This window comes from Symsagittifera roscoffensis, chromosome 5 (assembly GCF_963678635.1).
Source record: "Symsagittifera roscoffensis chromosome 5, txSymRosc1.1, whole genome shotgun sequence".
Lineage (NCBI taxonomy): Eukaryota > Metazoa > Xenacoelomorpha > Acoela > Convolutidae > Symsagittifera > Symsagittifera roscoffensis.
In genome coordinates, this window is record NC_087066.1 from 46,531,991 (window position 1) to 46,676,169 (window position 144,179).

General features: G+C 34.1%; 3 protein-coding genes across 6 annotated transcripts; all 3 read left to right on the top strand.

The window, feature by feature from the left end:
- The first annotated feature begins 7,150 nt into the window (after positions 1-7,150).
- On the top strand, positions 7,151-25,784 carry LOC134845791 (putative phosphatidate phosphatase). The gene is made up of 6 exons (XM_063862873.1): positions 7,151-7,372; positions 7,751-7,891; positions 11,231-11,510; positions 20,209-20,327; positions 21,625-21,757; positions 24,603-25,784. The coding sequence occupies exons 1-6, from the start codon at positions 7,193-7,195 to the stop codon at positions 24,794-24,796; spliced, it is 1,047 nt and encodes a 348-aa protein (XP_063718943.1). The 5' UTR covers positions 7,151-7,192; the 3' UTR covers positions 24,797-25,784.
- Positions 25,785-49,469: 23,685 nt separating this feature from the next.
- LOC134845871 (uncharacterized) lies at positions 49,470-75,449 on the top strand. Of its 2 annotated transcripts, none has more exons than XM_063862973.1 (4): positions 49,470-52,784; positions 70,460-70,911; positions 72,749-73,090; positions 73,616-75,449. In XM_063862973.1, the coding sequence occupies exons 1-4, from the start codon at positions 50,976-50,978 to the stop codon at positions 75,102-75,104; spliced, it is 4,092 nt and encodes a 1,363-aa protein (XP_063719043.1). In that variant the 5' UTR covers positions 49,470-50,975; the 3' UTR covers positions 75,105-75,449. The 2 variants fall into 2 exon arrangements, with proteins under 2 accessions (XP_063719043.1, XP_063719044.1); XM_063862974.1 differs by having other exon boundaries at positions 72,767-73,090.
- A 5,141-nt stretch (positions 75,450-80,590) lies between these two features.
- On the top strand, positions 80,591-111,085 carry LOC134845944 (aminopeptidase N-like). 3 transcript variants are annotated; one of them, XM_063863080.1, is made up of 15 exons: positions 80,591-82,498; positions 82,767-82,912; positions 87,265-87,635; positions 88,138-88,346; positions 89,083-89,264; positions 89,674-89,745; positions 93,164-93,330; positions 94,071-94,234; positions 95,442-95,629; positions 95,941-96,085; positions 96,484-96,864; positions 98,506-98,608; positions 100,464-100,705; positions 107,877-108,083; positions 110,710-111,085. In XM_063863080.1, exons 1-15 carry the CDS (start codon positions 82,136-82,138, stop codon positions 110,881-110,883), a joined length of 3,114 nt encoding a protein of 1,037 aa, XP_063719150.1. In that variant the 5' UTR covers positions 80,591-82,135; the 3' UTR covers positions 110,884-111,085. The 3 variants fall into 3 exon arrangements, 2 of the variants coding, with proteins under 2 accessions (XP_063719150.1, XP_063719151.1); XM_063863081.1 differs by having other exon boundaries at positions 82,773-82,912; XR_010162768.1 differs by lacking the exons at positions 107,877-108,083; positions 110,710-111,085 and having other exon boundaries at positions 98,506-98,693; positions 100,464-100,569.
- The last annotated feature ends 33,094 nt before the right edge of the window (positions 111,086-144,179 follow it).

Consider the following 144,179-nt stretch of genomic DNA (forward strand, 5'->3'; position numbering starts at 1 on the left):
TCAAAGCTTTCATTAGGTTGATTTTAAATAACATTGTTTTTAGCCCTGTAAATAACAGGGGTGTTAATATCAATGCAACCCTTCTATAGCGCATCTGTAGAAAAATAAAAAGGTAACCAGAAGATCCAAGAACTGTTTGGGTTCTGTGCTTTTAAGTTAAGATGCTTCAAAGCGTTCATTAGATTGATTTTAATGTAAACAAACTATTATTGTTCAGCATTTCTAAATCACTTGGCAACTGTTCTTGGGTTTTATGCTGTTCTACTCTGATTTGGCGGCTCTATTGATAGAGGCAGTAACATTAAAGTGAACTAATTCAAGAAGGTTGCATAAACCAGTCTTGATGGCTAAAGTTAGTTATGTGGGATAATTCAGGGCAGAAAAATGATTCCTTTAGTTTTTTTGTTGTCTTTGGTTGGCACAATGGTCATCAGTTGCGCTTTTTTAACGCATTAAAGAGATTGTCAAATTAATTTTAAAAAAACGATTTGATGTTTTCACAATTAAATTCATTTTGTATGCTTCAGTGCACGAAAGGTAATTTGGTCTGCTAAATCTCTCGATCGAAATCAAGCTTTGCATGCAAATGCTGTAAATGGTGATAAGCTCCCATCAATTTTGAATGGTTTGATAAGCTACATGATGAGTTTTATTTTAAAGATCCTTGTTCTTTGGAATTCATATTTTATCTGACTTGATATTTTTCTTAACGAATTCCATTACAAACAAACAATTTGAAAATTTGATAGTCGAAATGCAAAGCATAGAACAACGGTTGTCAAATAACTTCAAACAATATAAAGGTTAGTTATATCTGATCGACAAAAAGGTTCAAGTACCTGCACTACTTTATTTTCGACTGACCGGGACAGTTGATTTGATCAGCTGCAAAATGAATATGAAGATTTGAAGTCAATCAAAGATTGACGGCGCAATTGTATGGAGATTATATACTGAAGTTTAATTATGCAATAACCTCGAGGCTAGAAAAATATTGCAATCTGCATCATCTAGTTTGTTTCAACCACCCTTAGCCAATCTCCAAGTCACGGTGTCATGACTGGCACCAACCGATAACGCTAATAACATGAATTTCAATTATTGAAATGCAACAGTCGAAAAAAGTGTACAATTTTAATTAAATGTCATTTCGTTATCGCATTCTAGGCTTATAATTGGACAGATATATTTCGAAGAATTTTTTCAACAATTTCATTGGATGTTTTTCATAAATGTGACGCGGGCCAAGCTGCCTCAACAATTTGGCTGCATTTAAATTATTCGCATTTAAGTTGCGATTTTTCCGAAGCTAGTTAGCGCCAAATTTTTGACAATTTTAAGTAACCAGAAACCGTGCATAAGGTCGTCTGAAACAATTGTCTATCATTTCAGCACGTAAAACAATGTCGAAAAATCTATTTATCTGTTTAAATCTGTCTGCCACTCTCCTCGTAATTAAACTTTGCCATCTCTCACGCTCAAGCTTTCTGAACGAAATAAAACTTGCAAGTTTAAACTGTTTCCCAAATTGCAATCAATGAAAAAATTTTCGATTTTGCTGTTTATGAATGCAAAGTCCGAATGTAAGGCTGTTCAGCATGGGAGGGACAGGGAAAGGCAAGACAGGGGAGGAGAAGGCAGGTGATGGCAAGGAAAGGTCACCCATCCATCCAACCCTCTACCCAACCAGCCGTCAATCCAGCCATCATATCCAGCCAGCTAGCCATCGATCCAGTCAGACATTCTTACTTGAATCTATCTAGCCAGACATTCATACCTCTATTCAGCCATCCATTCGCCCAGCCATCTAATCGGCCATTTATCTAACAAACTTGCTATGCATCAATCTATCATTCATCAGTTCATCCAATCATTCATCGATCTATTATCTATCAATCCATCCATTCATTCACTCAGCCATCATTCAGCCTTATACCCGGCTTTCTATCCATCGTACGATCTAGAAATAATTCCAACCATGCATCCATTGTTCGCTCCATTCCTCCACTCATTCCTCAATCCAGAATCCATTGATGCATCCAGCTACCCATCGGACCAGTCATTTGTCCAGCCAATCATCTATCCGGTCATCCATCGATTCATGTAACCAGTCATTGATTTATCCAGTCATCGGTTCATCGATCGCTCCATCCTTCAGCCATCCACCCGTCTATTCGTCGATCCATCCATCCGGTCAATCATTCGTTAATCCGGCTATTCATCCGAGCATTCAGCCAACCATCCAGGTAGCCAGCCTTCCAATCATTCCTCCAGCGAGCCATCCAGTGGATCCATTCAACCAGCCATTCATCGATCCGTCCAGTCTAGTCGTCCACCAATCCATCCAACCAGTTATCCATGGATTAAGCTTTCATTCGATCCATCCCGCCATCGATTCATCCATCCACCTATTGATTCATCCATCCACCTATCGATTCATCCAACCAGCCAGCCATTCATCCAGGCATCTGAGTTTTCGATGCTACGAACTTGAGTTTGTTGCAGATTTTTTTCATTAAAGATATTCGTTGTCGTTTTTCAGAAGCAACTCTAGCTGCACTGGGATTGCTATTTAATCTCAAGTCCAACGGCTTTGGACCAGGTAAGTTGCTCAAAATCACTAATGTAATAAACAATTAGGCCCTAACTGTGCTAACTCTTTCGCTGTGACTCCTCTGCTCGAAGGTTACCTTAAACAGATTCCTCTATCTGTTGAGGACTCAACCTGGCGCAAAAGACGCTCGCAAAATGTATGTTATTGATTTGGTCACCGTTTGATTATTGCGTATCCAGTGGATTGACTCCTGACCTTTACTGTCGCTAAATGTGACAAAACAACTTTCTTTGGAGAGAATGGTCTTAAAATCAAATAGTACGATCATTTGTAACTAGGCCACCATGTGATGTTAGTGAGATTTTTGCTTGGGTCATAGGAACAAACAAATAATATAGTTCTCTAACAGTGCTAACAAAATATGCAATAAAGTTTCAAAATATGCAATATAATTCATTGAAAAGGTTGAAAGTTATTGGAAAGGACAGACAAAGGGCACACTATGTGCCCACTAGACGCCTAACCTACTGTTAGTAGTGCAGATAGTCTACTTCATAAATAAAGAATAAACGGAATTCCATTTAAATCACATACTTCCATACACACATCAAACACATCAAAAAATTCAAATGATTGTTTTTAGAAATGTTTTAAAAAACGGTCCCCCATGACCTCCTTTAGCAGTGGGTAGCCGTTAGTGACTATGCTTATGGCATAATTGCATAATATACCGCAGTAGGTTCTATTTTCAATATATGCGTAGTTAAAAGTCAGTTTGGTCCTGAAGTTCGCTAGTTTTAGCCCTGAAACTCACGGAAGTTCAAGATGGGTTTCAATTACAAAGTCATCTGAAAGCCAAAATCAAGAATGGATGAAAAGATATCCAGGACATGGTCATTATTTGATTTACAATTCTAGTTATTAAGTGTTTTTACGTTTGCGATTAGCAAGCGTTTTCAAACTGGAATATAGACTTTTTTCTAGTTAAAAACTAGTTTAACAAAATCAGTTGAATCACTTGCTGTCTATACAGCTGACTTCTTTGAACTTCTCTCCTCTTACCATCTTACAGGTTGCTTCCCGATTGGCCTGGAGATAAATTAGTTGCCTTTGTGCTCTAAGGTCGGGGGTTCGAGTCGTGCCCGGATCTTGTTTTTTTTCTCTATCAAGTAAATTGAAAATAAAAAATCCGAGACTAATGAATGGTTGGTTTTTCGTTTGTTAGATAAGTTTCATTGCAGTTGCAAGTGGAAGTGTTGTTCATTCTAATTTTAGGGGGGACTTGAAAGATTTTTAAAAATGCATAAGATTTTTTATTTCGGTTCAGTTGGTGTCAGCTCAAAGATTCAGCTGTTGCAGCATTACTGATTTTTTTTGCTGTAAGCAACTTTCGTTGTAGATGCAAGTGCAAGTGCTGTTCATTCTAGTTTGAAGGGGGAATTGAACGATTTTTAAAAAAATTCGTAAAATCTTTTTTTTTCGGTTCAAGTGGTTTCAGCTCAAAGATAGTTGGCTTAGTTGCCACATCACTGTTTTTTCTTCTACTTTAAACAACTTTCATTGTAGTTGCAAGTGCAAGTGTTGTCAATTGTTGTTTGAGGTGGGACTTAAAATTTGTTTTTATGAAATCATATTTTTTTGGCTCAACTTGTGTATGCTCAAAGATTTTTGGCTTCATGTTTTTGCGCAAATTTTCTTTACGCTGTTGCTGCTTTAAATTCAAATCTCTGGCATGTTTGCCTGGAATGAACTTCTCTCGAGACTTATGAAAGTTCATATGACCTAGTTTTGTTTCAATAATTTTCATTTTTCCGGATTTTTATATAAGTTTTAATGTTTGTGTTGTATCGCAAGTGGTGCGAAGCTCCGGTTCGCCCCTTTGTACAAGACACTTTTTTAACCTTCAATTTTTTTAATTAAGCACAAAACAAGCAATTTCATGTTTTTTAAAAAAGTTTTTTTTAGTAAATCTCCATTGTCAGTCAGAAAATTCGGAAGCTTAGGCCCCTACTTTTAAACGAGTGTGTCCTCATTTTTTTCTGCGAAAAGGTTCCTAAAAAGAAAGAACTTAAGTTTTTCTGTTTTGTACATTGATTTATGTTTTTGTTAAACAAAGAATTAAAGCGAAAAGTTGATTGCATTTTGTTAACAGAGCAAATACATAGTTCAGGGTCATAGGCACACACAGCCCGTGTACTTTTAGTAATCCGCAAATTAAAAAAAGTTAGAATTACTGTCGTATTCAAATTTGTACAAAGTAAGTTTGGACGAATTTTTTTTGCAATAAACGAATGGGTTTCAAGGCCGAATTTATGTTACAACCAAATATTAGCGAGCCATATTGATTGATTGGTTTGAATTTATAAATATGGTACTTCAATAAAACATTTCGAGGAGCAAAAAGTCGAATTGTTGATAAAATACATTAATGTCGACCTAATTTAATTCTGACTTTGAAAAAATGATCTTGAGTTGAAAATCTGTTGTCAATTATGACACCAACTAATCAGATGAATGCGTAGGTATCTGAGAATATGTTTTAATTAATAACTCAATAATAGAAGTTTTGATTTTTTTTGAAGGCAAGTATGCTTTTTCCATTGCCGTTTAGCGTTAACCTATCTTACTCAACCCGAGTAATGATATTAGATATATCGTTTTCGTAAATGCACAAACCACCAAAAGGAAATGCGAAAATAAATCATCTGATGATTCAGAAACTGATGGCCCGGAACTGAACCTTGTGGCACTCCACACACCACTGGCAACCATTTGGAGGAATTTCATTAATAATCACTGGAAACTATTCGAAATATTGTTTTCAAACAATTTAAAAGCAAGGCCTCTGATTCCAGAAAATTCTAGTTTTCAAGCTAGAACTTGTAATCAAGATTATAAAAAGTTTTGTTGAAATCAATGAAAAAACTACACTTGATGAGACTCTTATTTTCGAACTCTTTGTCATTTCTGCTAAAGCATCAACAGCAGGAAACCTGGGACGAAAACCAAGTTGACGGTTGTAGAGTCAATTAAGTGTTGCAAAATAACGATAATCGCGAAAGAAACAGGAAGATTTTTGTTCATATCTAATTAGCTTTCACTTTTATGTAACGGTAATATTTAGGCAAATTTCAAGCAGTTTAAAAAAGTCCTCTATGAAAAGAAAGATTATTCAAACAAGAGTGCTCGTATCCGGGCGAAGCCCTGGATGTTCCGACTGCCTTTTAAGGTTTATTGAGCAGCAGTAATACATAAAAAAAATAAAAAAATTAAATGAAATAAAATAAAATGAAAATTTTTTTCTAAAATTTGAAATTTTTTATGAAAATAATCCCCCCACACGCCAAATAAAGTACAAAAAGGTAAATTTCGTTCCTTGTAACAAATCAATTATGGCAAATAAGCTTCGTTCAACCAATTTGGAACAATTTCTAAGACGGATTATATCTACGCTTACGCGTTAATAGCGCGAATTATATCGCGCGTTAATTGTCCCAAATTGGTCAAAATGGCCAAAATGGCAATCTTTAAACCCTCATAACTTTACGAAAAATGATCACAGGTAAAATATCTTTTCAAATGTAGGCTCAGGACAACAATAGCTTTCGAATGATAAAAAAAATTCGTCAAAAACGGCTAGTTAAAAAGTCGAAATTTGTCTGAAGAAAAAAAAAACCCACCCCGAGCACAATTATTCCATTACTTTCGTATCGAAAGTCGGAACAATAAGTTAGTTAAGGTACTATCTCATAAACAGAGTTTTTCAGAATTATTTTACTCATTTCACTAATGCCTGAAGTATGCTTTGTCGTATACTCTTAATAACCTGCTAAACATCGCAGAGAGTAGATCATGTAAATAAATACATTGATCGACTTACTGCTTTTATCCGTGTAATATATATACTAGAAAACTTGAAGTTTCCACATTTTATATTTACCAACCCTGTAATTGGGTGCTGTCAGAGTACATTCAAAGAATGCAGATCTTATTTCCAATTTGTGCTGTTTTTTACAAATCGTCAAAAGTTCGAAGCACAGGAGGTGCGTTACACGCTAGTTGATTTCATATCTACAATCAGAGAAGAACGTTCGGCTCCTATAGAAGAATTTTTGTGAAATGACCAGCATCTTCGAAATGTCTAGTTATTTCGTTTTTGCCTTCTATAGTAATCATAGTGATATCGTTCGATTTTGATTATGGGAATTCTTCCAATCGAAAGTTTTACGCAAGTGCAGAAAAGCCCCATTGTCTAAATTAACCGGAGTAGCTCTTGAGACATAAGAGATTCTAAATTAGTGGGATACGGCCTCATTAAACAGATCTTATAGCCACTAAAACTAAGAGATCTACAATGTATTTCTTCATGAATTTAGTTTGTTCAAGATCGGTGAGCATCCCCAGCGAATATTCGATAAAGTTAGTTAAAAATCTGACTATCCGTAGACTGGCTACATGAAGAGCCTCTGTGATTATTGTAGATCAGATGATTCGCAGAAACTTGAAAAAACTGCAAATCAAAAATGAATCTTCTAAAATTTTTGATCAATTCTCTTCTCATTTAAGGTTATATTGAGATGTTTTTATTGCAGATAGTATTTGTAGTTGGCCTTAGAAACCAAGTTAATTGTCTCAGTGATGTCGGCGCAAGCTGCCAAAATGTGCAACAGAAGTTCAGTTTTTGTGGAAGTCGCGAACTGTTTGATGCTAGTTGGACTCCTCTTGTCTGAATATTTCACAGCCCAAAGTGCAGATCTGTTGCCAGTGTACAAAAGAGGATTTTTCTGTGATGATACTAGCATACAGTATCCTTATAAGGCAGGGTTGTCTACTTACAATTAGGGAATGAGATAATTAGGTTCGAAGTAGAGTTGCTATAGACTAACGTTACCTAATTGTGACAAAATCGTTTGCTAATGAATAGCCGAAAATGAAAAATCAAAAAAAGTCTGGGAAAATTTACATGCAACTTTTCAAAAAAATGTTCACTATCCGAAATCTGTGAATCTTTTTAAAATAAATACTAATGGAACCCCCCAATCGGATGATATTTTCAAGTAGGTCATTAAAATAGATTGTTTTGATCGAAATGTTGTGCAATGAACAGTAAGTTTTGTGACCGAAGGATAGTTGGTTTTTTTAAATTAAAAAACATTTGAAAAAAAGACAATATGACAACGCTGCAATTGATGAAAGGAGTCGACGGTGCCCTACTGGACAATAGGAATGCTCTATCCTGCCCTATTTGTTGTGTGTATGCTGCCTCTTGTGGTCATTCAGATACGCACACAGATGCCTCGTGATGTGTCCACTAGGAACGGCTGCAAACCGATTTGTGTAAGCAAGTAATTTTGGTGTCTTTAACGCCTTCGATTTTTTAAGCTTCGTCTGTACTGTAATTGTGAATCTTTTAACCAGCAGCACACTTGTGCCATATTGGTTCTCAAAAGTTCAGCTTTTTAAGGAGTCAATGAACGTAGTTTTTCGTAGTTTTTTTTTTCAGTAGTTTTTTCGCGTAGTTTTTTTCAGTAGTTTTTTTGGTGATATATTACAATAGGCGGTAGATGCAACAGATTCAACTGCATAGAGAAAAACATCTGGCTCCAATTGGGATTCGAATTCTAGTCCATGGGCCTTCAGTCAAATGCGTTAACCACTAAACCAACCGGTCTGGGTGTTTAGCGGTGATAACTTAAGACTTGATCTCACAACAGAGAATAAATAATTCAATAAAATTTGTTAGCCATGCTATTTTTCGACTTCAAAAATCAACCTAAAATTGATATTGGGCAATAGTGTTTGCTTTTCGCAAAACAATTACTGAAAAGGCCCCGACATTGTCCCCGTCCAATGTGTCGCTCACGAATTAGTTGTGAGAGCAAGAAAATTATAGATAAGTATGCTTGGCGATGCACTAACAACCGTTGTCGGAAACTTTTATCCTTGAAGAAAAAATCATTTTTTTAGTTCGAAATTATCTGTTCGACTTATTGCAACTTTGCTTTTTCTTTGCCGTAAAAATGGCAGTCTGCCAAGTTGCCACACTACTTGGAGTTAGTTCAAAAACGTCAGTAGATTTTTTTTGCTTTATTTCAAAAAAACTTGTTCTTGGGTCCTTCAAAATTCAGAAATTTGTGATTACAGATTTGGAGGACCTGGAAAAATTATTCATCTAGACGAGTCTGTGGTAGCCAAGAGAAAATACAACCGTGGTCGAATGATCAAAGAGAAAGGGATTTTCGGCGGAGATCAAAGAGAAAGGGATTTTCGGCGAATAAAAGAGAAAGGGATTTTCGGCGGAAAAAAGCCCGGTTTTTTGGAATTTGTTGAGGACAGCGGGGTTGAAACTCTGTGAGAGGTAATCTACCGAAGAATTTTGCCTGTAATAAAAGTTTGTCAGATGGTTGCTCATCTTACTTTCCTTTATGTAGACCAAGATCAGTAGTTTTTTGTCACGAATCTGTTGATCACAGCAAAAATTTTAAGGTTCCGATCACCGGCGTGCATACAAATATTATCGAAGCAATGTGAGGACAAGTCAAGAAAAACTTGAAAGCTATGAACGGTGTTATTGATCTCTGGTTACCTGCTCATGTTGACAATTTTTTTTGGAGACAACGTTTTGGGAGCGCTAATGTTATTTTTGACAATGATCAATGATATTGCACTTTATTTGAGCTCTTAAACAATTGAATTTATTTTTCGGATGCGTGTTGTTAGTCCGTCCGACGTCCCCTGATGTTATTGAAAACGGAGATTGCAAACTTTAATTCAAAGTTGATTCGCCTGGTTTTGGTGGCTGAATATAATTTTGTGTTCTCAATCAGTATTGACAAGATTAGCATCTAACATACCATGAACTTTACTTTACATCACACTATTTATAAATATCAACATCACGCCTCTTATCAAAGATCAATGTCTTTACCTACGAAGGTGAATGGTAAAGTTCATGTATGTTACATAATATATTACCGTTTTTTTTTCGTAGTTTTTTTTCAGCTGTTTTTTTGTAGTTTTTTTCTTTCAGTTGTTTTTTCTTCTGGAAAAGTCTTAATTTTTCCAGGCTGAAATTTACTTTTTTTGCGGTTCGAATTTTGATTTCTTTTTAAGTTCAGTTCACTTTCTTGGTTAAAAGGAAGGCAAACTCCACTATCGAACAGCAAAATTGTAAAGGTCACAAAAACGTGTGACCAACTCCTAGTTTCAAAATATAATTTAATTTTCAGATTTCCTAGCGAAATAAAAAGCTTACTGGTTGATCCAGTTTTCTCAATATGGGTAAATTTAATCTGAAAAATGTTACCCATAAATTAAGCGAGACATTAAAAAAGTCAATATATATATATTTTTCTGTTTGCTTGCGTTCATTGACTATTTCAACTTCTGAATGCTAATTTTGTTTTTAAGATTGTAAAAGAGTTCGCTGTCTTAAGAAAATTGGCCGACACCGTATTTTCTAACTCCGTGACATTTAAGTCACCATTTATAACCAAAATGTGGGCAGCCAAAGTTGATTTTCTGAAAATCGAAATAAGGGGGGATAAATAGTTAACAAGATCCGAAAAAAAACACCCTTGAGCATTCATGTCATTGCTTTTTTCGGCAAGATGTAACAATAATTCCCAACAGCTCATTAAAAAGAAGGAAACGTCATAATGTAGGTAACGCATCAAAGTAAAGTTGGTAATTTTTTGCAGCATAAATTGAGACAATGATGCTTGCTGCTAAATAAGCAGACGATTGAAACATATATGATGTACCGATTGCTTTCAGATCAAAAAACTTTTTTGTGAATTGAATTTGTAATCAGACCGTAATTGGTCTGATTTTCGAAGAAAGTGCGGAATATATATGCTTGGGTGGTTTTTTTAAATTCAAATCTTTAGTCGTCGCCAGGAATATATCAGCTGTGGGTTTTTTTATTCAAACCAATCCCACAAAACTCTTTGCTCCATCGGGGGATCAATTCCTTGATATGCATGGACCCAGCCGGGCGTGACCACCACTAAAGTATCCTGCCACGAGTTTGTCTAAATGGTCGTTTTATATTTTACACCTGTCAAATTATCCCGCGCCACAAAATCGTTCCAAATTGAATTGAGGCAATGAGCTAATTGGTCTTATTCATTCCATACACGACTCAAGTTTTCTTATTTTTCTTCTTCTTCGGCCTAAAAAGTTTCGGCTTAAACGCCTTTTGTAGGGACCTTTTTTGAAAATTAAGTTAGAAATTTTCTAATTTTCTTACTTGACTGAACTAAATGTGACAGAAAAATGCTTGTGGCGTCTAAGCACTTCAGGTGATATATCTGCTTAAAATATATCAATGTTAGCCTTAATTTAGCTTGTGATAACATGTTACTAAAAGTGGCAATTGAGTGAAACTTTTTTAGATGGCGTAAAATAAGATACTTATGTTGTAGCCTACAAGGGTGTAATAATGGAATCAAATCGTAATTAATTATTTAAAATACCGGAATTAAAATGGGGTAAAATTGGAGTAGTGGTCTTGCAATGGGAAAAAAGATTAAGGGATCGAAACCGTTGTGTGAACGTAAAGGACGGTAATTGGCCATCTGTAGACTTTTGCATTGCATCATAAAGCTTTGAATTTAGTTTAACGTAAATTTATGCGGCAATTAAAATCATTTTATAATTTCGTTTTTGTTTCAGCGCAACAAGGAAACAGACCCCGATGTGCAGAGGATCGAAGTGGGCAAATTTCTTCTGGTCTATTACTACAGTGTGACTAACTTTATGTTGGGCTTCTACGTAAATGGTGTGGCCACTAATATAGTTAAACATGCGGCAGGCAGACTCAGACCCAATTTCATTTCAGTATGTAGACCACGTGCATGTTCCAATTCGCTTGACACAGTAGAGGGTAGGGGCAGCAGTTACACTAATGGCAGCAGCAGCAATACCTACACATGGCAGTCGCATTTCATCACAGGTTGGTCATTGAAAAGCTAGTACACCATTCGCAAAAATTCCTTGCCCCATTTGCAGGCTGATTATTCATATAATCAAGATGACAGAATATGATGTCTGTAATATCTGCAACCAATTAGTGTTCGCTAGAAATAAACGAAAGAGTCAACATATGATAATTAATGATACCCTATGTTACTGTATGCAATAATTGCATTAATAAAAGCAAAAACATCTGTTTTTCCAAAATTGCTTTTGATGAGTTTTGGGCATAAATTCCTTTAATACAATGGCAAACGAATGCCCTATTTGCCTGGATTTGAAAACATCCATTCAATTTAGAAAACTTCACGGAAAAGGATATCCACAACCCTTTCATTTTATTTGTAATGAATGCTATATGACTCTGAAGTCCAAAACTAAATTGTTTTCTGACAAATTCTCATGCCCAATATGCCGACAGGATGTTCACGTCCTAAATTTCGAAAAAAAATTGATGATTGTAACACTTGTACAGGCAATAAAAAATGACTAAACAATTGTGCTGTTTGTTTAGGAAGTTAACAAAATGTTCTGCTTGGTAATGGACATTGATTTTGTCCTTGAGTACAATCTCCTCGTTCAGGTGGACGGTTACCAAGCATGCACGAACCGTATTTACGTTTATCCAGATCAACAACAATTGAATGTTTTTTGCAAACGATACAGTCCGGGCTTCCACGATGGAGAAAAAATTGCTGTCAAAAGCAGGAGTAGATTTTATAATGTAATCATAAATGCGTTCCTCAGCAACGAACATGTTATCAACATCAATTTTTAACCTCTAACCGCCTTATGAATTAGTTTATTCACAAACAATTATGCTTGAGATAACCTTACCAGTTTTTTTGAGTAAAATTTTCCATGTTTGTTATTTTTATTTCCAAAACTTTCTTTATTTTCCCCAACCAATTTTACACTACTTTCAAAAAACCATTATACCCTCTCTTGAATGCCCGATTTGTTACTTACAAAAATTCCAATTCAAGAAACAACATAAAAATCAGCCAGACCATCCACCACGTTTTATTTGCATAGACAGCCATGAGCAAATTCTAGCTCATTTTTCAAAATATGGACAACTTTTATGCCCCATTTGCCAGGTCCCAAATTACACCAGATCATTTTCCCATTATGCCCCCTGTACTTTATGCAACAGTATGGTTTGAAAAGCAAAGTGGGGAAATACCCAGACCCACGGTATGGCAAGTTACCTTACCGATTGCCATCAAGGCATCACAGTTTGCACAAGATGCCTCCCTAGTACAGCAAAATTTTGTCCACCAGGTCAAATCACTTATGGTTTTTTCGACCCCTGGAATTTTTTTTTCGCCACAAAAAGATGTCCCTTTATAATTTCTCCACACTCCTCCATTTGGTAAGGCATCAATTTTTCAAAAACCTACCCACAACATATATATCTTTTCAAATAACAATACACAAAACTCTCCCTTCATTAATGCTATATTATATAGCTTTTACCCCCCTCCCTGTTGTTTCTAGTCCCTTTTACCTATGAAATGGGACCCGTGATAAGCCTGTGGATGACCAAAGGTGGACATACCTTTAAGATTAGGGGGTTAATTAATGCCCAATTTCTATTTTTGCTTTTACTACAAGTTTATTATCTGAGCTTAACTCGGTATTTTAAAATGCTTGATTATGATTTTTTTCCCTGTGGTTAACAAACACCATGATCGTCTTTCTTCTTTTGTTTTTTTTATGGTGGGTTTGTGTGAAACCACAAGATTATACTTTCCACCTTTTCTATATAAACTTTACACTTTTATAAATGTCTTTCATCATTCAATTTTGATAATAAGCCTTAGTATCCGAATGTAATTGGAGATTTTGAATATATATTAATCATTTTATTCTGATGTTTAGCACAATGGAATTTGGCCCAGTAATGAACTGGAACTGTAGAATTGCCGACCCCGCCCCCGAGCAATTTAAAAGGAAACTGCCTCTCCGAAAGAAGAGGCAATTGAAATCAGTCGTAAATCCCTCAAATATGTCAATTGACGACAGGCTAAATAAGGACCCAATAAGTTTTTCAAACCTACAACAAAGATTGGAGCTCCAAAGAGAAAAAGAGAGCTCAAATTGGATTTGGTAAATCCTCAATTTACCACCAGCCTAAAATACTCCATAAAAAAACTATTACAACCGGTTGAAACTGCCATCAGTTGTCGAAGTTGTCAACTCGACGTCAATGGAAAAGGCAATGGTGCCAATCGAATTGATTACTGAAATTATGATAAAAGAAGAAAGTAACTTCTGGAAGATAAAGCAAAGTCTAGAAAACGGCTGCGTATTAAAAGCAGGGGGAGCTCAAATTACGATTACATTTGAGGGAATAACTGCTTTCCCAATGAAGACAACTCAAAATGAGAGAAATGAAATATACTCAAACCAGATAAAAATCGAAGAACTAACAGATGGACTGAGCAGGATGACACTTAAGAACAAAATAACTGAAGATCGCGAAACTGCTGCAAAAACTAGAGGCATCGCAGAGGAAGACAGCAATCCTCAGGGCATACAACACGGAGTTAGAAAATGGAAAGAAGGTCTATAATTTTTTTTCTAAAAAACCATATTTAAACTGCATCTTTTAACTTAAACTTATCTTCATACTTATTTTGTTTGATGTTCTTTTTAATGTTCTGAACTAAAATATTCAATCATTAAAGTTCAATTTTCACCATGGAATCGAGCAGCTTATTTTTCTTTAAAAAAGGGGTGAGTTGTAGTACTGTAATTACTACACGGACAAAGCGTATTGTCGAAATTGTTCATTAAAGACCCAATTCTAAATTGGAGCGTGCCATTTAAATTAAAGCCTCTTTTAACTAAATCAGATATTGACTGATTTAATCTTATTAGGACTATAAAATCTTGTTTTGAAAATCCACTACTTTTTAAATACTTGTCCAATTTTTCTATTTTTTCATGCACAGTATTTTAAAAGGGCAGCGATTACTAACACGTCCCTTGTAACTATAAATTGAAACAAGTTGGATTATTATTTAGCAGTCTTGCCGGCTGCCCAGGAATTCTCCTTGCTTTGATTGAGCAGAGATGCACCTGCAATATGATGCATCAGAGAAAGTACTATGAATTTTTAATAAGATCGAACTGAAGGCTGCGGTTTTAATCAAAGGGGACTAATAATTCAAGGATATTTGATTTGGAAAATTCTAATAAAATCTAGTTGAAAATTTCCTCATGATGAAGGGAGAGTAAAGAAGCAGGTTAAACCTGAGTACTTGAAAGATGAATCAGCCGCCGGTTTTTGCTTACGAGCAAAAGGACTGGCCTGAAATCTTCCGTGTTTCATTTTGCTCAGTCAGGAGCAAGTCTTCTACTCTAATAACTTCAGTTTTCAAATAAATAATTTTTCTTTTTCAGTTTTACAAAATTTTAAAAATCAAGTTTTTTTTTCCAATGAACCAGAAATTTAGTTTTTCTCTAACTTCGATAAAACAATAAATCGAGATAAGCACGAACGAGAAAACCCAGAGCACGAAAAGAACCGGACAAGACTCCTTTAGGCGAACAAAAAGAAGTGGACCCAACCAAGATTGACTCGAGACTCCTACCCAATCGTCAACCTTAGTAAGCAGATAAAATATAAATGTAAAAATAAGAGTTAACACCCCATCCTCAAAGGTTTTTTTTTCTTTAAGCTGTTCGATTCATTTTTATTATCTAATAACCCTGTGCTTTATATTCACCCAGCTCATTAATTCATACCTTTTTCTAACTTTTGTTTCTACTATAACTTTTGTCAAGAAACTTGACGATCTTAGGTGAGACTTTTAACTAAGGATAGATTACTAAGCAATCAACCAATAATGAACGCTTAGTAAAGTATCAAAAAAAATAATGGAGCAGAAATTGAGAGCAGTATATAAATCAGATGGAAGTTTACATTTGCTTATTTGTTCAGAGCTTTGAATTTTGTAGCTTTTTTCATGTCATAATTCGTAAGTCCTAAAATTTAATTTCTAGGAAGATTCCTTAACCACCTGAATAACCACCTTGTTTTTTACTTATCTTAACTGAACTATTCAGCACTGACAAAAAATTGTTATCTTTTGTTATATTCAGCCAATAAAAGTTTATGTATTTTTATTCCGGTTTTGGACCACTCTCCATTTGAATAAAACAATATTAGAAATGAAGGCCATAGAAACGAGGAATTCGGTTTAAACTCAAAAATATAATATAAGATAAAGAATTTTATCGTCTTTTTGTAGGTCGACCAAATCATTTTTCTGAGCTCTCATGGCACTATGTAGACCCTGTTTTGACCGCATTTTCTCACCGCAAAAAAAACAGCCTATGACGATACTTTTAGGGCACTTTTCGACAGATTTTAAACAAAAAATTGCGTTTTTTTGCCGCGCGCTACCCTCGAAATATGCATAAGGCCTCATAGAATTTTATAGGGTTGGTCAGAAAAAAATATTTGTTCTAAACTATAGCTAAAATGGGAACCTTTGGGTAGTCAGGGTCCGAGAGGTGTGAATCCCTAAAGCCGCTGCTGGCTCAAGCTTGCAAAATCCTTCAAAATACGATTTTTTTTCCATTACAATAATTTTTTGTAATTCTGTTTATTCGCAAGATTAATTGAAAATTCCTTGCATGCTGTTCTTTAAGACCGCACATAAAACTGTTTGTTGCGACAAACACTTCCTACAGATGCTCTCCAACAAATTCAAATGATGATTGATTGTCATTGCAAAAAATTGATAGCGTTTTGTTTGAAAACATTTTCACATGCTGAAATGGGCGTAAGAATTTCAGCTTCGAAATATCAGATTTTAATTCTCTTACAACTAGTGTAGTGCAATTGCATATTCAAATTGGATCAAAAAAAATTTCGTATTGCCTGATTTGTAGGGTAATAACAGATTTTTAAGCGGGTTTGTGCTTCGTGGTGGGGCGATGCAAAAATTTCAAAGCTTTTAGTTCTGAAGCATTTTCAAAGCATTTTCTTTTTCTGCCCAACGGGCATCAACCGCTAGATGCATTTTTCTTGAATGCTAATTTATTTCATTTTTTTAACTCGAGACATCAAATAATTTGATAGAGATAGTTTTCGATTGTTTCTTTTTAATTTTTTTTGTTTGGTGGATTTTGTCTGCTAGATTGCCGTGCTATGTTTGTGATGTAGCGCAAGTAGTGGGACACTCTGATTCGCCTCTATGTTTTAAATTTATGACTTATTTTTTGAGGTTTGACGTATATATATGTTTTGACAAACACTTCCTACAGATGCTCTCCAACAAATTCAAATGATGATTGATTGTCATTGCAAAAAATTGATAGCGTTTTGTTTGAAAACATTTTCACATGCTGAAATGGGCGTAAGAATTTCAGCTTCGAAATATCAGATTTTAATTCTCTTACAACTAGTGTAGTGCAATTGCATATTCAAATTGGATCAAAAAAAATTTCGTATTGCCTGATTTGTAGGGTAATAACAGATTTTTAAGCGGGTTTGTGCTTCGTGGTGGGGCGATGCAAAAATTTCAAAGCTTTTAGTTCTGAAGCATTTTCAAAGCATTTTCTTTTTCTGCCCAACGGGCATCAACCGCTAGATGCATTTTTCTTGAATGCTAATTTATTTCATTTTTTTAACTCGAGACATCAAATAATTTGATAGAGATAGTTTTCGATTGTTTCTTTTTAATTTTTTTTGTTTGGTGGATTTTGTCTGCTAGATTGCCGTGCTATGTTTGTGATGTAGCGCAAGTAGTGGGACACTCTGATTCGCCTCTATGTTTTAAATTTATGACTTATTTTTTGAGGTTTGACGTATATATATGTTTTGACAAACACTTCCTACAGATGCTCTCCAACAAATTCAAATGATGATTGATTGCCGTTGGGCATTTTCTTTTTCTGCCCAACGGGCATCAACCGCTAGATGCATTTTTCTTGAATGCTAATTTATTTCATTTTTTTAACTCGAGACATCAAATAATTTGATAGAGATAGTTTTCGATTGTTTCTTTTTAATTTTTTTTGTTTGGTGGATTTTGTCTGCTAGATTGCCGTGCTATGTTTGTGATGTAGCGCAAGTAGTGGGACACTCTGATTCGCCTCTATGTTTTAAATTTATGACTTATTTTTTGAGGTTTGACGTATATTTTTTGTGTTCATTTTCAATTCAAAAACATGGGTCGCAATTTCCATGGTTACGCTTGCGATTAGCAAGCATTATCAAATCGGAATGTAGACTTTTTGTTCGGGTTAACAAGTAGTTTATTAAAATCAGTTGAATCAAATTTGAATTTTTATGACATGAGGATGTCAGCTGCATGACATGCTCATTTTCTCGAAACTTCAAATTTAGCTACTAGGTGAGTACTGGCAGGGTAGTTTCAGGGGGAACTTGGAGCTTTTAAATTAAAATTAGTTTTTTTTCCCGCTCAACTAGTGTCTGCTCAAAAATTGTCGGCCTTTTCTCCGCTTCGTAAGTTTTTTTTGCTGTTTGGTAAAAGCAGTACTAAAAAAATGAATGGGAATGGGGAATGGGTTTTTTATTTGATTTTTTTGAGACGCTTTGGAACATTTTATCACTTTGTTCAAAAACTTTTTCTCAAAAAACCATCTACCGATTTTCAAAGAAGGGGTTTCCATAGAAAGACCGCCTACATTTTTCTGTGACTGCATACTCTCCTGGTCTCTCTTTGCCTTACCCTTATGCTTACAGCATTCGATGAAGTCTATGGGGTGAATAATTGACCTATGTTTTTGATTTGTTTTTCGTTTTCTCAAAAAGTAACCTACCAGATCTGACATTTTGGTTTTAATGAAAAAATGGATTTGAAAAGCTCCCCTCCGTTTTTCCACTGATAATGTTGACCCTCGGAATAGTCAATTTTTGATTATTTTGACCGTTTTTGATTATTTTTTCCATTTTCTGAAAACTAACCTACCATGTTTTTGAAATCTCTTTGACCGTACCTCAGGTTGTGGGTTCAATGAAAATAAAGGGTTTTGTTAAGCTCCCCTGCATTATTGGTCACTCACAGTTTTTCTTCACACAAAGTGATCGTCTCGGAAAAGTCAATTTTTTGATTTTTTGAGCGTTTTTTTTTTGCTAAATTATATGGTTTTAACCGCAAAAGAAATCCTATGTCTGAAATTTTCGATTCAAATCAAAAAACAGATTTTAGAAGGCTGCTCTGCCTAAGCCACTACACCAAAGTTTTTTGACACAAAAAATTATGGCACTCGGAAAAGTCAAAGTTTTGATTTTTTTGACAGTTTTTTCGAAGCTTTTTGACCTTTTTTGTGAATAACACTACCAAAGCTTGGTTTTTGGGTGCAATCAAAATTTCAGGTTAGGTGAACTTCTTTTGCATAAGCAGCTGCGCCCAAATTTGTTTAAACAAAAGCTTTGATTCTCGGAAAAGTCAACTTTCAAGTTTATTGACGTTGTTGGAAGCGTACCTTTATAACTTGATACGCAGATTTTTTTGTAGAAATTAATTTATGGCCCTCAAACAAGGGGAAATTGAGAATCTTCTTTACTTAACCGGCCCCGAACTGCTTTTAATAGAAAAAAGTTCCGGATTTTGGAAAGTCAAGGTATTGAACTTAGACCATTTTTTAGAAATGTTTTGAGTATCCTATCAAATCTGAGATAAAAATTTCAATCGAAAGAAGCGGTTGCTCGAATTTTTCTGCAGAAGCGGTTACTCCTTATTTTTTTTTGTCAAGAATGGTTTCTCTGATGAATCTCAAATTTTTCACTCCCTTCTTTAATAGAGAATCAACTAAGGTTTTTGGCTTATCTACGACATTTTTTAAGGCCGACAAAATTGATTTTCCGAGCTCTCTCCTAAAGCCTTAAAAAGACGCTGTTTTGGCCACATTTTCTGCGCCGCGGACAATATTTTGAAAAAACAGGTAAAAAAAGCCGTTTTTGTGCACTTGGAAACTTATGACGAAAAAATCATCGCGTTTTTTGGCGCGCGCTCCCCCTGAAAGTTAGTATATTTTGGCACCCAAAAATGGAGGTCGCCCAAAAATAGGGTCGGTCGGCCAAAAATGGATTTCTTAACAAGCACCAAGGGGGGATCGACCCTTTGATCGGGAGGGGGTCGAATCCATGAAGAAGGTGGCGTCCGCCTCCCCTTAAGTCCTCCCGAGTTTAACAAATTCACCAAAATATCAAAATTGTAAATCTAGTTTTAGCTGGACCCTAGTTGTCCTTTATCGAGACATACAAAGTTTTTGGTGCACCTAGTTTTTTTCAACATTTATCTTTTTTTCGACTTACGCTTTTTTTATGATTGTGTTGTATTGCAAGTGGTGCGAAGCTCCGCTTCGACTCTGTGTTAAAAAATCAGTTAAGTTCATTTCCGTCGTTAGTAGACTTCTGGTTTCGAAAGTGGAATTTAATTATCAGATTTCACAGTGAACTAAAAGTTTCCCTATTGATCCAGTTTTCTCAAATTGGGTTAAGTTCTTATGAAAAAATTATCAATCATAAATTGTTTTAGAAATTCAAAGAGCTTTAAGGCCATCTATTTTTTTAATGGTAAATCAAAAGTATTTTTTTCTGTTTTGGATTCATTGACTTAATTCCAACTGTCAGCTGGCTATGTTTTATCATACAGATTGGAAATAGAATTTTAAAGAGGTTGTCGTTTTAGATCCTCTTTGCGAGGAGGAAGATGCATCTTTCGTGGCTGACTCCAGGCGTTCTTTTCCCTCTGGCCACTCCAGCTGTGCTTTCTACGTGTTTGTCTACACTGCTATCTTCATCCAGCAGGTATGTTGCTTCCCTTTTTTGCTACTCTGTTATATTTACACTTGCAAGTGTCTAGTAATCGGCAGCTTGACGTTTTTCCATTAAACAAATGTTTAAGAATCAGTCTTAAATTTGGCTTCACAGACATGTTTTGAGCCTGTATGCATTTTGGAAATTTCTCTTCGAAGTTTTTGATTATTATTCTTTTTTTGTTTTTTTTTTTCGCTTAAAATGTTTTGTTTTTGTTTTCAAACGTTTGGTATGATTTTATATCGGCGTAGCTTTCGCTTATCAAGCTAGTTGAAGGACTAATTTAATATTTTATGCGTGTGTGCTTACTTTGGGGCATAAGTGAACTGTCATTTTCTAATTGCGAAAACATACGTCTACCCAAGTTTTGTCGGCGTTGTTGCCGTTCCGTACATTTTGTTTCAATGATTATTTACAGTAGCAGATGTCTTCCGCGACTTTTTTCAAAACGAACTTCATTCAAGTCAAAAGTAGGAGACTTTTGAAAAACCGAGTTTTCGAATTTTTTTCCAAAAATTTTGAACTACCTGCAGCTTTTTTGGCAATTTTTCTGGGTTGAGAATTGTTGCATCACGCTCAGGCATCGACTACGGATTTTGATTGAAAACTTTTGTGAACGTTTCTAGGGCGATCATTTGCATTTTTTAGCTCTCCTGTAAATGTCAAGAAGATCCAATTTATTCAAAAACTGCTTCGTTGCTAACAAATTTTTGCACGATCGAGCCGAAATGTGAGCTCAGCCAAAATAACGTTTTAGGCAATTTTTGCATGTTTTGATCAGAATATCGTTTTTTTTTAGCTCGCTTATTCATTGAAATTAGTATATATTGGCGCAAAATGCATCACTGTTATTGACATCTTAAGTTCAATGTTAGGGTTGAGCGGCCAAAGTACATGTCCTTAAATTGAAGGAGTTAATGAAGAGGAAAATCATTGCTTGACATTTAGAGCAAGCAGCCAGAAAAAAATCAAATTTGGTGTAAAAGCGAGCCAAGCGAGCACTCTCTCCTTGCAAGCCAAGCGAGCACTCTCTTCTCATTTTCCACAATTTGCAGCATTTTATAAAACCGAAAACCATTTCATCGACGCTAAAGGTCTGTTGGAACAATCAGGGCTTCGCATTGAAACGAGAAGTATTGTTATAATTTAGCAAACAATTTCCTCTATAAGTTAGAAAAACCGTAGGTGCGAGTCACGCGCTAGTCTTGTTTTATCGCGAGTCACGTGCTAGTCCTCCTTTGTCTGTAAGTTGTCGAAAAAAAACAATAATTTGATGTTCTGACTACAGACTCTGTCCCACTCGTGGCTGGCCAGGTGTTTCCTTCTACCTCTGGCTCAGACGTCCTCTCTCCTGTTTGCCCTGTTAGTAGCTGTGTCCAGAGTCTGTGACCATAAACACCATCCAACAGATGTCATAACAGGTGAGTCATTCAGGTTCTTAGTTGGGATACAAGACATCAAACACGTTTATTACTCATTTAAACTTTTAAAAGGCATAATTCAATAAATACGCTGAATAATACGACTGAATACTAGCGCAACCAAAAACTAAGAAGGAAGGGGGCGCAAACGGGGAAAGTTTTTGAAACGGTCGAGAAAAAGTTGAATGTCTGAGATAAATACTAACATGAAAGCGGAGCGTTCTCCAATTTTGCCGACAATCTGAGAGCCTTTTATTTGTTGTTTTTATTGCAGGAATGAATTTAAACAAGACCGGACTTAATTTTCGTTTCCTCGTAAACGGTGTTTAAAACTGTTTTCCCGAAGGTCAAATACCAATCTTTCAATATTCTAATATTTCAATGAGTTCAAAGTATCAAAATATCAATGCTGCTGCCAGGGCAACCAAAAGGTGGATGTTTACTGACTGTTTGATTTTGGGTATTTGAATTCAAAGACAATAAAGAATTCAAAGTCAAATTTTTTAGAATTTTGCGATGTTTTCTTCGGTTTATGATTTTGATTGTTTTTTTATCATTTGATTAAACTGGCGTGAGTGCGTGATTTTTTTGGTTAATGCAACTTCAGTGCGACCATATGCAAATGCAATGGGCTAAGAGAACGAAAAAACTGCCAGTCGCTCACTGACAGACACTGTCAAATAATGTAATGTTTGGCGATAAAATGTCGCTGATTCATTATATTAATTAAGGTCGGTCGAAATTAAGTCGATATGCGCTACGCAATGTAGGTCGGTATTTGGTTGACGCAAGATATGGTTACCCTATTTGCAGCCGTTATAATGAGAACGAACGCATTTGGGTCACAAAAAGCAGCCTGAGTGTGAATCAATCGAGTAGAAGAGCAGTTATCAGGAGCAAAAAAAGTTGCTAGTCAAGGTGAATTTTTGTGTTTCTGGTGGAACGTTACTTTAAATCACTTTTCTTTAAAATGATGCGCATTTCAAGTGACTCGTGACTCGTTTTTGAACCTTGATTTATTTTATTTTAAATTCGAACCATGTTCTCTGTTTCTATAGAAAAAATTGTTTCCTATCACATTGAAAGATTTCTCCTTCGGTCATTACACTAGCCAGCTTAGTGTAATAGTATGACTATTATTTTTTTATCCAACCTAAGTCGCAAATATTGGTACCATTTTTGGTTGCACCTTGCTTTTTGACAGCATGTTCTTTCACGTTCGATCAGTAATAAGTTAACACAGTTGATGCTTTTTTAATTCATCAATTGAATCGAAAAACGCTATATCTTTTTTTGAAATGCCTAATTTATACATAATTTGGTTTTAAGCTTTCCAATTTATTACTTGCAAAGTTAGTGTAAATGCTTTCAGTTTGTCATATTTCAAATTACTATATGCAATATTGTGTCTATTATATGCAATGTGGTTGTACCATTGGCATTTTCTTAGCATATGTAGCCGCTTTGTTTGTGGCTATTGTTAGTAAATTGTCAAAGGCCCGTGGCACAGATGCGAGCACACGGGAATCCACATCTCTTGGTCGTAGAAGCGAATCCGCCACAGCAAAAGTTTTAAGTTTTAAGGTTTTAACCTTTTTTTCTTATATCACTTGATGCAGCTGTTTTTTTTTGTTTTCTCGCTATTGGCTGTGAAGAGCAGCTTCGCTTCTGTGTTTGGTGGTCATAAAACTTGATTTTGAAAATTGTTTGTTTTTGCTTTCGTGAACATTTTTATCCGGCTTTTTCACTTCGGCGCTCTTCCAAATCATAAAACCTGTCAAAATATTATTTTTAGTAGTAATGAACATAGTGAGTACTCTTATATTGATATTGGTGGTTTTTTTTCAGGAAAAGTCTCATAATTTTTTTGGGCTCAAATTTATTTTTTTCGGGGTTTGACATAGATTTTTCTTTAAATTTCATAAGTTGAAGTTTTTTCAAAAAGTAAGTCAATGTGTTTTTCTGTTTCCTTGCGCTTATTACTTTTTTCCAATTGTCAAACAATAGCGAGAAAACTGAAAAAAACAGCTGTATGAAGTATGGAGACTCCGTCATTGGTTTTGTAACATTTTAGGAGCTCTACAATTTGTCCAATTTGGTATTAGCACAAATCCTTGCCAAGAGCTCTTGTAAAAAACGATCCACCACTACGACTACTTATTTATAGGTTTGATTTTGAAAAAATCTAATTGTTCCCAAAAAAAATTGACCGCACACACGCGCCTGTTTTTCTTATAGTGAGGGTAAAATTTTGAGGGTTTTAAAAAAATTGATTGTGTTGCCTTGAAGCCCCGTTCATTAAAAAGTGGAGTCAGCAATATTTCTTAAGAGTCGATGAACATAATGAATACCCATTACTCATATATAGGTCGTGATGATTTTTTTTCAGGAAAAAGTCTTGAAAGCGGTTTGACTTTTCAATTCTTTAGATGCAGTTCATTTCGTTTGTTAAAAGGAAGGCAGGCTGTACTTGCACTATCGTACAGCAAAAACGTACAGGTCACAAAAAACGTGATCTCTTCCTATTTCGAAAGTGGGTTTCAATTTTCAGATTTCCCTGCGGAATAAAAACTAATCTGCCTTTTGATCCAGGTTTAATTGAGTTAATTTTATCAAAAAAGTGTCAATCATAAATTTTTCTTGAAACTTAAAAGAGTCTTAAGCCCATCTAGTTTTCACTTGGAAATACGATATTTGAAGTTCTTTAAGAAAAAAGCAACTTCGTTTTTTATTTCCCTGTGATCATTGAATCTTCTCCGTTAACTGTGATCATTTAATCTTTTCCAACTGTCTGTTGGCTATGTTTCTCAAAATTAAATTGGATAATTGATCCGTTGGGTTACAGGTGCAGTTCTTGGAACAGCCTTTGCCTTCTATTGCACGCTGGTGTTACCCAGACTCAGATTAAACAGACTGACAGGCATTCAGCAAAGTGAGATGAATGGCAAGTTGTTCCTCAGAGCAAGCGACTCCAACAATGGAATCCATACTGCAGACAAAGTCTCCTTACACACAATCGCCGAAGATGAGCTCTCATGACCCCTGCTCTCGTCATGACGTTGAAAATTGCTAAAATTTACTCAACGCCTTGTTTGTTTTTCATCCAAGAAATTAGGAAATGTTGCAGATTCTCATCATTTTTTGCAACGAGAACTCGTTTTGTTGCCAACCCGTGTGGAAAAAATTACTACAAATATAACAAAAATTAGCTTTTATAAGAGGTCTGAAAAAAATTGATGAAAATGGTGTTTTCTCTCATAATAATGATTGATATTTTCTCTATTGACGGAGTATCGTATTTGATTGACAAAATTTCATCGAAAATAGTGCTTATGGAAATTTTTGGCGTTTTGTCGTTTGACAATAGTCAAACTCAAAGGCTGTTTGATGAAACAATGCAGCGTAAAAACTTGAGCAAAGTGGAAAACTAGATTCTGCCATGGAATGTCTCGAAATAATTCACCGTTGTAAAGAATTAACTTATAAAAGTGTATTTGTAGTGCAAATCTGTTGTAGTGTTGTTTTATGATGTATATTTTGTTGAACTAAACATGCTGGAGGTAGTTCCAGCTAATATGATGCTATTTGCTGTAAAAAAAGGGTTAATTTCAAAACGCCACTATAGTTAGAGTCCCGGAAAGTTTCGGCGTCGTTGGATCCCTTGGATTATGACGAAAGTAAGCAACTTTTTATGCGAAAATTTCGGTCATTCAGAATTTTGAGCGATATTCAAAATCTAATGAGTTGATGGTAAACAAGTTTGGCAAATTTTTTTGAAGAAAAACGAATTAGTGAAAGTTAACTAAGAATTCGTCAAGTAAACTGTTTCACATCTTGGTTGAATTGCATCATAATGCTTGCTGTTTTGATAATTTCAACTTCTTGGTACCCATTGTATGCTTTAGTTAATTGGCCAGTTAGATTTCATCACTCCATTGTGCAGTGTGCTCGTATCAGTTTTAAAGTCTCCTAGTATTTAGGAAAATTGCTATAAATTTGAATGCTGAATTGAATTCGTATTTGTGAATTTCAGTCTCGAAAATTGCCGATGCCCAGCATCTTTTTCTGGACTATTCATTTCAAATTTTTTGCACTGAATAATTGAAATGTAGTATTCAATCCATTTGTGCAATACCAACCGACAACTAAGTAAATTTGTTGTAAATATTTATAATCGGAGATTTTGGGCGTTTTGTTTGTTAGCTGAAAGCAAATTTTACAGTTTGACAGATTTTTTTTCAATGAGACGAAAAGACATATTTTGTAACGAATTGGTTGGTTGATTATCATCGTTGCATTTTATCCACAACCTGATTAGCGGAGCTTGTGTTATTATTCGGGCAACGGCAAAGTTTCAGTAGCATATTTCACTGCAAAACTTAGGCGCAAAGTCGTTTCTGCTTCATTTAAACAGCAAGCGATATATCCGCTTGTTCAACGCGCATTTAGTGCAATTTTGAGATAATATACATCACTAGTAGAGTTATCAAGTCAATCCGAGTCAGGCAATGTGTCGACTATCATAAAGCTCAACAGATATAAAATTTTAAAAATTGAAAAACAAATCGACTAGCATGAAATTTTTATGTTGACATTTGCATCGACTAACATGAAAATCGTGCCACAAAACTCAATAGTTGCCGCAATCAAAATTATTAAAGAGCAGAATCAATACAAATAATGTTTTTCCCCGCAAATCAAATGTGTTCATTTCAATAATAGAGTTGTCGAGCAAATTGTTCAGGCGGTTGGTTTTGGGGTTTAATTTTCATCATTTCAATAGCTGTAATTGCGGAACAGCTGTATTTCTAGTTTTGGCTCACGATTCTTTTTGAGCTATGCTTTGAAGTTTTTTCGTGTTTTAGGGAAAAAGTTAGTCCCAATTGAAGATCGCACTCGTCCAAGTACTCTATTCCAAGTAGAAAGCCAATTTCTTTATTCCAATTAGATTGCCAGTTCTCATAGACGCTAGTTGTTAGCAAATTTGTGGATCTTTTATAGAGGTTCCACTTTTCAATACCAGTTTTTCCGACCTGTCGAAGTTTGAGTTAAATCTCGCATCAAATCGCGATAATCAATGAATGTCTCGGCTATAAAGCATTTCAAGGTGTCATCGCAAAGTGTTTATAATTTTGGACTATTTTGGATCATTCAGAGTATTTCTGGTAAAAAAATTTCACAATTCGGTTAAACGCTAAAGCCAGGTAAAAAATATGATTATTGAACGTAGTGAAGACTCTTACATAAGTCTTGCTGATTTTTTTTGTTTTTTTTTTAAAGGAAAAGTCTTGAAAGTCTCTAATAACAACAGATGTGCATTCATACATATTTATGCATTTGTGAATGCACTTAGGTATGTATGCACTTTTTGAGTTCAAATGAATTTCATCTGCCGAAAGTAACGTAAGTAGCACTCTCCAAATACGAACGTGGAAATGGCGCGAAAAAACGGGAACGATTTCTAGTTTAGAAAGTGGAATTTATTTTTTAGATTTCCAGCGTAATAAAAACTTTACCTATTGATCCATTTTTCTCTAGTTGGGTTCATGTTATCAAAAAAGTGCCAATTATAAATTGTTCGAGAAATTCAAAGAGCGTAAAGGGCATCTATTTTTTTTCTGTGAAATTCGAAAGTTGAGATTTTTTCAAGAAAGTCAGTGTTTTTAAGTTACATTGCGTTCATTACTCTTTTCCAATCATCACTTGGCTATGTTCCATTTTTCTTAGTATAAAATTAATCATTTTCACCTCGGTTATCGAATTTGGATTTGGAGGTTGAAAATCGTTCCGTTTCTCTATTAGTGCACAACTTATTCGATGATATTCTGATGAAACGAAACCCTGTAAATCAGACAAAATTTTTTAACAAAAAATGTTTTTTGACTTGGTTAGTCCGATTAGTTTCAGTTTGGTGGAAATGTTCATGTCGAAATCTTTCTTCATATAAATCTTCAAAATGTTCATTTTGTGTAATTATTATCATTATTTTTAAATTATACTTAACTTGCAAGTTTGGGGTTAGTCGACATGTTCAGCATGCTTTTACACAAACATTCGATTGTGCTTTGTTCGCTTTTTTTTTTCAATCTGGAGCCATCAACAATCAATCAAGTTAGTCCCGCCTCTTGTTTTTGATAAGAAAATGCTGGATTCGCGCTTATTATTTATGGCGTATATTATAACAAATTGTATGTTAGCTCATATTTCAAATTGATGCAGTTGATAATGGACAAGTTCTATGCTTACTTTCATTTTGTTACCCTTGCGATGAGCAAGGGTTTTGCAATGGGGTTTAAGTCTCTTTTACCCGTAAATAATTTAGCTCACAGAATTTGTAGGAAAGCTCAATTTTGTAGGAATATTGAAATCCAAGACATGCAAATTTCAAATAAAATTACCTTCAATTTAGTTGTTGAAAGGTGGAGGCGTTATCGGGCAGTAATTATTTTTTCATAAGAATTTCTTGAAAACTGGTTGAATTTTTTCCCGGTATAATTTGAGTTTCAATTTTGTTACGATTATTTAAAGTTCTGTAATTTGTCTACAAATTTTGATTGTGAATCTTATTTGATTGAACATATTCTTTTTTGTTTTATTTTCAGCTCAGTAATTTTTATTGAATAGTTTCGCGTGCAAGAAATCCCCTGTTCGACAAAATCAGTTGTTATGAAAATGTATGGGACTTCATTTTTTGTTTTCATTTTTTTTTTTTTGCTAAATTTTCGTTTTTCTCGACAAATACTTCGCCGATTTTTGAAATAAGTAACAATGGAAAAACCTGCTACAGCATTGTGTGCCTGAATTTTTCGTAGTTTGTTTTTACCCTACTCCACGTTCAACTGATTTCGAAAATTCCAACGGACGGAATTTTTTACTCATTTTCTTGGATATTTTCCTCAGTAAGAACCCGCCAAATCTAAGATTAAGTTTTCAATGGAAAGCACAGAAAAAGTAAAATAATTTCATTATAAATTGCTTCGCCCTATTTTCCTAGAAAAAAGTTTTGGCCTCAAAAAAGACGAATTTTTGACAGTTCTGAAACTCCGACTTTTATCAAATTTACAATCTTATCAAGTAAATGGCTGTGGGGATCTTCCTTGTTTTTGCCTCTTTTCATTGTAAAAAATTATAGCCTCAAATGCGGCAATTTTTTTGACTTTTTGACTTTTTTAATGAAAATTATGGTTGATGCAAAAAGTTATTGTCGCAGCAAAAATAATTTTAGTAACAAAAAATATGGCTTTTCGGAAAAAAAGAAATTTTGACCATTTTTAGAAACTTGTAACTATTCTTAAAAACCACCCTGACAGTTTTCAGAATAATTAAGAGTCGATGAACATAATTAAAACTCTTATAAAGGTCGGGATGTTTTTTTCTTTTCAGGAAAAGTTTTGAAATTTGTCTAGGCTCAAATTTATTTTTTCGTGGTTTGACCTTTGATGTCTTTTTAAGGTCTGCTCGTTTTCTTTTTTTTTATAAATAAGGAAGTTTTCTTTATGGAACAGCCGAAGTGTAAAGGTCACGAAAAATGACCTTTCAGTTTCGAAAGTGGAATTTACTTACCAGGTTTCCCAGTGAATAAATTTTTTACTTAGTGATCCAGTTTTCTCAAATTGGGTTAAATTTATCCAAAAAAATCCAGTCATAAATTTTTCTAGAAGTTCAAAGAGCTTTAGAGATCTATTTGTTCTTTACCTTTGCGATAAGCAATGGTATTACAATCGGGTACTAGACTTTTTTATCATAGATTTTTTTTTGTCATTGCTTTATTGTCATAGATTTTCAGAGTTTTTTTTGTAGATTTCCGCAACTTTTTTTGTATCAATTGTTTGTATTTTTTGCATTGATGTGTTTGAAATTTTGTTTTCGTTTTTTGTTCAATTTGACCTTGTACTATAGCGGTGAGGGCCTTTATCCCCTATTGTTCTTAATGGATATGCAAATTGTTTGGTTGCAAGATTTAATGAACACTTTTTGAGTACATTTAGGAGTTATCGTATCTCAATTTTGTTACCGAAATGTTTTCTTATCGTTTTCATCTATTAATTATCAGAAAGAAATGGATAGAGTTAAGCCCAAATCCGTCTTTTATTTTGAAGTTAATTGACTTCTCTAACAATTGCAATAATTTCTTTCTGATTTTTGAGCCTACGATTTTTTCAACAAAATTCATTTATGTTTTTTTTCAATTTTCGTTTAAGACACTTCTTTCTATTTTCGGAGCTTTATTGTGTATGGCAAGTGGTGCGAAGCTCAGTTTCGCCTGTGTGATGAAATTTGAAGTAAATTTTTCAAAAAAATAAGTCCTTATTTTTTTTGTTTACTTGTGTTCACTCTCTTTTTTCCAACTGTCTGTTGAATTTTTTTAAAATTGAATTAACAGATTCCAGTATCCTTTGCTGCATAAGCTGATAAACCTTTTTTGACGTAGAAAATAGCTATTGTCGTCGGAAATTTTGTATGTGTTTTTTTGGTCGTTTTCAAAATTTGAGTTTTCTAGAAAACCATCCAGCCTAATCTCCAGAGTGAGGGCTCAGTCGAAAAAAAGGCTGCGAATAATTTTGAAAAAAGCTGCGAGGAAATTCACTAGGAAATTTTTATGTCTATTCTGAAATTTGTACGTCACTAGGAAATTGTAATTGCTTCTGAAGTTATTACCGTTTGGCTGGTCACGGGAATTTTTCCTATATAATATGCTCAGCGACTATCTGTTCAATCGAAACAACAACATGTTAGAATCTTCCCTGTAGAAATATCTACGCCTTATTTTTCGTAGATCAACTGATAACTTAGGAAAAGTCGGTTTTTTGAGAGTTTGGTCATTTTCTTCAAGCGTTTTTTCTCAAAACTGCCCAGCCAATTCTGAGATTGATTATTCAATTAAAAGAACATGGTGTAGAGATCTTCTATGAATAAACGATTCCATTCTTTTTTGGAGGAAAGCAGATATGTTTTAGGAAAAGTCTTTTTTTCCTTTTTTTTTTTTTTTATCACTGTTGATTGAATTTTTCCCCCTTCTTAAAAATTATCATGCCAAATCTGATATTGAGTTCAATAAAAAGAACCGAAAGTAAACACTCGCCTACAGAAGCTACTTATAGCTTGTTTCATTAAAAACCACTGTTTCGGAAAAAAAAGTTTCATTAAAAACTACCTTGTTTCAGTAGGTGACAACCAATTTTTGAAATTCTGAAACGCAATTCGTCTCGCATCAGTATAACATTTATAAACTCTCAAAACTTTATAGCTCAAAGTTTTTTATGAAAGCAGTTTTTTGGCTCAACCAGTGGTCAAACAAATTTGTTTGCATTAATTGCTGCTCGATAATTAATTTTTTTCATTCAAGTTAATTTTTTCAACTTTTTCTTTTGACCTATTTTTTAAAAATCCGATTTCCGTCTCTTTTTCTGTTCATTTTTTTAATACAATGTTTTTGTTGTATTGCTAGTGTTTCGAATAAATAAGTTGATATGGTAAATAAAAAAGGAAGCATAGAGCTTGGCCATCAAAACTGGCTAATCAAGCAGTCATGGCCGAGTGATTAAGGCGTTTGTCTCGATTTTGGATAGACTATTTCGAATTCAGTTAAACAGGTTTCGTGTAGGTTCGAATCCAGCTTTAACGTTTTTTGTACTTTCGAGAATCATGCTTTCAAGATCATACAAGCCGATGTTTCTTTTAAAAAAAATTTTTGTTAGTGACCTTGATACTAACTTGCACAAATTGGAACCAAACTCGCAAGTCAGTATCTTTGTACTGCTAAAATTTATTTAGTTGCTAAATAGCATGTGTTTTATCTGCTTTAAAAAAAGCATTCCTTTCTAACTATTTACCACTATCGAAAGTGTCATTTAAAGTAATGAAGATCATTTTATAGGTCGTGTTGCGTTTTTGAAGGAAAATGTTTGAATGGTTCTCAAGCTCAAATTTTATTTTTGTAGTTTGATTTTTTTTTCTTTTGTCTTTATGTTAGTTTGCTTAAAGTTAGTTATGATACGCTCTCAAATTGTAAAACTGAACGATAGATAAAATTTCATTTCGAAAACGGTTTTTAATTCCAGCAGAATAAGAAATTTTTTGGTCCAAAGTTCTTAAATTGGGTTAATTTTACGAATGAAAGGCCAATCATAAAAGATTCTTGCAATTGTGTTCTAAATGTGATTTGTTTTCTCCGAATTTTGAAAGTCAATAAAACAATCAAACTGAAGTATGATTGGACTAAATACAAAACTATACGAGGTCTATAGTCTAGCGTATATGGCGAGGCCTACCAGCTGTAGACCAGGGTTCAAGGCGACTATACATTGAGTTTCGTATATGTTAATATACAGTGCTAAGCCCTAGTTGACCGTTTTTAACCGTTTTCTCCTTCTAATTTGGTTCAGACTTGATTAAGTCTGACCTCTACAAAGACAAATTTGTATCAGCGTCAAATACCAGTGGTTTGAGAGCTTGCTTTGGGTTTTGATGCGTTAATTGGTTGATGTTATGGTCAACTTAAATGTCGAGGTTTTTTGATTTTTAAAGTTTTTTTTACCAAAAAATTACTGTTTTCAAGTGTTTGGATTTAAATCTGTTTTATTTGGAGATTGGTGCTACCAAAGTTACAGTGTTATTTACTTTAGACATTAAGGCGATTATAGCGCTGTTGTGAAGAGTATTGACTCCAATTCTAATGATCCTTTCTAGAGATGTTTCTAATTTTGAAAGGTTATTTTTTGTTCCTAAAAACTTAGGCGAACGATTGATTCTTTGTATCTACAGTGCTGGTTTAAATTATCCGGACAAAACGAACAAAACATGAAACTTCAAACGCGTTTTTCTCAATTTGGGTTAAGATTAGACTAAAAGTGAAGAGAACAAAAGTTGCTTAGAATTTCGTCAGAATTAATAAGGTGCATTTTTTTCTCAATTAAAATTTTACCCCAAAATGGGTCATTTTTTTCAATTAATCAAGAATTACGCGGAAACTACTTTGTTAATGTTAACGGAGCACAAGTTGTTTAAAATTTGTTTTAAAGCACAAGTTTTGTGTTTTATATAGTAAAAATCTTATTTCTTGACTATCAAGCAAAAATATTTTCTCTTCTACAGGTTTTTGGAATTTCGACCCTTCTAGAATTTTGTTGGGCTGTGTAAGAGGCTTCTTGTGATATATAATTCTTATCAATTAACAAAGTAGTTTCCGCGTAATTCTTGATTAATTGAAAAAAATGACCCATTTTTGGGGTAAAATTTTTGATTGAGATTTTCGGAGAAAAAATTGCACCTTTTTAATTATGATGAAATTCTAAGCAACTTTTGTTTTCTTCACTTTTTGTCTAATCTTAACCCAAATTGAGAAAAATGCATTTGAAGTTTCAAGTTTTGTTCGTTTTGTCCGGATTATTTAAATCAGCACTGTAATGTGCCAATGTTTACTTTTACCCTTAACTTTTTTTTCAATATGGTGAGAAGGAAATTTGCGCCTAGTTTTCTTACTACATATAAATTTAAGACAAGGTCGATGAATATATAATGCTGAAACCCCTCTTAGTCGTGCTTGGAGCTGAAGTTGGAAAATTTGGGAAGGTTTTTCTCCGTGTCGAAGTGTATTGTTTGAAGTATTTTGCTTTTCGGACCAATCAAGAGCGAGGATTTGAAGACTTTGCCAGTAACGAAAAGAGCACCACCAGTTATGCCAATAAAGATCTAAATTTCAATTTCATCAGGAAATTGAATTATCTATAAACAAGGCTTGGACCTTCAGTTAGCCCCTGTCCCTGGAACACCAAAACATCTCGAAATATTTTTTGCAAAGAAAACTGTTGTCAGAGTTTTGTGTGCTACTCAGACAGATTTTTTTGTTTACTTGAGTTTTTGTATAGTTCTTTGTTTTTAGTGTTTATATGGCTCTGCTTTTGAGTTTCCGGATGTTTACAAATGCAATATCGGACATTTACACTGCAACTAAACGCGTTGCAGAGATCAATTAAAATTTTTCTGTTTTCATAACACGTCCAAAGGTGTTTTTTTAATGTATGAAAACAGCTACACCGATCTGCTCTGCTGGTGGCAAGGCTCGTTTCGGTCGACAAGTGTCTATCGAATTCACTTTATGAGTTTTGGACTAATAGAAGCGAAAAGAATTCTGATTAAGTAGCTTAAAATTGGTAAAATAGATTCTGGCTGTCTTTATTAAATAATGTGACTAAGCAAAATAAAATAGTACTAGATCTTGTTATGAGACGTTTAGCTGCAATTGTAGTCTAGCTTTTGAAACTTCAGATCTCGTTGAAAAGCAGTACCGAATTCTAAATACCTAAAAAGTAATAATAAGCTCGTAAAAACTAACTGTTTGATCTTGCTCTTATTTATACCATTTTATACCGTTTTTATCCTGCAAATTATGCCACCTTGTAATGAGACAATGTAAACGACGTGAAGTTAGGCTGCTTCATGTCGGCTGAATAACCCTTACCTGATGAGATGAGGGTTGAGATCAATAAAGAGAATTCTTCGTTACAATTTAAGGTGAGTGTTGTTGAATATTTGTTTGAGATACAATTGTGAGTTGCAGAGTGAAAATCTAAAATTTTCCAACCTGAGTTAATTAATGCGCGCTTAATTTTTATTTCGCTAGTATGCTCATCGTAGCAGTACAACAATGCCGAAGTACAACAGGCCCGGAAGTTGAAAAAAATGGCCATTTTAATTGAAGCCGCCTGTTAAATAAATAAAGTTTCCCAAGCGCGGAGTCAGAATTTTTCTGAACAAGCAATTTTTTATTCAGTTTCGCTCAAAAACAAAGCAAGGTGGGTATTCATTAGTAACTAAATGAAAAATGTGTCCCATTTGTATCAAAATGAAAAATCAATCGAGTTTGTGCCGAAACATATTCTATTGGCGGCGGAAAGATATTCATATCTGCTCAGTAGCGTGCTCAGAAATTTTTCTAGGGGAGGGGGGGCGCTTTTCAAAAAATTTTGAAAATTTTGCCGACCTTTTTTAGGTTCAACAATTTGCCAATTTGATTTTCTGAGCTCTCCGAAAATAGTATAAGGACCCTATTTTTGTGAAAACATTTCTGCGCCGCAGGACAATTTTTCAAAAAACAGGCCAAAAAGGCGTTTTAGGCACTTCTGGAAAATGTTGACAAAAAATTGTGCTTTTTTCCGCGCGCGCTTCCTCCTCAAAATTAGTCATATTGGCGCCCGGGACGCCATTAGAAAAATTTTGAGGTTGTTCAGCGAAAAATGGATGTCATAAAGTTACACTTAAGGAGGAACCCTTTGGAACAACTCGGCAACCAGAATTGAGGAGGGGACGGGGCGGTCGTCCCCACCCCCCTCGGCACGCTACTGTATCTGCTGTTTATTTATGTGCTGTTTGAACAGTAGACAATTAGGTAATTTAATTTTTTGCTCAAGTTTCTACCAATCAAGTATAATTTCGGTACAAATGGGACCGGTTTTTCATTTTGATAACAAATGAACGTTGGTACAAATGGCTCTTCACCACAAAACAGTATTCAGGCAATGTTTTTTACTCGGAAACAACCAAAAGTTTTCAAATACTTTAAATTTTCTGTAATGTTGAATAGGGATCATGAAATGTCAATTAGGAGATAAAATTTCAATTACTTGAAATTTATGTCAAACAATGGACTTGGTTTCTCCATGTTTGTCAATTATCAATTAATGGACCGATTATTCTTCAGGGCTTTAGCAATGTCAGTTTTTAGCCAAAATTTATGGTTCACGTTCAGAAATAGCTGCTTCTCGAGATTCATCGGCAGAAGGCTCTGTCGGAAGTCACCAAACGGAAACCCGGCCACGCTGAATTTTTTTCTGTCATGCTGGATGTTGATCTCAAATATTGTACAGCATCATAAAGGCTGTCAGCAGATTTTTCGTTTTTTTTCTTCCAGAAATTTTGACGCAAGCTTGTCCTCAAAATCAATCTCACTTCTATGCTGAGCAGTACTTGTTTTCTTTAGTGGTTCTACTGTTTCACTTTTTGCTAAGATCAACTCATTTTCTTTGCCCTTGGCTTTTTTGAACATTTTGAACAAGAGAGCTATCAAGTTGAGAAGAGTATTTTAATTCTGCATCTTTTGCAAGATATTCATCCATAATGAGATACTGCTCAATAATTGCATCGAAGAGGAACTGGGCATCGCTTATGTCAAAGTCTTCTTTCTGGAGCTAAATTGTGACTGTATTTCATTTTTTCATTTCCTTTCGCTGTTTTCTTTTGAAGAAGGAATCAGTTCTGGAACGTCTTTAATTCTGTCGAACTTAGATATATGATCCTTCAAGGACAGATACGTCTCAATCATCTCAAAAGCACTGCTCCATCTTGTGACGTTTCGTAATTTCACGCAACCCAGCAGCCCATTTCAAACTTTTGAACCTGATAATACAGGTTCATGTTCTTTGGTGGCAAGTTTGACAACAAGATTGAACCAATGATAGTGGCAGCCAATAAACTGAGTGTTGAAAAAAAACGGCCAACGTTTTGTCAGTATCACAGTTATCACCTATAAGGGATCTGACATCGTGTCGTCGACTTTGTGTTGACTGTCTCAATAACCCAAAGTAATTATGATGTGATTTTGCAGTCAACTGAGCTTCTGCCATAAAGGGAGAAAATTCAAAAAATATTTTTGTGTACCCACATCGTCAGCGTCAGGAAATGTCGCGAAAATGCAATAAAGTGGGTACTTACTCTTTCTCACCCATCCATGATCAGAGAAAACTTATCTGCAATTTTCTGCGCAACCACTAGTAAGTCTATCTATACTGATGATGACTGTTTTCGCGCTGATATCCTTCAAATTTGAGTATTTTTGATTAAGAGGATCCTCAACAAATCTGAAAGGTTCCAAAGCCGAGAACTAACCATTAAATGACTCGAATCGTTGTCAGCTGGCCCAGATATTTTAGCAGAAATGTCGCCCGTTCGGAAACCAGCGAATGTAGTAATATTTTGAATTCCACGCTTTTACCATTCAGGATGATGCGACTTGGAATGCGAAAAGAGGTTACTCCTTCCTGACTCTGTGTTCTGGTTCAATTGCTTCTGACAGACGCATTTTCACTGTCCTAATTTGGGTGGTGATTCGGTAAAAAACGAGCGCAAATTTCTTTTTGATTAACCATGTTCGTTAGGATACGCAAGCAAAGCAACAAAGTGACACACTTTATCGGAAAAAAAACATTCAATTAATTGACAAATGAAACGCTATTAAAAGCGAGGGTGTTGGGGTGCAACTTCATGTTAAGTTCGTAATACAAGTTTTCATGAAAATCGGACAAATTTTCTACCTTTTTAGCCTCTTGTAAGTACAGCACTTGAGTCCGAACGGTCAAACGACTTGCTCATGCTGAGATTCCTTGTATTGCGTAATGTAGGTGTTAACCAAGGTCACTATTAAAGGGCTGAGCATTAGGGTACATTTTCATGTTAGTTTCTTAATAAAATTTTTCATGAAAATCGGACAAATTTGATGAAATTAATAGCAGCTTGCAAAGTTTATAGTCAATTTAATCAATTTGACTTTTAAATCCTAACCAGTAAAAAAAGCTGTTTTCAAGTTTTTGATATCAAAATTTCATATTCGTGTGCAGCTAAATTGAATCGAATTTTTTTAAACCCTGCGATAAGCAATGGTGTTGCAACCGGGTAGAAGTTTACGGATGCAAACTTTTCAAAAGTTTGCATCCGTAAATAACTTTGTTCGGAGTATGGAAAATTAGAAATGGTAGTTTTACTCATCACATGTACAACCTACATGTATTGCATGAAAAAAATTAGGCTCAAGCGTAATGCTGTACATTCCAAATATTTGCAACTTGGGTGCTTCTTAGCGCTGCCAAAATAATTGGTAAGCTTTGTAATTTTGAGGTGTCGACTTGAATTATGTCGGCTTATTCAACTCAAATACTTTTCCAACTAATTTTTTTCAGTCAGTCATATCAGGTGATATCAATTCAACTATGGCAATATATTATTTAATTATTTATTTTTGAAAAAATAACTAGAAGAAAACTTGTTGCGATAAGGGTATTGCAATCGGCTACTGGACTTTTTTCCCGTGGTGAACTTTAGGTACAGAATGGTCAAATGTGTAGGATAGGTAAATGTTAGACCTACTCAATTTCAGTCATGCTCAATATCTTGAAAATTCAAATAAAACTACTTTCATTTCGGTAGACAAATCGGTATAGTTCGTTTCCGGTGTTAGTTTGTTTTCAAATATTCTTGTTTTCGGCTTAGCTTCTTTTGGCTCATTTTTCAAAAAGAAATTTGTTTTAATTGGTACTGTTTTTTGGTCTTTTTGTTAAGCATGGTTTTTATTTGTATTTGATTTTTTTAAACTCTTTTCAAAAGTTTGCAACTTGTCATTTTACCAAGTCTGGTTTTTAATAATTTTATTTATATCATTTTTTTTCGATTAAACGATTTCAGCTCATATTTCATAGCATAATGAACTTAAATTGCTTTGTTTTGAGGGCAAAAATTCCTGTTTGACAAAGTCAGGTATTATTACACTTGCGAGAGCAAATGTCTTGAAATTGGGAACAAGACTTTTTCCAGTACAAAACTTTTCTTATCCGTTTTTAACTTTTCTTCAACTTGCCTTTTTTTATTGAGCTATCGCAACCTCTAGGTGCCTTCCCACTTGGCGTAGAGGTAAGGCCGTCGCCTGTGTACTCAAAAGTTTTGGTTTCGACTCTCGGTCTAACCTTGTTTTTTCACTCTATATGCAATTGAAAAAACATTTTTGGTAAAAATAATGTTCTTTAATGGTTCAAAGAGATGAACTTGAAGATTGTTAAGTTTTTTTGTAGAACCGTTCTGTTTTTTTTCGGCTCAACAGGTTTCTGCTCAAAGATTGTCGGCTTAGTTGTCACATCACCGATTTTTCTTTTTTTGTACTGTAGGCAACTTCCTTTGTAGTTGAAAGTGCAAGTGTTTTTCATTGAAAGTTTTTTTTAGTTTTTTTTATTTACATTATAGTTGCTTTTATTGTTCTGCTTTACATCAGCTGTTAGTAATTTTCGAACCTTGACTTCGTTTGTATATATTTTTTTTTTGCTAACAATTTTTTTTCGGCTTTTTTTTCTAGCTTGATAGTTTTCAGTTTTTGATATATCCGCTTATTGGCCTCATATATCATCTTTCGACGAGTGAAAAAAGTTTTTTTTGTGCGTGTCTGTGTTTTGAGGGCGAGGGGGACTTGATAGTTTTAAATTACTTTTAAATTTTGTTGATTTGTTTCCTGCTTTCCCCTTTTTGGGCTTAGTACTTTTCGGCCTATTTAATATCGGCTTAATAGCCTCTTTTGTTTCATTTGACGCGCAAAATAGTTTTTTTGAGGGCGAGGGGACTTGCTTATTTTTTATAAGTCTTAAGTCTTGTTGATTTTTTTCGGCTCAAAGGGTTTCGGCCAAGGTATTTGCAGCTTCCTTACCGCTGGGTAAATTATCTTGCGATTCACTTTCTTCACTTTCTGTAGTCTAAGCATGTTTTTTTTTCGCAATTTGTAGTCTTAGCATGGTTTTTTTCAAAACTAGCCTATTTCATTTTAAAAGATCTAGTTTTTTCGACATTTTCGATTTTTTGAACTTTTTCGTTGTGTTGTATCACTAGTGGTGCGAAGATCAGCTTCGCCTCTGTGTATTAGATTTAGTTTTCGAAGCTTCTCCGGCACCTTTTTTGTAAAGGTAAGTACTACTGGGATGACCAAAAGCCTGGTTTTGATTTCGGTCAAGGTTTTTTTAAACTGAAATTCGAACGAAATTTTTTTTAACGAAAATTTTGTCGACCTTTTTTTAGGTCGACCAAATTGATTTTCTGAGCTCTCCTAAATGACTATTAAGACCCCATTGTGACCAAATTTTCTGCGCTGCAGGCAAATTTTTGAAAAAAGGGTTTTTTTCAGGCACTTTCAAATTTTTGATCAAAAAATCACAATTTTTTGGCGTGCGCTCCCCTCTCAAAATTAGTATATATTGGCGCCTTAGACAAGTTTAAAGGTCCGTCAAAAAATCGATATCTCAAAAAAGGGGGACCCTTTGGGTAGGGAGGGGGTCAATTTTCTGAGGTTTTTTCAGTATATATGCAATCGAAAAAAAAATTTCGGTAAAAATAGTATTTTTTGGACTTCCGCTACTCTACTAAAATTTTGTCGGCTTAGTTGCCACATAACAATTTTGTTTGTCCTGTAAGGAATTTTCAATGCAAATGGAAATGTTCTTCTTTAATGGTTGAAGGAGGTGGACTTGAAGCTTGTTAATTTTTTTTAAAAACCAATTTGTTTTTTCGGCTCAACAGGTGGCTGCTCAAAAATTGTCGGCTTAGTTGCCACATCCCTGATTTTTTTTTGTACTGTAGGCAACTTCCTTTGTAGTTGAAAGTGCAAGTGTTGTTCTTTGAAAGTTTTTTTCTAAATATTTTTATTTACATTATAGTTGCTTTTAGTGTTCTGCTTTACATCAGCTGTTAGTAATTTTCTAACCTTGACTTCGTTTATTTTTTTTTGTTTTTTTTTGCTAACTATTTTTTCGGCTTTTTTTGTTTTTTTTTCTGGCTTGATAGTTTTCAGCTTTTGATATATCGGCTTATTGGCCTCATATAGCATCTTTCGACGAGTGAAAAAAGTTTTTTTTGTGCGTGTCTGTGTTTTGAGGGCGAGGGGGACTTGATAGTTTTTCATTAGTTTTAAATTTTGTCGATTTCTTTCCTGCTTTTCCCCCTTTTTGGGCTTAGTACTTTTCGGCCTTTTTTATATCGGCTTAATAGCCTGATTTTGTTTCATTTGACGCGCAAAATAGATTTTTTGAGGGCGAGAGGACTTATTTAATTTTTTATGAGTCTTAAGTCTTGTTGATTTTTTTCGGCTCAAAGGGTTTCGGCCAAGGTTTTTGCAGCTTTCTTACCGCTGGGTAAATTATCTTGCGATTCACTTTCTGTAGTCTTAGCATGTTTTTTTTTCAAAACTAGCCTATTTCATTTTAATAGATCTAGTTTCTTCGACATTTTCGATTTTTTGAACTTTTTCTTTGTGTTGTATTGCTAGTGGTGCGAAGATCAGCTTCGCCTCTGTGTATTAGATTTAGTTTTCGAAGATTTTCCGGCACCCTTGTTCTAAAGGTTAGTACTACTGGGATGAACAAAGGCCTGGTTTTGAATTCAGTCAGTGTTTTTTTGAAACTGAAATTATTAAGTCTCAAAAGTTGATCGGCCTATTCTATGTTTGCTTATGCTGTGTCGGCTTAGGCGCAAAGTCACCAATTTTTCTTAAGCTGTTGTTGACTTTCCTTGCTTTTGTTTATTGCTTATTCTTTAGTTTCATATCTCTAATTTTACTAATTCTGACTTCGTATAATTTTAGCTGAAAATCTATAATTGGCCTAAATGGTTGGGGTTTTTGTTTTATTCGCTTAGTGACATAATTTTGAGCGTTTTGAGTGGAAAATATATATTTTTTTCTTTGTGCGTTTGCGAAGTGTGAACTGGTGTGAAAATTTGGAATTTCACAGCTTCATAGCTCTAAGTTTTTTGTGACAAAATTTTTGTTTTTGGCTCAACGGGCGTTTACCCGAGTGTTGTCGACTAAGATGGCACTCGTTACTTGTTTCCGAATACTCTTTTTAAGCCGGAAGATTTGGTTTCGGATGTTTTTTTTTCTTATTTTGAACGTCCTTCGAGTCAACATTTTTTCTGTTTGACTTGGTGGCTTTCTGTCAGCTAGCTTACAATGCTATGTTTGTGTAGTATCGCAAGTGGCGCGAAGCTTTGCTTCGCCGCTGTGTTATAAAGGGATTCTGAAATTGGGTAAAATAAGCTGAGATTTCTTAAAAACAATCATGAGATTGGTAATGATCTTCACTTATCTAGCAGGAAAATTAGCCGATAAAATATTTAAATGAAATATTACATCTGCCGATAAAATATTCTTTCAGAAAAACCATTTTCTTATTGGTTTATATTAGTATATAACATAGTGACCATTGAAATGAATACCGCTTCAATTTCAGTATCAAAGGAAAAGTAAAAGTTCTTGCTTACTTTTACGTGTCCTAACATAATTTCAATGAAACAATTTATCAGAATCCGAGTTATGATTGATGGGTCTTTAATTGCTTATCGGGATAGCAAAAGTTTGGAAAAAAACCACCCTTTCGCATCAGTTCTCTCTCTTGAAGCATGAATAACCTTGTTGAAAGACTTGACATTGGTTTGTCATGTTTCTATTTAATCTGGTTGCCTCAAGTCATCTTCTATCAACGATATTTGTCGAGTTCCGATTTCGTTTTTGCTTAACCACAACAATTGAAATATTTACAGCTTTCGATGCTCGTAAAGAGTTTTTTGGCATATTTTTTCAAATTGGGTTCAAAGCGCGATAAAAGGTCACGTAATTGATTTTCATGACTTTTTGTCAAGGTAACTATAATGTTACCTGTCTCCCATAGCTTATCTTTTTGTGTTTTACTCTATATTTTGCATTATTCAATAATTTACAAATGAAGCATAATTTTACCTTAAAAAAATAAAATCATGAAACTATGTTCGCTATTTAAGTTTCACTGAATTTCTTTTGCCTCAATTTTTTGTGATCGCCTCCCACACATCAAATAAAAAACAAATCAAACTGAATGTGAGTTTTGAAGTGACTTTTCGATTTTTTTGCAGGCAACGTGTTTGTTAGCTTTTTGTTAGTCGACTAGTTTTTTTTGTTGCGCGTGAGCTTCTGTAATAATAAAAAATTTATTGTTAGCGAGGCTTGTTTTTATCTTTAGTTTATGTGACCTTTTTTATTTTTTGTTGTTGTCTGTATTCAAGACAGTATTTCTAGTACTTGTCACAGTTTCAGGTTTTATTCAATGTCCTAAAATAATAATAGGCTGCATGAATGATAGAGCGAAACTGAACGCATTATTTTTTCACATTTATATTATATATCTGCTTGTTAAACATAGGTAAGCTGCTTTCATCCCTCGCCTTTTAATCATGTCACGTCAATTTTTTTGCTAACTATGCCGCCGGTCCTTGTCTAAAAACCAATTACATTACGCCCAAATTATATCTTCAAATCTACAAAAAACTAAGAAGAAAAATGTCAAAAATTTCTGTTGAAAAAAACTGAAACAACGTCGTATTCGTCGAGAATATTTAGTACTAAATTTTAAATTGAACCGATAAATTACAAAATGTCCTTGAATCTGCAAAAAACAGTAGTTAAAAAATTATTAAAATATTTACGTTGAAAAATAACTGAAACGTCGTTTTCGCCCAAAATATTGGGAACTAAAGTCAAATTTCAGTCTTTTTAATTTGATTGATTTTTTCATGAGACTGATAACTGTTTCGTTTATCTGAAGCATCTCTCCAATAATCGAGGCTCATATGAACTGTTTTAGAGCAATGTGCGGTTCATTATGACTAAATTTTCAAAGGTTTCGATTTATTCGTAATCTTACTGCGTACGTTTCTCATTTTTAATTGAGCCCCTGATTCCCATCCCAATCAGAGATAGCTCATATTGCTTGTTGAAAGGAAAACTTGGCTTCATTACTGGTAAAAATAGTAATTTTTATTCAGCTTCAAATGCAGAAAACCTTATTCTGGAGAAAAAAGTAATGCAACAAGATAACTTATCAGGGATAGCCAGTGACTGTTTTAAGCAGCCCAGAATTTTCGACCACACTGATTTAAGATCAGAACAGTTTTTTTCTAAAAAGATGAAAAGTTGTAAGAATTAGAATTAAACTAAAACAATGCTTAGTTATTTTTTCTCGACAAGATTTTCTTCAGTTTTTAGAATAATCAGAATTACGGCCAATAGGGCTTCAATACGACGAGACAATTTTAGACCCTCCAAGAGGTTTTTCACGAGTAATCAAAATAGAAGAAACCATAGCTAGATCATCTTTCCTTCTTACTTCGTGAAGTGGTCGGAACTAAAACAAGCAAAACGAAACAAAATTAGGTGAATAAACTTGATCGAGTGTGCTATTCATCATTTTGCCTTTTCTCTTTGATATGAGTTTAACCGATTCAATTTTGTAGTAGTCGTTAAGAAAGCTGACTTGAAACTACCACTACGAAAACTTATTTTGCAACACTCAGCTTCGACAATCTATTCACGTTTTTTGTTACCGCGCATAAAAATATGATCAAAATATGAAAAATACTTGCATTAAGTAAGGTTTTACGTTGTTTAAATTAAGTTCAAAATTTAAAATAAGCTACTTCAATTTAAACTTGCTACTTACATTCGGACAGATAGTTGAATGTGCTCAAAACGGGTTGTTTCCACATACGGAACCAAAAAATTACATGGTCAAAACTGAAAGAAATCAGAACAATTATTTAGTTGCATTTCTTACTTTCTCCAGTGTAGAATAACTTCTTTTTCATAATTTGTTTTTTTTTCAGCTACGTTTTTGTTTTACGTTTTTTAATCTTTAATTTCGATTTCAAATAAATTTACGGCATTGAGTTGATGTTTAATCGAAGTCGTTATACATTTTTACAGTTCTGCTCCCAGAAAAATTATACTTATGAGCAATGAAAATGTTCATCACATTTCTTTCTCGGTTATCATGAATAGAACAGCAGTTATTAAAGTTTTGCTTCCAATTTTTACTCATTTCTGAAAATCTGACAACCAATTGTGAACAATACTACCCTACCCGTAAATGGCAATAATTTGAAGTATCAGCGCAATGCCTTCAATATTCCGACTCTCTCATCGGATGTCTGGGTTAACTTTGGGATAAAAATTTTGGTAACAGAAAAAAGATTTTAAAAAAACGATTCTTTAAAAATCATATCTCACATTTGATTTAAATTTTAAAGTGATTAATTTTATATCTACAGGGTCTTTCAGTTAGAATGGTTTTTTTGAAACGTCTACAACTTTTAAATGGAACATTGGATTTAACTGATTATTTTTACATTTATTATATAACAGATTAGGATTCTTGAAAACGTACATAAGAGTTATAATAACTGCTGGAAATGTCCGCCATTTTCTTGAATACAAAGATGTGACCGCTTCTCAAAATTTATTGCTGCTTTCACTCACTGCGCCGGAGTTATTGTTCCACAAGCGTTTTCCACAGTTTCCATAAGATTTGGAACTGTCTGGGGGTTGGCATCAAATATCATTTTACCCAAATAAACCCATAGCCAAAAATCCGAAGGATTCAAGTCCGGGCTTTGGGGTGGCCAAGGAATCGCACTCCTCCTGCTTATAATCCTCGCGCTAAATTGTGAGTGGAGCCATGTGAGGACTCTCTCTGTGCAGTGGCACGTTGCACCATCCTGCATAAACCACAGGCGCCGAAGATCGCGGCGTGTCAGAAGAATTGGCCAGAGTTTAGACTGCAACATGTCAAGATACGTCTGGTTCAAAGTGACGTATCTTGACATGTTGCAGTCTAAACTCTGGCCAATTCTTCTGACACGCCGCGATCTTTGGCGCCTGTGGTTTATGCAGGATGGTGCAACGTGCCACTGCACAGAGAGAGTCCTCACATGGCTCCACTCAATATTTGGTGCGAGGATTATAAGCAGGAGGAGTGCGATTCCTTGGCCAACCCAAAGCCCGGACTTGAATCCATTGAATTTTTGGCTATGGGGTCATTTGGGTAAAATGATATTTGATGCCAACCCCCAGACAGTCGCAAATCTTATGCAAACTGTGGAGAACGCTTGTGGAACAATAACTCCGGCGCAGGGAGTGAAAGCAGCAACAAATTTTGAGAAGCGGTTACATTTTTGTATTCAAGAAAATGGCGGACATTTCCAGCAGTTATTATAACTCTTATGTACGTGTTCAAAAATCTTAATCTATTATATAATAAATGTAAAAAGAATCAGTTAAATCCAATGTTCCATTTTAAAGTTATAGACGTTTCAAAAAAACCGTTCTAACTGAAAGACCCTGTACTAGCATCGTATTTGGATATGTCAGCGGGCCACGATTCTATTTAAATTGGTTTCTGAGCCGGATTTATTCAACTTTTACTTCTCAGTGCATTTTTATTTAAAAAACTCTACAAAAATTGCTATTTGAAAAAAAAAGTTCGCCTGGAGAGAAAGGCCGCCCGAGCTCAAATTTTTCTTCATTTTCTTTGGAAATTGGAACAATAATGGTTGTGGATTTTTCAAGCTTCTTTCCGAGCTGTTTTCCTGAAAATTATGCTTTAAGTGATAATAAAAATTGTAATATTGAAGTAACGATTAGTTTACACGTTTTCTCGGTCAAAATAGGGTCTTTACAGTCATATGAGAGGAGTCAGAAAGTAAATTTGATCGGTATCAACAAATCAGCATTTTTTTTTGAAAATATGCCTCCCTCGAGAGAATCCTAGATTTAACCTTGTCTCTTCATACACATACCTAGTAAGAAAATATATTCGTAATGTTGTTGTTTGCTTACTAAAGAGTTTAGTGCTGATTGCGTCTGTAGCTTTCTTGATCAAGGCTTTTCTTTGCCTTGGCACGCCATGGTGTTATCTGTTCAAAATTTTTTGCTCAAACGGCAAGTGAAGTGAAGGAACTATGGCTGGGGTTTGGTTTTTCTTCCTGATTTTTACCTCGGAGAAAAGAGCGATGGAATCAAAAGTTATATCAAATTATAATCCTTCAGTTTTTTTTGGTTTCTAGACTTTTTAAATGAAAATTGATACGCTGACCTCTACTACATTTCTAACGTTTTTTTTATTTCGACAATTTTAACATTGTTATAGGAAAGATTATCTCTAATTCTTGCTGTTTTTTATTTAGTTTTATTGCCCTTCACTAAAAAAAATAACCAAACGTTTAGAGAAGTTTAATGCAAAAAAAATGAAATTGAAGTTTTCATATATATCCAATTTTTGTCAATTTTTTGTAAAATTTAAATCAGTGTGGTCGGAACAGTAACCAGTTATTAGTGACTTTTTAAGGGTTTGTGAATTTTTCTAGATCTCTTTTATACGGTTTTAGTTGTTTGAGTTTGTAAAGTTCTGCTTTGCCAGTGTGTTTTTTTTTCAAAATTGGACAGTGAACTTTTTCAGTTGTTAAGTGCCCATTCGCTGATAGTTTCAGTTGAAAATCAATTAGTTTCTGAAGGTTTATGCGGCTGTTCAAGACCTTGCGGAGCTTCCAGTGGTTTTCGGATGCTTTCAGCGTAACTATACTTCTGTTGAGATCGAATTTCAAATAACAGTAGAAAACAAATTCATCGAAGAGATAAGAATATACTAAACCATAAAGTGAAGTAGAAGCAGTGGTTTTGGAGAAATTTAATTGGCCATTTAACTGCTTGTTCCTTTCACAGTGTTCATTTCGCAAGCCGAGCGTAGTGTTATACTGCGAACCCAACTCCAAAATAGTACTCGAGAATATTAGAGAATGTTAGTTTTACTGTTAGTGGCCCTTTCGCAGCAGGCAGCAAAGGCATTTTTATATCATGTGCTTTTAAGTTTGATTACTAGTAAATTAACAAATTTGATGATTTTTTAAATGTCTCGCTTGAGCTGAAAAAGCCATCAGCTTCGTGGAGCAGTATTTTATTACTGTAATTGGAAGCCATGATTCTTATTCCAAAAATAAAGTTCAAAAAAATTGTCTCAGCTTAAAGAAAAATTTTCTGATTTTTTTTGGCTTTCAGACTAAATTAGACAAAATTTGAGAGGCTGACTTCCATACTACAATTAAAACGTTATTTACGCTTTTATTACTTCTTTCTTGCATAGTTTGATCTAATAAGGTTGCGTCGCTTTAAAAATAACCCAGACATGCGAAAAATATTTGAAAAAAATGGAATTGATTTTTTTTCGATAAATAAAAAAGTTCTGATTTTTCCCAAATCAATATGGTCTAAATAATCTGTGCGGTTTGCAAAAGAACCGGTTATCTATGATTTTTTACCTCTTTAAAAGTTTGCAAAATTTTGTGCAGTGTTTCAAAAACTGGTCGAGTTTCAAGCGTCCTTCGCATACTTACAGCTAACATATTAATCTGTAGATGTTGAATATCTAATATCGGGGCCTACGAAATTAGGCGACAGTCAAACTTGGCGACCGTAAAATATCTCAATTTGAACGATAACTATTTGTGAATTTGGTCGTTCAGAACTGGTCCATCAAAAAAATTTTGTTAAGAAAGAGGTTACTGAAAAACAAAGTGTTTTTATCACAACTGATCAAAACTATTATTGTAAATTAATTATAAAACATTTCATCGAAAAAGTATAGTATATTTTGAAATTTATAAAGTGTACAAATGTGAATAGCTTCAAGGTATCATGGATCTGTAGCGTAGAAGTAGGGAAGGAGACCCGTAACAAAAAAAGGGTTCGAACCTGGGCAGGGTCGGATGTTTTAGATGAAATTTTTCGTATACTAGTTAAAATGCGTCCGCTCTACAAATTGAGGCCTGTTAGTCGGTATTTTTTTTCATATTGATTGGTGCTGCTAATGCGTCATAATTCGCTTGCATCATTTAGCAATTATGTAGACTCATTATTGGCGTGGGTCACGTAAGAAATTTTGTAGACTCAACGTTTTACTCATTCAGTTTTTCCCAGTAGCGTTATCGGTCATTTTTTGCTTGTGTATGCCTCTGTGTAAAACTCCCTTTGCCGCTTTCTCGTTTTTGTTTGCGAAATTGCAGCTTCGCCTTTGCGTTAAAGTGTAAGTCATTGGACCAGAGTAGAGTAGTCGCATTCCAAAAACTCAGGGTTGCTGCTTGATACGTGATTGGGTACCAGTACGGTAGTTAAATAAAATACGATTGGTTCCTAGTTGCAACGAAAGTTTTCAGGCGTTGCAATATTCTAAAGCATGCTTTGCATTTGTTTATTTGTGTTTTTAGGGTCCATATCCGAATAGGGGAATCCATTTTTCATACTTATTTTTTCTTGGAACCCAAAAATCTTTTTGTACCCCTGATTAAAGGATGTAGACATGAATCATCCAGCATACCCTCCTTTCTGCATCGAAAATGAGAAGGTATTGTCTTGGTTTTAGAGAAGGTATTGTCTTTGATTTTTGTCTTAAAACGGCAGACAACATTTCTTATTGCAACCGACTTCGTGGCCGTATGTGAACCGATGTAGATCAAGGACACTTCTTATTCAGGCATTTAACGCTCTTTGCTCAATCCGTTATAAGTTTTCAATGAAATGTTCGAAATCGGAGTTTAGGCCATCAATTGTAGATTCTTCGATCGAAACCAAACAAGCCACGTAATAACTTGAACCCTGTTAATTTGAGCATAATTTTGAACATGCCATATCTCGAGCAATTGCAAAATAGCAGAAAAATCTGCAAGGAAATTTTCCCACCGATTTTTGGGTTGGCTTGATAATACGGCAATTAAGCTGAAATTTGAACAAATGCATCTTATTTTGATCCAAAATTTGAAATTCAATTTCACGTTTTATATCGTGCAAAAAAGTTGTCGGTTTATTATTCTTTCGGTTTTCCAAGTTGTCGATGATTTGTAGGTATGTTTTATCTTCATGTTAGCCAAGCTAGTGAAAATGTACAAAAGAGGCAGGCGGGTTTTATCGAAGCAATGGTCTCGACCTATGAGATTGGATTCGGGCTCAAACATCCGAGTTTGTTGAGCAAACAGTTCAAAATCCTGTCATAGAGTTTCAGCCACGGCTATCTTTATAAACTCAAACATAGATTAAACGACTTAGGTAAAGACACTGTTTATTAATGCGAAATAGTCTAAGCTATTTGAAACATTCAGGCGTCACTTATCACTCCATGCAAAGATTATTAATCAGGGACTAGTTTGGGTCTCAGTGAAAGTTCATCTGAACAGAAACGAGTTCGGTTGATAAGACAATATACATGGCCCAATATTACCCAAATTTGTTTCTTATTAGCGCAACAAATCCGATTAATCAACTATTCTAATTTTCGCTAACATTAGTGTTACTTTTGTGATGTTGTATCATTCTTTTAATCTTTAAATCTTCTTCACATTTTGTCTTTTGTTTCAATCCTAAAGTAGTTATTTTTTTATGAAAACAAATGAAGTTTTGTCGCCTAAACCACGTTATTATTCCGCGGGCGAAAGTTAGACCGCCAAATTGTAAATCAAATCGACATTGAAATACATTTTGAAGATATTTGACTACCTCAAACGTTAAAAAATGCATCAAAGAGAAATTATTAACAAAAGTCAATATTTTTCTAAGGCGGTTTATTTCGAATTCATTTAGTATTTTTCTTCTGTTTTTGTTATTTGTCGCTCTGAATACTTGAATTGTTTGCCTGTTTTATACAAGGTTCAATCGTTAAGTTTGAACTGTTGTTTTGTCGTGAAATACCTGTATGCGAGTTCGACTGTTTCTAAACATCGTGCCGAGTAGACAAAACATCGTGCGGAATGGAATTATTTACTGGGGAGGCAAAGTTTGTCTGAGTTAGTTTTGGGCGGTGTTTACTGAGGCAATCAACCATTTACTTTAGCAGTTGGTTACAACTTAATTGCAAATACAAATCGAAAAAGTTGGATTCATGGCGTTTTTGATAAACAATATTTAACGAGAGTATTCTTCAATCATTTCGAAACTATTTAAATGATTTTTTTGAACTGTTACTGTTTCTTTGAGAAAATGTTTATTTATGTTCTTGTTAAAATCTTCAGTTAACCAGAGAACTGAATTGTCTAGACGCAGATGTTGAAATAACGCTTCAATAAACTAACCTTTATTTTTTGTTACTAGCCGCCCTTATCGTTCAATTTATTATAGCCACCGCCTGAAAACTGTCGTTTTACTGTAACGCATCGTTAAAAACCAAAGTATCTAAAAAGACACTTTAAAGTTAAAGTTCAATTTTATTCACTCAAGATACTTATTCTGAGCCAGCATAAGTTAACACTTGTTTTCAGGCGACATAAACTAAGATTCCGCGTAATTTCCCAGCAAATGAAAGCGTTTAGTTTTATTCAATCTTTTATTTTTATCCCAGATTTTTTATATATTTTCCTTATCGAATAATCGCAATTGTCGCTTTATCTACACAGCACAGATTTGTTGAAACAATATTTCTGACTCTGTTGTTTGTTAATAGGTCGTTTTTACGCTAATTTATTTCCTCTTTTATTGAATCGTCGCATCTTTTGCTTAAAGTTCACCTCTCTTTCTTGCTTAGTTTTTTTCAATCAGTTGGAACTTATTGTGAGTAATAATATTGGTCCATTTGACATGGCATTCAACATGCCGTATATGCCATTTTGCCCACCTAGGTTCCCTAGAGCGCCTCCTTGGGGTTCGAACTTCAGCCAACAACAGCCCTCTCCATTCGCACTCCCCTCACTGTCACCGCCCGATATCCCAACACAGCCGCCATCGACTTCTCTGCCCGTACTGGGAACTGAGAATCATCGCCGTTACTTGGACTGGAAGAAGCTAGCCCACACCTACCCTTCGCTTTTCGACACTCCTTCACAACATTACAATCGGGCAAACCATGCGGCGGTTTTGAACACTATCAGAAGGAGGAACCATCACGACATTGGGATCCCAGCAGCACCTCAAATGCACCCGGCTCGGTTGGACCCAAGATTAAAAGATTTAGCGGAGCTGAATACCTTTTTTGCCAACATTTCACAGGGTATTATCACACCATCAGGCGACAAATGTAGTCAAAGAACAGCGGGAAGTCGTCCGTTTCTGAACGCCTCTCGACCTCCATTGCCGCCACTGATTCTACCCCCGACTCCGATTGCCTCGATATCGCCGCAAGAAACTCAAAAAATCTTTTCTGATATCGATGATGTCACTCCTGATGAGAATGAAAATTTAATCACGAGACATCATCTGACCAAATTGAGCAGCAAAACCAACGACCGAAATATTCAAGTTTTTGATAATAAAAAATTGAGCCCCGAAGATGTTGTTCTGATTGAAGACGACGAAGATGAGAGTTCTGATCTATTTGTTCTTGATTACGCGGAAATCGCGGGTCAAAAATTGGCCGTTCTGTTTTTCGATTCTGGCGAACCGTACTTCTGTGTGAATGAAATCCTGGAAAAACTGCTTCCGGATGTTGACAACTCAGTGGCGAAACTGGACAAAGTTTCAAAACAGTTCAACTGGATTTTGCCACGACTTGCTACTTCAGGGCAGCTGAAACTGCTGAAAAGTCACTCAATAATTAATGAAGCGGATCCGTTTTGCGGTTTAATCCAGCGCTCGCTTGCAGAATATCTTGTCCAATGGTGCTGTATGCACAAGCATTCATCTGATAATCGTAAAATTGATTATTCTTCAGAAAGTGTTTCAGCAAGAATTGACGACGGAATAATCGTCCATCATCAATGTTTTGGTTCAAACGAAGGAGTTTTCCTGACGGATATTTCAAAAGATTCACTTGATATCTCTTTGGATCCATGCGTACAATGTTTGACATGTAACAGAGTCCTAACTTGTCAGCAGTTTGTTTGTCACAGTCACAATGTACCTTCAAACGAGCATCATTGGGGGTTCAATTCGAATATGTGGTATTTATACTTGCAAGTAAAGGAAAAACAGTCCAATTTCAGCACAAAGCTGCTGTTATGGACGAAATTTTTAGAAAAATTTTGTAGCATTTCAGACAAAGTCGCACACGAAAACGTAATGGATTTTTCCAAAAAATCATTTTATAATTTCGTTGAAACTTCGAGCTCTGATGGCGAATTGACTGATGATCAACTTAACCGAGCAGACTCAAATTTGTTTTCAAGTTCTAATTATAACTCAGAAAGCGAAGAGATAAAACACGAGCTGAGTATTGACGAGGAAGATGAAATTCCGACTGTTGAAATTGGCGACTCATCGCTGGGGGACGAAGATGAAGTCGGGTCTGGAGCCGAAGATGACGAAGTTGAAGTGTGTGACTCCGTGACACCAGCAGCCGAAGTTGAGTCCGACTCAGATCCAACTGCTGGTCGAGAGATCGACGATGAGAAGAAGACCATTTCAGAAACACATTCAGCACATCAGGTTGAAGTGAAACTCGAGATCTTTGAGGTAATATATTGTACCAGTTAAGATCAAGATCCTCGTTTTTATGCTTTTGGTGTCTCCGACCCCCTTGAAAAAATGTCACGTTTAGGCCGGTGTCTTTTACGTTAGTCATCTCTTTCTCCAAGCGTCCATTTGAAAAAAAAACAAATTCACTGCACTGGCACATTTGTTTTTGTATTTACGTAAATGGTACCGAATAAATATCTGTAAAATCTTCAGGTTCGTTTTCCAAAAATAATTTTTTGAAATTCCGGTAAAAATGGAGTATTTTAAAACATTTTACAGCCAAATTTAATTAAGTGAAAATAGTTTTCGGTAGTCGCCTTTTCAATTTTTAGTTTTTGTCTTATTATAGTTTTTTTTCCAGTCACCGAATGTAAAGATGAACTTTGAATGCTCGTTATCTTTTTTTTCCACTATGGCAAATCAAAATTAGAGATCTATTCATTTGATTTATTACCTAAAATCCTTTTTGTTAGTCGTGATTCGTGCTGCATTGGGTTATTTATTTTTTCTAGTAAATTAATTCGTGAACATCTTATTTGGAAGGAAGCATGCGTGGTCATTTTCTTTCCAATTTTTCACAGCTCTTCGATAATTTATAAGTTATGATGTGAATACTAGGCGTTAAGTTGCTATAGCCTCCAGGCAGTTAAATGATCCAGATAATTACTATAATAATCAGTGCTCGGGGGTATGCTGTGGTTTCTTTAGTAAACCGGGGAGTATAATTGGGCGAAGCGTTTTAGCAGCAGAGCAATATAAGAAGCAATTGTTGAAAAAATTTTCACCCACCAAATGTGCCGGAAGGATTTTATTTTTGGTTTTTTGTTAGTTAGGAAATTTCTTTCTTGATTTTTGCTACATTTTGTTAAGTTGAAACATAATTTTGCTCTCATTCTTCTGTCTCCGGTAACAGTTTTCCTTTCTTCGAAGTTTAATCTGAGGAAAACTCTTCAGAATACATATGCAAATTGTTTTTTAAATGTGAGAACTGTCACGTTTATTGTTCCGACTTTCGATTCGGAAGTAACGGAATATTTGTGCTCGGGGTGGGTTTTTTTTTCTTCAGACAAATTTCGACTTTTTAACTAGCCATTTTTGACGGAATTTTTTTATATCATTCGAAAGGTATTGTTGTCCTGAGCTCAAATTTGAAAAGATATTTTACCTGTAATCATTTTTCGTAAAGTTATGGGGGTTTAAAGATTGCCAATTTGGCCAATTTGGGACAATTAACGCGCGATATATTTCGCGCTATTAACGCGTAAGCGGAGATTTAATCCGACTTAGAAATCGTTCCAAATTGGTTAGAAGTAGCTTATTTGCCATAATTGATTTGTTACAAGGAGCGAAATCTATCTTTTTGTACTTTACATGGCGTGTGGGGGGATGATTTTCGTTAAAAAAGTTTCAAATTTTAGAGAAAAAAAAATTTCATTTTATTTTATTACATTTTATTTTCATAGGTTATTACTGCTCCTTAAACGTTAAAAGGCATTCTGAACATTCAGGGCTTCGCCCTGATACGAGCAGTCTTGTTGTTCTGACTTTCGATACGAAAGTAACGGAATATTTGTGCTCGGGGTGGGTTTTTTTTCTTCAGACAAATTTCGACTTTTTAACTAGCCATTTTTGACAAAATTTTATAATATCATTCGAAAGCTACTGTTGTCCTGAGCTTAAATTTGAGCAGATATTTCACCTGTGACAATTTTTCGTAAAGTTATGGGGTTTTAAAGATTGCCATTTTGGCCAATTTGGGACAATTAACGCGCGATATATTTCGCGCTATTAACGCGTAAGCGGAGATTTAATCCGTCTTAGAAATTGTTATAAATTGGTTGAAAGGAGCTTATTTGCCATAACTGATTTGTTACAAGGAGTGAATTCTATCCTTTTGTACTTTATATGGCGTGTGGGAGGATGATTTTCAAAAAAAAAATTCAATTTTAGAATTTTTTTTTTCATTTTGTTCTATATCATTTAATTTTTTTAATGTTATTACTGCTCCATGTACCTTAAAAGGCAGTCGGAACATTCGGGATTTTACCCTGATACGAGCAGTCTTGTTAATCTTTAGTGCCTATTGATAGAGCAGTCAAATTTAAGCGCTTCTGAGCGAGTGTCTTGTAATCGATAACTAGACTTTTTTCACTTCGTACAAACCTGTAACAGGTTTGTCTTGCTTCATTATGATTTATTAGTAATTATCCGTTAGCTGCCTACTTGGCGTAGTGTTAAGGCGCCTGCTGGAGGGTCCAAAGGTCTGGGATCAGACTCCCCGGGGTTACTTGTTGTTTTTTTTTGGATTTTATGCCTTTACGCCTAATTTTTATTATAATTTTGGTCAGTCTGCATCTGAACTCTTGTCGGATTAGTTTCAGTTTTTAACGGTCATTTCAATACTCATAAATGTTATATTTAGGGTTTTAACCCTTGTAAGTACATCAACAGTATACGTGCTAAAATAAGTACGTGCAAATAAAAAAAAACGTTTTTGTGCACCTTTTGGAAAGTTTTGACCAAGATGTTGCGCTTTTTTCGGCGCCCGCTCCCCTTCAAAACTAGTCTATATTGGCGCCGAAGGTACTTTTAACAAAATTTTTGGGGTTGGTCGGCCTTAAATCGATGTTACAAAATAATACCAAAGAGGGGACCCTTTAGTTGGTGAGGGGGTCGAATCCCTGAGGTTTTTTGGCAATAATATTGTTTTGGCTCAACGCGTCTAACCTAATTTGGTCGGCTTAGTAACTGCTTCGCAATTTTTGTATTATTTTTATTTCGAGTATATGGCGTTGGTTTCATCTTCTTTCGCCTCTCTGATAATTGCTGCTTTTTGCTCCGACCATTGAAAATGGGGAGGAACTTTGTATTCGGGTGTGTTTTAGTTTTTTCTTTTTGTTTTCCACGCAAAATCAGGTACCACAACTAATCATCGGACTGAGTTGAGTGATATATCATATTAAAGCCCTTACAATTGTGTTTGAACCGCGTTAAAAGATTTCGAAAAAATGTTCTCAATGTCGAGAAAAACCGGTTTGAAATTTTTGATTTTTGTCTTAATTCAAGCGAATAAAGCGAGCGAGCGTCTTGTTTTAATTGCTTAAAAGCTTACAATAGCGTAAATTAAAACTCCCGAACTTAGTTTTATTTGAGTAACGTTAGTTTACTTTGAGTATTTTAGCGCCTTTTGGAATCTTAATTTTCATGAAACTGCAAAACTTGAAAAATTTTTAGATTTTTCAAGTATGTTTTCTACAAAAATTGATTTTCAATTCGCTTATTCTACTATGACTGTCGAATAAACCTAATCTCCAGATTTTTGTCCGGTTCCTTTTATCGTATCTTCCTGAAAATAAACGACAATAAATTGAAAAAAACTTTGTTGTATTTTTGTAAGACTATGGTCGGAACATTCTTTACTTGCACAGTAACCGGCTGTATTTCTTAGATATATTTCTTAGAAGCCTAGATATAAAAATACATTTGTGGCGTCATCCTTGAAAAATAATTTGGTGATGAAAACAAGTTGCAAATTACCTTTAGAAGTTACTGACCCCTTATATTTTTTAAAATTTTTTCTCTGTTTGTATTTAATTTGTTTAACCATTTTCGACGTTCCTGGGCACACTATAGGGTTTTGTATTACACAAATGCTTTTTACACAGGAAATTTAAAAATTAAAAGTAAAAACCCTTTTTGTATATGGCTCAAAAGCTTATTTTAAAATTTCAGTAGTTGAAGTTCGTTGCGCTTTTCTTTGACAGATTGAAGTTTATCTTCGATATCAAAACAAAACAAGACTGCTCGTATCAGGGCGAAGCCTTGAATGTTCCGACTGCCTTTTAATGTTTATGGAGCAGTAATAACCTATAAAAAAATTAAATGTAATAAAATAAAATTAAATTTTTTTCTTAAATTTGAATTTTTTTATAAGAAAATCATCACCCCACACGCCATATAAAGTACAAAAGAATAGATTTCGCTTCTTGTAACAAATCAATTATGGCAAATAAGCTTCTTTCAACCAATTTGGAACGATTTCTAGGACGGAATAAATTTCCGCTTACGCGTTAATAGTGCGAAATATATCGCGCGTTAATTGTCCCAAATTGGCCAAAATGGCAATCTTTAAACCCCCATAACTTCACAAAAAATGATCACAGGTGAAATATCTTTTCAAATTTAAGCTCAGGATAACAAAAACTTTTGAATGATAATAAAAAAATTCCGTCAAAAATGGCTAGTTAAAAAGTCGAAATTTGTCTGAAGAACAAAAAACCCACCCCGAGCACAAATATTCCATTACTTTCGTATCGAAAGTCGGAACAATAATAAATCAGACTTCAACTAAAAACATTTATAATAACTTTTGGTTCTATTGCGAGAAAAGTTGAGTCTGGACAACGTTATAGTATGGACAAAAATTACATTTTTTTTGGTAATTGTTTGGAAGGGCTAGAAGAGGTTTTTGACTAAAAATTAGAAAATTAAAAATTAGGTTTTTCCCTCATTTTAGGAATTTTTATTTAGAAAATGTGATAAGCTATTTTTCCTAGACTATTTATGGAATTGACTGGAAAGTGTTTTTTTTGGGGTATGAAATTGTCTAATATGCCCTTTCGTGCGTGGAGTTTAACCCGGGTTGCTAACCAGGAGCTTTGACCTTGCAAATGATAATACTATACTAGGTATCACTAGAGATTATACTTTAAGGCAAGGATAATTTTCTTCTTGCCGAGAAATTTTCTTCAAATGTTTTCGATTTTTTTTGTTCTTGTATTAACTATAGTCTTATTCAATTGTTACGGACTCTAATTTTCAAAATTATTCTGGTCGAAATAAAAAACATTTTATTTTCTCATACTTTCATCTCCGTGTTTTCCAATTTTGTTCTTCAGACTATGAGCGTGGACGAAGTTAGACAAACTTGTATTAGGGTTTTTCAAAACTGTCATTATTTTCAGCCTGATATTTGTTTTGTTATAGATAAATATGTTTCTAGTCTCTCAGTAGCATTTTCCAAGAAAGAGTTTGATTTTTTGACAGGTTATTTTGAATGGTATTATGAATTCGGATGAACTTATTCTAATGAAACACTAGATTTTTACCTAATTATAGCGAACAGCTGCTACCTTTGGGTAACTCGTTATTTTAATCGTCAAGGGAATTTTTCTGAGCTAATTTACTTTCGTTTCTCATTTGTTATGATTTTGATGGTGACGTTTGAGATAGGTGTCAGGGCTGTTTAGTCGGGTGCTATTGGTCCACATAACTCCAACTAAATAATGCTCAGTTTGAACTAAATGGCATCTTCCTGTTTACTCCACCCGGTAAATAACTCAGTAAACAAACTCAAATATCTGATCGCAAACAACTACATCCGCTTTTTGACATGGTCATCCATCAGCATTGACTCCAGTTATAACCCACTGTATTAACTAATGGATTAGAGCCTTACAAATTGTACTGTGTTTAATTTATTGAGAACTTCAAAACTTGAGGAATTTATTCGAAACTTGATTCTATGCTAATACATTTGGTGAGTTAAATTTTCCAACGGTTTTAGAGATTTAGATTAAGAAACTTTTGATTTTGACTATCATTCTAAACTTTTGAAATTAGTGCCTTTGAAACCTGAGTTTATTTCAAGAACTCAACACTCTTCTAATCTATTTTTTTTTCAGTAATTAGTCAGCCAAATATAAAAGTTAACTACTAGCGATGTGACATTTTTAAATTAGAAACTTGCGGGCCTAGAAGTTTAGTAGTACTTCAGTGAAACGTCAAAGCAATGTGTGACCCTTTTTGGAATGGTCAAGAGACGAGATAAAAGGTGACAGCAGGTTTTGAATCGCGGCTAGTATACCACAAATCGTATGTGATGGGAGCTGTCCGTTCGATTGTTTACAAGGCTCTAAGTCCCCTATAATGGCTATCTAAAAATATACTATATTAGAGCTTTTGTTAAGTTATAAATAAAAACCGAGCAAATAATAAATAATTCCAATATTTACAAAAGCAAAATTAGTTTTTTGATCTTATTTTTGGTGTTATTAAATTCATGTTATGTACCATTTGAGTTTTTTTGCCAAAAATATAATTTTGTCCGACTTATCAGCCTGCTTAAATTCTCATTGCCAAAAATTTAAGAACTAAATAATGCTCAAACTATTTCCGATTCCGAAGTTCTGTGAAGAGTTTTTTGCAGCAGTTTTTTCATCAAATTCTGTTAGTTGTTTGTCTAACCGCGCTGCAATAAGCCGCATGATTAATTATATAAATGATGAGCAAAATATTCGATGAAAATCAGCTGTGTGTCTTGTGATATTTTCCTGGTCTGCGAATGAATTTTAGTTCAGATGATTTATTCACGAGGGAAAAGACTAACATACAAGCTGTTCAACTCTTTACGAAGAACCGATGTTGCCCTCCTGGTTACGAATTACATGCATTTTATGTATTTTTTTTGGGCCGGGCAATTTACGTACTTTTTAACCCCGCCCTCAAGCACTAACCACCAAGTTTTTTGATCAAAAATCCTTTCAATTTAAGACCAATATATTGCCATTTTTATGATTATTATCTCCATTTTTTGCAACAAAAATTTTTCATCGCAGAATGCAACAGAAATTTTCATTGGTATAAAAATACAGACTGATGCTGAGACTTCCAAAATTAGACTTACGTATAATACAGAACAAGGGGATACCTATCTCATTGATAATTTTTTTCATCTTTGCAAAGGTTTGTTCGCGATTTGAAAAAGCTGCCTTTTTGTACCTAGAAAGTTCTTTAACACTAAGTTTGGGTCGATAATGTTCATTCTCATGTCTGAATCCGTTCCAAACCACCTGCGATGGCATTTTTAATTTGTCGATTTGAAAAATGTGTGAATAATTTATTCGTGTATTCAAAAGAGCGCCCCGCCTGCTTAATGAAAAATCTAAAACAGTTTCCTTTATTTGTTAATTTCAGGTGTTTTTTCCTGTTCCACAGAATTTAGTTGTTAGCTTTGTTTCAAAAAATTGTTTAAATTTTAGCAAATCTTTGGTTTGTTTGTGTCATCAATACGGTAAGAATTTGACCAAAAATTGCCATTGAACTGTGTTTGCTGAAATTTGGTTTGTGGTTTGAAGCAATTCTTAAAACGATTTCAGCTGCTTTTTTTTTCATTATGTTTTCGCCTCAAATTTTGAGTGATGCGATTAAGTTTTTCAGACATTCATTTTTATCAAATTTTCAGAATCGTAATTATCGAACTTTAGGGACGTCAATTTTATCATTACGATATAGCTTTTTAATTTGCTGCGTCAGTTTTGGGTGAAAAGGCAGAAATTTATTTACTTGACAGGTATGAACGAATTATTTGTTTTTTTTTACTGGGAAAACAACCCAGCATTGAGCGATTAACCAAAAATTTCTGTAGATCGAGTGCATCTTTTCTATTATTTTTTGATGCAAAACAATTAATATTTTAGAAGTACTGCAAGCTTCTAAAATCAAAGGCGTTATAGTTTTAAATACCTGTTTCAGATGTTATTTTTAAGAACTTCTGATGTTTTTTGATTTAGAAATTGTCAATAGGGACGAGAAATTCGAGTGTGTGAAATTGATTTTTGGGCGGCTGTAAAAGTGAAGATCTATTCGATATTCCAACCCCTTGCCTCTCTTAACTGTGAAGAATGATACATTTGTTGGTTTTAAGCCTTGTTTGGTTTTGTTTGATGAGTCAGTTCATGACAGCCCATTTTTAATTTTTTCATTGTGGGAAAGAAATTTCGATTGATGAGTTGAAAAAAGAGGTTCCTATTGTAACTGCCTATTTTGATTTGAAATCTTTGATTTCATGATAAATGTTAGAATGCGTCCTTGAGAGCGTACTTGAAATTCTGTTAAGTTAGCATATTTTATCGGAGAGATGATAAAAGCATCATAAAAGCACTTTGCAGGGACATATTTGAAGCTACGGTTATCCCTTTTTTTAATCTTTGAAGAGTTTAAAGCGAACGCTCTAACTTCAACCAATGACTTTTTGTTGTTAATAAGGACCTGTGAAAAAAAAGAAGACAAATTTCGGAAAAGTTCGAGCTTGAAAAGAAAATGGAAAAATAATAATCATCGAATATAGCTGAATTATGGGAAAAACCGTTGGAGCTCATTTGACCACATTTCACAGTTTTTTCATTGTCAGATAAATACTGAAAATATGTCAAAATAATGTCTAGACTGGGACTAATTAACAGCGAACTTTTAGATATGGGTCGTTTTTGTCGCTCTTAAAAAAAGAAGTTATGAACACATGTGGCAGCTATCAAAGTAATCTGGCGCAGCTCCTATAAAATAAGAACACATTATGTCAGATTCCCGTTCAACTAGCTGAAAAATTGTTTTTAAATTTTCCGAAATTTTTCTGTTGTGTCTAGAAGCGAATTCTTTTGGCAACTTAGACCTCAAATTGGAATGTTTTTTTTTGAGGAAGATGAATTCTCTGTTTCGACATTGTATTTAGCAACAAAAATTTAGAAAAACATTTAACTGCAGGCACAAAATTGATTATTTCTTACTCCTTTTAACATTCGGAAGGCTAGGAAGAAATTTGTCAAAATTTGCTTGATAAAAAATGGCTGTTTTGGCCCAGTATGAAATACGATTGTAGGGTTTTCCTAGGACCACAGTCGTTAATTAGAGTTAATTAGAAAATGCAAGGAGCAAGATAAGGGCGAAATTGAGGTTGCAATTAGAAGGAAGGGCCATTTTGAGCATGAATGATTTCGAGATGCGATGGACATCTCGAAGAAATCTAAAAGCAGGAAAAAACTACAAAAACAAAACCATATCAGAAGCTGGAGTCATTGTGATAACTTAAAGATCATAGGCCTCTCGGAAACATTAAGTTATGATGGGAAAAGTGAACCAGTGGAAAAAATCGAAAAAAAAAATAATGGAGGCGCCATTGGTGCAACATTGGCCCATAAAGATATATGCGCTGCACACAAACTCTCAGCAAGATCGACCAACCCAACTTGTGATTGTTCGAACTTCGAAGAGAATAAAAAAAAGATGAACCATATTAAAATTGCGGAACCATATTAAAATCTCTTAAAAACTAAGCTCAGCTTGCGTTGACATGTTAAAAATGACGAAAGCGGAGCAAACACGTCAGTAGACCAGTGCACAGAATGGCACATTATTTTAAATGTTTGAAAGGAAGTTCAAAAAATTACAAGTTAATGGGCATTGTGAGGGTGTAAACTTTCCGAGCGACAGTTTTCAGAGTAAACTGAAATTTTTCTACAGTGTATTCGGTATGTCAGTGAACTAGGAGGATCATCCAAGAGCAAAACCAAAAATGGCAATTAAAGTGCGAAGTCTCTTAAAAGTACCAAGAATGTTAAGAGAAACCTCTAAAACGTTTCGGGTCGCCTATCAACATGATTTGTATAGAAAAAATTAATCCAATCGCTTTTTAGCTGTTTGATTAAAATTTCTTTTGTTTAGCAGACCGCTTTTGTTCAGCAAATTCTTAAAAACAACAAATAAAACAAGTTCTTTAAATTATAAAATTCTTGAAATTATTGTCGTTTTTTGTACGTGGTGTGTTCATCAACAATTGTCTTCGAAAAAAATAACAAACAAAACAATTCAAAAAAATTTCCAAATCTTTTCAATTGTTTTGAACAATAGTTTAAAAAATCGTTTCTTGCCCGATAAGTGCCAAATATAGCTTTCAAAACTAGTTTCCGTTTGAAAAATTATGTTTTTTTTAGCCTAAATTACCAATTTAACGAGTTATCTCCACTTTATATGGTCGAAATTAGACGAAAAACCGAAAATTTTAAGCAGGCTTTTCTCGACACTGGGAATTTTGTTTGGAAATAATTAATGTCGTTCAAATCACGACTGAAAGGGCTTCAATATGGTATATCAATCAACCCAGTCCGATGGTTATTCGTGGTAATTGATTTTGCGTTAAAAACAAAAACTGGTCGGAAAAAAAACTGAGAAGATGACAAAATCTATCAAAAAGCAAGCTCTTCCTAAAAGTCAGAACAAAGTTTCGTAGCCCTCATTGCTGGTCAATTTTATTCTAAAGATAGTCAATATTGCTGAAATGACAACATAAAAGCAGAGGTGCAAATTAAAAATGCTGATGCATCAAAATTCCTTTTTAAAGAGTAAAATATTTCATTTCATTTTATATTTCATTTCATAGAAGGAAAAAACCATAAGCGGTTCAGACCTAAGAATATCTAAATTGCAGATATGAGTCACTTGCTTTTCATTCATCACTTATATGTGATAGCCGGGGAGGGTTCTCATGCTTGAAGGACCAAAAGCTTGAAAAATTTCAACCAATCAAAATCGCTAAGCGTACTTATTGGCTAAATGCCTTTCCCACAAAATCGAAGTCAAAATTAACAGAAAATGTTTTAAGCTGTACAATTCGTGCAGATCTAAAAAATTTTGTTTTTGTTTGTTTTTCCATTTTTCGTAAATCGGTATCTTTGAAATATTAAATTTTTTCCAATCCACCTTCGATCCGGCAATATTTGAAAAATCATCTGCTTATTATCTAAACGGTCAGTATTAACCTTAGTTGCCTGGATTTATTTTCTTACTTTGAGATTTTCGCGATTTACTTTGAGTTTGTGAAAACTCAATTCTGATTGGCTCAAAGGAAGCTAAAATTAATTTCACGCATTCGGTCCTTCAAGCATGAGGGACGCCACCGTGATAGCCCATTACTTAACATACTACTAAGATATCACATAACTATTGCGTATTTACTGAGTCTTAAATTAGGCCAAAAAATACCACTACATAAACAGAAAGCAAAACAAAATTAAATAACCATCGTTCAATGGTATTTTTAGGGGCTGCAGGACAAACTTTTGAGACGTTCATGAACTTTTGCTTGCATAATTCTCTGGAAAAACTCATTTTGGAGCTCAGCAAAAAATTGCCATAGTTCAAGTTCTAGCCGAAATTAGTGGACGTTACACGTTTGGAAGGTTAAATATCTAAATGTAGCGCTTAGCCAATTTCTAGAAAGCAGCTGACGTTATTGATCTCCTTCAAAGAAAAAATTCTAGCAAAACTTGAATGATGCACAGTTTGCTGAGTTTCTTATTGTTGAACTCACAGTTATCTTTCTAATAGATCTCAAAGTTTTCATATAAAAACAAAAAAATCTGATTGGATGCCAAAACTAGCAAGACACAGGGTTCAGTTCATGATCCCATTTCTGTTCTTCATTTTCATCAATGAAGTTTATCAGGCACCATCAAATTCCACAGTTTTTTGTGAAGGATTATCGTATCTTAGCATGCGTCACAAATTTTATGCGTGAAAAAAGGAACGTTTTTTTTCCCGAAGAAACAAACAACGTTAACTTTTTTAGAGTAAAAAATAAATTTTTCAGATATCCACATAGATCTTCAAAAATATACTTGAGTCGCAGCATCCGAAAAAACACATATACTTTATACTAGATAGTAGGTCGTTTACTTGCCTATGAGGGAGCATGTTTTTGTTCCGACCATTGAAGATGGCAAGGAACTTCGTATCCGGGTGTGTTTTTTCTTTTTTTTTGTTTTCCTTGCAAAATCAGCTACTACAATTGATCATCGAACGGGGTTGAGTTATATATCATATTAAAGCTTTTTCAGTCGTGATTCGAACGATTAAAAAACTCCAAAAAAAATCCCAGTGTTGAGAAAAACCGGTTCGAAATTTTTATTCTTCGTCTAATTTTGAAAGAGCAGGCTTTTTATAGGAGGATAATGGCAGATTAGTAGTAAATTAAACTCGAATGTTTCATCCAAAACCTAAAAAAATCTAATACAAAATATTCAAATTTTTCAAAACACCATCTTAGGAAAAATTACTTCAAAAATTCAAAAACAAAATTCTGCCAAATAATTGAAAAAATTTCTTTTTTTTTTAAAATTAGTTTATTTGTTGTTTTTTGAAGAAAACTGATTTCAAGATGCCTTTTAACACTATGAATATTGGAAAGGTCTAAATGTAAGCTTTGGTCCAGTTTCTTTTATCATACCACGCATAAAACAATTGGAACTATTTTTCAAAAAAAAAACTTTTTTTTGTAGTTTTTTAAGAATACAGTCGGAACATTCTGTGCAACTTGCTCAGCAATCGGCTGCCCTTGTTTTCTTTTGCAAATCAAAAAACAATAACAGACGGGAAAATAGAGCGAACGATCTTCTTTCCAACAAAATATGACAGAATAACAGATATCTTCGTGACTTTTGCTGAGTCCGCGACTGACATGTCAATCAGTTCATTGAACTGCATAATTTGGTTGAAATGTTAAATATTTTAGGCAAAGAAAAAAGTGCTAAATTTTTGCTACTATTTTTGTACACACGACACTTAATCATGCACACAAAGAAATCGAGGCGCAAATGCTCGAAATTCGATAATCGAAAAGAAAAAATTGTGAAAAAAGAACACAATTTTGTTCAAAGTTTAGAGATAATTACATAGTAGACAAGGACGCAAAGATACCATGTATATATATATATATATATATATATATATATATATATATATATATATATATATAATTGTCTGATTGAAACCAGACTATCCCCAAAGTGATTCCGATCTAGCCTACAAATTTTACCCTTCAAATCCTTCTAGTTACAAAAATCGTATTTTTTCAGGATTTTTCAGACAACAATTTTTTGAAGTTTTTTAAGCCACTTCAGCAATCAATACTACCTATTTTTGTTTATTTTAATTTTGGATCTTTTTCACACATTTTGGAGTTTTCGAGATGAACAGAGGTGAAGCTGCGCTTCGCAAACACTTGCGAGAAGACGACCAAAAAGCAGCTCTATCAAGTGACATTAGAAAAAGTAGAAATAAGCGTCAATTTTGCAAAAACTCGAAGCTTAGCAAAAACTGGAAGTAGCAAAAAATTTGCGACCTGGCGAATTTGAGTCTCACGCACTAACAATTCAGGCACGGATGCTTGAAATCCCAAAAAACTAGCAACCAATAACGCACGTACATATGCTAATAAATTGCCAATTCGATGCAGCAAAAGTAGCACCAAACACAAAAAGATTTTGCATTAAAATAAAATGCAAATCATAGAGCCACATTATGTATAAGCTATGCATTTCAAAAAAGTGCGAGATACATTGAGTTTGAAAATTTCTGAAATCGAGATTTTATTATTGTTGTGTTGTTCGAAACAAATAGCATTTTTCGGTTCACTTGATGAATTAAAAATGCATCAACTGTGTAAATTTATAACTATTCGAATGTCAAAACACGTGTTATCAATAAGCTGTTAAGGTGCAACAAATAAGCTGTCATGCCAATTCGATGCAGCAAATATTGCAGCAATTATAGTAGTCGCAACAGAAGTAGCAAAAAAAATTGCGACATTTGTTGGAAAAAAAAGAAAGTTCGTACTATAACATATTGCTTCGCAAGTGTAAACATAGCCGACTGAAAATTGGAAAAGAGTATGAACGCAAGTAAATAGAAAAAAAATACACTGACTTTGTTGAAAAAGTTTCAACTTTCGAATTTAGAAAAAAAAGATGCTCTCAAAGCTCTTTGAATTTGTAAAACAATTTATGATTGGCGCGTTTTTGATAAGATTAACCCAATTTGAATAGACTGGATTAAAAGGTAAACTTTTTATTCCACTGCAAAAATATTAAACTCCACTTTCGAAACTAGAAATTTTTCACGATTTTTTTGCGACATTTTCATGTTTGTATTTGGAACAGGCTAGTTACGTAAATTTAAGCGGATGAATTTCAATTGAACTCAAACAGTGCATATTTACCCAAATGCATTCATAAATGCATGAATATGTATGAATGCACATTTGTGGTTATTAGAGCATTTTGAGTTTTTTCCTGAAAAAAACCGCCAAGACCTATATAAGAGTCTTCACTGCAATCATTACTCGTAAAAAGTTTTAATCACTTTTGTTTTGGGTGTGAAATTTACTTCGTAAGTTTTTTGTAGACTCTCAGTGATTGTTCTATTTGCCTTTGTCTATACAGTCCAGTTATCAAATTTGACGGTTTTCCTAAATGTTGTTCCGACCATTGAAAATGGGTAGGAACTTTGTAGTCGGGTGTGTTTCAGTTTTTTTTTCGTTTTTCCTCTTAAACCCAAGCACAAAAGTACTCAGCGATATGGGTAGTAAAACATCGTATTAAACAACTCTGTCAAGAACATTAAAATAGTCCTCCCAGTTTTGAGAAAAACAGGTTTAAAATTTTTGATTATTGTGAGTAGGCTTACAATAGCTTATTGATGCTTAATTCTAGCCTAGAGTTTTTCAGCGCCATTTTGGGGATCAAAAGTTTCAAAAAGTCACAACTTTTGCTTTTTCTTTTGTTGTTCTAGTCATTTTTCTATAAAAACTGTGGTCTAATTTGCCTATTTTACAATGACTGTCGAATAAGCCTAAGTTTTAGTTTTTCATTCAGATCCTTTTATCACACCACGCAGAAAAAACAACACTAATTTGAGTTTAAAAAATTTTTAGCAATTTTTTAAGACTACGGTCGGAACATTCTGTGCTACTTGCACAGTAAGCGGCCGTCCTTGCTTCTAATTTGTTTTTACTTTTCTCGAATATATAATCATAAATTTGGAGAAATAACTATTTTCTTTTTTGTTACTGAATTCCCAGAACCGGAACCGAAAGTTTACAGGGACAGAAACGAGCACCACCTAGTTGTCATAATATTATACAGAGGCAAAGCGCAACTTATCACCACTTGGGAAATAACACAAACATAAAGCATAAGAAGTCTAAAAATGAAAAAAGTTTCAAAAAATTAGTTTTACCAACATTTTTTTTTCATGACTCGATAGAGGTTGATTCTAGGCAAACGTGCCAGCTATTTGAGTAATTAATTAATTAGCAAGGGAACCAAAACTTACGATGAATATGGTTTCATAAAAAATCTTTAGTTTTAAGTCCCAACTCAAAATACAATTAACAACACCTGCACTTGCAATGAAAATTGCTTACATCACAAGAAAAATCCATGATGTTGTGGCTGAGCCGGCAGTCTTTGAGCAGACACTTGTTGCGCCGGGGAAAATGATTTGGAAAAATAGTAATTTGAAAAGTTTCAAGTCATCCTCACTGAAATTACAAAACAAAACACTTTCACTTGCAACACCACGAAAATTTGCTGACAGCACTGGCAAGATATGGGGTGTGGCAACTAACCCGCAAAACTTGAACAGACAAACGAATTTCTGACATTTCAATTTTTACTGATTTTTTTCTTCAATTGAATACATACTCGAACCCCAGACTTTGGGATGCAAAGGCCACGGCGTTACCTCTAGACTAAGTGGGAAGGAACCTGAAAGTTGAGAAGGTTCGAAAATAAAGCAAGTTAAAAACTTATAAGAAAAGTTGTTTACAGGAAAAAAGTCTAGTTCCCGATTACAAGACACTTGTTCTCGATTTTTAATAATTAATCATAGCAAATCTCTTTAACGCTCGTGCGGTTTTGTTTATTCAAAGCAAAAAAACATCAACAGTTTTAACATCAAAGGAGCGTTAACACTTTGAACTTGATGTTTTCTTCCTTCTAACCATTTAAATTTATGGCGGTGCTATTGGTTGTGCTTACGTAAAACTTTTTTACCGATGAAAAGGCAGTCACACCAGAGCTATTATATGTTATTGCTTGCTCCAGCTTGAGGCAGTCATCAAATTAAACTTAATAAGCGGAAAAAGATGAAACATTGCTTCATAAATGAGAAAAGTTTAGTCTTTTGATGATAAAACTTTTAGACTAAAAGAAACGATTAAAATTAAAACTAACCAAAATAATTTAAAAACGAAAATAAGAAACTCAGCGTTGCTTCATAACCTTAACATAACTTTTAGCTTGTTACAAATGTTACTAGCTATCATCCGTTTTCTCAACTACCTATCAAATGGATATTTTTTTGGTCAATCAAACCATCTTCTCCATAGAAAATGCTGTCTAAAGGAGGAATTTGAAAAACTTTGCAGCCCGTGTTTTTTGTTGTTGTAGTTGTATTCAAAAAGCGGTAGTGAAAATGTGACTGAACATGAATCCAGAAATCAGCCTCGAAAATATATGATTGCAAAGCGATTTGAGGTTTTCTCGAAGAAAATTATCGAATAGCTATGCACAGTGGAATTTTTTCTACGAACTTAAATACGACGAATTTTTCTACGTGTTAAATAGTTTTTTTTCACAAAACAATTTGATAATGTCCTGATTTCAAAACTGAAAAATTATATCACCTGCGTTTAAAAATGGCAAAATAAGTCAATTGGCGGAAGAGTTCAAATTAGCCAAGCATGTCAAGAAGTGATCAGCATTCAAATGATAATTGCAATTTGAATTGAGACAAACTGTTGGTCATTTTAACACTCAACAGCTCAAATGATATCAACTCGATTGTTTTTGCATCCAATTCGCCAATGTTTTGGCGTTTCGGCTACTTCAACTAGACAGTGACTCCCGAGTTTTTTTATTCAGCACTAGAGCCATGTGGGCAAAGTCGAGCGACCTTCTTTGAGGATATGAAAGCAGCAATCTTCTGGTGTTATTGCCTAGGTTTCATAAGAACTTTTAAGCAGTTCAATGTGAGGTAAGGAGTCAAAAGCGGTCGTAAGAAGCCTACAACGAGCCATCTTTTGTACAGGCACTTTGGATTTGAACTTTCATCGATTTTGTTAGTTTCGCGATAAAAGCCGTTGCTGTAAGGCAACTTTTTCTTAAACCGTGGCTGTAACGAGATGACATACTATCGCATCGAGATAAGGCATTCGATTCCCTGCCATGGCAATGATAGTGTGTGAGAACGAGCTCTCACTTGATCACTAGCTTCAGATCTACCACAATCTGGCCAATTTCGGCTGCAATAGTGGTACCACGTGAAAATTCTAGACGGAAAAAAACGGCCTTGAGTCGCTAAAAACAGCTTCGCTCAACAAAATAACTGGGGACGTTGCGAATTGTAGAAGCCAGAAAATTATAGGTGCAATCGCATCTCATGTTTACTCTGCTTTAACAAGAGAAGATCCCACAGTCGAATTTTTTCTCATTCGTATGCCTATGCCTTCGCTAAATGACTTAGAGGATGTTCTGCTCTTTGTATGTGAAAGGGATAAATATATTGACAACAGTTTCTGTTTAAACAGCTTGATAGATTGTGGTTCAAAATGGCTGTCAATTATAAGAGGAACTTTTAAGTTTCCGTTAATGTTTTTGTTGATTATGATGATGTCACGTTCTCTTTCATTGTTCCCATGAGAAGGTTGGTAAATTATAGTAGTGTCAGCTGCTTTCAATAATTTATTTCAAAATAATTTTTTCTTTTTTTTTGTAATTGAAGAGAGGAACTGAAAAAGACTTGAAACTTTAGACGTTGCAGGAAATTGGGTTTTTTTAACCATTACAATCCCCAGCTTTGTCACAAAAATTCCAACCCCGTCGCCGTACACTTTATTATTATGTTGGGGGTGGGTTTAATTAAAAAGACTAGAACTTGTTTGAAAATGTTAAATTACCGCCGCCGTCCTACTCGATTCTGACCTAGCATCTCCACCAACCCCTCCCCCCCCCCCCCTCCCATCGCAGTAAGTAGTTGGACGTGGTGTGTTATTCTTTAAGGTTTGTGACTCAGTAGAAGCATCAGATTCAATGGGTGAACCGGCAGCAGAATCATTCGCCACGGGGTTAAATCTGTCCTTGCGAGACGTTGAACACTTACCACTACCTGATTTTGACTCTTCGGGCCATGCACGCCTATTTCAAGGTCAACTTCAGGGATTGCCAGGTCAATGTCAGCGGCTTGCAGGTCATGAACATCCGGACTCATTGGGTCATTTGTCTTCATTTCAAGGTCACGGATCACCTTGTCAGGTTCAGGGTCCATCAGGATTCCACGAGGTGATGAGGTATCCTCCGAGAGCTAAATCGGAATTGATTCCCGAAACCAATTGGGCTGTGAGTGATTCTACATTGGATGTCACTCTGGTGCCTAGATGTCTCAGTGCGGGAATTGTGGACTGTTATTACGACTCGGTACCTGTCGGCAGTTCGACCGACGGGCACCAAAACATGTGAGAAATAAAGTATTTTTCTGAACTAAATTTAATTATTACCCTTGCGATAAGCAAGGGTAGTGTAACCGGGTACTAGACTTTTTCCTGCAAACAACGCTGTTCACACAATTCGCACGTGGACTGAATTCGCATGTGTTTTACTGCAGGGGTAAATGCAGTATGTTCATGCTAGGTATATGCCTTGTGTGCCTGTCATGGGTTCATAAAAAAAATTTGTGCCTAAAAATTTCGGTATTTTTTCGGCACTTGAGTGTCGGCTTTAATTCCGTCGGCTCATTTTCCGAATTATTTTTTTTTTCAATTACTTTTTGTTAGTTTTCATAAGACTGGTTGAAGTCTTGCAAAATGTTTTGGGCAAATCTAAATAATTTTCGCAGACCCTTCGTAATGAAAGCGAAAACTTTGAAAATGTAAACAAAAAGCTTAAAATGTTTATTTTTTTTGTTTTCAGTTTGCACAATAAAGTTTGTTTCAACCTTTTATGCTTGTTCAATCAGTGTTTGTTCAATCGGCGGTTTTTATCAATTTTTGTTTGGTGTAGGTAATTGAGTATGTTTTCACAATTTTTTTTAATTTTTTTTGTTTGAGATTACTACAATTGAAAATATGTTCTTATTGCTTTTTAGCCCATTTTGTTTCAAAAAGTACTGTTTAGAATTTTGTTCAGATCAAATTTCTTGTGTTTCTAATCTAATTTGTCTTGGCTTCTAAAAATTGAAGAATAATGTTCGGTATTTATGTCTTTTATTTACTTATTTAAAAAGTGCATCAGAGTTAGTGATTTTTGGTTCTTTCATCAATGCAGTTCACCAATGGTGTCTTCGGAAGACTTCGATGAATAGCAGGAAGGTTTTAAATGTAAGTTGGAGCTAGCCCGATTTTGTAGCTTATTAATTTCTTAAGATGTCTTTCCAACAAATTTGTAATCTGTTTTTCTTATAATTTTTTTCTTGACTTACTGTTTTTGCATCGCAAGTGGTGCAAAAAGCTGCTTAGCCTTTGTGTAAGTTTTTTTTCAAATTTTTTCGACATTTCAATTTGTAAATGGTCGGCTGTGGTTTTATGCTAAAAATAAAATACCAAAACATAAATCTCTAAGAATTTGAGTTTTTTTTTCTGAAAAAAAATGAATTAATTTTTTCAAGTTTTTGTTTTTTTTTCGACTTTTCAATTTGTAAATTTCAAGTTTTCGACTGAATTTATGTCGAAACATTGAAAATGACAAAACATAAACATGCCAGAAATTAATTTGTTTCTTAACTAAAAGTAATTGTAGGCTTTCGACTTTTTATATTTTCAGCGTTTCAATATGTAATTTTTCGAGACTAAAATAATATTGAAAAATGAAATACAAAAATTGGGACAACCATAAAAGTTAGGTCGATCGGGACAACTAAAAATTAGGTGAGTTGTTGCCAATAGGTATAACATAAAGTCTGAACAGCATCATGTTAAGTTAAGTTAAAAAATCATATACACAATTTTGATTAATTTTTGACCGATTAAGAGTAATTCAATTGATTAGAAAATGCACGCATTTTTTTAATCAATTAGTCAATCGAGTGCCAATTATAACTTCAAATTGGTTGAACAAGTAGTGTTTCAAATATCGCTTCGAACCAAATACCACGTGTATTATAGACTCAATTAAGTTTAGGATACGAAATAGACCATTCTAAGTATTAAAAAAGTGTTTCGAGTTTGATGGCTTTCTTGAACGATCTTGAATTCACTTATCCAGAAAAATTACAATATTATAAAATAGCGTAATTTTTTTTATCTGGAAGGGCTATGAAAAAATGCACAAAATCTGATAATTGTTCTCATTTTACAGTATTATGTTGAGGAGCAGTGTTGAACCGTTAAATATCGACGTAGGAAATGAGAGCGCGCTCCAATTAGATCAAACTTCCAAAAATTTGACCAATTCGGCAGTCGGAACTTTCGGTGACCTTCCTTCCTCCGCAGTTTCCCAGCTTTCGTTTGCGTTGGATGTCAAGAAGGATTGGCCTCTGGATTCGGTATTGGGACGGTTTTATTCTCTCCAGCAACTGAAACTTACCGGTGAAGTGGAATTGAACTTAAATCGAGATCTGGTCGAAACTGCAGATGAAAGTGGACCATTAGATTTGTCTGTAAAAGATAAAAATGTCTCGCCAGAAATTCAAGTAGAAAGGTAAGAAGAATGATTCCATGAGTTGATGGTTGAGCTTGGTAGTAGCAGATTAAAGGGCTTAAAAAACCAGGGCGACCTTAAAAAACAGGTCGACAAAATTTTCAAAATTTTTTGAAAATCCTCGATCCGTCCCTTGGTAGAAGGATATGGTTCGTATGCACTGTCTCGTCGCAAAGAGGACTTCTTACTCTCACAAAGTGACATTTTACCGATCAATTTCTTGCCGATGATCCTAAAGCGCCAATTGAAATACAATTGGACAGAGAAGTGCGCCAGAACACGTGATTGCTGTCCAAAAAAATTCAATTTTCTTATTTTTGCATAAACTTGGAAAACTAATAGTTTTCGATCTTTCAGCGCCTATTGGGAAGCTTCGAAAACAAAATTTGTCGGCCAAAATTGCGTTTGTTGGAAAATTTCAGAACGATACGATCTTTTTAGAACTGACTATGGCCAATTTGCGTCGATACAGGTGTTTCCTTGATCTATCTAAACCTTAGTTTCTCAATTATTCGATTGTTTCAGCCGATTGCCTACGTCTTTTGCACATTTGAAGCGAGCCCGAAGTCCCATTTCACCCGAATTGGTGACAGCCAAGAAACGAGCAAGTAAAACCGCGAGCCTCGAGGAGCATCGAAGTGTGTCATCTTCGCCCCAAGTCGGAGCGTCAAAAATTCATCCGAGAAATGTTGCAATGAGCGTCTCGCCTGCTAATATATTCAGCCTTAACAAAAGTTCAAGTGATGGTCAAGGATCAACAAACAATCACAGCCATGTAATAAATGGCTCCGAAGTAAGAAACGGTCACGCTTATATGTCAAATTTGCCAGACAATTTAGTTGCAGGAGTTAACCGAATTTCGGTTCCAAATCATGAAATTGGCAAGGCGAGTCCTTTTCACAATCAGTTCTTGGGAATGTCAAGAGTTCCCGAAAATTTGTTATCGAAGCACTACCCGGTAGCTACTCCTGGCCATTTAAATGGGGGCCATAACACTCGGTTATTGAATCGCACTAAGGAGTTCCCTCCCAGACTATCACCTGAACATCTTCTAGAATATTCCACGTCTCTTTTGACATCAGAAGTATCAAAATTACCTCTCAATTCTCAGCAGCAGTATCACCTCAATAGGATAGCACACTCGATCAAATCTCAAGTGGCGTCCCTTCAAAATCAACACCGGGTTCTCATGAATCATAGGTCAGAAGTGATGAAAGGACTCCTGGCAGAAATTGAGAGTCTTAAGTCGAATAGTCGACAGACAACACAACCACCTGCCATGTGCTCTGGAACTACTCCTATGATCGGATCCGGATCCAGTTCGGGATTCGGGATAGCCTCGCTAAACAGTCATGGAAACTCTCCGATATCAGTTGTCGAAAGACAAAGACTTCTAATGAATCACAACGGAGTGATCAATCATAGTCCCCATCCCCAGCAGACATATCATCACCACAAGGAGCACATGTTACCCAGACCTCCAACTTTACCATTCCAACCTCCGCCTTTTCAACCGCCAAATAGTCCAGCTCATGCTAGTCATTTTTTGCACGCTTATAATCATTTGCGACGCCAGCAGCAGCAGAATCTAAATACGAATCCAGTAGCACCGCCGCCATTTGGTTTGTCTAATCTCGAGGGGATGGGTTTGCATCAGAACTTATCTCACCCCCTCTCTAATCACAATCGGGGCCTTCTACCCAACTCCGGACTGGCTGTTCACAGAATACACCAACAAAACTCACAAAACCTCAGTCAGAATTTGAACAGCAATTTGAACTCAGGGAATTTTCACAATAGCTCAAATTCATCACTCGCCTCATCTGCGTCGCCTGCGGCGGCGTCTGTGGTCACGGGGGGCTACCCGGTAGCACCGGGCGTCTGCGATGGTCGCTTCTTGTCGTCCCCGCGACACCATATGGAGTACGAGCGCTTCTTAGCTCATTGCTCCCCACCTCAAAAACCAAAACTGCCTTTTTCTATGCGTCAAGTTCCGGCCGACATTCTTACATAACCAAATGTATTTTCTACCGTGAATTAGACATTACATAATCAGTAATTTTGAAGATCTGCCATTCTTTCAATAGTTAGAATAGTATAATATCAGTAGATTCCATGTCTGAAGAGCGTTTATGGAGTCCAATTTGATCTGAAATAAATTGAGTAATCAAACGTCATTTCTTACTGCTTTATTGAAAAATTAAAAATTAAACTTATAAATAATGCTTGTGTATATCTTCGCTTTCCTTTTGCCTTTCTGATGTAATAATTTGAAATTTATTTTCCTTGTGTACAATATGTCGATGAATAGTTTAAAGCGATTGTTCCTTTAAGTAAACTGATTACTTCCTTCCGCAATTCTTCGGTCAATTTATCCTTACTTGAATTAATATTAATTGATTTTAAATTTTAAATATAATTTATATATCAAGAATCAAAATTATGTTTTTAAGCTTGTAGTGGAAGCAATATGGACATCAACTTTAGAGTTTTGACCCCCTCGCTGCCCAACTCGTTCAGCGGCGAATTTAGGCTAGGGTTTTTTCTTGGGGGGGGGGGGGGGGGGGGGGAGGTAGGGGTAGGGACAGACGTGCTTTTCCTCCTGAAGTTGACCCCTCTCCATAAGGTCTCCTGTTAATACTATTTTCAGGCACTTGTTTCCGGCCGACAAAATCCTAATTTTTTTCATGGCACCTTTGGAACCATTATTTATTACTTTGTTTTGATGTTCGAAATTGAATTGAGGCTAGCTACTTGCCGTAAGTTTCCATTTTGAGAGACAAATGTTTGTCATTTTTTACTTTCATTTATCAGTTTCTTTATTTATCAGGGTAAGATTTTTTTCAAAATAAAAAAGTAGTTTTATGAGTTCGCTTTTCCAAATCTAGGCGGACATTTTTATGTGCAGTCGGAACATTCAAGCTTACGCCCTTAGACGAGAGTTATTAGGGTTTCGAGCGCCACGAAGTGACAAAGAAGAACTGTGGCACAGGGAGGACACTTTCCGCCCAATTTTGTCCGCATAAAAAAAATCAAATGGTATCAAATAAGCTAGCATATTTTGTTTTTTTTTGCCAAAAAAAATTAGACAAATCCGCAAAGTCACAAGACTTTGCCGGGTACATACTCCCGTCTGCTCGCCGCCTACAACTTCCGTCTACAACGGGTCAAAAGACGCGTGTTGGACTCTGCCCAACCCATTAGTCAAGTGGCAGAAGTCCTCAGTCTGTGTACCTTAAAAAAAACCGTTGTGGCCCACAGCAAGAAATTGCTTCCAAGACTGGTCGGAACACTTCACGCGGACGTCCTCTCCGAGCTAAGAGACGAAGTTCCGTCACTGCGTCTGATAAAACAGGCTCTAATCAATAAATATTATTTGGAGCTGTGCTGCAGTCGTGGTGGATAAATGTGTTATCGTCGACAAACGAATCGCAATCCCTCTGGTCCTGCACAAGGCCGTTCTCGCCCGTCTTCATCGGTATCAATCTGGCCAGCTTGCCGTGTTGGATGCGGCCCAATATACACCGCGACATCATCCAATTGTGCAAAAATTGTCTTTACTGTACGAAATTTGCTAAGAACTCGAAACCTCGTTTTATTTTTTAACCTAGCAGCCCTTTACCGATTTTAAGAGAAAATGCAGTTGAACTATGCGGGCTCCTTATCGGACAATTGTAGATCTTGGTCGCTATTGACCGACGTTCAAAGGATCCTTTGGCTGAGATAACCAGAAATACAGGGGAAAGAAGATCAGTAAATTCTTAACCTCATACAATGAGCAAAATTATATCCCAAAGGCGGTTAAAACCAATCAGCATTCTTTTTTTTAAAATAAGTAACTTCAAGCATTTTGTTTGGAGAAAAGAAGCTTACAAAAGTTTTGCCCTGTCAGCGAGCACCGAGGTGCGGTCTGGTTGAAAGTACTATTCACACTATTCAACGCCGGTTGGGAGCGGCCAGCTGAATCCGGATTTTTTCCACGTTCGAGAACCACCTCGTCATATCATTGAAGATATCAGAATTACAAAAAACTCAGTTATCGGTTATTCACTTTTTGATTTACAGTTTAGACGCAAACTTAAGTCTGAGCTGTCTCTAGCAGTTGATCGCCTATCTTACCGTACTCTTAAGGTTGACAAAATTAATGAAACCTTCGACTTCTACTTCATCGAAATCTTCGTCATTATGTTTTGATTTACTTCACCGGTTACCTCATTGACAAGTTTGAAAAAGTCTGTTCCAATTTTTACAAGATTTTGTGTTAAATTACTGTTGTTTGTATGATCTTCTATTGTCCGGTATCAGACGCTTATTTTTTTGCCCGCTCATTATAACATTCATGGGTTAAGGACGTGTTTTGTTGAAAATAGGTTTGTCAAAGTGTATATTTCTCATTTGCTGCGTTTTTAATGATGTTGTCTACCTGTATTTTTTCATTTTCATTGTTAATTTCTTTTTCTGGTAGAAGATTGTCTAGTATTTCAGTTAAAACTGTTATCAATTCGCGAATTGCGAGTCAGTGTGTGTGAAGTTGCAACAATACTTTGATAGTGCTATTCTGAGTTCTTCTCTGAGGTTTACTATAAACTTGGGGTTCGCCAGTTTTTTCCATTGTCTGCATCAAAAAATAGTTCAATTTGACGATTCAATTTTTTTTTATTTCAAAAAATACAGAGTAATGATCCGAAACTTTTGTTTTGAAAACTTTTAAACAGCGTAAATTGTTAGCAAAAAACCTTGTACCAATTTTGACATACTTGTTTCACATTTTGGTGTTTTTGTGCTCACTAACTTCAAATTGTACCCAAAAATTTGATTGACTGTTCGACATACATTTTTTGAGGTTCATGCGTTATTTGTGTTGAAGTCACCGCAATTAAATTGTGTTGCAACTGGAAGTATAATTAATTTTTCACAATGTGTTTCCAATGTAGTAAAAGTTTGCTTATTAACCGAGCTAGGTGGTATGTAAACACATGTTATAAAATACTTTTTCACTTTTGCTTTGATCTCTATAGTTAAAATTTGTATTTTGTTTGAATTTGTTTTCTTTTCTTAACAATTTAGCTAGTCCCTGAAGTGTTCTCCAATTTGTCTCAATAATATGATAGTCGTTTTCTTTAAGCACATATAATATTTTCCTCTTTCAGCCAAATTCGTTTAAGCAAATTACGGTTCGTTTTTTGTTCAAATTTTTTTTATACGGTTAGCTCCTCGATTTTTTGGTAATGAACGCGCATTTTGAAAAAAAAAGTATTCGTTTTCACCCAAGTTTGGATTTGGTCACTTGATATTTTTGCTCGAAAGAAAAAGATTTCCGATGTCAGATAAATTATCTTTTCATTGTGATTTCTTAAATTTCGATGAAATGGATGATAAGTGCAAACAAAAAATGCAAGAAAAATTTTTTAAATAGGTAATTTAAATGCAAAAAAACATATAATCACGAAATTTGTAAAGTGTTCGATGAAAGTTTTTGGACTCACCACGGAAATCACAGGCAGGACTAACAGAACTGAGTGCAAATGAGATGTAAGTGTCGTTTTCTATGGTTCTTTATCAAAATCAACCTAATGCGGTTTCATGCGGAAAAAAATGGTGAGAATTGAACAGAAAAAAAAGTGTCAATAATGATTTAAATAGGGCGTTAAAAACTCAAACTTGTTAGTAGTTAAGTTGAAAAAACTGATTTTTTTCATCTCAAAAGCAATTCCTAAGCAAACATCAAATCAGGCATTTTTAGCAACAAATGATTCTCCTTGAGCTTACTTGAAACTCAATTTAAGTTTATCAGTCCATTTCGTTTTTGGTTTACTAGGGAATGGTGACTTCTCATCATTGTTTTCATTTGACTGGCTTGTTTCCTGTTTTTTGTTGCTGTATTTCGTCTATTTACATCTGTGGGCTGCGAACGAACAATACCCTCAATTTTCGTTATTTTCACGAACTTTTGCTCATTTCCTTGAGCTACCAAAATTCACGCAATACAATTGTTAATTGCTGTTATAAGTCCCATGTCACTTGCAAACGCTCTAACTTCTGCCTTGCACTCAGGCAAACGCTTGCGATTATAATTATTGTTTCTATTGATAGGTTTTATTCGTTTTTTTAACTGTCGCCGAGCACGGTATATTTCGTCTTCATCATCGAAATAGATGAATTCGCAGATTACACTCGGCCGAAAGTTTTCCTTGGGAGCGCACGGTAAGACGTGCTAAGCTTTTATCCGTTCTTCCGCTAGGTTTCTATTCAAATACTTTTAAAAGAAATTTAAGGTGTCCCCTGTTACATTCTTGAACGACTTGCGTCGAAGGTCGGGTTTTGAATAATCAAGCAACGCTTCCTTGTGTATTTCTCTTGGGATTGTAATCTATCGTTCATATTATCATTTTTATCTCCAGTATTTGATTTTTTTTTCGCCTTTTTTGTTAAAGCCAAAATTTTTTTTTGTAGTTTGCTCACCTCGATGTTCCTTTTTTAAACTAAAACTCACGGAAACCTCTTGCTCCATCACATCTCCGCGTTCTCCATCGTAATGAAATGATTGAGTTAATAATGAACAAAAAACAACAGAAAAATTTGACTTTATTTTTTAACGTTTTCCTTGTTTTCGAAAATTATACGTCGAATTTGATAACTTTCCAGCTTATTGATCAATATATTTGACTCAATATTCTGTATCTGAATTTAAAAACCCCTTAGGGCTGAGAATTTTTCGAGAAATTAGTCTTTTTTCAAGCTGTTTTTCTCAATTAGAAATTTTGGAAAAAACGCTTCGTTAAAACAGTCGATAATCTTTTCGTCGAATTGAAAACTTACAATGCATATGAAGGTGGACCGTTTTGAAACTTGATTCTTTGATGATGGCTTGAACAAACACCAAATCTGATTTAATTTTTAAGAAAAATTGGGCAGGTCGTTATTTTCTAAGTCTTGAAAACTTGTTAAGTGAGAAAAGTTGCTGAAGTGGGACCTTAGTGGTATCTCGTTTATCATGTAACCAGAAGAGAAAGTTTAGTTCACATTTAGTAAAGTTTGGTGATAATATATATATTCTTGTAATTTAAAACAAATATCAGAAACTGAGTAATTGTTTCGTTTCGAAGAATATGGATCAAAATTATCTGTGACAAACGTCTGTTTGCATGTCTTCCTGTTAAAACTATCATACTTTTACAAAGTTATCTATTTCTTATCTAAGTGGATTTATTTGCCATATTAGCGGAGAAATTTTGAGTATTTTGATATCGTTCTCTGAAATTTCTTCTATGTGAGTCTCTTCATAATTCATAAATCGCTTTTGACACTCTAGATATGGGTTTTGTAGAAGTTTCAGACTGCGACTAGGGCCTATGCGCTGCGACCTGATTTTTAGTCGATAAAACTTATCAAATTTCCTCTTTTTTTCAGTTGAGGGAATTTATCTCAGCTTTTAATCTATCTGATGGCACAACTAGAAGACGCCTGATGCATTAAACCTCTTTCAGATTACAAAGACAGCTCGCCAGGGGTTTCTAAACACACTTAAGTGACTTAAGAGTCCACTTGTAAGGAATTTAAAAGTGAAAGCTTCAAAAATTGAACTTGAGCTCTATTTTAATCAAATTGCAAACTGCACTCGCTTCAAATCCTGCAGATTGAAATGGCTCATCCGTTAATAGCGACAAAAATGACGAATATGTCAAAAAACTGCGTATTAGTTGCACTTCATTTTGATTTTTGCAGGAAAAAATTCGAACTTTTTAATTTTCTGTTTTTTTTTCAAAACTGAATGCAAGAATGGAAAACGCTTTCTATAGCCTTGAGCCATATTAATACATTTGTTTACTCTCCATTGAAAAGGAAACGGGCACTTCAGTTGTGATCACGCGTTAGTTAAAACTAACAGCATGACTATAATTCTTACCCTATTCTGAAGTTGTAAATGTTTTCTAACGCGACTTTTGTTACCAACTTCGACCAAGAAACCCAAAACAGCTTAGTTTTGCGCCCAGCCAAAGTGTAAACTTTTTACTGGCTGTGGTGCCATTTCACAACTTAGACCCAAATACAACCGCAAACACGTTTGTTGGGCTTTATTTTGGGTCCAAATTTAGTTCAAAAGCTATATGGCTGTTTCAAACTAAACTTGACTTCAAATTCGTCATTTTACCTACTTCAGGCGTTTTAATATGCTATTACAATTTTTCCTAAATTATGACGTTGGCTTTTTCTTGATTTTCCATCTACGTTCACTATTCGAAATGTCAGCGGCTGTTGATTTGAAATTGGATTTGATTATATTTGATGAGTTAAAAGTGCTTGGTAAGTCGTAGAGAAAGTATCACTTATCTGAATAGGTCTGACACTTAAATAGACGCTAGCCACGGTAGTCTAAGGTCTTAGCTAACCTCACGTTGAATTTATTTATTTGAAAAGCTTCTTTCACCAAGTTGAATGCAGATTAGCTTTTAAGAAACACTAATATTTACCTAACCTATTAGTTGCGTAAAATGCCGGTAATGAAAGAAATAGTATCACGCCGCGAATAGTTATTGAATGGGAATGAATTATTACTCAGAAAATTTTCCAATTTCATAATTTAATCTCGGGCATTGGCTTAAATCTTTCTTATTACATTTTTTGCAAAAACTTTTGCAAACGTCCGGAAAAAGAGTATGGGTATTCCTGATTAACCAGCTAAAATTAATTAGGAAATCAGATATTTATCCTTTCTTAATTAGTTTCGGGTCTCAAGTTGCGCTTTGGCTATTCAACCGCAGCTTCACAATTTTCCCTATTTATCTTTTGAAAGAATTTGTCTCAATTTTTAACCCAAGTTTACGGTCAAATTTCATAAATTCTCAAAAAAAATTTCAAAAAATTAATTCTCAAGTTAAGGTTTCGCTGTTTTTCTTTTCAAAACAGGTAATCTGAAAGCTATCATTTGAGACTTTGTGTTTTGTTTTCCCTTTTAAGTGGCGACGTAGAAAGTCGTTTCCTTTTTGTATCTGATAAATATTGATTATCAATTTGCTTATGGTTGAGTTTGAATAGTTACCATAAATGGCAGAGGATCGTTCGAGTTCAAACGGAACCACGTTTTGCAATTCTCATGCCAGTTCCAAGAAATGCTCTCTTCTCAGAACCAGACCGGAGAGTCGAAGCGAATCAAATGTGAGAAGTTACCCTAGATGTCTTATAATCGCATTAGTTACAGTTATTATTATCCTCTTCTTCATTATAACCTACTTAATTTTCCTGCATTACCACTGCGCCGGGCTAAAATGGCCCTGGGCGGAATCGAACTCCCTTTCTCTGGAAGGTGCCGCTGTGGACAGTTCGAAATATGTGAGATTACCCGAAAAAGTGTTGCCAGATCATTATGAAATTCTTCTCAAAGTTCAGATGCCAGATTTAGAGGATAAGGTGCCAGGGATCTATTAAACACGAGGTCCCCTAGCCGTATTTTCGAAGTTTTTTTTTCAACAAAGAATATCGATTGAGTAAAAACAAACGTTAGGTCTGCTTTTATTCAGTAATCTTGGCTTACATCAATTGTGATGGAGAAAAAAAGTTTACAAAAAAGATGGAACAAAGAGTGTTTAGTCGAGGAGAAATTTGAGTTCTGATTTTTTCGATAATCTTGGTTTGAAAAGTAAGTGGGGTGGGGTGGCCTAATGTTTAATAGATGCAGGTGCAGTTATCGTTCAACGGGACCGTTCAAATCCAGCTGACGGTCGCCGAAGACACGAGAGAAATCAAGCTGAACGCACACAAGAGTCTTTCGATAATTTCGTGTCGGCTAACAGGTTACCACAACAGAAAAATCCATATCCAAAAGTGAGTATCTCGTTTTGAGGAAAAATCTAATTCAAGTTTCTGATGGGTGAATAAATGGAAGGGTGAATACCTGGCTCATATCTAATTACTGACACATTTTATTTCCTCTTGCTGTTCGCAATTGCTATACTAATAATCACTAGCGGATTTAGATTTAGGGTCGAAGAGGGGCGGATGCCCCTCCTCCTCCTCCTCCTCCTCCTTCTCCTCCTCCTCCTCCTCCTCCTCCTCCTCCTCCTCAGGGATTCGATCCTCAGACGACCCAAGGGTCCACGTTTTGGCAGTATTTTAAAACATTTATCTTAAGACACCCACCGATCCTTATGTTTTTTATTTGTAGATACTAAATACTATACTACTACAGATGCAAATTTTGTGAAGGGACCGAACGAAAAAGGCGTTTTTTTTCAAACTTACTAAAAAGTTCTTAAAAACAACTTTTTGGCATGTTTTTTTAAAACGCCTGCGGGTCTGAAATATTGGTCAAATTACGGTCTTTACAGTGATTTGGGAGAGCTCAGAAAATCAATGTGGTCAACTCTAGTAAAACGAATATCCAATTAAAAATCAACTAAAATGCAATCGGTTTTGATAATTTCGACTTCGTCAGGCATTGATTGAAAGCACAACTAGACATTACAATTTGTACAAATGGTGAAAAAATTAAAAATGAAATCGCAATACGATGAGATGCTGAAATGATAAAATGAAATGGTGAAATGAGATGGTAAAATGGTAAAATGAAATTGCCAAATGATGAGAACATACCATTCTCATCATATTGCGATCCAAGATAAAAAGAAGCGGTCCCTAGAGCTTTTTTCCCAAGAGCTTTCACGATTAGCTCTGATTATCACGGTTTCACGGCAGCTTTCTACAGAGTTTTTGACATGTTACGTAAAAACGGGTATCCAGACGATCTTCTGAACAAAATAAGCGAATCAGTCATTTGGAGTGGCAAAAAAAACATCGATCTTACTAACTAATTGGACAAGAAAATTGCATTTTGGAAGTTGCCATTTGTCGAGACTATCCACTATATGAAAACATTAAAAATCCGGACACTTAACAGATCTCTGGCAAAAACTAAGGTTTCTCCAGTGTTCAGCAGCCTGAAAAGATCCCAACCTTTCAAGACTAAGAATCAAATTGACTCCAACCTGGCTTCTTGAGGTATTTTTGAGTCTTCCTGTCAGGAGTGTACAGCCTCCTATATTGCTGAAACCAGGCGTCATTTTTGTACCGGGGTCTCTGAACACATGAATCCCAGGGGCACTCAGAAGTGTCAAAACATCCCCATGCTCCTTCCAGAACTGACTTCAAAATCTTCATAAAACATCCGAGGACGAAAATTGCCTAATCCATTATCTTAAAACTCGACACTCGCGTTAAAACTATGCTCAACAAGATTTGCCTTTCTTACCCTTTGTTGCTCTTTAAAAATTTTGTTCTTGTTCATTTCCATAAAATTCTCATTTTACAGATTAGAATGTCTAGTTGTTTTTTCAGATTCTAATCAAGGCCTGACGAAATTGGGAAATCTGGTTGCCTTTTCCCATTGACAAAATCTGGTTGACGAAATTCGAAATTGGGAAATCTGGTTGCCTTTTCAATGATTTTCAATTGAATATTCGTTTTGCTTTGATCTGGAGACTCAGCTTATTATGTAGCAGGTCAATTCTAAGAAAAAATTCTTTTAAAAATCTTTGCAGATCTGGGTAAAAGTGAAATGCGTTTTTTGACAAATATCAACTTTTCAACTCTATTTTCAACAAAATTGTTCGTTCCAATTGGAAAAATTTAAGGCGGAATACAAATTCAGTTTTCATTTATTTGCGATAAATTTTGGGAACGTTTTGATATTTGAAAAAGTGCTAAGAAATTGTGTGGATTTAAAATTCGCTTAGCGTTTATGGCAAATTAGTTCGGCTGAGTGTTTTTTTCAAGTTGAACTGAGGCGTGCTGTTTGACCTCATTTTTGTGCGTTATGAGACGCACCACTTGTCATCTTGTTTTAGCTATGGCGCTTACGGAAAAAGTTTTCAAAGAAAAACAGATATTATCCCTCGCTCTTTCTTACGACGCTTGTTCCGACGGTACGGCTAGATTTTTTCTCCCCCTCAAGGATTTGCCCTCTGATGATCCAAAAGTCCCTCGTTTTTAAGACATCCACCATTCCTGAAATTTTTCTTTAGTAGCTTTTGGCGCCTGTATTTCTGATTCCAAATGGGTAGCACTCGCCAAAAACTCGTTTTTTACTCTGTTTTTTTTAAGTTTCGCCTGCGGCTCAGAAATATTGGTCAAAGTAGGGTCACTATCGTGCTCTGGGAGAGGGCAGAAATGAAATTTGGTTATTTTAAAAAAATTCGACAAAATTTTTAATTTTTTTTGAAACTCCGCCTTTGCTTATTTTTTTGAAACCCGCCTTTGCTTATATTTGATAAAAATAAATGTGATAAAAATTAGATCTGGATATAAGATAAATTTTAAAACTATATTCCCGAAAAATTTTCTTCATTTTTTGAAATTTAATTGCCAGCTGTATAGTTTTGTTGTTTTTGTTCCAACTTTCGCAAAAATTACTGACTATCTAAGCTTTGAGTGTTTTTGTATTCAGATCATTTTTGACTTTTTGTACAGCTTCTAACGGAAATTGATTTTTTACCGATGCCTTGAGAGGTACCGATGTATCGAAATCAAATACTGAAAATTTTTTAGCGTGCGACCTGTTTTGTAAGCTCATATGAGTCTGAAAACTGCCAATTTTGCCAATTTGTTACAAAAAGCCAGCAAGTGTTAGTATGAGATAAAATTATATGTCACTGTGTTTTTTGTATAGCTTGAGTATTTTTGATTAAACATATTTTTTGAAGTTTTTTCGTATTTATTCTATGCAAAATAAAATTTAAGTTTTAAAGGGTAGTCGTTCAAGGGTAGTCGTTCAATGATATTTTCAAATTAATGTCAATTCATTTTTAAAATAGTCGTTTTACGCAAACTTTAGACCAATATTAGCTAGCTTTAATTCTATTCGATTGGTTTTTTTTTCAGCCGGCGTAGTTACTTGCTTTCAATAAAAAGCACAGATCGAATTTTTGGTGGTGGAACCCAATTGTTCCACCATTTTCTTGAAAAAAATTATGTATCGTCAAAATTTGTTGCCCAAATTTTGCTTTAGGCATATTCAATTTTTGTTGATTCTTGGATACCGGAGAAAAATAACTTTTTATTGTGTAAAAAGTTTTCAGTTTTTTTTTGTGTTCGCTAGGTTCCGTAAAATAACAAATTTGATAATTGAAAAGGATCAGGCCTTCCCTTTTTCTTTTCCATGCAGTCTTCTTTGAGTTTAGAGCGCGGGAAAAACATCAGACACTGCGAAGAATAAACACCCGAAGAAATTGTCGTCAAAAAAAGCCAAGACAATAAATTTGCAGTGTTGAAAATAAATCTTTTTCATTACAGTTTAAAAACGTAGCTCGAAAATTCTTTTTAGAAAATAATCAGTTTTTAGAGAATGAAAACAAAATCGAACGGCATCTTCAGCCAAAAATAGTCATACAAAATAAAAAAAGAAACGTATGTTTTGCAATTAGAAGGAATGTAAAGGCTGCATTTTTGCAGTACAGTCTGGTAATATTTTGGTTCTGGATTTGCGTTGGAGTTTAATATGGACAAATCTTATTGAATTCTTACCAATATTACCTATAAAAAATAGTTGCTGTGCAATTTGCAGAGAAGATTTGAACCATAGTTGTTTTTCGCAACAACAAATAGAGGAAAAAATCAACTGATTGAAAAACATTGCTTTTTCTTTTGAAATCTTGTCGTTTTCTGGCGCGTTTTGGCTGGGCACTAAAATTTAATTCAAATTAAACAACCATTTAATTTATCAACTTGCTTATTACAACTTTTCACATGCAATGAATCAGTATGAAGAGTGACTTCTTAATAAAATGGACGCCTAAAAAAGCAAAAATTTTTAAACAACTTTTCTCGACAGATAAAATTTTTGTTTATATTTCAAATATTGATGTAATTACCTCTGAAAGTTTTTGAAAATTATACCCCATTTAATGTCGTGATTTTGCGTGACAAAAAAGAAAAGAAAAAAACTCACTCGAATATGTATCAAGAATCTGTACTTTACGACAGAAAGATATTACCATCTTTTTTCAAATTCTTGATTTTAGTACATTGCTAACAGGTAACAGACCCAGGAAAACGACGAGATTGCAAAAAAAAAAAAACATTTTTTTAAACAATTGATTTTTTCGTATCTTATCTGGTTTACGGATTTTTTCGTATCTTCTGTATGCTCTCTCACTAAAGTGAACTCACTTCCTTCAATTCAGGTTTGACTACACTCCATCTGAAGACATGATCACCCTTCGGCTGAGTGAGCGCATAGTCAAATCGAACCAGTACAATCTATCCATGACGTTCCGGGGATCTCCCCATCCGGGGGACGTCGAGGGCATCTACTCCGGCAACTACGAAAGGACGGAATACGTCCATTATCCCGGCAACAAAACTAAAGTCGTCCGGGAGATACGTTGGTTCGCTGTAACCCAGATGGAGCCAGCGGCTGCACGGAAACTGTTTCCTTGCTTCGACGAGCCAATTTTCAAGGCAACCTTTTCGATTGCCGTGGTGTACCAAAGCGAGTACAATGTACTGTCAAACATGCCAGTTGTCAAAGATGAAGTCGTTCCTGGTTTGGAAGGTTATCTATGTTTAATATTGAATCGAGAAAATAAAAAACACTTTGCAAAGCGATGTGAACCAAACGCGCTTTTCGTAAGTCGACAAGTTACTGCAATAAAACATGTAAGCATACAATGAAATCGGCTCACTGTTTATAGCCTATCTTGATATCATAGCACGGTTTATCGATATTCATTCAAAAGAAACAGACGAAAGTAGTTGTTTTATAAAGTCCGCATTGGAAAGCAGTGATATTATTTCAGCCGGATACCTTTTGCCTATTTTTCTTAATTCAAGTCATTTATCTTCATTTTTCATCTTGTTAGGGCCATTTAACCAACTGTGAATGATTGATAATCAGCTCATAACAACTACTAATTCAATTTTTTTTTGCTTCGTGGGTTTTTCTGGTATATAGCAAGAGTTGTTTGTATATTTAAAAAAAAAAATATGGACGCGGGACTAGAACCCCCAACCTGCCGATCGGCAACCGCTCGTTGACTTCGCGTTTTTTCTTGCAGGTTGGAATCGGATCCACTTCCAGCGTAGTGTCCGCATGTCCACTTACCTGGTGGCCATAGCAATCACCACCTTCCAATCCAGACAGAAAACAGTACAGAACATGGACAATGAGACTGTGCCCATAACTGTGTGGGCCATGAAAGCTGAGATAGACCATACGTCATATGCACTGAGAGTGGCCTCAGAGTCCTATGTGTTCTTTGAGAAGTTCTATCAGGGGCGTACAATTAAATTCATTGAAAAAATATAATTAAATACCTATAATTGCAAGAAGGCTGCTAAGAATCGCCCCATTTTCATTTTTTTTGTGAACAAATCTGCTTGGAACATACTTCTGAATATAGACAGCAATTACTGCTGTAATTGGTCAGCTAACAAATAAAAAGCGCCAGGAGGGTTAAGTTCGGGATTGGGATAAAAACAGGGAAAGAGCCTAAAAAATGAAAAACACGCCTTTCGTAAGCGCATGAACTTTTATTGCTCCAAAACCATATCCTCTCCTAGTTACATTTGATTTTTGAGCAATCACAAATTTGAAGTTTGACAATTAAACCAATAAGTTTCTGTAGATTTTTCCTGATTCCATTGATTGAAAATAATTTTAAAAATTTACAACTTTGACAGATAATAGCTTTCTTGTCGGCCAGGATCTGGCAAAGCTCGAAAGTTTGCGAGATTTTTTTTTTGAAAATCCCCGCGTCGAGAAATTCGATCCCCCCGCGTCGATCTGCCTAAAACGCCACTTGCGGCTCAGAAATTTTTGGCTGAAGAGAGTCTGTACAGGGTTTTGGGGAGCTCAGAAGATCAATTTGGTCAACCTAAAAGCAAAGGCCGACAAAAGTCCACCCTTTGAAAATTCTTGAGCACGCCGCGAAATAAGTTCCCGAATTAAATAGCGTCCCCAAAATAAAGTTTTAAGATTTTTTCTACGCCCCAACTCTCGATTCTATCAGATACCCTACGCGCTGCCAAAAATGGACTTGATTTCTGTGCCCAACTTCAACGTGGGGGGCATGGAGAACTGGGGTCTGATCACTTTCAGACCGTTCTACCTGGTATCTAAGGGCAGCGAGGAGAGCCACTATGGCATATGCAAGGTCGTCAATCACGAAATAGCTCATCAATGGTCAGTTGCTTGCTTGAATTTGATAAAAAATATAAGGAACTTCAAGGTCATTTTGGCATAAAAATTAACTCCAACTGAGCATCAAATTGGTATCAACCAAATATATGTTCAAGCATAGAAATCCAATTTAAAAAGACTGAAAACACCAGTTTTGAACCTTCTAGCTGCAAAACAATCCAATTTAGTTTAATTAAATTTTCAAAAAGTGTCTTTTAACAGCCTCTCGTTGCTTTTTCCGATAATTTTCTTTTTCAAATATCTGGTTTTCACCAAAGCAACTGTTTAAAAAACCCAACCTCACAAAATTCCAGTGCCAATGCAAGACATCGAATATTCCCAATTTGACAATCTCTTAGCAAATTTTGTTTCAGATCCTAAAATTATCCGATTTTATGCTTATTTTTTTTAGGTTTGGCAATCTGGTGACTCCCAAATGGTGGAACGACATCTGGCTCAACGAGGGATTCGCCACATTCATGGAGTACGTAAACAACACTTATTGCAATGTATATCATTGTTCATGCTACTCGTTGTTTCTCCAGTTGTACACAGACTTAGTAAGAAATAATCGACGCTCCATTTTTGAGCCATCCTTGCGCGATCTAACACCATCGGTGTGCGATTTAAGAACCATCGAAGTTCAATTTGTTACCAGAATGTGTGATCAAGATGAGTTGTTTTATTATCAATTCAGGCTTGTTGTCCCGGCTTTCGAAAAAAAGGCAATTTTGATGCTCGGGGTGGTTTGTTATTCAGAATAATTTCGGAGATCGAAACTTTACTTTTAAACAAATTTTTCCCAGTGTTCCGAATTGAAAAGATTTTTCAAATATGCTCTAGTTTTTTGTTAAGTTTCGTTTCAGATCTTTCCTCGAGGAACAAAATATTCTTTAAACTAATTGATTTTTTTTCTCAAAATATGGTGGGGAAGACCTGAGAAATGCATACTGCATTTTTGATCAATTTTATGGAAAAACTTTTTGTTCATTTCTGCATGTTGCTCAGCGTGTTAGCATGAATCTCACTGTTGTTTCATGAATAAGAATCGATTTAACTGATTTTCGTACTTAAAAAAGTGGCCAAAAACTCGCTTAACATTAACTATACGACCATGAAATTGAGTATAATCTTGTATATCACATTGTTTTCAAATAATTTAAATCGATTGTAATCCATTTTAGGTCCATTATACTGGATTATGATATGTATAAATGTTTTCCAGTTTTTCTGCCAAAACTGCAGGTTTTTCTGCGTTTCTCATGGCCTACTCGATTTCTGATATAATCCTAGCCCTCACTCCCAAACTTTTGCTCATCAATTTTAAAAAACTAAAATTATGTTTCGACGTTGAAAAAACAGACAGAAAAAACGTTTTTAAAAATTTTGTAAACTTACCCCTCTTTTCGGAGTTTACCGCTCTCTTCGCAATTACACTTTTCAAATTGCGTAAAAGGCAACAAGGGAGCGTAGGAGCGGAGTTCAAAGTTCAAAAAGCTCAAAGTTTTTCTTGATTTACAAAAAAAAAGAAAAATTGACGTTTTAACTACTTTTTCCAGAACATTTTGATGAAATGTTGCAACTATCAATTTGAATTGCTGGGACTAAAATATGCGGCAGGGACGCATAATGGTAAATGTACTAAAAAAGCAGCAAAAATAAAAAATTAAAAAGTTAAAAAAGATCGGCAAAAAATAAGTAGTGAATTAACAAAAAAAACAAGATAACAGTTATCTACTCGGATTGAATTTCACTTTGAATATCTAAATGTCTACAAAAGCACCGCCCAAAGTTTTAATCTACTAAAAAAATTACCACATGTATAATTTTTATTTTTAGATCAATTTTAAGATTATATTTATTCGGTCCCATCAATTATTCTGGTCGGAAAATTACTAAATCACCACTCAATTATATCACAAAAATGGACATTAAATTTCCATTTTGTAACAAAATTTCGATACTCGTCGTTTGGTTTTCAATTAAATTTTCAATTTACAAAAATGATCCATTGTCTAGGCTTAGCTTAATCTTTGGCTCAGCGACCTGCTACCTTTGACAAAGATATTTTGCATAAAATTAATGCTAAGGATACATAAAAGCCCCGTTAAAACAAATGGGTTACTTGCGTAGCTGGGTGCTGGGCATCAGACTGAAGGGATCTCTGTCAAGTTATAAATATTCTTGTTCAAGGGAGAAAAACGGTAAAATTTCAATTGGTTGAAAAAATTTTTGATCACTAGACTTAACTTTAAAAAATTTGACTGGAATATAGTTATTACTTTTTTGAAGAAATTTTGAACTTTTTATGATTGCCTCAAATGTTTAAAAACAACAAAATGTAGCAAGGAAATTTTCTTTTTTCTTGGATTATGCATTTTCAGTATCTACTGGTGTAACAAACAGTTTTCATCTTTGTTTGGTGCATGGTCGCAATCCGCACTGACTATTTTGAGATTAAAAATCATTGCAATCGATTTGAAAATTGATAATATACCGCATAAAAATCAAAGTACGGTAGCCCGTTAAGATATAAAAAATATTTAGAATTGATTAAAGTGAACTATTCAGTGAAAACTTTCTTTGATTGCCTAAACAAGGATTGAATTCGATTTGAAAGTTTTTTTCGCAAGGCAGTGAAAGTGAAATCCATCAAATTTCAACAAAATTGGTTTCACGAGTTTGTGTGAAGTTTTTGTATACAAAGAAATGTTCATCAGAGCTACAGAGATCTAGTGTCGCTCGAGGAAAATTTTTCTAAGTAAGTTTTTGAGTTTAAGCAATTCTTTTCAAATTCTGCAAATTTAAGAGTTTCCGCGTGATGAAGTATGCTTCCAATGCATTTTCGTTAGGCAAATGAACATATAATTACGCGTTTTTTTATAAGTCAAATTTGAACAACTCAATTGTGATGAAGAATATATACGTATTAGATTTTACGTGTTTGATAGTCGCAGGAGCGGATCTTGGATTTTTTCGAAGGGGCGGATTTTTTAGGTCGACCAAATTGTTTTCCGAGCACTCCTAGATCTCTAAAAAAAACTTGTTTGGCCAAACTTTCTGGGGCCAAAAAGAGGGCGACTTTTGTTTAGGTCGACCAAATTGGTTTCTGAGCACTCCTAAATCTTTAAAAAGACCTTGTCTTGGCCAAATTTTCTGCGCTGCAGGCAAAATTTTGAGAAAAAACAGGCCTAATCAAGGCATTTGTTGGAGCTTTTTGAAAAGTTTTAGGTTCCGTCAGCTAAAAGTGGATATCTCAAAATAATATGAGTTGGCAGGGGGTTCTTATGGGTTGGCAGGGGGTCGTATCTCTGAGGAACGAAGGGCCGTCCCGCCCCCTTCTCCGCCTCCTCCCTAAATCCGCCCCTGGGTAGTTGTATAGAATCTGTATAAAAAGAATTTATGAAAGAATTGATTCAAATCAATTTAGTTTGAATGAAAATAAGGCCGACAAGCATTGTCAAAAATGGAATTATATCGATTTTAAATCGGTTGAAAAATGTTGTCGTCCTTTTTAGGTCGACTGCATTGGTTGATTTTTCGAGCATTCCAAAATCACTATTATGACTTTATTTTGACCAAAAGATCTGCGTCATAGTAAAAAAGGCGTTTTCAGGCAATTTTGATAAAAAAATTGCGTTTTTCGGCGCGCGCGCCCCTTAAAATTAGTATATATTGAGACCCAAGGCGCCTTCAGAAAAATGTTAGGGTCAATCAGCCAAAAATGGATGCCTTACAATAAAACCAAAGGAGCGACTTTTTGGAATGGCTGGGTTTTTATCCCTGAGTGAACATATTTTAAACATTTTTGATGACTGAAAGCTAGTTTGGAATAAAAATGAACTATGACAGCAAAAATACGCGTCTTAAAAGTGAGAAAAAGTATGAAAGTTTGTTTCAAGGTACGTGGGTATGGATGCAATTGAGGGCGAGTGGGACGTATGGAGTCTGTTCTTCGTCGATGCGACCATGGAGGTCTTCTCCTCCGACTCTTTAGTCTCCTCACACCCAGTTGTGCATGAGAAACAGATCGCCAACAGAGACGACCTCAAGATGTTCTTCGACCTCAGTTTGTTTTTTCACCCCCTTTAGTCATGCGTGATCAATCAATATCAAGTTCATTCATTCACGAGGGAAATGACCTGCATACGAATCGTACAGCTCCTTGCAAAGACTCAATATCTACCCCTGAATGAAACTTATTTGCTTAAAACCACTTGTTTTTGGCGAAAACGCAAACGACTTGTTTGGTTCTTCACAAAGAACCGATACTGCGCTCCTCAATAAAACCTTCAAGCAATTTTCATTGTTATTTTTGGGCAGGCTAATGTTATCGTCTTCTCAAGCAATGAGCACGGGGATAATTGTGGGACTCGATTCACCAGCCTTTAGACTGAGAGAAGGGAGACTTATCCACTAACTTTCTGAATACGACTTGATTAAAAAGAATACTGAAAACTTTCCGAAAAAAAGAAGGTCAAATATGTTAAGGTGCTTCATCGTACATTGGATGATGCGGCTTAGCTTTATCAATACAGAAAATGGAAATCATTCAACAAAGACAATCAAATTGTGTCAAAATTTTCAAATTACTTTTTTAAGATATATTACAGTTTTGTAAAATTAATTCTTCGACGAGATACTTTTAGGAGTTATTTTTCATGACAAAAAAAGGTTTAATTTTCGGTCAGTTTTCAACTCCTTCAGAAATGTTGCAGAAAATTGAAATACTTTTCTCTTTTTTAATTCTCTCCTTCTTGAGGAAATTTCTGCTTTTTCCTTCAAAAAAGTAGCGTTGTTCTGTCTTAGTTTCGTACCGGAAAGGTGGGGCTATTCTGCGCATGTTGAGATCCATTCTGGGCCAGCAGGGATTCAAACAGGGGGTACTTCTCTATCTCGACCGGTTCCAGTTCTCCTCCGCCACTTCTGAGGACCTCTGGAACTCTTTTGAGCAATCTAGGAACAGAAGCGAGGTAAGTTCTACTTCTAATTCGCACTGGAATAAATTTGCTGGTGCTGCTGGTTGAAACGTAGAAACTACCCGCATCCAGTTTCAAGCGTTAATAATCGATTATATTACAATTTTAGTACCAGTCTCGCTAAAATTGAGAAACAGTCGATTTTAATCAATTAATAATCGATTATAATCTCTTTTTTTTCAAATCAAATTATAATTAATTATAATCCATTATAATCGATTATTTATTTGTCTATTTTTCGATAGAATTATAATCGATTATAATTGATTATAATCCATTATTTTTATTCAAAATTCTATTTCGTTAGTTTTGCGCAAAAATCCATTATAATCGATTATAATTGATTATAATTCCTTTTGTTTGTCCATTTTTGTCTTCGAAGTTGCATCTAAATTGCTTATATTTTATGCTTTTTGTGGACGTTGGTTCCTATGAAAAATGAGAGAAAATTTTTCAAAATTTTCCAATTAATTCATTTTTATAAGTTTTTTTTCCATTTCATCCCTATTAGAGTTGTTTTATGATGCGTATTTTAAGCTTTTATAAACACCAAAACATCAGCAAATTGATTTAGTTTCATGATTGATTCGGAAAAATTATCTTTCATCTACCGCGAGAACCTTTCCAGTCATATGAAAGGATCTCTGTGAAACTTTTGTTTCGTGGTAAAACTTTGTGTTCAGATGAACCAAAGTGTTCAAGAGATCTCTCTTTTAGAGATTTTTTTATTGACACAAAAATAATAACCCATAAGATACAATTCGAAAATCGGAAAATTCCGGCAAAATAAGAGATTATAATCGATTATAATCGATTATAATTGATTTTAAGGGTTTTTAGTAAGAACTATAATCAATTATAATCGATTATAAGAGATTATAATCTCTTGGAAAATATCACGATTATAATCAATTATAAATCCCTTAAGGACCTAATTTTGGTAATTATAATCAATTATAATTGTCAAAAAATCATCATAATAATCCGTTATAATCGATTATTTACGCCTAAACTTGGATGCGGGTAAGAAAAAATAGTTATAACACTGACACATATAAACCCTATGTTAAAATGTTAAAATTTTTCTATCACTACCCAAATTTTGTTTTAAAAAAAATTGTATAAAAAAAGTCGAATTTGTTGAAACTCGATGACGTTTTGTTCTCTATATGAGCTCTGTTGACCTTTTTGTGTAACTTAGATCCCCCACTCCATCACCGAGATGATGACTGAGTGGACACTTCAGTTGGGATACCCTCTGGTCACTATGCACGTGGATTACGGACAGTCCTCCGAGGACTCGGTTTCAGACTCCTCGCCATCCTCAAACCCCATCTCCGTCACGCTCTCCCAGCGACACTTTATCACCAACTTGAACTACTCTCAACAGTAAATACAAGACTATCTTCGTTAAAATAACCAACTAAATTAACTCTTTTTGTTTCCTCGAACAAGAAACTGGAAGTAGATGAATTCATTGAATTGTTGCCCTATTACTCTGTTTAAAATCCGAAATGAACAGCTTGTGAAAAATGTGATAGTTTTGCATGCAGAAACATAAATTTCAAAAATAAGACGACCAAAAAATTGGAGACCAAATGTGGAGAATTGGAGCCTAGTCGAGAAAAGCATTAAAGCGCTAAGCCCGAACCCTCTTTTTTTTGAACAATTCTTCAACAAGTCTTCTTGATATTTTTCAGGTACCTGGAAAAGACAGACAGCAACTGGTGGCACATTAAGATTGATTTCATTACCAGTGATGGTCAAACACACGGAGAGTGGCTGACGAAAGAGCCCAAAAACATCACGATTGAACTCAATCAGACAAACTCAGACAATGCAAAGGTTTCATTAAGGGGAAATGGGTTTTATTTGGACTGAAACGCCTTTTTTTAAAAGACCTTAAAACTGCTCTTAAAGCACTAAAAAAGCTTGCCATTGTAATTACGTGTGTGTTGAGTTATTAGACCAAATTTTTTGATAAAATTCATACACGAAATTTATTTGACATCTGTTTTTATATGAGATTCGTTTAAGGAGTTTTCTGACTCGCATTTTCCACAGTATTATTTTTTAGACTTGGGTGATCTTCATTTTCCAATGGATCCATTTATGGACTTCTGTGTTTAAGCATTTTCCATAGGACTCTTCTTTCGACGTCTGTGACTATAACTTTTTTATGGTCCACTGTGGACTACCAAGCGTACACGCGGAGGTCAAAAAGGATTTTTTATTTGTGTTAGGTCCGTTTCATACTTGCGAACAGTCGTTGCGAGCATTTTTACCGAGTCAACTATGACATCGAAACCTGGAGACGAATCGTGGATGCTCTGCGAGAGGACTCCTCGGTTCTGGACTCGGCAACCAAGTCGTGTCTGATCGACAACTCGTGGGAACTACTCGGAGCAAACGAGCTATCGGCAGACATCGCGCTGGACCTTACAATTCTCTCAGTCCAAAACGACACCAGTTATCCGCTTTGGAAAACAGTTGAGCATCATTTGGAAATCATTTACACATTGATGTACAGAAGCGGAGAGCGTGAAAAATTCCAGACATATTGTGAACAGATTGTGAATATTTCACTCGAGGCAGAGACAAATCTTTCTCGCAGTGATTTCCAGGTAAGCATTTACTGCAGTGATTCAGTGCGAAATTTAAGTTAAACTAGCTGGAATTGAATTCGATGAGTGCTGTAACAAATGACTGCGAATGATTTTGAGGATTTGCTTCTTAAGCTGTTTTCAAAACCAGTTGTTTTCTAATGAACTCTCTCTCATTTCACAAAAAATTGGGTTAATGAAGTGATTCTTGGTACAAGTGTGATAGAGGGGTCCGGTAAAAACCAAGTATGAGAAAGTGGTCCAGAAAAACACTATTTTAAGCTGAAACAGCGAACAACTAATCAATATGTGCCGGTCGTTCATTTCAAAGCTTTTTCTCAATCGCAAATAACCTGCCTCATTTGCGCATACTACTCGATACTTGTATGTTTCATCATCAAATGCAAAAATTGAACAAATTTGAGGCGCTCTTTTTACATAAGGGACCCGCGTAGATCCTTGGGACCCTCTATCAAACTTGTACCTGATTTTTTTTAGCAGTAGGCAGCAAAAAAAATTGTCGAATTCTGATGATACAAGTCATTGAGTTGGATTGTTTTGTGTTCGCGCATGTTTTCGCGATTTAATGTGTTTTTACTGCATTTTGTGCTGAACAAGCTGCTATCGCGCGGATTTGAAACAACTGGATAAAATGGGAAAAAATTAATTTTTAAGCTCTTTTTTCACAAATTTTCGTTGTATTTGGCCAAAAAATGATAAGGAAAAAAATGTTTTGAATTTCACCTGCTTTTTATGATGCAATTATTTAAAATAAAACTTCAAGCAAAATTTACGCCTTTAAAACGGCCCAGTTCATCTGGTTCAAAAGTAAGGAGGTGAACAAGGTTAATTGAAATAAAACTAACTACAATTGACCTTGTTTTTACTACTTATTTTTGAACCAGATGAGTTGGCCCGTTTTAGGGTTGTAAATTTGGCTTGAAGTTTTGTTTAACAAAATTGCATCATAAAAAAGCTGGTGAAATTTAGAGCAATTTTTTCCTAATTGGGTCATTTTGTGGCCAAATACAACCAAAATTTGCAAAAAACGAGCTTAAGACTGATTTGTTTCCCATTTTATCTAGTTGTTTCAAATCCGCGCAATTGTAGCTGGCGCAAAATGCTGTAAAAGTTCTTTAAGTCGCGAAAACATGCGTGAACAAAAATTATGCTCAAAGAATTTTATCATGAGAATTCGGTTACTGCAAAAAATAACCCACTTCAATAACCCAAATATTTTTCAAATGAGAGATTTAGAAAAAAAACAAGTTTCGAAAACACCCTGTAGGTGTTCAAAATGATTCGAGTTCAAATTGTTCATCGGATGGCGAATGTTGAAACATTTATCCGAAAAATTTTTCGCGAAAAATTGTTAAAAAATTAAACTAGTTGGAAAACTAATTACAAAGCGAAATAGAGAAAAATTGCATTATCAAATAAACTTCAGTTCAAGATTGGTTCTATCGGATCTCTCAAACTACTCTCCTCTGTGGTACGAAATATAAATAATAACCACGCACTATGCAGAATTAAATCAATGGTTAAGAAAAAGAAAAGTGGATTTTGAAACTTTTGCAATAGAGGGGAGGATAGTTAAAGGATCCAAGTTCTCTAATCTGAAAGTGATGTTCACCTGTAATTAATTTGATTGGTCGAATGCAGGCCACAAGGAAGACGAAGATAAAGGAGTTTGCCAACTTCATCGGACATCCGCAGTTCATTGCCCAGTCTGTCAGTCAGGCGGAGTACTGGGTGGCCAGTATAAGTGAGTTAACACGCAAATATAGTTAATACTAAACTGCTGGCAGTATCGGTGACCTTAAAGCAGTTTGTTCGGTCAAAAACTAAAGGTTAGTTAGTTTTTTGGACACGTTTTTATTAGTAACAAGATCAAATTCGATGGCAAAATGAGCAGTTTTAGGCGAATTAACTTCGCTCAGATTCGTTGATCGAAAAGATATAGCCAAAAATTTGACATAACCTATAAAAGAGTCACAACTTACATCTTTCCCCGAAAAAGTTGTTCCGCCTGTGCCGAGGTACGAGACTAATTTCCAGATTTAAGTGGTCGCGGCGATGTTAATTCCGCGACCGAAAAATCATAGTCCGGACAGGCTTTTATTGTTTCGATCAACGTATTTCGTTATTTCTGTATTGGCCGTCGTATGAGGTTACCAATTATCCGCTTTTCTGGCCAATTTTACATCTGATCGACCTAGAGCCGAAAAAAAATCTGATCGATCCAGGGCCGATACATGGGTATAGTCTGAAATTATCTAAAAAGAAGTTTGTAAAATTTTTAGGTGGTTTTAGCCAATTAGTTTTTGGATTTTTTGAAAATGCTGAAAGTTTTTTTCAGTCTTCAAATTTTTTTTTTCGAGAAAACTTTGAGCAAGTTTTTTTTCGATGCTGAGAAAAGTTGATGGAGTGTTTATTTCGCCTCTCAATCAGAATGTCGGGTTTTTGAGACCCACAATGATCCTTGATGCAACATTACCAAGCTCAAAAAATAAATAACAAAAAAATTGCATGTCGTTTAAGCAGGGGCACACCACTAGTTCACAGTTAGACAGGGGCGGATTAACAACGATGGTTTTAATCAGAGGCGGGTCTAGGGTTTTCTCGAGGGGGGATTCTCTAAAAAAATTTGAAAACTTTGTCTCGGCTTTTTTTAGGCCGACCAAATTTAGTTTCCGATCGTTCCCAGAATACTCCATTTTTGGGCACTTTTTGGAAAGTTTTGACGAAAAAATCGCGTTTGTAGGCACTTTATGGAAAGTTTTGACAAAAAAACTTGCGTTTTTTTTGGCGCGCGTTCCCCCTCAAATTTAGTTTATGTTGGCGCCAACGGCGCCTTTCGAAAAAATGTTGGGTCGGTCGACCAAAAAAAGATTTCTTAAAAAGTACCAAAAGGGGAACCTTTGGGTCTGCAGGGGGTCGAAACCCTGAATAAAGGGCGTTCGTGAGATTTTTTTATCGACGAGATACAATTTTTGAAGTTTTCGTACTGACTTCAATCCAAGGCGAATGCTTTTAGATGACTAGTTTTGCAGCTCGGATTTTCTAGTAATTTATAGTACCAGGAGGGGAATAAGGGTGATTTGACATCTTCACCACCCAAAATGTCCCTCTTTAGGTACTTTTTTATGACATCCATTTCTGACCGACCGAACCCAAGCAACTTTCTGACCGACCGAACCCAGGCGCCTATATATATTAACTTTGAGGAACCACCAAAAATGCAACTTTTTGGCCAAAACTTTCCAAAAAGGGACCAAAAACTTATTTTAAACAATTTGCATGTAGCGCAGAAATATTTGTCAAAATAGTGCGAGGGTCAATGGTGATTTCGGAGCGCTCGGGAAACCGATTAGTTTGAACTAAAAAAGTTTGAGCCATTTTTTTGAAAATCCTCCCTGGGGAAAACTCTAGATCGGCCTTGTGCAGCAAACCCTAGTTTAGTATTTGCCAGCCATTGTTTTCTGAAGCTTTCAGAATATTTTTTTTTGAAGTATTCTATCTTTTTTGTAATTATTTTCATTGATACTTTAGGCTCCATGTTACGAAGTTATTGGAAACAAAAACAGAAGTATTATCTAAATCTAAAGTTTATTTTTCAGTGGGAGCCCTGAACGAATCATCGGAGAGGGTGATGGGAAGTGGGTTCGGGTTCCACGTAGACATCCACGACTACCAACTGTGTGCGGCAGCCAAGGCAAAGAGCACTGACTTCTCCCATCTATTGCACCAGCTGTTTCTCAGTGGACAAGTGAACCCTCAGCTGAGAAGTCGACTCATCAGGGGCTTCGCTTGTACCAATGACGCCACCTTGTTCAATCACATCCTCGATCAGGCAATTGGGGTGAGTGAGAATATAATAAAATTAATAGTTATAATAATTATAAATAAAATAATAAATTATGTATAATAATATAAAAAATATATTTTTAAAGTCTAAACAAAAGTTTTTTAGAAAATGAATAAAAAGAGAAAGAGTGTGGCCAGGGGCGGATATAGGATTTTCTCGCGGGTTTTCAAAAATTGTTTGAAGTTTTGTCGAATTTTTTGTTAGTTTGAGCAAATTGATTTTCCGAGCTCTCCGCGAACATGGAATGGAAATTGGTCCGAAGAAAACAGAAAAAATCACCACCATGAGCACGCGAGCACATTCATAGGCTGAATAGTCCTTCCCTTTGGGATTTTTAAAAATGTTTGATAAGTTTTCTTGACTTTTAGTTAGGTCCGCTAAATTGATTAAGCGAGCTCTCCGAACACACCGCAAAGACCCTATTCATACAAAATTTTCACAAAACTGCCGTCAAAAAAATTATGTCTAAGCTGACGTCTTTGGTCAATTTTTTTTGGCCCCGCTCATAAGTGCAGACAATACTCATAACTTTGCATGTTGTCTCACTCAGTTGACTACCTTTTTAAAATTGAGTTAAAGCGGATATAGAAGCAAAGGGAAGAAAACTCGGGTATTGGCCATTTAGCATGCAAGCTGATAAGCAGATGCGGCAACTTTTTGCAAGCATTCAAGCAACTTTTTGCAGGCATTTAAGCAATTTATTGCAGGCTTTTAACTGCTGGCGTACAATAAGCCTCTGTATCAAAAAAACTATGAGGCTAAAGGTATTTTTATCCTCCCGACCTGTCGAAGCTCCAACTGAACAGCGACGACCGCAAACAGAGTTTGCTGAAATTATAAAAGTACAACAAAGCTTCGATTCATGACTACACAGGGTATTGGCTTCTAATATTAACGAAATTTCGAAATTGCGAAATTACTCAAAAATCAAGTGATTGAAATTCTGTTTATAGAGACAAATTGCCGTCTTTTTGAGCTTAAGACTGATACAAAATCACTCAGGCTGATATCGCTTCTAGATATTCAATGTACGTGAATCTAAAAAACTCCAACTGAGTCTTATAAACAAAACGTCTGTGTAATAGTGAAGGTCCACTTTTATCAATGTCAGCCGCAAATTTTGGTTTTCAAATTATTTGTCTAATTTCAGTATGTTTTTCTAGTACTCAAATTCAATAAAAGCGCATTCTTTGTTTTCTGTTGTTCCGACTTTCGAAGAAAACGGAATATTTATGCTTGGTGTGTTTTTTTTCAGTCAATTTTCGGTGATCCAAATAATAGTTTTTGACAAGAAAATTGTATTCCCCATTGAAGATATTGACTACATGAAATCAAATATAAAAAGATATTTTAACTCCGATTGTTTTTTTTGCAAAGTTCTGGGAGTTTGAAAACTGCCAATTTAGCCATGCTCTGGACTAATTTATGCTCGTTTTGAAGATTTTATTCATAATTTTGAAAGCGTAATGCGAATTATTTATGCGCAGCAAATTATCCCGTACAACTAAACCGTTCATATTTGAATTGAGGCTGGCTGAGCTGATCGGTCGTATTAATTTTTGACTAAAATTTTCACACGTGATCTTTGATATTGTCCAAATTTCTTAGTTTTTCAATATTTTGTTTTCCCAAAAACTATTCGATATGCATTAAGGGGCAGTCGGAACATTCAGGGCTTTCAAATCGGCTTCAAGTTTCTCTTTTTTTTCCGCAGTACGGAGTGGCAATAGACACGTTAGACACCGCTGGAGTTGAAAAATTATATCCAAAAACTTATCCATATTTCATGGGTATTTGATTGTTCCGACTTTCGTGACATAATTTACGGAAAATTTGTGCTCGGGGTGGTTTTTTTCTTCAGACAAATTTCGATTTTTTAGCCATTTTTGACGGAATTTTCAAAAGTTATTGTTGTCCTAAGCTTAAATTTGAAGATATATATATATTTTACGTTTCATCGTTTTTTATAAAATTATGAGCTAATGGGGAATAAAAGATAGTTATTTTGGCCAAGTTGGGACAATTAACGCGCGATATATTTCGTGCTATTAATGCGTAAAGCGGATATTTAATCCGTTCTACAAATCTTTTGGTACTATAAAGCCCGTCCTATAAGACGTGTGCAGGGATGACTTATACAAAAATTCTCGAATTAAAAAAATACAAATTATATACATTTAATTTTTACAAGTTTTTGCTGCTCCATAGACCTCAAAAATCAGTCGGAACATTTAAGGTTTTGCCCCAATACGAGCAGTTTTGTTGATTTTTGCGATAACGAAAAAAATAGCGAGTTGGGTGAGAGGTGAATGCAAATGAAAACCAATCGGAAAATAAGTAGCTCGAATCACTTTTTTATAAAGTTTTTTTTCTTTTCCGACTTGTTTTTGTATTATGGTGATTTTGATCTCTAGGTTAATAATGTTATTTCAGAGTTTTCATAGATTTTTTTGAAATTACTTTCTGTGGCAATTAATTTTAAATTTCGTACTCAAACTTTCCTAATTTTTAGTTTATAATTAATTTTAGTTTTTTCGTTTTGGTTTTATTGTATAGCAAACTTCGATAGTATTTTTGATATGGTCATGCCGTAGATTTTCTTTTACAAGTTTTTGCAAAGTTTTCTTTTTATTCTTTTTTTCATCTGTTAGTTATGAGAAAAAAATGAATGTAAATCAACTGTGGAGCATGAATCCTTCTTATATCTTAAATGGATGTTGTTTTTTAAAAAATTAATTGCAAAAATAACTTTTCAGTTGACAATTTTTTCACAAAATTCATTTAATTACTTCAATTTCCGCATTAGATAAAATATTTTTTGAATTTCCAAATTAAGTTTGCGTCGCAAATGGTGCGAAGCTCTGTTTTGCTTCTGTTTTTAAGCTCTCTGTGTTGTTTTTTCGGTTGATTTTGCAAACAGCCAAATTTTCTCTCTGTCAATTTTTAACGTTTCAGGGATACTAATTCTAAATGGGTTTTTTGAATTTCCAAGTTTAAGTTTGTGTCGCAAATGGTGCAAAGCTCTGTTTTGCCTCTGTTTTTAAGCTTTCTGTGTTGTTTTTTTTGGTTGATTTTGCAAATAGCAAAATCTTTTTTTTTAATTTTTAAAAATTGCAGGGATACTAATTCTAAATGGGTTACTTTTGATATCTATTTGCAAAAATTGGCCGAATAGTTTGTTGTTTATTTTTCAAATGAAATTGTAGAAACAACTACACGCTTTAACGCAATTCTCTAAAGTTTCTCGTTCTCTAATTGAGCTCTCCTAATACAAATTGTTAAAAATAATTAATGTTTTCATGGAAGTTAAAAAGGTTCCTCAAACCATCCCCTTGCCTGTAATTTTATCAATCTAAACCTACGTGACTCTCAGTCTGAGAATGCAAGTGACTACCAGTCTGAAAATCGGTGTTCGGTGGCTCGAATCCCATATGCTTTTTTAGTTGTCTTTTTTCTGACTTGTTTTTGTATTATCAGTAATTTTTACCCTTGCGAGAAAATAATGTAACTCATTTCATTCAAAAAATTTTCTAGGAACTAGTTTTTTCTGGGTTTTTATAAGCTCCTTTGATTTTTCTCTGACAACAGTTTTTAAATTTTTTATTCGAACTTTGAATCTAAAATTTGCACGCTCAAAGACGTTTGCTTAGAATGCCTGTATTGAAAATTATCAAAAAATTTTTATCAAGAGAATGCAATTATGTTGGAAAATTTTTTTTTTCGCATTGAGTACTTTTCAATTTTTTCTAAAAAAACTTATGTTTTGCTTACAAGACTTTTACAAAATCAAGGGAATGCAAATCTTGCAAGATAGTTGCAAAAGATACAGTCTGAAAAAAAACGCGCAAAAAAACTAGATTCGATACACATCCCCATTAAGTCAGATTTCAGGACTGCATAGTGAAATTTCAGCTCGAAGATAATAAACGAGAAAATTCAATTTTCAGAATGGAGATGAATTTTGCATATTTTGCAAGTTTTGCTTTCGTTAGCAAAATTTTTGCAAACTAATTTTTGCATTGTAACAATGCTAGGGCATCCATGCATACCATCATCGATTACTCTCAAGTTACCGCAATTCGTTTTAACTCTATATCAATCCATTTTCAGACTATAGGAACCTGTTTTGAGACAATGAAGGCTCATTTTAAGAGTATCGCATCAAATTTTTAGACTCTTGTAACTAACTCCTTTTAGCACTCTTAAACGTAACGCCAAAAACTCTGTGGACACAGCGTTTTATTTTTTTTCGTTTCTGCATGCATAAGTCATTGTATAGCGGATACCGAAAATCAATAACGAAGTTCGATCTACTCTAAAATAAGGATAAAATCCATCCTTCATAAAAAATTTGCTTAAATGAACGATTTACTTGACATTGAATGTTGAAAAAAAAGGTTCATAGTGAACTCTTTAAAATGTTGGTAATAAGTGTTTGCGTTAGCAAATCTAATTGAAATTAGTTACCCCATAACTGCTCAACTTGATGTAAAAATCCTTTTTAAAAAAAGCTGAAAATTTTAAAAGTTTTAGATACGAATATGCAAGATTTCATCATGATATGTTATGAAAAGGCTTTAATATGATATATAATTTCAAAGTTTATCTCAGAGTGTTGTTGAAAAATATGAAGACCAGATTTATTTAAGTGTGACAAAAAAGGCTATGGCATCAAGATTTTAGACTACAAAAATTAGCTCCTTTTAGGACCACCTGTTTTTTTAAACATGACGCAAAAATTTCTATGGACACAACGTTTTATTTTGTTTCTGCATGTTTGAGATATTGTATTGCGGATACCGGACAATGGCTAACGAAACTTGTTCTACTCTACATAAGAGATTTGTTTAGGTCAAGGTCCAATCGACCCATTATCAGATTCTTAAGCAATGGCTAGATCTAAATGAACGATTTGCTTGACTTTGAATATTGAAAAACAGCTTGGCAGAGAACGCCAAAATGTTGGTAATATTTGTTTGCGTAAACAAATATAGTTAAAATTAGTTACCCCAAAACTGCCCGAACCTAGTAAATGTTCTAATTCAGATCTAAATAATATTTTTCAGACCTAAGTTTCAGATATGGAATGGGTTGTGGAATGGGTTTTAGCTACGAATATGCTAATTCTAAATGGTTTACTTTTGATATCTTTTTGCAAAAATTGGCCGAATAGTTTGTTGTTTATTTTTCAAATTAAATTGGAGAAACAACTACACGTTTTAACGCAATTCTCTAAAATTTGTCGTTCTCTAATTTTGCTCTCCTAATACAAATTGTTAAAATTAATTAATGTTTTAATTAATTAATTAAAGTTAAAAAGGTTCCTCAAACCATCCCCTTGCCTGTAATTTTATCAATCTAAACCTACGTTCTTTAACACTGCAGCAAATCTAATTGAATTTAGTTACCCCATAACTGCTCAACTTGATGTAAAAATCCTTTTTTAAAAAAAGCTGAAATTTTTAAAAGTTTTAGCTACGAATATGCAAGATTTCATTATGATATGTTATGAAAAGGCTTTAATATGATATATAATTTCAAATTTTATCTCAGAGTGTTGTTGAAAAATATGAAGACCAGATTTATTTAAGGGTGACAAAAAAGACTATGGCATCAAGATTTTAGACTACAAAAATTAGCTCCTTTTAGGACCACCTGTTTTTTTAAACATGACGCAAAAATTTCTATGGACACAACGTTTTATTTTGTTTCTGCATGTTTGAGATATTTTATTGCGGATACCGGACAATGGCTAGCGAAACTTGCTCTACTCTACATAAGAGATTTGCTTAGGTCAAGGTCCAATCGACCCATTTTCAGATTCTTAAGCAATGGCTAGAACTAAATGAACGATTTGCTTGACTTTGAATATTGAAAAACAGCTTGACAGAGAAAGCCAAAATGTTGGTAATATTTGTTTGCGTAAACAAATATAGTTAAAATTAGTTACCCCAAAACTGCCCGTACCTAGTAAATGTTCTAATTCAGATCTAAATAATTTTTTTCAGAACTAAGTTTCAGATATGGAATGGGTTGTGAAACGTTAAAATAACGCTTGGACACTTTAGGTATGGGTTATCTCAAATCAATTTTCAGATCTGAAATTTTGTTTCTCATGGTTATTTCAGATCTGAAAATATCGATTTCAGATTTAATTTCAGATCTGAAATTTTTTTTCATGGTTATTTCAAATCTGAAAAAATTGATTTCAAATTTAATTTCACATCTGAAATTTTTGTTCCTGGTCATTTCAGACGTGAAAAATTGATAATTTTGACACAATTTTTGCTACTTTTGATACTTTTGTACTTGATAGCTTCTGCTAGCTACTAGCAGCTACTCAGCAAAGTCTCCAATGGGAAACTGCCAAAATATGTTTCCCCAAGCATGAGATTAACATTGGAAACGTATAAGTAGCGCATAAAAGTCAAAAAATTGACAGGTCCTCTAACAGTTTTTGAAAACTTTTATCACAGTTGAAAAGAAATATAGTTAAAAAAAACGGTTTGTGAACTTATTCGAAAACTTTTTCTTAATTATTTTTTCTAAATTACTCGGAAATTTTAACCGCTAGTTAAACTTAACAAAATTGTGTATTGCAGAAACATCCAAAAAACAAATACTCAATTGTTTGCTCGAAATGCATAGAATATAATTTAAAAAAGGGTTTCTCATTTCTAATTTCAGATCTGAAATTTAGTTTTTCAAGCTTATTTCAGACCTAAAATTTTCTTTTTCAGATCCAAATTTCAGATCTGAAATTTTCAAGTTCTTATCTGATATCAAATAAAGAGTTTCAGATCTTGCGCAGAAAATCTCCTGTGTCAATCAAAGGCTGAAAAGTCTCAGCCCAAAAACAATAAAAGTTTTCCTAGGCTTTAATAAAAATTGTCTTAAACTTTCTTGAAAAGCTAAGAAAACTGCTTAATGAAATAAAGTATGACGCAATCTTAAATTATTATTTGTTAAAATTTCTATAACTTTAACAATAAATAATTTCAAGATTGCATCCTACTTTATTTCATTAATCGCTTTGTTGGAAAATCCAGAGTGCTTTAGCGCACTGATTTCATATTGTTTGTTAATGCTCTTGATTTGATAATGAATACAACAATTATTTTTAAACGGTTTGTTTTAATTATTAACATTAAGCGATTTTTTACAGGACATCAACGTTCCAGACGGGACCCAGTGGAAAAACGACGAGTTGGGCTACTTGATCATAACAGGGGCGGGCAAGGGCACCAATGCGGGCTTCAATGTAGTGTGGAACTACTTCTCAATTCCAGAGAAGTTTGACAAGTTCGGCTACAGATTCAAAGACTTCACCTTCTTCTTCAAGAACATTCTCTTTGCGGTCTACTCTGGTCAGGTGACTCAATTTTTGACCATATGTTTTTGTTCCGACCACTAAAGGGGCGGGAAGGAACTATGGCCTCAACCTGTGTTTTTTTGCACAATTTTGACCACCTCAATATGAAAGCTCAAGAGGGTATCATATCAAAACTCTATCGGGCTTGATTTGGATGTATATACAAAAAACTGTCCAATACAGAACAGGCCAAAAAATCATGAAATGACCAAAAAACAGTCCGGTACCGATTTAAGGTCACAACTTGACGGATATAGCCGGCTCTAATTTTCCTAAAATTTCGTATCTTCTGTAGGAAAGCTCGCAACACGTTGGCTCAACTTCAGTTGTCACTATTTTGTTGATTATGTTGTTAGAAAAGACTCTCGACCTACCGGTTATTAAAACAATTATTAATTGCGACTGTTTTTTTTTCAAACTGTATTGTATTTGACTCTTTTTACCTTATTTACCCCACTCCCATGGCGTAGAGAAAACACCAAAAAACAGAAAAATGTTGATAAAAAATTGTTTTCTAACAACATAGAAAAATCATCTTTCTTATTTTTAAATGGCTTAATTAAATCACCACAGTGGTCGGAACATATTGTCCTTCTTGCAAGGCAAGCAGCCATCCCTGTTTAAATAAGTCACAAGGTACCTCAAGGAATTTGGTGTCTCAATTTAGGCTCCTTAAAGAAAACTTGTATGGTTTATACTCGATTCGTAAGCAATTTTTTTTCAAAAACGCATGTCTTAATGCTTAGAAAAGTTGGTTTGGTTGTTTTCCATTTGCAGACTACATTAGAAGAAACTTGAATTGAATGACCAAATTTAATTTTACGAGAATTTTTTCATAATTATTAGTTTTCTTTCTGGCCTTTATATTGTTATTTCAGCGCGAAGTTAAATTTAGTTAAGTTAAATGCTTCTACTTTGAAAAAACTCCAAAAAAGCCCGTCGAGAGATGTTATCATGAGTGGTAATCTATTTTTGGGACAAATTATTATCAAGAGAAAGGACCGAAGCATGCAAAAATTGCAGGTGGGCACCGCAGGAAACCTAGTCATACCCCCTTTTTGTTATTATTTATAGGATGGGATTTTATTTATCGCGTTTTTCTCAAATTGGGTTGACTTCAGACGAAAAATGAAGATGAAACCTAATTAGAATAAAAGCATATATATTTCTATATAACTTTTTGACAAATTTCGGGCCGAAATTTTTACAACAAAAGCGGATCATTTTTCGTCTTTTTCGTCAGGCAAAAATTACGCCAAACCTACCGGATCAATTGCTAACAAAACTGTATCATTATGAGCCTATTATATAGCCCAAAAAGAAAAAAGTTATAATCTTCCAAGTTTGGTATAAATAAATTATTATTTTTGCCTAATAGCCAAAAAATAATACTTTTTTCTTCATAAAATACCAATTTCTGATTTGAAAACAAATTTCAAAACTTCTGTTCAAATTTTAAGAGATTAATTTTTTGGGCTACATCAGAGGCTTATTGTTCCGACCATTTAAAAAGCGGGGAGAAATTTTGTATTCGGGTGTCTTTTATTTTTTTTTGTTTCCCACGCAAAATCAGCTTGCACATATAATCATCGGAGAGATTTGAGTGATATATCATTTTTAAGCCCTTTCATTAAAGACTAAACAATTTTAATGACAAGACGAAAGTTTTCAAAAAGTTTTCCCTGTGTTGAAAAAATTGGTTAAAAAAATTTGATTTTTCGTCTAATTTCGAGTGAGCGAGCAGGCTTACAATAGTTTATTTTAAAAGCTTAAAAGCTTACAATTGCTTAATTAAAGCGGTAAAAACGGTTTTACTAAAGCGGTTTATTAAAGCGGTTTTACTCTGCGAATTTTTTTTTCTTTTTTAGTTTTTAACGCCTTTCTGGAAACAAAAACATCAAAGAGTCGAAAAAAAACTGCAAAAAAAACTTCGAAAACTTTTAGAACATTTTGAAAATTTTCGTCTTTCTACTTATTTTTCTTCAAATTTTTTTTCAAATTTGCTAATTTCACTAGGATTGTCGAATATGCCCAACCCAAGCTCTAGTTTCATGATCAGATTCTTTTAGCATACCACGCAGAGAAAACGGCTATAATTTGGATATTTTATTTCTTCTTAGACTATGGTTGGAACATTCTGTGCTACTTGCACAGTAACTAGCAATACATGTTTAAAGTAATTTTGTTAGCAGTCAATGCCGTAGTTCTGGCGTAATTTTTGATTGACTGAAAAGTCCAAAAATGGTTCGTTTTTGGTCATAAATTATGGGCCCGAGTTTTGCAAAATAAATTGCATCATATTATTTCTGTCAAAATTGATATCAAGTTTTTTCTTCATCAGTTTTTGTCTTAAATCAAAACAATTTGAGAAAACCGTGTATGAAATTTTAAATTTTATTCGTTTGTTCTCAGAATAATTTAAGTCAGCACTGTATATCTTTTTCAACAGAACTCTACATCAGACCCTTTCTGCACTATAAACGTAAACTGGTACTTTTTTTTTAGCAATTAAACCAAATTTTGTTTGACAAAAGAGCACAAGTTTTTTTTTCTGAAACAAAAGGTAACGACTATAGCTAAGAAAATTAAAACGATAAAAATTCAATGAAAATTCTGTTTTTATCAGGATTCGGAGTATGCACTGCAGAGCATGAAAAAATTCAACGAGACTCACTTTGACAAATTAGGAGCTGGACAGGCCGAGTTCTATCGGCTAATTGAACGAGTGGAAAATAACGTGCAATGGAGCAAATACGCCAGACCACAAGTCATCCACTGGCTAAACCAATTTTTTGACTGATCACTTTCAAACATTTGAAAAATTAACAAAATTCCAACTATTTTGGATAGATATTTTGATGTTCAGTAGAATAATGCAATACTGCACGCGCCTAGACTTTATTGATTTGACCTGTTTAGTTTGAGAATGCTAGAAATAGTGAAAATGAGTTACTCGTTTAATGTTTTTACTATGAATATACGTTAATGCAATGGTAATATAACTTTAGTTTTTCACAGATAATAAAAAAACGACGATAAGAAAAACTGGTTACGATCGAACTGTAGTTATCGTGGTACTTTGGGTTTTTCCAGTGATTTTCATGATGAAAAGTTTTAGGTTCTCAGTGCTATCTGTGGAATTCATAAGACCTTGTTTACATACATGTCTTGATAATTGTTTGTTCGCAGCACAATCTGGATTTCTACTGCCATGCATTATATTGGACGATCCGAAACCATGAAAGAGTTGAAATCAGGTGCGGATCTAGAATTTTTTCGAGGGGGGGGTTTCAAAAAATGTTGAAAATTCGGTCAACTTTTTTTAGGTTGACCAAATTGATTTACTGAGCTTTCCCAGACCACTCTAAAGACCCTATTTTGACTAGAAAATTTGCGCCGCCGGCAAATTAAAAAAAACTGGTAAAAAAGCCGTGTTTAGGTTTTTCGGAAAGTTTTGTTCGAAATATTGCGTTTTTTTGGTGCGCGCTCCCCCTCAAAATTACCATATATGGGCGTCTTTAGAAAAGTTTTAGGGTCGATTGGCCGAAAATGGATGTAATAAAATCACGTAATAATGGGGGACCCTTTGGTTGGTGAAAGGGTCAAATACCTGATGGAAAGGGGCGTCCACACTCCCCTCCCCTAAATCTGCCCCGGGTTGATATTAAGACACAAACAAACAAAACAGAACACATTTCGGGTTAGGGTGAACAAAAGAGTTTTAATGAAAAGTTTGATACGAGAAATTGAGTATAGTGGCTCTATTACGTGGTTTTAATTTGCCACGATATCTGTCTGAACATTGATTGTAAAAAAGATTAATGACATACAGGTTCTTCATAATGTTCAGTGCAGAGATTTCTTGTTTACATGCATTGATGTTAATTGTGGCATGTAAAAAAGTTTTTAAGCATATTTACAATAAAAATATTACTATTTAAAAAATATCGGCAGACGTATATAAAAATCCTTATCTACTTCAAAAAGTTAAAATGAAACCAGATTTTAGATATATACAACATCGTCAGAAAAAAAACTATATCAGCTTTTTTGGAAACTGGAGCATTACATTTGTATCAATTTAATACCCAAATAAAAATCCAAGGTAACCTTACTAAACCAAAAATTAGTTGAGAAAAACCAAAAAGTGTAATGTAAACAGGGCAGTGGTCAACAAAAGCAGAGTAGACAAAAATCACTGGCATTAGTTATGCTCCAACAGAAAATTATCACACAAGCTTAAAAAAATTATATTAGACAACTCAATGATTAATTGTCAAAATGTTCTCTAATATTTTGCTTGAAACAAACCAATCAAACCAATTTAAAAATAAGTAAAAAAACTTGAGCTTTTCCAAATAAAAACAGAAGCTGCCATAGCTTGTATTTTTCATTTGCAAAAACTGATTAAAATTAAATCTTAATTTTTATTCAAAAATTAATTTGAGATTTGCAACCTTTGAAATCACTCCACAAAATCATATTTGGAAACAGATTCGATATGCAAAAACCCATATTAGAGATAAATACATAAAGATTAAATAAACAGCAACGTCCTTCGATTGAATGAACCTATTTACTATGAGTTTTTCTTCCGATCACTGAAAGTGGAGAGGAAATTTCTCCTCGGGTGTGTTTTAGTTTTTTACACTTTTTTGTTAAAAAACTAAAAGTTAATTGTTCAAACATTGTTCAGAATGACTCAACCAAAATATCATAAAAACGTCCTTTCAGACTTCAATAAATCAATATTTAAAATGTGAAATGGTTTTAAGAAAATAATAATCATTGTTAAAAACCGCTATAACTTTTTGGTGTACACATTATATAATTCAGCTTCCTAACGTGGCGTTTTTGGCCATCTTCTTTGGTAACAGATGTATATATATATACGATTTTTTTCATTTCCTGAAAAAAAATTTGGTTAAATATGACTAAATTACTAATATTATAGGCTTCTCCTTATTTCCTCTCATTACAACTCAAAAAACGATATCTTTAATTTTTTTTTTGATGTGGTCGGAGTTTTCTATAATCTCCCTTCTCTTTTTCATGATTTTTTATACACACACTTTTTTTCTCCTACTTTAGATTTGGCGCGGTGTTTTTTTGCAGTTGTTTGGTAGGACTAGCTGAATTTTTTTTCAATTAAAAATAGTTGAAAAAGTTACGTCCATGCTCAAGTGTCAAATGCAAAGTTTTTAGTCTCGTTTTTGCTTTTGTTTTTGAAATTTTAGAACTTCCGTAATTTATGCAAGTTACTTTCCAATGATATTCAGGAAAAATTTGAAAAACTTAACAACATTTTTTTTATAATCACAGCGCGTTATTTTTGTCTTAATTTTTACTTTCAGCAAAACCTCTCATCTGAATATTTCGTCAATTAACAAGTACGGAATTGAGATGTGATTTAGTTCAAACCAAAAAAACAATATCAAGGAGCCTTTTTGAATTCAAAACAGACTGAGCTTAGATTTTTTGAAAGGAGTGATAAAATTTTCAATTGCTTTACTGTGACTCCGATTTCTAGTAGACACCATTTAAAAAAATCACCAAAAAAAATTTATAGAGGCAATTTTTTAAGAACATGACAATCTATCTCTTGTCTGAGTTTACGAAAACAGAATATTCTGTACTGGCTGGTTTTTAATACATTTTTCGACGTCTTAAGTATCTTTTTTCTATTCTAATAAATAGTTAAAATTATTTGACCTGCAGCCTTTTTTGAGAAGTTACGCGAGTTTCTATAAAACTAATTCAGCCAATTTAAGATTAATAAAGGGCTTTTTTATTAGTTTTCTATCACTGCGTAACGTAAGCAGCAAAAATAACTGGCTTGGGGCTGTATATATTACGCAAAAGCTAAGTTAGGCAAAAAAATTGTTCGAGCAATAATCACTTTGCACTTATCAATGTGTGTGAGTGGAAGATTTTACACTTAGCTGAAGGACGAGAAGGATGATGTTTTTCAAAACTGAATTAGCTCGCTGAATTTACAAATCACGTGGCCGATAGAAGCCATTTGATGCTTGGGATAGTTTGATTGTTCGACTGGTTTCAATTTAATTAATTGTTTTTATTTGATTGTTAGTTTGGGGTCAGCGTAATCATTTATGTGTGTACAATTAGTTTTAACCCATTTTTTCTTCGCAAATTGACATCAAAATGTCTCTGATTGCTATAAATCCGTTATACTTAATTCGAATGATAACTAGAATCAATTCAGTTATTGATTTTTTTCAGATAGTTGGTTTTCTGGGTTAAAACTTGACACGTGAACTTCTTTGTTAGGTTAACACAGAATAAACTATACACGTTGAATAAATGAAGAATTCTATAATTTTTAAATCATCGCAAGGTCGAGTCAGCCTTGTTCAAAAGCTACGTGTATTTTTCAAAACTCCGTCAATATTGTAACAAATTTAAAATATATTCAATTAAAAGATTTTGATTGCCAAACAGATGCAGAAAAGTCCTTTTTGAAAGAGATGAGTGATGATTGATGATGCAACAATTTGCATGTGATTTTTTAAAATACCTATGCTGGCTAAGCTTTTTTACTTGATCAGGAAAAGTTAAATCTGGATTGAAACTGATTTCAAGCTAAATTTTTCAAAAATGTTTTTTTTTTCGCCGTTCAAATTCTTTCAATTTTCTATGTCGGTGTCTTAAAAACCATTCGCAAATGTCTGTGTTTGGTTTTAGAAGCAATAAGACCATTTTTGATCATAGGTAAAAACTATGCCGACACTTTTTTCCCTTCGCTCTTGGAACTGGAGCCCTCGTTGTACTTCTTTCCCCACTTGTCGTCTTTGGCGCCATTTTTGATGACAGAACAAGCGGCACAAATCAACAGAATGAGCAGAAGCACAATACAGGCCAGTATTGCCGCCCCCACCCCAAGGATGATGCTGAGGAGCTTCTTCAGTTCGGGGTAAACTGCGTCCGCGGGGGGGTTGTTCTGATTGCGTCATAGGGATGTTAAAAGGGAAAGGGTAACATTAAACAATTTTCTTAACAATTTGGGCAATTGTTAATTAACTTTTATGCATAATTTTAGCTTTCTTAAACAGTTGTGACAGCAAAATCATGCAATTTTTTTTTGTTAAACCTCGTTTAAAATTATTAACATCAAAATAAATTAGCAGGTCAAAATCCGAAATGCGCCCTGAAACTTTCCATTAATTTTTTCTTAAAGAAAAGCCTATATTGTACCGAAAATGTTCAGGATCAAATTGGCTGTCTAATTCCCTCAGATATATGATGGATATATGAGAAAGATATAATTCCCTCAGATATATGAGAAAAGCCGGCGGAAACTTTCAAGTTGTCAATGCACTCAAGCAAACAATTAAAATTTATCAATCATTTTTTGAGCATGTTTCAAATTTCATGTTTTGGAAAAAAACGTTGAACTTTTTCCAAGTTTAGACACCTGTATGATTAACCATTTTTTTTCATAAAATTGATCCATTTAGCGTTAATTATAGCCGGTTGTTGTGAAAGTAGCACAGCATGTTCCGACCAAATTAGATAAATTTTGTTTTCAAATTAGAGTAGTTTTTAAGCATGGTGAAATAAAAGGATCTGACGAAAGCCCTGAACTTACACATATTCGACCATCACATCAAAGCAGGCAAATTTGGCATTATCTAGTCAAATAATTCATGAATTTTTTCAATGTTTTTGGCAGACACTTTTTTGAATTTTTATTCCCAAGACCGCAATAAAAATTTTTAACAGTGTTTTTAACAAACAAAACAAAAATTTCATCAATTATCCTTATATAAAAAGCTTACTCGCTCGATATTAAACTAAAACTCAAATATTTTAAGCACTTTTTCTCAACACTGACGAACTTTTAAAACTTTTTAAAAATTGCTCGAATCAGGGTTGAGAAAGTTTTTATGTTATTTATCACTGTCACCATTCGTTTGATTACTTGTGGTAAGTTCTCTTGAGTGAAAAACAAAAGAAACCGTATTCGCTCTCGAAATTAGACCAAAACAAAAGCAAACACTTCCAACAGCTTTTTCTCGACATTTAGATAATTTTTTGGAAATTTTTAATGTCGATCGAATTACGACTGAAAGGGCTTCAATTTGATATATCACTCAACCCAATCCAATGATTATTTCTGATACCTGTTTTGCGTGGAAAACAAAAAACTAAAACACAAACTAACAATAAGGAAAAGATTTCTTTTTTCAAATTTTAAGCCGTATCGTCACGTATTAGCTAAAAAATGTAAACGACTGTCAAAAGAGATATTGTGAAAAGTGTGGGGAAATTGAGAAAGGGCAGTGTTTGCAAATAAATTGTGCCGATAGAGACAGCTCAGTTTTGTTTTAGTTCAGAGAAATTTAACCTTCGTTATTTTTAGTCGCCAAGGATGGTGGAATCCCTCATGCGCGAAGGTCCGAATGCGCGAAAATATAAATCAGCCAATCAGATTTCAGTAATCTAAAACTTGGAAAGAAAGTAAACATTTCCAGGGACTGGGGTATTGAGATTGGCCGAATATAAAATTGGCAGAAATATGCAAAAGTTTAATATTGTCCATTATTAACATTGTCCAAGGGTTTCGTAATGAAAGAAGCAAACTGTTCCTTCGTTTACTTCTTTTCAATTTAATGGCAACTGTTTCCTTTTATAAATCGACTTTCGGCTAATTTTGTTTTCGGTTTTCCGCACACAAGTTTTTTCGCGCATTTTGATTTGCCGACTCACAGAGAAGAATTTAACTAGCTATAAGGTGTTTTTTTTATGCCAGTTTAGGTACTTTTAAAAAATTCCCAGAAGCTTCGAAACAATTATAATTTGCACGCACATAGAACAAAAGCTTATTTACTTGGAAAAACACCTTTCCAATTTTTTTCTTTTTTTTTGCAAACGCTAATAGCAAAAGTCTGCGTTATTTGCACAGTGATTAGCAGATCTTATGAGAATTACGTTACAGTTTAGGTCACTTGAAAAATAAAAGGCGTTTTATGCTGTCTTGGAGTAAGAACATAGCCAACAGATAGTTGGAAATGAATCAATGAACGCAAGGGAACTTCAAAACCTGGACAAACGTTTCGAACTTCAAAATAATTAAGGCCTCATAACGCTTTGAATTTCAAGGCGAATTTATGATTGAATTTTTGCTGATAAAAATAATTTAAATTTGAGAAGTTCGGATCATTCAGTTATGTTTTGATTCCACCTGAAAATCTAAAAATGAAAGTCCACATTCGAATCTAGAAGTCGGTAACGTTTTTTTTGCGCTATTTCCACGTTCACAAATTCAAAAGTGCAATTATTAACAGATAAATTTGATTGAACTCAAAAAAAGGCATATATATATATATATATATATATATATATATATATATATATATATATATATATATATCTAAGTCGTTTCATAAACGCATTATTATCTAGGAATGCATATCTGTAATTATTAGAAAAAATAGAGGCTTTTTCTTGAAAAAAAAACACGAAAAAACTCACCAGCACCAAAATAAAAATCTTCACTACGTTGACTCTTAAAGATTTACATTTAGTAAGCTACTACATTGAATGCTTTTAATCAATTCCAACTCTTCGCAGTGTATAAAAAAGTATATTTAAACGTTTCTCAAAGCCAAAATTTTTTTTTTTTGGTTTTGAACAATATTATGAATCACAAACGCAAATCTGTATGAATTCAGTTAATTTTATCCACGTTCTTTTTTTGCACTGAGATTTCCTATTTTCCTAATTTCCTTCAAATTGTAAAAAAGACGTAAAAAAGTTATTTTGTGCCAACTAAAAGTCATTTAACACCCGTAACATGCCTTGCACTTTTTGAACTTTTCCGTCTGGTCGTTTATCTGCTGCTGGAGACTATCCAGGCTGAAGTTGTCTTCTTTGATCAGATCAATTATGTCGTTCAGGTCAGCGCAACATGTCAAAGGGTAGTTCAAGTTAAAACCTGAAATATGAAAAAAAAGGTACACATTGCAATATATGCCTGAACAATCTGTAATCATGGGTGCAAATTTTAGTCCGTTTTTCGATTTTTCAAAAAAAGTTACGGAATCTATATGCTCTGGGTAGTTTTTTTATTCAGAGCAAATTTGATGATCGAAATAATAATTTTCAACTAATATTTTTAATACTGCGATGAAGATATTGACTCCTGAAGTTCGAATTCAAATGAATATTGTACATGCGTTGTTCTGTTTTGATCAGATTTTGGGGTTTTGAAAGTTTGATATCAAAGAGGAACCGTAGAACAAAATTTTCGACTTCCAAGGATACATTTTAATACCGATGCATTCAAGCTTGAACTTATATGACACCTATTTCAGGTCGATCAATACAAAAATTATCCAAAAACACTATCGGCACCAGCACATTAATTTTTCTCAAGGTTATTGCAGCAGCAAACGGTTGATTAATAAGGAACGAATTAAGGAGATTTGAGTGATAGTTCCAGTAGCAGTTCAGGTCAAATATATATGGTAAATCACCCGCACAAAGTTGCTCGATTCAATGACTAAAGGCCATGTTTCACCAGCTAATTTTAACAAAAATCGGGAAGTGATCTTTCAGTTTGAACCGAATAAGAAAGATCAATTCCAGTTCAGTTACGAAAAATCAACAATAATTTTGAGGGGATTGGACGCCAACTAAATAATTGAATTTTTTGGTCAAAACCTGCCAAAAAGTATCTAAAACAGCGAAAATTTTGCCAAGACAGGGCTCACTGAACAATATTTGTCCAGCTAAAAAGTAATATTTTACCCTTTTTAGCAAACTTTGTAGCAAAGTAATCCAAACTTTGCCCCTGCATCACAAATTGTTACATCTAATCCAGTATAAAAGAGAAAATAACACAAAAACTTGGGTTTTCAATGAGTACTGTGAAACATTAAAAAGTCTGCTTATATCAAGTCCTGATTGTTGCAACTGAAACTGCCAATATAAGTTGATGAAAATATATTTGGAGTCTACTAACGAATGAAAAAGAAAACTTTGCTTGCCTCAATTCATTTGGAAACAGTTTATTTTGCGTTGTACATTTTAATCCTTAGAGTCCAATTACCATCCAAATTTTTCAGATGTTAAAAAAAATCTGTCAAAATTACTTAAATAAAACGTGAAAATATGACTAAATAAAAAAACACCCCAAGCCTAAAAACTCCATTTTCTTCAAAAGACGGAACAATATTATGATAATCAACAACAAGTTTTTTTCCGTAAATGATTTTTTATTCCTTTTAGACAGTTTTGTGATCCATTTGAAAGCATTTTTGTAATATTTCCATTATGAAGGAAGTTTTGATAGGATTTCGTAGGGGTCGTATCCAAAAGCAATATAATCCAGTCTATACTTCCAGATGAACTTTTTGATCAGATCTCGGTCCAGTTGTCTGTATATATCTAGCATCGGCTTGTTTTTTGTCTTTTTCAGATTTACGGTCGAACTTTTCTCGTCCTTGAGGCTGAATGGAATCTGCAAATGCAGCTTTGTTTCCTTGTTTATTATTGCATCTAAGTCAGTTAACAAGGTTTCCGTTCTTCCGAGATACGTAATATTGAGAAAACAAGGATCACAAACAGCAATCTGAGGCTTAATGTGTTGATCTTTGTAATCATTCTTAACTAAATTGCTGAAATATTCGCGAATAGTCCAATTTCGTCCGTTCAGGTAGTTTTCTTTGACGACTTTGTTGTAGTAAGCCGAAACTGCACGTTCAAATGGGTCCCTGACGAACATAAATCCAAACCAATTCCCAACTATTTTTCGAATTCCTTTCTGAGTCGTCTTTCGGACTTTTTTGTCGAAAATGGGATGGATATTCTTCACTGGTTGATTTCGGTGAAAGTATGGCCAGAATATGGCACCGCGAGTTGATGACCCTAAAACGCAGGTGAGTGATGGCTAAGTGGCTAAGTCTCTGCCTCTCAGGGGGAAGGCCCGAGGTATGAGGCCCTCTTACGGTTGCATGCAGCAAAATTTTGCTGTTGAAGTTTCCCATCTCTGGCATCTTCTATAATATCTATTTTTGGTTTGAATTTTTCTCTGGCGCCAAAGTGCACTTTGAAGGGGCGCCAGAATTGCGGCTCTTTGGTATAATCCCTCCAAAAACTGCTCAAAAATACTACTTAAAGCGCAGAAATAACTTCGAAATATGGTCATTTTATGTTTCCAGAAAGATTGGAAAACAAAAATGGCTGACCTAAGAAAATTTTGACGAAAGTTTCTAAAAAACCATCCTCCACACCCCCCCCCCCCCGAGAAAAAGTTTCAGTACGTTGTTGGTGTTGGGTATTTTATCATTCGCTAACGAAAATAATAAGAAATACAAATTAGCACTGACCGGTTTTTGGCACTCTGCATTCGTATGTTCTCTCGCTTCCGAATATGGTTATCGATAGTACGTCGTCTATTGTCCGATTGTACCTCCAGTTCTTACAGAAGTTTTCCAAGTTTTTCATGCGGCTTGCGCTCACTTGTTGCACATCTTTCAAATTGGCTTCTTTTTCGAAATAAGTCAGCGAATTGTTATCAAAAATCAATTCAAACTTTGAGAGTTTCAATTGGTTGTTTTCTACAGGCAGTTTTAAAATTGAACCAGGATTCTGGTAATATTGAGTTGAATTTGACATAATATACTTTAAATTTAATCTTTCGAATTGGTATGAATATGTAACAATTGAAAATATAATCAAACTTAGAGATAGAAATATATACGGAAAAACTGATTTTTTTGATGCAACAGGCATTGCTTAATGCTTAACGCGATTTCACACAGGTAATTTTAACTAACTATTTCTAACATAGTTTTTGGTTTCAACTTAAAATCAAACACTGAAGCCTGTTTTTTTTCTTGCCATGGGCAATGAATGTAAGACAAAATATATCAACTGTTACCGTTTTTTCTAAGCTTCTGCTTATTAATGAAGCATATATGAGGCAGAAAAATTGCATGATTACTCAATTTTTATTGCATCATCTTTTTTTTGTTTGATGACAAAATCAAATTTGTGTTCAATCCAACTAATTTAATTTCAAAATACAGCGAAAACCAATACTTGAAATTAATATAAGAAACTGCAACATGTTGCGTTGATTCAACAAAGCTAAAAATGCAAAAAATTTGAATGAATCGATCTGCTTGAGTTCCTACCCTCACGCATGTTTCCAATAACTATAAAAGAAATCGAGGAGGCCAACTTTTTTTTTGTAAAAGTGGACTGAAATAGACACAAGAGCTCGAATCACAGAGCCTAAATATTTCCTAATTTCATTGATTTCATTTCCAACATTGGAATTCACTACTCTAAGTGACCACCACTCATTTCTATAACTTACACCTCACGAAAGAATATTAACTAAAATTTTTGAATGTCTCAACTTCTGAACAATTTTATGCAATTCAAACTCGGGCAAAACATGATGCTTCATGTGAGTTTGAAAAGTTTTTCAAAACCAAAACAGGCTCATTGCAAGGCTAGATTTCACACGAACTAAGCCAAGCCCTAGATGATCGAACTGTCCCTTAAACCTGAATAAACATTTCAACTTCAAATTAAAAAATTGAAAAAAATTATACAAAGTTTTTTTTGTCTTCCTTTTATCACCTACACGCTGCGCAAAAATTTGTTTTGAAATTTTTTTATGTTTTTTCGAAGGATCAGATTTTTTTCTATATTGAGCTCAAAACAACGATATCTATCAGAATAAAACATAAATGTGTCAAAAACAATAAGTAAAAGCTAAAAAAATTGACTGGAAGAAAACCGGCAAATAGTTTTGTAGTACAATTTCATATTTTTGGAACTGTTTTGTCAAGAACACAAATGTTTTTGCAACCAACGAAAGGCTAGTTCATGATACATACGCATACTTCAAACATCGAATTTTAGAAGACGTCTCAATTTTGTTTCTATCTAAATGCATTGGCCGTTGCGAACTATCTACGAGAACGTCGATATTATAAATGATCATAGTCATTTTCCGGATCCAGCCGATTTTAAAAAACTGAAATTCAGAACAACTGTTAAAACAAAATCATTCCTTCCAGATGAGCCACACGTCAAATGAATTTTTCGTTCCAAATGGAAAACAACAGAGAGACTGCACCAGTAATCCTGAGCTTTTCGGTCAACCAGAGGATCGATAACAGATTAGAAACAGGAAGCAAAGCCAGAATAATTTAAATAAATCTTAAACTGCTTTTGAACTGCCAGATTTGCTGAAAAATGGCAAAATGACTTACAGTGGCGAGCGTTTCTTTCATTTTGACTCTGCACCTATGATACAAAGCGAAAAATTGTTTCTTTCAAGGCTCGATTTTTTTTGTGGTGCCGTTGATTGGTTCTGCAATGGCACTTTTTTATGGACCCGAGTGTGTTCGTTCAGACATACATCATACACGCTTCAGCTGAGGGAATTCTGATCCCTTTTGTGTCTGTATCCAGAAAAGAAGGAAAAGTCCAATAATCTTCTTTTGAGCTGCTTCGAAATAGAATTTCCCAAACCAGCATTCATTAATTCCGAAACAATGTTCAAAAAAGCGGTTATCTCAAAATCCGAAATTGTACAATTTCAATTATACAAATTCAATTATAATAATAGAAGCGTCTGGTGTCACTTTCATTCTACTTGGAAATTGATGAATTTTACAAAATCTAGAGTTCTGCGAGCATGTCGAATGCTACTAAGTACCGCTCTCTTGCCATTAAGGGACGTTTCGACTGCTTTTGAATCACACTAGTCGGCTCTAGTCGGCAAAAAGAGCACGTCAAAGTCCTAGATATGATGTTGACAACTGGAATTGTCATCAAAGTGTTAGAACCGGGTGTCCGAGCACCAACAATGATGTTGATGGTTGGAACAGCAAGTTCGTCGAACTCTTGCTCGCCAAGCACCCATTTTTTCCGAAACTCATTGAAAAGATCCAAAATGAACAGAAAACCGCCAAAATTTTGATCAGAAAAATGTGTGCCGGGCAAAAAGTGTCCAGTTATAAAAAACTCTTTATGTCAATCTTGGCGAAATCTTCTCGGAGTCGGTTGCGGTCTAAGACCCAAGAAGTTTTGTGAGTTTCTCAAAAAGATGCAGAAGCAATATCAAACTTTGTTTTCCTTAGCAATACTTTTCATTAAGTTTTTCTAAGTTGGAAGCTTTCTTAGAAACTTTCAAAATTGAACAAGACTTGTTTTGAAAACGGCAAAATGATCAATGCAATCAAAATTTTCCCATCTCTTTCTTTCTTGACCCAATTGATTCCAACCAGTTCTATTTTGAACTAAATTATTCGGTTATGGTTTTTTTTCAATTTCAACTTTTGATTTTGTCGAGCCGAGATTTGAACTTCCAACCTTTTAATCATGAAACTAGTGACTCCACCGCTCCACCAAATGCGCTCTTATATTTTAGTTTTTTTTCTTGAAAGTTTTGCCTACCTTTGACTGTCTATGGTTATTTTGATGTCGATGTATTATCGAACAATCAAAGAAACGAAAAAGAACACATCAATCACAATCATAAGGTCACTTTAAAAAAACTATTTCGCGAAACAACGTCGGTCTTTTTTGTCTGGGACATAAACATATGGTACAAATTTATAACTTTGGACTGTTTTCATCAAGGACACAATTGCCTGGAACACAAATGTCTATGCGCCCACGAATTAACATTTCGTAATTTTCTTCTAAAGGTGAAGAAATGATGAGACCAAATATCTTGCACCAATTTTGTTTGGAACAATCAAACCACCGAAAATGCTACGCGCTAAAAAGAAACTGAAAAAACAAAACGCAATCATTAACCTGCATTGATATAATGGACAATTGCCATTTGTTTTTTGAACATCAGCCTTATTTCAATTTTGAACTCAAATTCTTTCAAATTGATTAAAAAAACAAAAGTCTTCAAGAAGATCTTCACCATTTACTTTATTTAGACAAATATTATTTTGATTCAAATGAAAATATTGGACACAAAAGGACAAAAACAGTTTTAAGACTTCGGGCACAAAATATAATGAGCGTTTCGCTTTCAGATCATGAAAACAATCTGCAACCTGCCTAAGTAGACATAAAATTGTCCAGCATTTTTCCAACCTCTAGAAATTCAAAAAAATTGATTGGATGAAAAATAACTAAAATAAGTATTATTTTAACTGACTTACTTTGTAGAAACATGTGATAAGCTGCTCACCTTATCAACCCGTAAACAATCAATTGTGTTATGGGCAACGTTCAACGTTCTATGTACATGTGCGGTTAACAATTGTTCTCAAATTTGTTCGCTATTTAAATTATTTTTACTTCGTGCTCGAATTGTAGCCGACCGAAAATTGAAAGAGTGACGAACGCAAGTAATCATTAAAAATCACTGACTGTCTTGAAGAAATATCAACTTTCTAATTTAAAAAAAATAGATGCCTGTTAAGCTCTTTGAATTTCCAGAACAAATTTGATTGGTTCTTTTTTGATAACATTAACCCCTAACTTGAGAAAACTGGATCAACATGTAAATTTTTTAGTCCGCTGGGAAATCTTAAAAATAAATTCCACTTTCGAAAGCAGAAATTGTTCACTTTTGTTCGCGCCATTTCCACGTTCGTATTTGGAGAGTGCGATTTATGTCACTTTCACCAGAAGAATTTCAGTTGAACTCAAAAAGTGAAATATATCTAAATTTATGAAGCACATCTGCAGCTATTAGAGCATTTTAAGACTTTTTCCTAAAAAAACCACCCAAACCTTCAGAAGAGTCTTCTCTACGTTCATTACTCTTAACTAAGGTTGTACGAGTGTGGAACTTGATTTAGTTTTATCAAAAGGAAAGAATTGCGCTAAAAAATTGCGAAAGATCAAATTTGAGAGTGAATAAACTTTCAGAATTTTCCTGCAAAAAGGACCATGAAAAAAATTATATGAGAGACAATTTGTTCTCCTACACTTAATATCTGAATCTGGAAAGCATGAAATAATCTAAATAGATTATTTTGGGCAGGCGTTTTAAAACCTACTGACCCCTCCTAGGCAAATTGCATTTGCTACAACTATTATGTATGTTTATGATCACTTTTATGATTAATATAGTAAAGATTTTTTTAAAAGTTATTATTACTATAATTTTAATTACTCTAGTATCAAAGTTTTCACGATTTAAAAGACTAACAAATTAATTATTTTCCAGGAGTGTTTAATTTTTTCAATTTTTTGACATAAAATTTTATCCTAAACAAGTTTAAAGAAAAATATTGAACTGAGCGGTTCTGTTAACTTGATAACAATTTTTTTCAAGCACCACTGCTGTGCTGTAAACATTTGCTGTAAACTTAGTTACCAGATGGTTGGAAAATTGTAAAAGACCTAAAAAAGAGCACAAACAGAAAAAAAAGAAGTTTCGTTTCGGTGGGAAACCAGGAAAACAAAGTCCATTTCGAAGCCTGAATTTGTTCATATTTTTCGTAACTGTTACTTTTATTGTCTTTTTTAAGTAAGTTTATCCTTCTTTTTCATGCAAAAGAACCAAAAAGCGCAAAAACAATAAAATTTGTGCAAGATACGAGATTACTTTCCCTTAAAAAACGAAAAGCTTCAAGACCTATGTAAGGGAAAATCACATCAATTTTTTTCATTCAAAAAATTCAGTTCCGCAAATCTTTTGTCCAAGGCACAAAATTTGAAATTATTTTTAGAAATTTTTGTTTTAAGTGTCAAAATTTTTTCATGCAGAAAGTGCAAAGTTGACTCGCTAATTTGTAGTCGATCAAAAAATTTAATGTTTCTTTTTGTGAAACTATTAATTAAAAAACAAAAATTTCTAAAGTAATTTTGTACCATATATGGTTTTTGGCTCTGCCTGAAATCTACCGAAATATCATAAGCTCCTTTGTTTGGTATAATCAATCTTTGTGGTCAAAAGTCGGTCTGTGATTCGGTTTAGGCTATGCATTTAAAACATAGCCCATTATAACAGGAAATTTTTTCAGATTCGAATTCTCGGTCAAATCAATTTTGTTTTGACTTTTGACAGAATACATGTGCTCCAGAGAAAAATCGGTTTTTTAACAATCAGTTTTTCTTAACCCATTCAAAAAAAATTGTTGTCGTGAGCTCAAATTTAAAAACTTTTTTCAACTGTATTTTCTTTTGTAAAATAATGGGGGTTGAAATTTGCCAATTTGGCCGATACGGAACAATTAACTCGCAAGGTTTCGTGCTAATAACGCTTAAGTAGAGTTTTAATCCATCTTAGAAATTGTTCAAAATTCAATTAAAGGATGTTATTTGCTTAATTTTTGAAACATGTGAAATATGCCTTTTTTTACATAGTGCGTTGGAGGAAAGTTGAAAAAAAATCTCCAAAAATGTTGAGTTTTTTTTCGAAAATCCCATCACTTATTTAAAAGCAAACTATAATGCATAGAACTTAAATACATTAGAAAAATTTAGGTTTAAGCCCTGATACGAGCCATTTTCTGTAGCTTTTGAATCGATTTGAAAGCTCAGATTTGCTAATTGTGGTATCGATTTAGCATAATTTGAAACTCTCAAACTCTTATCCCTTTAAGCAGATTTTGCTTCAAGTTAGGCATCTGCTGTTCTTTATACGGCTGGTTTTTTTTTCAAATTTACATACAATCAATAGAAAGCTTCTGAAAAGATCACTTCATTCAACGAAAATAATTGATCCAATTTTCGAAGAAAGTGCGGAATGTTTATGCTTGGGGTAGCTTTTTTATTAATTCAGTTTTCGACTTTTAACTAAACTTTTTGACAGTTGTATTTACAATCGAAACACTATTGTTACTTTCAGATCAAATGAAAAAAGATATTTTTACCTGAGATATTTTTTTTGTAAAATATGAGAGTTACTAATGAGAGTTTCTAAGTTGCTATGTTGGCCAATTTGGTATAATTAATGCAATATATTACGTTCTGATAACACTCGTAAGCGGCAGATCAAGGTGTTCCCATTTCAATTGAGGCAACTCTTAGTAGTATTTTTAGGGAACGAGAGGTTTAAAACATCCCTTTGTTGTCTATGTCAGCGGATGAGTGGATGAGTTGCAAAAAAAAGGTTTTTTTTTTAAATTTTTCAAATCAACATTTTCTTCAGTTTTTCAACCAAAAAAACTTAAAATTGACCTTAAAGTTCATCCGAAACATTCAGGACTTTGCCCTGCCATACGAGCAACACTGTCTATTGATAATGATAATGCCTCTTAGATTAAACTTAATTGTAGACTCTCAAAGATTGTTGTTTTAATTTAGAATTCAAAACATAGCCAAGAGTCAATTGGAAAAGAGTAATGAACGCAAGTAAACAAAAATAACACTGATAATGTTGAAAATATTTCAACTTTCGAATTTCAAAAAAAAATATGGCTACCCTTTAAGCTCCTTGAGTTTTAAGAAAAAAATATGATAAGCGCTTTTTTGATAACAAAAACCCAACTTGAGGTAAATGGATCAATCGGTTAACGTTTTACCCGCTGAAAAACTAAAAAATAAGTTCCACTTTCAAACTTATAAATCGTTTACTTTTTTTCTTGCGCATTTTTCACGTTGGTATCTGGAGAAGGCTATTTACTTCATTTTCAGCAGATCAATTTAATTGAACTCAAAAGTGCATATATACCTATGTGCATTCATAAACGCAATAATATGTATGAAAGCACATCTGTAGTTATTAGAGCATTTCAAGACTTTTTCTTGAAAAATAACAAAAAAAATCACCAAGACCTATACAAGACTCTTCACTGCGTTCATTATTCTTAAAAAAACTCTCTTACTTGGGATTTGGATGGCAAAAAAAATCAATCAAAACTGTTCAAATCAGGCCAAATTTTTTAATGTTCCGACTGCCCTTAAAATAGTTGTGAAAATCTCTTCCAAAAAATTTTGAGAGAATCACGCGTTAATTGTCCCAAATTTGCCAGAAAGGCATTTTTAAAACATTCAATTGACGGAAAAGGATCACAGATAAAATATATTTTTTCAAGTTTGAGCTCAGGATGTCCATCTATTTTTAAAAAAATCCCGAAAAAGGGCCAGTTATTGTTAAAAAGTCGAACTTTGTCTGAAAAAAAAGTATCTTTCCAAACGCAAGTACCCCATCTTTTTCTTGCGGGTCGGAAAAAAAATTGAACAGATCGAGAAAATCGGTAGGCGTTTTTTTGTACATCAGTGAAGAGATATAATTTTTGTGCTAATACTTTATTCACTTCTTATGAACTAGTTCCTGAGGTTTTTTTGGCACACCTCCCGCTCATTTAAAACCATATAATATAAATTTAAATGAACCATTGTACTCGCACGGCAACCGGCATTTCTTGTTATCTTGAAAACCACAATCAATTCAGACATATTTTTTTTCTAAAAAATCAATCTAACAGACCCTCATGTTTTAAGATAGGGAATAGAGCATCCGGTCTGCCAGCTATGTATTAACATTGGGTATAGAGTCTACAATGTATTAAGATAGGGAATACCGATGGTAAGGTTTTATGGTTTGTGTGATGGTAAGATAATGGTAAGAAAAACGTAATTTTTTTTGTTTTTGAGTGGAAATGTCTAGTTTTTCTCAAAAATGTTGGCGCGCGTTAACTAATTTGTAAATATCAAACATTAATTACGTGTGGGTTGTGTAATGAAGGACTTTTAATTAGTTTTTTTGATACATGGTAAGTCTAAGTAAGAGTTTTTGGGTATAAATTTTGGAATTCTTAAGAAAAAAATTTCAAAAATATCCAAAACACAATAAGATTTGTTATAATTTGATCTAATAAAAATTTATTAGATACTTATACTTTCTATTTATCTGAATCTATTCTGAAACCTACTGAATTTTCGAAAAAAGTCAAATTTTTTTTGAAAAAAATTCAATTACAAAAAAAGTATATAAATCACTGCATTGTAAAACAAAATTACCGCAAAATTTGACATTTTAATATCAAAAACCAATATAATACCACATCATGAATAACTTTACTACAGCAGATCAGTTCTTATAAGTTCAATGGTTTTGTATGAATTCCATCATCTTGAACTTGTCTTTTTGAATAAAAATAGCTTAGTCCTTTCTTTGTCTGTTCATATGTAGCAACCGTATGATTTATAGTGCTGAATCCTCCGTTAGTAGATGTAAGGTTAATTGCTTCATCAAGAACTCTCCTGTATTTTGACAAGGGACCGTCACCAGAATCTTCTAGAACCCGTTTATTTAATCCTTTACTGCTAAATTTGAACTTGTCGGACTTGTTGTCATAGCAGCAATATGCCTTGCTACACAAACATAGCATTTCTGTACATCTAAATTCTTCTATAAAAAGTCCCAGCTCCCGTTTATCATGCTTTTTATGCGTACTGCAACACGTTTGAGGGAAGAAATTAGATTTTGCATCCGCCTTGAAAGGATCTCTACTTTTCCCCTCATTTTTTCCCAAGCAGCTCTCTTATGTGGTTGGATACAGTCGTATAAATTCTCTTCCGCAAATGCCAGGTAAAGTGAGTCTGTGTCCATCTCAAACTCTTCAAGTTTATTCACATCAAAGAACTTGTCAAAGAAGTTATAGTAGAGTTTCAACATTCTCAGTTTCGCATACTGCAGTGTGAAAAATCCAACGATGATGGGTTCTCTGTGTTCAATGGTTGATTTCAACAACTCCACCTCATACAAGTCTTTTTTAACTGTATTCAGTCTTTTGAACATTGGCTCATTGACTGCCTTATGAGTTTTTTCATCGTTCAGATATTTTGTGATTGTATGTCTCGATCTATCCATGATCTGATATTCATAGGAGGAATTACCCAAAAGTTTTATTGTTTCTGCTACAACTCCTGATAGAGCGTTTTCATCTCCTTCTCTTCTCGCATCAACCACTGCTTGGACGAAGTTATTGAAACATTTCCGTGGAGTATAGTGAACAAAACGGTAAATTTTGGTGCACTGCAAGCCAAGATCCAAATAAAAGTTGAACAGAGGAGTTATTACTGATCCATTTTCCAGCTTGAAACTAGATATCAGCATTCTCTGGGGATGCTTTAACCTTTCGTTCTCGATTGCATAGTTTTTCATGTAGTCTCCAATATCATTTCTTCCAAATTCAGTATTTTTGAAAATTGGAGGAAAGTTGGTAAATTTTGATTTTAGCTCATCTGGAACAACTAAATCGCACTGAACGTAGCCAAAAAGAAATCCCCCTTTTATTATTGCTAGAAGGGAGTCTGTAGAAAGAGGTCTTTTATAGGAAAAGTGGGTTCTGACGTGATTTTTGATCTTGTCATTGGTTTTGAAACTTTCCCACCAGTCACACTCCCACATTTCTTCTACTTTGTATCCTTTCTCCTTAATGTATTCTCGTCGCATATCATCCATCTCTCTCTTCTTGTGTCCTCGCTCAATATCCTGTTCTGTTAAGGAGGGATGAGCTTCTTGACAGTAACAGAAGTAGTAGTAGCATCCCATTGCTTCGAATACTGTTTTACAGTGATCGCAGTAACCATCAACATTAAAACAGTCGATTTTTTTTCTGTTTTCCAGATGTAAAAAAGCTCTCAATTTTACATTCTGGTCTTGATTCTTGATAGGAAGACATGACCATATTCTCAAAGTTGCGAGTTCGAAAATGTCTAGCCTTGAATTTCTGCATATCAGTGTCATACACCCATCTCGTGTACAGTCCTGTTGGCATATCTTGACACATTGAGAAAGGGTAAGCTGGCTTGCATCATTTTGAACGATTGATTTACAAACATTTGATGAATTTCTGATATATGTTTCATCAACTACAGCTTTTTGAGTGAAAACAATGGAAGGTCCACCAATCAAGTCCTCTCTAATTTTTTCACACAAGTCTTTATCACTTTCGCAAAATGGATAAAACTTGTAATTTGTAGATTTGTGTGGACATATGTTTGCTAGATTTGGAAGTGTGCATCCAAGTTTCAACATATCTATCTCCTTGTTATGATAAAACTGAATCATTTTTCGCATTGCCTCCAGGGTGGGAACTACATCCTTGTTGTTGTACCACTTCAAAAAGTCTTTGTACACTGTCATTCCATTTTTATTCCAAGTCTTTTGTAAGTAATTGTAATTATTCAAACCAGATGGAGGAACAGTCTTGATTTGAAGCTTTTTTCAGTGCCTGTTCTTCGTCAAGCCCACTTTTTTAAGCTTCTCTCAATCAATGAAGTCTTTGTCTAGAGGATTGTTGTTTCTAAATTTACTGAAAAACGATTCATACGATTGCCATTCAGGAAAGTCAAGTTTGTCTGGGTTATCAAACCACTCATAGGGAAAGAATCCTTTCGTTTCACTAGCTTTATAGGCTTTTAGAAAGGAGTCCAGAGTAGTTGCTCCTCCCAGAAACTTCATTATGTCGAGAAATTGAGCATCTCCAAACTTGAAAGATATAAAGTCATTTGCTTTTTTGATGACGGATGTTTCTTGTTCTTTATCGCGAATCAAATAGGGGATTAGGTAGGACTTGATCAAATTTAAATCATATCTACCGCTGTTATATCCAGAAATAGGTAAAGTATATACATATCTCTCCAGATGTTGTTTCAAATCAATGAGTTGATTTTTCTGAATTCGCAAGAATTGTGTTGACATATCTGCTTCTTCCGAATCTTCAATGCATTCGTCTTCGTACTCAAATTTATTACTTGAATAATTTTTACCACGTTCGTTCAGCTGATCAAAGATCTTTTTCATTCTTTCATTGACAGCTACTTCAATATCTTGAAACTTTGTTCTCGTCTCCAGCTTACTTTTCTCAGCCAACAGCTCGAGTTTGCTTACAAAATCAATAATCAAGTTCTGTGGATCCTTGTTGTACAAAAAGATGGGTTCATCAATCAGTTTCGCTGATATAGAGACTGAAATGAGGACATGTTTTCCAAAACAGGTAGTAGTTTGCGTCTCTTTTAGTTCCTCTGTAGGAACACAAATCGACTGAAAGTCGAAAATTGCTAGATTTTTGAAAAACTTGTTGTCTTCAGAAACTGGAAGACTGAATCCTTCTAGCTTTTCAAACAGAGTTTCCCAAAGCTCATAGACGTTCTTTGGGTAAATATGTTTCACTCGGTCCTTGCATCTCAGAGGATGTTTGTTGAGAAACTCATATCGTTTGAAGAAAGTATTACAACTAGGACATCGGAAACACTTGAAGAAACTGAGGAAACAACTTGAAGAAAAGATGAATGATATGATTGTTAAATCTCAGTAATTTGACTGTTATGTCAAATCTTCCAATACTTCGTCGAGCTAGTTCTCCTATATATTCTCCTTCTTGGATATCGAAATCGTATATAAAGATGTTCCTTTGAACAATTTCCTCGACAACAGGTAAGTCTTCTACTGAAACTCCACGAAAGTTTTTAGGATCATAACCAGACTTTGATACAAATTCTGTAAAGTATCTAGAATTGTTAGAGTCGAGATCATTATGTCCGTTCATGTACATGGCCAATGCACGGAAAAGACACAAATGATCTTTGTAAGGTTCCTTGTCCTTGTTAGATAAAAGACAGTTCACTTGCGTATGTCGTAGTAAGGGTTGGGGTAAGACAGAGTCCGAACATCCCATTGGGATGTTTTTCAGCAAAGCAGCAAAAATTGTAACGTTAGTAATCAACTTGAATCTCCATTTTTTGTTTTGGCGTTCTTGGGTACATTGCTCCACAATATCAAATTTTTCTACTTTTCCTTGGATTGTTATCAAATCTGCTTTAGTACAGAGCAAATGGGACTTTTCAAATAAAGTATTGTTTTCATGGGCGTAGAAAAATCGATATTCACCAGTGTCAATATTTCGAAGAATAAACCCCAGTGCAATGTTGATTTTAGCGGCAGAATCGAGCTTGTTGAAGACTTCTTCAAGTTTCTCGTTGATTATTTTTGTATCTAACTTGGACAATTGGAAGTTAAATACCCTATGTCTCCCATTTTCCATCTCCGTATCCACCAGAAAATGTTGACAAGCACTAAGTTCCTCCTTTAGTTTTTCACAATCTTCCCCTTCTTCCTCCACAATCTTGTTCAAGTCGGCCACCGTATCACTGGGTTTCCGTTGTTTTGCTCCATGTTCTTTTCTCCGATGTTGTTGGAGAGAGTAGTAACTTGGGAATTCTTGTTCACAAGAAGAACAAACTGTTGACTGCTTCGAACTTGAAGGTGCAAGCTTCTTGGCCATATGATAGTTCATTTCTTGTTGATTGTAAGTAGAATACTTACAGTCAGGACAATAAGCAACTCCTTTAGCACATCTTTTTCGATGTCGAGCTGCGTTTTGACGAACATACATGTTTCCACAGTCTTCACACTTTACTTTTTCGTTTTGGTTAAGAGTTGGCATTATCTAAAAAAATTGGGACTTTAGAATTGTTCCAAAATTAAAAACTTAAAGTACCAATTGAATGAAAGTACTTTTTTTTTCTTTTAGCGGAGTAACGAAATGTAGAATTTGAAGTAAAATTCAATTAACTGTTTCTGATTGGCAAACCAAAATGAATGATCCCCTACGCAATTTTTCTTTTATGGTAATGACGTCATTCTCAAATTAGAAGTGACGTCACCATCCACGCAAATTTCCTTTTACGGTAATGACGTCATTTCTTCGAAAGTTCTAGAATTTTCCAGTAAAATTTTCAACCAATCAGAACTAAGCAGTTTCTAGACATAACTTTGGATCCAAAATATTAATTTTTGAAAAATGTCAATTAAAAAACATTTGAACTTCCTCGCATTACTCTAAGAGAAAAAAAAATATTCCGTGTGATTTCCTTATTGATGATATAGATGTAGATTCTTACTTTTTTCATAATTTTTTGGACGTTTATGTTGTCCAAAATAGAGTTCTCCGACTAAGTAAAAGTCTCTTTAGGGAAATATACTCAATCAAAGAGTTTACATTTGATCCACATATTGCGTATCAAAGCTATAAGCTTACTGCTGAGTTACACCTGACTAGAAAAAAAACTTTATTTATTTTAGAAAACTTGAAGTTAATAAAAAAGTCGTACGATAAAATTTCAAAGACTCTTTTTATTCCATATTCAACTCCCAAATTTGTCAAAACTCCCCGCCAAACTTCTTTATGCCTCCATTTCTTTAAAGATTTTCAAAGTTCAAAATCCTGCATGATCAGGTTTGGAATCAGATATCCAGACATTTGCTTTGAAAAATTCATCAACTTTGAGTTATCCTCTCAAATCTACATCAAATTCAAAAAAATTGACTATATACTCAAAAATCAGCAATTCCTCATCGATTATATACAAAAAATTATTTTAACTTGATAAAAAAAATTGTAGAGAAAATACTTTTATAAATTTTCCTTCTTTTGTTACTTATATCGGCAATATTTCTTATTTTTACTTCAAACAACTTTTGGTCATTTATTTTTGCGATTGCTTTTGTGTAAATTTTTACTTATTTGGAGGGTTTAATTCCTTAAAAGGTAAATTTTTGTCTGATTGGATACAAAAACTTGAACAAAATTGAACATTTTTGTGATTGGAAATGACAATGTGTATAATGGAATTTTGTTTCCGATTGGACACGAGCTTTCTTTAAGAATTCCATAAAACGAAACTGAAATCTGATTGGACACGACTACAATCCAAAAAAGGAAAATCCATTCTGATTGGAAAACCCACACATTCCAGTTGAAGGTACCCCTCTCTCTTAATTAAAAATCATTTTGTTTTCAATTTAACTACCGTCACTTACCTCCTCTCTCAGCTTTAAATACATTAATTTAAACTTAATCACCGTCAACTAACTCCCCCTCAACTGTTAACCTTGTTTATACTCTGTATTGTTATATTGTTAACTCAACTTATTGCTCAAAATGATCCTCTCAGTACAAAACAACAGCCTTATGTTCTCGGTAGAATTTTCGGCTGATTTAGTACAAATCCAAGTGCGAAAAACAGTTTGTGGACTTTTACTGGCACGAATGGACATCCCAATCCAAGTCTGGCACATGGTGGAAGTGATGCGCAGGGATTTCAACGAACATCATATAACGCAAGTACCCCCTACAGAGAACCAACTTGGAGAAATACAAATGATGGAGGAAGTGGCCGAGCATGTGGGAATGAACTACCCCGAAACTCCTTACTCTAGATATGTAGCTCAACCATTCAACGATTTCCTCTTTCCTTGGGAAGAGGGATCTGTGGACAAACCAATTACCATCGAAGAGGAGGAGGGGTTCTCTGAGCCAAGAACTCCAGTCAGCGAACCACCAGTGATGGAGGCAAGACCAGCTTTGCGCTCCATTGAGAACTTGCAAAATTCTTCAGCTGCTCGACAGCTCTTTGACTTGTAAATAAATTGGTTATTGTCTTGTGTTTTGTAATTTACTTCTTTGCATCTAGTACTTTTATTTTAAAGAGATAGGAACAAATAGATGACATCATAGAGAAATTTGTTACGAAATTTCAAAGGTAATTTTTTTAAAAAAAATTGTTGTAAAACTTTGTTAAAAATGAAACTAATTATGCAACTGCGAAATACTTCTTTCTGAGTTTTGTTAAAAAGATGGCAAAAAAATTAAACCAGTTTTTGCAAACATGTTAAAAACATTACATTAATTTTTGCACCATGCAAAAATTTTTATAATATTTCTTGCACACTTGTTGAAAAAATCAAAGAAAACCTCGCAAATTAAGAAAAATTTCATAAAATGTATTCGCATTTTAAAGAAAACTGAAAGAGGATTTTCTTGCACTGTTAATAATTGAAGTAAATGAAAATCTTTGTTTTAATTTTGATCATAAAAAAATCTCCTTTTTGCATGTATGTTGATCAAAAATATTGGAAAAACAATGTATTAAGATAAGGAATAGCACACAAAGTCATCATTTATGAAAAAATTTTAGCATTAATTTAACAAGTTTTGTACAATAAAATTTTGCAATTTTTGCATATGCATAAGAAAAAAGAAGTTGGATTTTTTGCATTTGTTTTCAAAAAAACCACGAAAAAACATGCATCTAACACAAAAGTTTTTTTAAAATTTTTGCACACTTGTTAAAAAACCAAAACAGTTTTTGCATCTTGTAAAAAAGTTTAATTAAATTTTTGCAAACGTGTTGAAAAAATCAAATCAAAAATTGCTTCTTGCAAAAAAATTCTGAGTTAATTTTTGCACATGTGTTGAAAAGTACAAATTTATTCGTTGAAAAAACTTTTCATTTTAAATAAAAACAATTTTGACAACACTTTTCTAAACAAATATTCAATTATTAATAGAAAAATTGATACGCTCATTATTTACAGTACCATAATCATCAATAAAACAATCAACAATTTTCATTAAATCAGTCCCATACTTTGAGTTTCGAACTTTTCGAATCCTTTCCAAAAAAGCTGATCCAAGAGTCTGAGTGGACGCAAGCTCCTGAGCAGAACTGAATAAAAATTGCAGAGATGTTAATCTCTCAAATTCACATCAAAATCAAAGAAATTGACTATCTACTCAAAAATCAGCAATACTTCATCGATTATATACAAAAAATTCAATTAACTTGATGAAAAAAATTGTAGAGATGCTACTTTTATTAATTTTCTTTCTTTGTTACTTATATCGGCAAAATTTCTAGTTTTTACAGCAAACAACTTTTGGTTATTTATTTTTGCGTTGCTTTTGTGTATATTTCTACTTATTTGGAAGATTTAAGTCCTTAAAAGGTAAACTTTTGTCTGATTGGATACGACAACTTGAACAAAATTGAACAATTTTGTGATTGGAAACGACAATTTGTAAAATGGAGCTTTGTTTACGATTGGACCCGAGTTTTCTATAAGAAATCCTTAAAAGGAAACTGAAATGTGATTGGACACGACTACAATCCAAATCAGGAAAATCCTTTCTGATTGGTCAAACCTACACATTCCAGTTGAAGATACCCCTCACTCCAAACTAAAAATCATTTTATTTTCAACTAAACAACCGTCAACTACCTCCTCTCTTAGCTCTAAACACCCTAATTTCAACTTATTTTTCGTAAGCTACCTACTCTCTTAGTTTTTTCATGTTTTTGCTCTTTTAGTCATCTTATTGCTCAAAATGATCTTCTCAGTGCAAAACAGCAACTTTATGTACTCTGTAGAATTTTCACCTGATCTAGTACAAATCCATGTGCGTGAAACAGTCTCTGGAGTTTTTCTGGCCCGAATGAACATCCCAATCCAAGTCTGGCAGATGGTGGAAGTGATGCGAAGGGATTTCAGCGAGCATCATATGATGCAAGTTCCCATCACAGAGAACCAACTTCGAACAATGCAAATGATGGAGGAAGTGACTCAGCATGTGGGAATGAACTACCCCGAGATTCCTGACACAAAGTTTGTGGTTCAACCAGTCGACGACTTCCTCTTTCCTTGGGAAGAGGGATCTGTGGAGAACCCAATTACCATCGAAGAGGTAGAGGGAATCTCTGAGCCAAGAACTCCAGTCAGCGAACCACCAGTAATGGATGCAAGACCAGCTTTGCGCTCCGTTGAGAACTTGCAAACTTCTTCAGTTGCTCGACAGCTCTTTGATTTGTAGATATTTTGGTTGTTGTCTTGTGTTTTGTAATTTAATGTTTTTTTATCTGGTATTTTTATTTTTATAGAGATAGGAACAAAAAAAATGAGATCATTGAAAAATTTGTTTAAAAAATTGCATTGGCAAAGTTTTATTTAAAAATTTGTAAATTTTTTTTTAAAAATCAAACTAATTTTACAATTAGTAAATATTTTCAAAAAAATTTTTATCGTAATATGATAAAAAGTTGAATCAATTTCGATATTTGTGAAAAACTTCACAACATTTTCGCACACAAGATAAGAAATTACTACCATTTTTGCACAGTTGTTAAAAACTTGAAAATAATTTTGCACCGTGCAAAAATTTTCATTATATTTTTTGCATACTTGTTTAAAAAAATCAAAGGAAATCTCGCTAGTTAAAAAAATTTTCATTGTATTTTTTTTGCATTTTAAAGAAAACCGTAACATGATTTTCTTGCAATGCTAAAAATTAATCTTTAAGAATTTCTTTGTTTTAAGTTTGATCAGTGAAAAATCTACTTTTGCACGAATCTAAATCAAAATCATCAGAGAAACAGTGTATTAAGAGAAGGAAAAGCACTCAAAGTCGTCAATACTGATAATTTTCAAACAATAAGAAAAAAGAAGTTAGGTTTTGCAAATGTACATTTTTTTTGAAATATGAAAAAAGTTGCGTTCTACAACAAACTTTCTATAAATTACGCATATTTGTTAATAAATGATTAACTTTTTTGCATCTTGTATAAAAAATAACATAAATTTGTTCGTTGAAAAACAGCTGAATAGAAATTTTATTAACCTTGACTAGATTTTTATGAAGAAACAATCAAAAAATAATAGAAAAATTGACACGCTCACTATTTACAGAGCCATAACCATCAATAAAACGATCAATTATTTTGAATAAATCAGATTTTTATTTTGAGTTTTGTACTTTTCGAATTCTGTCTAAAAATGCTGAGCCAAGAGTTTGCGTAGATGCAAGTTTTTGATTAGAACTTAGATAATGTTTTTTTAAACTTTTTGCGAACAAGTCGTTTCTTTGGTACGCTTGGTGTTTTTTCTGCTCCTTTCCATCGTAAATTATGCTGAACTCCACAATTAGGCTGATTGAAGACTTCCCCACTTGATGTGACAATACTCGAAAAGAATCTGTGTTTGTACAAGGTGTAAAGACAATCAATTTCTTGATATATGTATTGATATTTGTCTATACTCTGAAGAATTTGGCTAAGAGATGTTCCAATTAAAATTTATGAAATTTGCAATTTCCCAAGGAACAGAAAGAATCGTGAGTAGACACGCAATAATCTTGGGTTACTATGTGTTTTTCGTAAAATTCGTTGGAAACAGAAATAAACAATGATTTTTTATTATAATCTGAATAAAAGCTGGGAAGAGCTTGACACATAGCAGCTGCCATTGGGAAAAAAGATTTTTGCAGAAATTGGTGGAGTTATATAGTAGTAGTAACGCCTACGCAGCTTCCATCTAGGGAAATCCTTTCTTATTTGTTACTACTTCCATAAATGGAAATCGCGATGACTCATACCGCTTACTTCCATTTTCATTTAATCTCAAAATCATTTCTCTCATTTCTCCTCATCTGATCAGTTTGTTCTTCAAAATGTACTCGAGAAAAGTTGATAGTCCCAACTATATTGAATTTTCAAAAAATCAAAAAAGAATTGGGAGATTTGTTTGGTTCCAAAAATCCTACAAGGGGAAAATGTACTTGGAACCGTGCTTTCAACTATTAAAATAAATGATTTGGGACAATTTGAAAAGTCTCAAGTCTATCTTATTAAAAAAGAAGGAGAAGCAATATCAGCAATCCGGAACAGTGTTATTCACGATGCTGAAAATCTTGGACTTGTACCGATATTTGAAGCAAAATCTGGTAAATAATCAACTATGGATCAGGAGCTCGACATCTGTAATAGAGTATATGAAAAAGCAACATACAATATGAGGAGGGTGTGTGTCACATTCAAGAAGTACCATGTGAACAAGCCTCCCTACCATCAGATTTGACTCCTCACTGCAAAAGAGAATAAAGCAATGAAACAAGTTGCCTATGTCAACTATACCTTGAACGAATTCAAAGAACTGTCTCAAATTTTCGGAGACTTTATGTTTGTTGATAATTGTAAGCCTCTGTAATGCTTTGTGATATTTTGCAACTTGGTAATTGAAATATTATTGGTTCAAAACTATTTTTTTCTCACTGAAGTGTATATTTAGAGCTATAATATCAGAGGAAAAGTCAGACAAAACATACAATTTAATCGAAATTGACATAAAACACAAACTAATTATCAAATGATTTTCCTGTAGTTGCTTAAGAAATTACAGATAAATTTTTTTTAATTACTGTTTTGATCAAAATTTAGGTAATTTTTCTCTCATTTTAACAAAATTATAAACAAGAATATAGTTGAGAACATTATCATTATTTATCGTTTTTCTGATTTTCATTGGTTGTTTTCATTTTTTTTGCCTTAATTTGAGGTTTTGATTGGCTACATGAATTAGACTCTAAATAAGGAAAAAATTTTTATGGTGATTTTTTTAACAAAATACTTTTAAAATGATAAAACAATTCGAGTTTTTTAAAAATCTTCGTTGATTTTAGTAAGAAAAATGTTTCTATCAAACGCGTTTTCAATGTCTGAAATGAAAACTTATCAGATTTTAAGATTGAACTACTACAAAAAAAAATAAAAGAGTGGTGGACAGATGACGTTGATGGAGATTGTATTAGTTTTATTTTGTATAGAAACACAGAAAGCTCAATAGTTTTGTTAAAAAGATGGCGAGGAGTTTTCAGAAAAGAAGAGTACTGCCAGATTTTTCAACAATGTTTTTATCTAGAAGAGTTAAGTTAGATTCAATGGTCTATCAGTAAAAAACGAAACAATGGAAGAGCCTATGAAACAAAAATTGGAGATAAAGAACATCCTTTCGATTACTGTTTAGAATTTGATACAAATAAAAAATCTAGAATTGTCAGAATATCTTCCAATCGGTTATCCAAATTTAAAAGACTTCCGGTTGTTTATTTTACAATATACCAAAAAGAAAATGATAAAAATGTATTTTTGGTAATGTCTTTTTTCACTGGTTAGAAATAGAACAAATCGAAAAAATTTTGATCGAAATTTCAAAATTTGAATTGAGTATCGAAAAAACAAAATGAACCGACAAGAAATCTCATTTATCTCACTAAGGTATCAAATTTAATATCTTTGTTATGTCAGAAAAAGTCAATAAATATGGTTGAATAGGAATTTTCATAAACAAAATTCGGTTCTGATCTACAAAGTATTTTATAATCTGTGAATACTTCATTCTGATTGGTTATTACCACAAATACTACCTGTGAAGAAATACTTGATATCTACAAACGATATCAAAATTGTTGAAAAACCCATGAGAAGTAGAGCTCAATTCTGATTGGCTGACAATAAATTTGTTGAACATTCCTTGACTTTTGAAGCTCTATTCTGATTGGTTGACATTAAATTTGTTGAAAACTCCATGACTATTGAAGCTCGATTCTGATTGGTTGATATCAGAAAAGATAAAAGTTTCCTTATAATTAATGCTCGATTCTGATTGATTGATACTTTTGAAAACTCCCTGGTTAAATTGGATGATTTTTATTTCAGCTAGGTTAAATAGCATATCCAATCTGATTTTATTTCACGTTAAGAACAATTGGTTGATAAGTTTGCTGTTTTTATTCACTTTTATTCATTTTTTGAGGCTATTCAACTCTTCTTATCTAAAAATTTGGTACATTTTAAATCTCCCATTTAATGTTTCTATACCTATTGAGATGCCGTCACTGAATAGAAACAAAAAAGTTGCATGTCTTGAATTTGGCAGAGAATACACTCGTTTACACGCATCAAGACATCGTAGAACATGTGGTGTTTTGAAATGTTCTAACTGCAACTTTTATACTTATAGCAGCGAGGAACTCACTAATCATTTCAAGAAGAAGCATTGTTAACATAATTTTAAATTATGTGCTCAGGAGTCTCCAAACACACTTCAAGAGAAGGTAAAATTAAAATTTTTTGTTAAAAACAGAAATTACTATGAATATTAGTTTTTACTGTATCTGAAAAGTCTAAACCATTATGATAATTTTAGTTAGAAATTATACAGTGTTTTCATCACAAAACCTGAATTGTCATTTGTTTTTTTTATTCAAAAGTTTTGATTGATGAGAAAGACAGCAAAAATCGAGTTCAAACTGTCGTGAAACTTTCCATGGAACTCGATCCGAAAACCTTTAATCAACAGTAAGAACTCCCTTGGTTGCTAGCTTGCGGAATTTTTGTTTCGATGAATTTGTAGTAAAAGTGCATAACATACGCTAATGAGTTGTTAAGTATTTGCTTAAAAATTGTAAAACTTGGATATTTGTAAAACATCGACTAATTGAAAGGTTTTGTGTAGTTACTATTTCAAAGTTTCCTTGTTTAGTGCTTGTAAAAGTGTTCATAGAGTAGAGCTTTTTCACCAGATAATGTGGTTTGACTTATTAAGAATTACGCTTTTCTATTGTTTTTTTTTGATGATTTCAGAAAAGAAATTGATAAATGACCTCGAAAAATGTATGTTTTTGCTAAAATTGAAAGTTTCAAGATAATGATATACATCATTCTCAACTAAAACTTTACTCTTAAATAGAAATTCAGATTTTAAACATGAATATACAGTTATGAGGTTGAGAAAACCATTTAGAGACTTTTAGCAAAGGATTTATGGTACTAATTCTGCTTCGGATTGTTGAATGTTCGTTGAAACGAAACATTTTTCTATCTAAAATTCAATTTTCAAGTAAAAATTTGTTCAAATTGGTTTCGTTTGGTAGATAGTAGATGAAGCAGAAGCTGAGAAAAATGTAAAATGAGATAGAAACTCAATTTATTCTTTAGGAGTTTTGAGATAATTTTACAAATTTGAGATAGTTTTATAAATTTAGCTTATAAAGTATATCTTGAGAAAAAATCCGACATAAAAATTCTCAAAGTTTTTTACTTATGCGTAATTCATTAGAAAAGTTTGTTATCATTTGATATATTAGGTACTTTATCTGAAAAATCAAATGTTTTGAGGATATATTTTGTGAAGCAAACCCAAGTCGACATCTTTTGGAAGATGATACATAAAGCATAAATCAAAAACTTGCTTTCAAGGTCTACATTTCATTATTTTTACTATAGGGTTTTTTGCTGATTAAAACTCGGAAAATTATACAATTGTTCCAGTTTGCAACTTGATTGCCTTTGCTTAATCAATTTTTTGAGACACGCTGTTTTAAAAGTTTTTAGATTTTGTAGAAGTTAGAAACTAGGTTCTCTTGCGTATTTCTGGAGGTTTTCAGATTATAACTAATAGAGCTGCTCTTAAATTGTTCTTAAATCGTAAAAATACACCTTTATATTCTCATTTTGTACTTATACTTTTAAATGCTTTAACTAGCATCAATTCTTTTTCGCTTGGATATTTTTGAGAAAACTTCCGTCATAAATTAAGAGTAAAAAGCGATTTAATAAAAAATTTGCAAGAAAAGTGATAGTTATTGATCCCAAAAGTTGTATTTTTGCTTAAATAGTTTACGGTAGCAATTGAACAAGGGAACCTTGAGGAAGACATTTAAATTTTTTATTGTAATAATCAGACGGTATCAGTTCTAATTTCAGCTCTGCCAGCAAATTGTTCGTTCAATTGATACTATTTTCCTCCTAAATTTTTCAGTTTTGACTAAAATTTCTTGTAAAGTGTGTTCAATAGCGAAAACATGTATTAAACAGAAAGCAAGAATAACCTTAAAACAAAAAAAAATTCTACGGAAATCATGAAAGTTATGTTGCAGAAGCAACAGAGAGATAATCATCAGTTATGAAGAAGATTTTGTTGAATTTGAGCCAATATCGAATAAACTTTTAAGAATTATTTATCCCATTTCTAGTCAATTTTAGCAAATAACTGTTCAATTTTTATCAATTATCTGGAATTTGTAGTTCTTAACATGAAAAAATTCTCACAAGTTGTAATTTTTGTACAATTTTGGGTAATTCAATGAGAAAAAAATGAGGAGGAGTTGAATCATGGAATTTGATCTAGAAATTTCATGGAATATTGTACTTAATGTCCATTTGAATTGAGATTTTTATTGAAATGCACCCTGAACTGGACAAAACAGTCTAGTTAATTACCAAAATAAAAGGTTCGAAATGGAAAATTTTGGGTAAATTTGATTAATTTTTATTTTACCTTCTCGAAAATTACGATTAATTTCACTGTTTTGTGGAAGTTTCAATATTGATTCTGCTATTTTGAGCTTTCTTTTTAGTGTTTAGAGCATTGTGCAACCCGCTTTTTAGCTCAAATGAAGGTAAACTTTATCGTATTTCAATATTTTGAGAAAAAATTGTGGAAAAAATCATTTTTTTATTCAAAATTTTCTATCATTTTCTCAACATGGTGCCAATTAAAATACA

Excerpts from the sequence above, each read along its gene's own strand:
- LOC134845944 (XM_063863080.1), top strand. The coding sequence starts at position 82,136 with ATGGCAGAGGATCGTTCGAGTTCAAACGGAACCACGTTTTGCAATTCT. Across the intron at positions 82,913-87,264 it reads AGAAAAATCCATATCCAAAA|GTTTGACTACACTCCATCTG; the intron begins GTGAGTATCTCG and ends CCTTCAATTCAG. Across the intron at positions 100,706-107,876 it reads TCCTCGATCAGGCAATTGGG|GACATCAACGTTCCAGACGG; the intron begins GTGAGTGAGAAT and ends GATTTTTTACAG.
- LOC134845791 (XM_063862873.1), top strand. The coding sequence starts at position 7,193 with ATGTCGGCGCAAGCTGCCAAAATGTGCAACAGAAGTTCAGTTTTTGTG. Across the intron at positions 7,373-7,750 it reads GCATACAGTATCCTTATAAG|GAGTCGACGGTGCCCTACTG; the intron begins GCAGGGTTGTCT and ends AATTGATGAAAG. Across the intron at positions 7,892-11,230 it reads ACGGCTGCAAACCGATTTGT|CGCAACAAGGAAACAGACCC; the intron begins GTAAGCAAGTAA and ends TTTTTGTTTCAG.
- LOC134845871 (XM_063862973.1), top strand. The coding sequence starts at position 50,976 with ATGGCATTCAACATGCCGTATATGCCATTTTGCCCACCTAGGTTCCCT. Across the intron at positions 70,912-72,748 it reads ACCGACGGGCACCAAAACAT|TATTATGTTGAGGAGCAGTG; the intron begins GTGAGAAATAAA and ends CTCATTTTACAG. Across the intron at positions 73,091-73,615 it reads CCAGAAATTCAAGTAGAAAG|CCGATTGCCTACGTCTTTTG; the intron begins GTAAGAAGAATG and ends CGATTGTTTCAG.